The sequence below is a fragment of the Notamacropus eugenii genome, chromosome 4, assembly GCF_028372415.1.
Source record: "Notamacropus eugenii isolate mMacEug1 chromosome 4, mMacEug1.pri_v2, whole genome shotgun sequence".
In the NCBI taxonomy this organism is placed as follows: Eukaryota; Metazoa; Chordata; class Mammalia; order Diprotodontia; family Macropodidae; genus Notamacropus; species Notamacropus eugenii.
In genome coordinates, this window is record NC_092875.1 from 43622708 (window position 1) to 43750459 (window position 127752).

The following is a 127752-nucleotide window of genomic DNA, read 5'->3' on the forward strand; positions in this document are numbered from 1 at the left end:
CACATTTGTTTGTATGCATGTATGTGTATGTGTATATATACATATATATATGTTTGCTGTGAGTGTGCCCTCTTCTTTTATGTATCCTGTCTTCTCCCTTAGCTGTAGTCCTTCCCCCACCCCTCATTTATACACACAAAGGAGAAACACATATTTAGTGAGTTCATACTTTTGCTCTGGCCAAGTCAAATTCCTAAATTTTATAATTCAACCTGTGTGCCTGGCTATATCACAAATAAAGCTGTCAAGGGATGGGCACCTTGTTTGCTTTTTCTTTTTCTTCTTTTTCTGTCAAATTGAACTTCCTAAAGCACAGATATGCCATGCAACTCCTCTATTCAATAAATTCCGGAATACTATTGTTCCATAAGAAATGATGAGCAGGCAGAATTCAGAAAAACCTGGAAAGAATTGCATGAACTGATGCTGAGTTGAAGTGAGCAGAACCAGCAAAACGTTGTATACAGTAACAGCAACATTGTACAATGACCAATTTTGATAGACTTACCTCTTCCCAGCAATGCAAGAATGTAAGATAACTCTAAAAGACTCATGATGGAAAATGCTATCCACATCCAGAGAAAGAACTGTGGAGTCTGAATGCAGCTCGAAACATACTCTTTTCACTTTTTGTTTGTTTTCCTTTTTCTTTTTCATGGTTTTCTCCTTTTTTTATGATTCTTCTTTCACAACATGACTAATGTAAAAATGTATTTAATATGATTGTATGTATATAGCCCATATCAGATTGCATGCTGTCTTGGGGATGAGGGTGGGAAGGTAGGAAGAAAAATTTGGAACTCAAAGTCCTATAAAAGTGAATGTTGAAAACCAACAATTAATTAATTAATTTTTTGAAAAAAATTCCAATGACTCCCTAGTAGCTCTAGGATCAGATATAAAACCTCTGTTTGGTGTCCAAAGTCCTTCATAACCTGGTCCCTTCCTGCCTTTCCAGCCTTCTGACACCTCACTCTCCACATTCTCTATAATCCAGTGCCACTGGTCCACTTGCCCTCCTTCCACTCAGGACATTTTCATTGGCTGTCCCCCATTCCTGGAGGCTTCCTTAAAAATCCAACTTAAAATCCTGACTTCTATTGCAAATCTTTCCCCATCCCCCATTAATGTTAGTGTCTTTCCTCAGTTAATTATCTCCAGTTTATCCTGCTTTTATCTTGTTTACACATAGTCACTTGCATGTTGTTTCTCCTGTTAAACTGCAAACTCCTTGAGATAAGGGAAGGCCTTTTGACTTTCTCTGTTAAGTGGCACAGTGGATAAAGTGATGTCTGGTCTGCAGTCAGGAAGACCTGAGTTCAAATCTGGCTTCAGATCCTTACTAGCTATGTGATTCTGGAAAAGTTACTTTATTCTGTTTGTCTCTGTTTCTTCATCTGTAAAATGAGATGGAGAAGGAAATGGCAAAACTGTGCCAGTATCCTTACCAAGAAAACCCCAAATAAGATCATGAAGAGTTGTACAGAACTGAAATGACTAAACAATTAACAACAACAAATGATCATAATGACTTACTAAGCTGGCTCAGCCCCCTGAATCTAGAGTCAGAAAGACCTGAGTTCAAATCCAGCCTCAGACACTAGCTGTGTGACTCTGAGCAAATCACTTAACCTCCGTTTGCCTTAATCCACTGGAGAAGGAAATGGCGAAATCACTCCAGTATCTTTGCCGAGAAAACTTCATGGACAGTATGGTCCCTTGCATCACAAAGAGTTGGACTGAACAATTGAACAGGTACAAGCTGTTTTCTACTTCCTACCTGGTGGACCATGGTCAAGTCAGGTCCTCCTGACTCCAGGGCCAGTATTCTATCCACTGTGCCACCTAGTTGCCCCCTTACCAAAGAATCTTAGAGCTAGAAGTGACCTAGGGAGGCATCTAGCCTAACCCTGAACATCTTTGGGAGTAACCCTGCCAGAGGTCACCCAGCCTTTGCTGAAAAATCCTCTGTTGATTCAACATTCAGTTCAATAAGTATTTAATTACAAGGCACCATTGTTAGGCAATGGGTACATACTCAAAGGCTGAAATCACATAGTCCTAGCTTGAGATGGTAGAATGAGCACTAGTTCTGACTTTTGACAGCTGGCATCCAATTCTGCCTCTGATGTTTGAGATATTTGTGACTTAAAATAAGTCACTTCAGCTCCCTGGGCCTCCGTTTCCTCTTCTGCAAAACTAGGCAGTTGGACTAGATGGCCCTTGAGGTCTCTTAAGTTTTAAGTTTTACCTGCTAGAGAGGGAGTCATTAAAATTTTTTTTGAGTCACTTGAATATCTGAGACTTGAGCAAAAGTTGAAGTTAAATTCTAGGCAAAGCTTCTGAATGTTTCTTGGGGTGCTGGAGACCTAAATTCAGATCTTTTTTATTCTCCAGATTCTAGACATAAATAATCACATCCTTTAACCAGGTACTCACAGAGGTGATTTCCGACAAAGCCACTTGCTTTCCCCAGGCAGATAAAATGATGCCAATAAAACCTCCCCCAATCACATGGAGGGAGAAGGCACAGGACTCATCAGAGACAGATTGCATGCTGTATTCAGCAGACCAAACAGCAAGTTTTGAAAATGAAGTACATTCTTTTCCTTTAAATGAAAGACTTTGTCAAGGTTTATGGGAAACAGGTTTAAATAAGTCAGCAATTCATTCTCCCCAAAGCCCTGGAATTAAAGTCAATGCTTGGGCAGCCAGTACGAAGCCTGTGCTCCCATCATCCTTGTTAATGCATTGGTATCTGAGAGGTGATGAATGAAGTTGGGGCAGACATTTTGCACCTAAGGCAAAACTATTCTCATTATTAGATGGGAAAAAAAATTCCCCATTGTTTTCTTGTCAATTTGCCAAAAATAAAAATAATTTAAAAATACTTTTTCTTGTTGTTTATTGAATAGTAAGAGAATCTTGCCTCTCCAGAGCCCAGAATCCAGAACCATGACAAATTTGGCAGGGGAAATGGGCAGTTGACTTTTCCCCTGAAGGGGAGATTAATACACTATCAATCAATCAATCAATCAGGAAGTATTCATTAATCATCTACCATGTGTCAGGCACTGGGGATACAAATATAAAGAATAAAACTATTCTTATCAGTCAAAAAGCTCATACCTTCTCATAGGACTTGTCCATAACATAGGATAGCATGTGATTGTACTGGGCATCAGGAACACAATGGCTATGTGACCTTGACAGCCCAACACTCCCCTTCTCTGGGTCTCTATAAAATGGGGATAATACTTGTACTACCCAACTCATGAGATAATAGTAGAGTCAAATGATAAAATGCTGTAAAGACTTTTTTCTTTTTTTAATTTAATTTTAGACTCAAATACCAGAACACAAACACAGATAGAGAAAAGAAACAAAAACATATCATAAACTTAAATCTTTGTCATTTACAAATCAAAGAAGTGAGTTTAAATCTTAATTCTTTCACTTACTACCTGTGTGATCTTGAAAAAGTCGTTTCCTGTCTCAGCCTATTTCCTTACCTTTAAAATGCAGTTAATAAAGTTTCAGCTACTAACTTCCCAGCTTTATTGTAAGGTTCACATATAAAATAATTTGCAAATCATAATTTGCTATATGGACAGCTAGGTGGCACAGTAGGTAGAATACCAGGCCAGGAGTCAGGAAAACCTGAGTTCAGATTCAGCCTCAGATACTTACCAGCTCTGTGACCTTTGGCAAGTCCTCATCTATAAAATGAGCTGAATAAGGAAATGGCAAACTACTCCAGTATCCTTGCCAAGAAAATCCAAAAATGGGGTCACAAAGAGCCAGATATGACTAAAATGATAGAACAATAAAAAAGTGTTATATAATAATAATAACTAGAATTTTTTGGTTTGTAAAGCTCTTTACAGATATCTCATTTTATCCTCACTGCAACCCTGGGAGGTGGGTGCTGTTGTTATCCCCATTTTACAGATGAAGAAACTCAGACAGACAGAGGTTAAGTGACTTGTCCAGAGTCACATAGCTAGTAAGTATCTGAAGCTGAATTTGAACTCAGGTCTTCCTGACTCCTGATCCAGTCCTCTATCCACTGCATTACCTAGCTGCCTCTATCTGCTATATCAATGTCAGCTGCTACTGCTATTTGACAGATAAGAAAACTGAGGGCCAGAGAAGCTAGACGGCTTGCTTAAGACTAGTGGTAGAACTGGAGTCTCCTGACTCCTAGAGAATTCAGTATCCTATTATCCCACAGGCCTTCAGAAGAAAGAGTCCCTTAATTTGTGGCCCTTCTGTTATTTGAGAACTGAAATAGAATGGGAGACAGGCTCATGCTCAAAACTCTCTCCTTTCCAAGCACTAAGGAACACTGAAAATTACAGATACTTAGGAAGAAAATGATTCTGTGGTACAAACCAGGAATAGGTCTTAGAGATCAACAAAACAAGTTCATTTTACTGTCTCTAACACTTCTCTTATCACCTTCCTCTCTAATTTAATAAGAATCCCATTTCTCTTCTGAAACTGACCTTCCCCTTCCACCAAGCAGGGTGTTTCTTAGCTAGAGAACAAGTGACCTTAATAGGAAATAGCCAGAGGAAAAATAGCCAGATGTTCTCTACTCTTCAAGGAGAAACCTTGTTTTTTATTGCTAGAGCTAACATATAATTTCTCCTTTTTTAAGGCTTATAGACCATTGTATTCTGTATTCTAGAAGCATGTGAAATATGGGAGCATCAAATTCCATTTTTTACAATTTTTAGTAAACACTTATCATGTACTAGGCGCTGTCCAACGTGCTGAAATAAAAATGAAACAGCTCCAGCTCTCATGGAACTTACATTCCACTGGAGTGAAATAACATTACACAAACAAATCAATACAAACTATATCCAGGCTGTCGAAAGTGATTTTAAGACGGATTGAGTGCTGATAACTGGTGGTAGATAGGTGCCTGAACTGTACTTTGAAGAAAGGTAGGGAGTGTAAGAAACAAAGGTAAGGAGGGAGTTCATTTCAGATATGTGAAACAGCTTGAATAAGAGCACACGATTGGAAGGAACAAATATTTATTAAACTTTTACTACACTGTGCTAAGCACTTTACAAGTGTCCAATTTGATCTTCATGATAATGCAGTGGGACAGATGCTATTAGTAATTCCATTTTATAGTTGAGAAAATTGAAACAGACAGAAGTAAAGTGACTGGACCACAGTCACACAGCTAGTAAATGTCTGAGGGAAGATTTGAACTCAGGCCTTCTTGACTCCAGGCCTAGAAATCTATCCAAGACACTACTTACGTGCAAGGAAGAATGTAGAATACTATGATCAATTTGATTGGAACACAGATTTGTGGAAAATGACTAACACAAAAAATGAAAGACTAGAAAGGTAGGTGGGAAGCAGACTGCACAAATTTTTAAATGCTGGGCTGATGATATCATATTTTATCCTTACAGCACTAGGGAATATTAAAAGAGAATGACTCTAGGTCTGTGTGCACATATTTCTTTGGATTGTAGGGCATTCATTGGGAAGGAATGGTCAACTTGATGAGGTCATAGGAAGCTAAGGCTTTGTTTCAGACTTGAATTGTATCCTCCCCATGGAAGATGTGGGTCTATCCATTGGCAGGTCATCGAGATGGTTAAGGACCCCTCTTTTAGTATCAGCAACTGGTGATAAACTGAGGGCTCAAACTACTGTGGACAAGAATGACCCCTTTGTACAAGGCCTATACTTTTCAATGGAATCATTCAATAAATCTGCCCTTTATGGACAGATCCATGAGAAATTTAATCCCAGATCAGAGACTGGCAGAAGTAAAAAGAGACCTGGCTAGGGCAAGGGAGATGGACTATCATGGGGTCTCTCCACAGGAGTCATTGATAGAAGTGAGATACAGTATTGGAGCTCCTCAGTCACCTAATCTCTGGAGAGAGCATTCAGACTTCTAACAAAAAGGAGGAAGGAGTGGGATCTTTCAGACAATTTCTGATAGTTTGGGGATCCAAGTAATCAGCAAGTATTTTCAAGCAACTACTATGTATCAGGCACTATGTTAGGCATAGGGAATACAAATACAAAGAAGGAAATATTTCCTTCTTATAAGAACCTTATATTCTAACAAAAGACAGTGAGAAGAAATATAAGTATATAAAGAATAAATACAAAGAAGTTAAATTCCCAGTGGTTAAGAAAGAAAAGCACGAGCACTGAGGGGACCAGAGCAGACTTCATGTAGAAGGGGGTGCCCAAGCTAAGTTTTGAAGGAAGTGGAGGATTCTGTGAAGCAGAGATGGAAAGGGAGAGCCTTCCAGGCATGGATGACAGCTAATGCAAAGGTCTGGAGATGAGAGATAGAATGTCATGCATGAGGAACAGATAGAAGGTCAGAAACTGGAAACTGGTTTATGAATATTTGTGGAGTCTAGACAGGAGGTGTTTTCTGAAATCCTCATAGGAAATTCTGGATGGGGCAAAATGAGCCAAAGATGTATGATATGGGGGTGGTCCCAGAGGTTGAACTCAGTCCATTGTAAGCTTGGTGTTTGAGGATAAGGTTTATATAGTTATTTGGGCAGCTAGGTGGTGCAGTGGATAGAGCACCAGTGCAGGAGTCAGGAGGACCTGGGTTCAAATCTCACCTCAGACACATCACTAGCTGTGTGTCTTTGGGCAAGTCACTCAACCCCAATTGCCTCATCCTGGGTCATCTCCAGTCATCCTTTTGAATATCTGGTCACTGGATCCCGATGGCTCTGGAGGAGAAGTGAGACTGGTGACCTACACAGCCCTCCTTCACTCAAAACAAAGTCAAGTGCAAGTCATGTCATTATTCTCTGATGGCATGGTCTTCTTCGGCAACAAAGGATGAACACATACTACATAGTTATTTAGAAACAAGTAAAGGTCTAGGGGCAAAAATGTAAGTTTTAGAACTATCACACCTCATCATAGCTAACATTTTTATAGCACTCACTATGTGCCAAGCACTGTGCAAAATGTTTAACAATGATTATTTCCTTCGAGCTTCATGACTGTTAAATTATAATTATCCTCATTTTACAGATGAGGAAATTGAGGCAAACATAGATTTGGTCACTTGACCAAGGTCATACAGCTAGTAAATGTCTGAGGCCAAATTTGAACTGATGACTTCCCGACTCCAGATTCATTGCTTTGTCCATTAACTGCTACTTAACTACTTGGGTAGATCATCTCACATTCAGCACTCTATCCACCATGCCACCTAACTGCTTAGGTAGGTCATCTGTTTATCTAAGTCCAGGAGAATATTTTATGCAGAGAAATAGGCAAAGACTTTCCAATTCCCCTGTGTAGGAAACATACTTGCCACCAAGGTGTGTACAAGGTTGGAGGGAACACTTCATTTGGGGGTTAAGCCTACTCAAATGAATCATGCTATATACAGAGTCCCATGGAGAAGACAGATGTTTTCATTTAGCACCTATGTAGCTCTCTGTTGGGGTCCATTATTAGACGGCAGAATTAAAAATGTCAGTATTGGCTTTCTGGAACCCTCTGCTGTTTCTGTATTGATCAAATACAGAAAGACTCACCCTTTTCCATAAAAGCTCCAAATTGAATCAAATCTCCCAGCAGTGACAAATTGTTCCACTTCTCCTCTCTTTGTGCCTGGGGCCATACCACTCAGAGAATTGGTCATACATAGGTTGAGCCTCTTGCTTTTGGAGGCTCTGTCATCTTTGAAGGACAAAGGAATTCAGTTGAGGCAGGAAGGCAAGGAGTGATCACTGGCACCTTTTGGGACAATGAGCTTCAAACACAACCCAACAGAGCGCATGACTTTGGGAGATGGGTTAATGTAACCTCTCAGTGTAATTAATGAGAACCTGATTCCTTTTCTTTATTCTATTACCCCATCCATTCATCATGATCTCATTCAACTTAGGGGAAGGACTGTGGCACCCAGCAAATAGTTTCCAGTAGTTCCTTTTTATGTTTCCTTCTGGACTGGCATCCCTGTTGGGTTGAAGTAGGAAGTTACTGCTTTTTAGAGATGAAATGAGAGAACAGGAGGACATTTGCACGAAGGGAAGAAATGAGGACAGCTTTTGATTTCAATAACCTATAACAGTGGGGATGCTAACCAGGGTAGCCCTCAAAGAAAATAGGTAAACTTTAAAGAAGACCTTCCTCCCCTGCATTCAGTACTGTCAAGTCTCAAGAATGAACCCCCCACTGAAACCCATCTTTTTTTCTTTCATCTCATCCACCCTTGTGACTGCTGGGGAAAGGAAGACAGTCCCTATCTCTTGCCTCTACTTCCCTATGTAGTTTACCTGAGGTGCAGATGACATGATAAACAAGCACAGGGAAAATATCATTGGGGGCTTAGAAGAGAATCTAAGCTGCAGACCCCAAAGCCCTTAGGAAGATTTGGAGAAGAGTTTATAAAAACCAGAACACAATTATCTGGCTAGTTCCCTGGAGAAAGGAAATAGATTTTTTTTCTTATCAATAGTACTCCACATTTCCAGAGCCTCTCACCTCCTAGGGAGATGGAGACTCCTCATTATTATAAAGGGGGAATGTTTCATTTTTCCCCTACAGATTTCTTTGTTATAGTCATCACTAAAACTGAGAAAAACTGAAAAGGTGAATGAGATACAACCACGGAAAGAGTGTTGGCTTTGGAGCCAGACAACTCTAGTTCAAATCCCAGTTGTTATTTACTCCCTGTGTGACCATGGGTAAGTCACTGCCTTCTAAGAGCCTCAGTTTCCTCATCTGTATCAAAGGAGGGGATGTTCGAGTAAATCCATCAAGTCACATCACTTCCCCTTAAATTAATTGATAAGAAGTCTTGGTACTTTAAAGACATGAGAACATATCAATTAATCTTAATTATAAGCTTTACTTTCAATCAATTAATCACAAGCTCTAAACTGAGGGATCATGTTTGCCTTAGCTGAAGTAACTTAGTCATACCCTAGGTCTTATCTATAAAAATATAAAGGCAGTTAAAGACCAAAATTATTCCAGAGTTTAGTATCCCAGGAAAATTCTGGAAGCATAACTTCTTGTAGGGTAGGAGGGGAAAGAGGGAGGCCTCAGCTTTGGCCTTAACCTAGTCTTCATCCCTCTCACCTGTTTTAGCTGGAAGAAGACCTTGTGAGCTTTGAAGGTATCAAGGTGATTCTGGGCCCACTTCTCATCTGTGTCCTAGCGCAATAAATTAATCCCAGTGCTCTCTCCCTATAATTGTTTCCTCTTTGTTCTGTATATAGCTTGATAGACAGACAGACAGATAGATAGATAGACAGACAGACAGACAGACAGACAGACAGATAGATAGATAGATAGATAGATAGATAGATGGATAGATGGATAGATAGATAGATGATAGACAGATAGAAAGAAAGATAGATAGACAGATAGGTAGATAGATAGGAAGAAAGATAGATGATAGAGAGATAGAGATAGATAGTCAGATAGCCAGATAGATAGATAGATAGATAGATAGATAGATAGATAGATAGATAGATAGATAGATAGATAGATAGATGGATAGATGGATAGATAGATGGATGGATAGGTGGATGGATGGATGGATGGATGGATATTTGTTTGCAATATCTCCCCCATTAGATTGCAAGCTCCCCTAGTTCAAAAAGTATATTTTGCCATTTTTTTGTATCCTCAGTCTTTAGAATAATGCCTGGCACATTTGTTGTTGTTCAGTAGTTTTCAGTCATATCTGACTATTCATGACCCGATTTAGGATTCTCTTGGCAGAGATACTGGAGTGGTTTGCCATTTCATTCTCCAGCTCATTTGACAGATGAGGAAACTGAGGCAAACAGAAGGTTAAGTGACTTTCCCAGGGTCACACAGCTGGTGAAGGTGTGAGGCTAGATTTGAACTCATGAAAATGAGTCTTCTGCACTATCCACTGCATCCCTACCTTCTCTACCTTAGTAAATATCCCTTTCCAAAAGTAACCTAAAAGTTGGGTGACTAAATTGACTCTCAACTGATAAGCTTGGGAGGAACACACTAGTGGAGTCTAGTGAACAACTCGCATTAGAAAACTATCCCCAACCCTTTAGGAGTACCACTAGAGATGTGAAGAGATATAATAGCTGAACTCTGGGAACATAAGCATTTTATAAAATGAGACAGTTGGGCTAAAGGCCTCTTCCAGCTAAAAATCTATCACCCTGTAAGTTGTAGCCCTTGATAAAGTAGGACTAAACTTAATTCAATTTTGGCACCTACACTATGCCAGACACTATGCTAAGCACTGAGAATATAAGGGGAATAAAGGCAGTCTTTGTCCTCAGGGACCATCTAATCTAAAGAAGGAAGATAACACAAAAGGACAATGAAAGGCGGTTGGTTGGTTGTTGTCCTTACTTCTGGAAGAGGACCAAAATGACATCACTACGATAAAGTCAAGTTTTAATGTGTCCGACTGTGACTAATCAGACTAATATGGGCTGGAAATGCTTGACCACAGATTAGGCACAAATAGTCCGTGTGAACTTTTGGCGTGGATTCTCCAAATTTGCGTATCTTATGTTTCCTTTGAGCTGTTTCCATTCTGCTTTGCTCATAGAACACAGCACCTTCTCTGATGTTGGCACTCCATGCTGAGCGGTCTTGTGCCAGTGTCTCCCATGTCACACAATCAATTTCAAAGTTCTTGAAAGTGTCCTTGTATCACTTCTTCTGACCACCATGTGAACACTTGCCCTGTGTGAGTTCTGTATAAAATAGTCTTTTTGGAAAGGGTATGTTTTGCTTTCAAACAACGTGGCCAATTCATAATAGTTGCACTCTCTGAAATAGAACTTGAATGTTTGGCAACTTAGTTCTAGAAAGGATCTCAGTGTCTGGCATCTTATCCTGACAGGTGATCTTCAGAATCTTCATAAGATAATTCAAATGTAAGCAATTAAGTGTTCTGGCATGGCCCTGGTAGACTGCCCATGTTTCACAGGCATACAACAATAAGATCAGCACGATGGTTCTGTAGACCTCCTCTCCCATACTTTCCTTCGGAACCTCCCAAACAATGAAAGGAGGTAGTGCTCCAAGGGAAAGCCAATGGACAGCATGATGTTCTGTGAGTGCCAGTAGGAAATGGAGAGCTAGAGGAAAAGTTGAGTTGAGATCCCTCTATTAAAGTAAGTTTTGGGGAGAAGCCCTACCCTCCAGCCCTTTAAGCAAAAGGCAACTGAAGGAACTGCGAAGTATTCAAGGTCCATTCTCGTCCTGTAAAGGATGTTAGATGGTGCAGTAGATAGAGTACTAGGTCTGGAGTCAGGAAGACCTGAGTTCCAACGTGACCTCAGGCACTTGCTAGCTGTATGACTCTGGATGAGTCATTTAACCCTGTTGACCTCAGTTTTCTCATCTGTAAAGTGAGCTGGAAAAGGAACCGACAAACCAGCATCTTTGCTAAGAAAACCCCAAATGAGGTCACAGAGAGTAGGACACAGCTGAAAAGCACTAAACAACAGAAGTCCTGTAGTTCCCTTCCCTCAAGCAGTTTACATTCTACTGGGGGAAATAGCATGCCTCCAGAAAAATAAATATCAAATGTGAGCAAAAATAAATTAAAATCATTTGGAGGTAGGGAACTCTGACAACTAGAAGAAGGAGAAAAGACTCTTAGAGAAGATTATACTTAAGTGTACCCTTGAAGGGAGCTGTAGAGGGTCTAAGAGGCAGAAGTAAGGAGTGAGAGCATTCTAGGCAAGGGAGGTAGGGGTGGGGGGACAACCTATGCAAAGGCAGGAAATGCAATGTCTAAACCAAGAACCCCAAGTAGACCAGTTTGGCTGGAATATAGCATATATGTGAAGAGTAGTAACATTTAATCAGAATAGAAAGATGAGTTGAAGCCAGATTGTGAAGGACTTTAAATGCTAAACAGAGGAATTTAATTTTTATTCTAGAGACAATAGTAAAAAAACGATTATTTTTCTATTATATTAATAACCAATTATTATTAAATCAGGTTTGAAAGTTTTCCTTTATATTTCCTCATTCAGGGATCAGCCTTTGTAGGCCAGTCAATCCGTCTCTGAAGGGTATTGCTGATAGATGGTATTGCCCAAATCCTCTGGGTACATGCTCTGTGATCTTGTATGAGACTCACCCAACTAGAACTTACAAACAGAATCTAATCTAGGTGAATTTATTTGAATCCTTGCCCTAAGGAAATAAGCCTCTGTGCTGACTCTTAGAATCCTCCATTAGAATTTAGGGTGACCCATCTTATGGAGGAGAAAACCAACTGGAATGGTTTGGGTAGAGATGGATTCCTTTGTCCAGAGTGCTGGGTGTGGCTGTCTCATGATGAAGTCACATTCTCCGCAGAGGGAGTTGAAGACTTTTAGCTGACTTTCTCATTAATATGTCTATGCCTTCATTAATTATTCACTAATGGGGATTGATTTTTGCCTGTCAGGGACCCCTCCTTTCCCAAAGGTATTTGTTGTTTGTCCTTTGGTCTCAAAGAGGACCATGACATCAGGGAGGTGATGCCAAGACATGTAAGTGAATTGGATTTAAGTGAAGGAGGGCTATGCAAAGTCTCCATGGTTTTTGCCTTCAGTTTCTGAGAGAAACCACTGACCATTAGTTCATTAATTATTTGCTAGCCTAATTAATAAATTGATTATTAATTACCCAGAAACTCTATCTCTCAGACTGTTTATTCATCTCAGTGGAGAGCCATTGAATTCTCTTGAGTAGAGGACTGAGATGGTCAGACTTATCCCTTGAGAATATCAATTTGACAACAATTTGTAGAATATGGTTTGGAGAGAGAAGAGATAGACACAGGACGTCTAATTGGGAGCTTATTGTAGTAATCCAAGCAAGAGAAGGTGAAACCTGAATTGAGTTAAACAAAGTGAACTTTGAGGGAATCTTACTCTACTTCTAGTGATTATTTGTTTTCACCTTTCACTATGTATCTCCTTTCACCTTGGTTCTTCTTCTGATTGAGTTGAGGAAAGGATAGAATTGGCCATGGGTGGGTGTGTTTGTCCTTCGTTGCCAAAGACCATGCCATCAGAGAAATGATGACATGACTTGTACTTGACTTTGTTTTGAGTGAGGGAGGGCTGTGCAGGTCACCAGCCTCACTTCTCCTCCAGAGCCATCTGAATCCAGTGACCAGATATTCATCAGGATGACTGGAGATGACCCAAGATGAAGCAATTGGGGTTAAGTGACTTGTCCAAGGTCACAGAGCTAGTGAGTGTCAAGTGTCTGAGGTGAGAAGAATTGGCCGTAATGCCCCAAACAAGGGAAGACTCTGATTGGATATGCAGTAAAAGACATCACCAGGTTTCACCCTTGACAATCTAGAGGATGCTAGATTTGGAAGGAAGACACCTGAGCTCAAATCTGAACCTTGCTATTTGCTTTCTATGTGATCTTGGCAAATTTCTTCACTTTCTGAGTTAATTTAGTAACCGCCAGGGGCAGTACTTGAGGTCAAGAAGATCAGAGTTTAAATCCTGCCTCACACCTACTGGCTACATGATCCTGGACAAGTGACAACCTCTGTCAGCCTCAGTTTCCCCAACTCTAAAATGGGGATAAATGAGGGCATCAATTTCCCAGCAGTGTTTGTGAGGATCCAATGGAACAATATATATAAAGCATTGTTGCAAATTTTCAAGTCCTTAGTAAATCCTAGCTATAATTCAATTATTTACTTATAATTATTTGTGTTATTTATAATTCAAGAATTTGTTAAGTCCCTATGTGTCAGGCACTAGGTATACAAAGACATAATGAAAAAAGGGTCCCATCTTCCAAGAGCCAGATTTTATGAAGGACAATTCATATATAGATCAGCAAAAGTGAAGGAACCTCAGTAATGGAAGTATTCATAACCCAAGTGATTACACAAGGTTTTATTGATGAGATGGCTGATCCTTAAAAGAAGCTACCTCAGGTGTCATTTCCTTCCTCATAAAACAAGGGGGTTAAACCAGGGGACCTTTAAGGACCCTAGATCTATGTTATGATGATTCTAGATCATCTCCAAGGTTCTTTCCCAACTGTAACCCTGATATACTTGCGTTTATTTTAGCTTCCTTAAAAGCACAACACAGATCTGACCATCAGCTCCATAGACATAGCCTGGACCTCGTATGGCTGGCAAAGACATTAAGTCAGGTGGAATTTCCTGCTTTTATAGTCTTACTCTGGGCCCAAGAAGCATTTTGCCTGGTGTGCATGTACTTGGGCCTCAGGCACCTCACCAGGACTTCTTGGTGTCTCCTAGTGATTGGTGGAAGCCCCACTGGCAACCCTACCACACACTTTTTGAAAACAGAAAATTGCTCCCTAGAACACAGGCAGCTTAGTAGTACAGTGGATAAAGCACCTGGCCTGGAGTCAGGAAGACCGGAGTTCCATTTCTGATCTCAGACACTTATTAGTTGTGACCCTGGGCAAGTCCCTTCACCCTGTTTGCCTCAGTTTCCTCATCTATAAAATAAGCTTGCGAAGGAAATGGTAAACCACTCCAGTATCTTTGCTAAGAATACCCCAAATGATAAGAAATGATGAACAAGAAGACTTCAGAGAGGCCTGGAAAAACTTCTATGATCTGATGCTGAGCGAAAGGAGCAGAACCAGGAGAACTCTGTGCACAGCAACGACCACAGTGTGTGAGAGTTTTTTCTGGTAGACTTGGAACTTCATTGTAGTGCAAGGACTTAAAAAAAATCCCAATGATGTTTTAAGGCAAAAAGGCTTCCATACCCAGAGAAAGAACTTTGGAATTCAATCACAGATTGTAGCAGATCATTTTCTTTTGTATTACATTTTGGTTTGTTATATGATTTCTCCCATGCATTTTAATTCTTCTACACAACATGACTATAGTGAAAATAAATTTAATAGGAATGTATATATAGAACCTATATAAAATTGTATGCCATCTCGGGGAGGGAGGCAGGAGGTAGAGTAGAGGAAGGGGAAAAAATAATCTAAGTTATATGGTAGTAATTGTAGAACAATGAAAATAAATAAAATTAATATTAAAAAGTAAAGAAATTTTAAAAAAAGAAAAACCCAAATGGCGTTATGAAGAGTCAGACATGAGTGAAGTGATCTCATGACCCTAGAACACAAGATTTGGAACCAGAAAACCTGGGTTCAGATCCCACCAGTCTCTTCATTTATAGAATGAGAGGGTTAGACTGATCAGGGGTGGGGAATCCATCCATCTCTGGTCACTAGACAGCCTCTGAGGGTCTTTCCAGCTCTGGATTGATGGTCCTATGATCCCCTTGGTATTCATGAACTTCTACTAATATAATTCACAAGGACCACTGGTAGAAGTCTTTCAGTGTAATAAGGGATAGTGGAAAGAGCTCTAAATCCACTTGTGGGATCTTGGTCCAGTAAAGGTTAGTGGGAAGGACCCTAAACTCACTGGTAACAGGATCTTGTTCTAGTAAGGAAGAACTCTAAACTTGTAGTCCAGAGATTTGGGTTTGAATCTAGACTCTAGTTCTCACTAGCTATATTACATATTTCACATACAACACTCTATCTCTCATCTCCATATCTCTTCTCCAGGCCTGGAAAATACTCACTCCTTGCCTTCATCTCTTATCATTCTTAGTTTCCTGCAAAACTCATTTCAAGCACTACTTTCTACATGAAGCTTTTCCTGGTCTACCATGGCCTCTACCAGTGAGCAAACCCTCTCCCAAAACTTGTGTTTATTTTGTATGCACTTCTGTAATGGGAGGACTGGCCAGTGAGAGCTCAGGCTCTCATGTATGAATTTGCCCTTCCCGATGTGTTGTACAGAGGATATTCTCTGCCCACCACCAATCCAATAAATAGTGGCTTGGTGAGCCCTCTTCTTCTAGCTACTAGTGACTGAGGGGCTGGTCCTGTAAAGTCAGAGACTTCTGGCTGACTGAGAAACCAGACATATTGATAATACAAAGAAAGCTTTGAGTTGTAATTGAGAGTGCAAACAAAGGATTAGAGCTGACAGTGTCTTCCACAGAGGCTTTTAATCAAGGAAGGAAAGGCTGTGAGCTTCTGGGTAGGGAGAGAAGCCCTGGCTGAAGCTGCCTTTCTCCCCAGCTGGCCACCAAGTGTCTCATCTGTTGGGTTTCTTCTTTCCTGACCTTAGGTGAATTACTATCCAGAGATGGAATGGGTCAAATTTCAAATCTGTGAGCTTCAAGGGGTCAGAAAAGACATCAGAGGCCAACTCAGCAAAGCCTACCAGAACCAGCAAAGCATCAACTGAGTCTGGTGAAGAGCCATTCCTGAAGCTAATTTGGTAAGGACTTTCCCTGAGGGCATGTGCTATTTCACCTTTGTCTTTATTTTTCCAGGGCTTAACACATTCAAAGTCCTCTCAATTGATAAACCTGAGAAAAGTCACTCACTGTCTTACTTTCTCTGACTTTTTGGCTTCCTCCTCTGTAAAATGGGTATAATAAGCATCTAGGGGAAAGGGAAAAATTATTACAAAGCATCTGTCCATGCCAAGCACTGCATTAAGCACTTTTACAAATCTTACCTCTTTTAATCTAATAACACACTCCCCACTTTACAGGATTATGATGAAGGAAGTGTCTTAGAAGTCTGAAAGTGTTATTACGTTGTTTCATCTGCTGCTGAGGAGGGAAATACTAAGAGAAAACATTTGGATAAGGCTTTAAACATTATAAATCATGTCATACAATTACCTCATCTGAATCTTTCAATAACTCTAGCCTTAAATTCTGCATGGGAGGATGGGGACTGAATTTTGCTTCATTTTGTATACTCAGCACTTAGCACAATTCCTGGCACATAGTAGGCACTTAATAAATGTTTACTGATTGTTGAAAAACTAAGAGTCAAGGAGTAATTAAATATATACTAGCATTCCAGGAAAAGAGATGTCTATCACTTACTCTTGGCTTGGCCCCACTCATTACTCTTGTAACTTCCCTGAATCATAACACCTCAGACACATCGCCACTTCCTTATTTTCGATGTTCTGCCTCATTAGAATATAAACTTCTTGAAGAGAGGAATTGTCTATATTTTTTTCTATTTGTATCCCAGATGCTTAGCATAGTGCTGCTTAATAACTGCTCATTTATTTACGTATTTAATAGACGTAACTTGCCAGGAGACAGATTTCAGTTCGAGGTCAGGAAAATTTTCTAATGCTTAGTAATCTCCAAAAGTGAAATGGGATGCCTGAAAGGTAACAGGTGCCCTCCTGCCTGGACATCTGCAAGCAAAGGTTGATTGCTCACTTTTAAGGGATGTTGTTAAAAGGTCTCTTGTTTAGGAACAGATTCAATGAACCCAGTGGCCTTTGAGATCCTTTCCAGCTCTGATATTCTGTGTTTTGTCAGGTAAGCAAATAATAATAACTATTATATAGCATCTACTATGTGCCAAGCATTGTGATAAATGTAATTATCACATTGTTTGATCTTCCAAACAACCCTGACAGGTAGATGTCATTATAATCCTCATTTTTCAGATGAGGAAACTGAGGCAAACAGAGGTTAAGTGTCTTGTTCAGGGTCACATAGCTATAAGGCCAAAATTGAACTCAGATCATCCTGACTCCAGGTCCAGCACTACCTGCTGGTTTCTTATATGCAGCTGACAGATAAGGAGACAGAGGCACATTGAGTCTAGGAGACTTGTCCAAAGCTAGTAAATTTGGAAGGTGGGATTCAAATCTAGCTGCTTTCCAACTTGGAATGCAGCCATCTTTAGGTCAGAAGCCATTGTGAAATGTGGAGTGGGCTCTGACAAGGGGCTATATTCTGTATCCCACCCTGCTAATTAGTTGTCCACAGACTCCAAGATTGGCCCTAAGAAATGTTTCCTTTAAGTATCCAAACAGTGATGATATTTAGGCTCTGAGATCCTTAATGGGGAGCAAGGTGTGAAGCAAATTGAATTTTCAATCAGCCACTGCTGGCACAGTCTTTGCAGCATCTACTGGCTCAACAGGGAGAGAAATCGATTCCAAGGTAATTAAAGATCATGTCGTTATAGGGGAAATAATTATGAAGGTGAAGAGAAGCCCAGACAATAGATCTTGGAAGGGACCACTGCCTGATGATCCATCAGAAAACAAATAGCCAGCTTTGCCTTTGAGGGAAGAGAAAGGAAGTAAAACATTGGAGAAATAAGTGAGGGGATGAGTTCTGAGGAAAGAAAGTAGTTTTCTGCATCTGAGACATGGGTATATGGTAGACTCAGCACAAGCAGCAAGGTGGAGTGTGGAGCCAGACCTGGAGTCAGGAAGACTCATCTTCATGAATTCAAATCTGACTTCAGACACTTACTAGCTGGGTGACCCTGGATAAGTCACTTCACCTGTTTGCCTCAGTTTCCTCATCTGTAAAATGAGCTGGAAAAGGAAATGGCAAACCACTCCAGTATCTTTGCCAAGAAAATTCCAAATGGGGTGCAAAGAATCAGGCACAACTAAAACAACTGAGCTGCAACAAAAGATTCAGAACAGGTCTTAGTTCTTGTAACCACCGCCTGTGTCACCATGGGCAAGTCCCTTCATCTTTCTGAGATACTGTTTTATTTCAGTGGGTTCATGGTTTTGTAAATATGAACCCAGCTCCACAGCCCATCCACACCTTCTCATCCTTTGATGCTTGCTCCTGTCCTCCCACAGAGATAAGGCTAGAAGGCATCAGGTGGGTCTTTTGAACATTTTCTGTGTATCAGCATATGAATCACTTGTTTAGATTTGTATCTCTTCTGTTTTCTCAATTTATCTCTCTCCAAGTATAGAAAACAAAGAAAAGAGGGACCGAGGCAGAGAAGCAAAACTAACCAAATAATTGGGTCTGACATTATTATGAAGTATTCCATGCCTATAGGTTCCCATATCTGCAGAGAAAGGAGGGAGATACATTTTCACATAACTTGTTCAGGGCCAAGCCTAGTCATTATTATTACAGTGTTCAGTTTCATTTTTTTCAATGAGTTACTAGAGATGTGGAGTACATGTTTGGGACAGCATGGTACCAAATCCCACCTTATAGCTCATAACGCTCTAGCTTTGGGAAGAACCTTTAACATAGGAGTCAAGGATAGGCATGGGACCTGTAGCTTCATAGAGTATTCCCAGGGGTGGAAACTCCCTCTACCAAGGAAGGTTAGATCTTCTCTGCATCTTCTAGTCTTACAAGAGTTGCCTAGGGCACAAGAAGCTAAATTACTTTCCCAGAGTCACAAAATCAATAGGGAGTAAAGGTGGGAGGGACTTAAGGTCTTTCTGGCTCCAAGGCTGGCTCCCTATCCATTTGACCTCTTTTGAAGGGAATTCATATAGAGAACATCATTAGAACTCTCCTCAGTTTCCCAGAATGTATTAGAATTAACAAATAATGAGAGGGGACTAGGAAAGGCATCCTGTTGAAGATGGGATTTGAGCTCAGTCTCAAAGGAGGCATCTACACTTATTCCATAAGGCTCCAGAGAATAGAACCCAGGAAAAAGGTGGAAGTTGAAATGAAGGAAAATTGGGTTTGATATAAGAAAAATTTTCCCAACAATCAGAGAGATCTCTAAGTGGAAAGGGTTGTCTTGACAAATACTGGGTGCCCCCTCATTGGATATCTTCAAGCAGACATTGCATGATCAACCATTTGTTGGGAGGGTTATTGAAAGATTTTATTTTAATTGGGTATTAGTTAGACTTCAATTCAGTTCAAGCACTGAGGATACAAGAAGAGACAAGAGACATTCCCTGCCCTCAGAGAGCTTACAATTTAATGGTAGATAACATTCAGACAAATAAGTACAAAACAAGTTACGTTCAGGACAAATAGGGAATAATTTAAAAGGGGGACGCACTAGAATTAAGAGAGGTTAGGGAAGGCTTCCTAGGGGGTGGAACTTTTTTAAGTGGTAACTCAAAGGAATCCTGATGGCCATCACCACCTTGGTCAAGATTTCTTCAGCTGTCTTTGTAGTTGCTCAGGTGAAGACTTTAGTCTGAGACCTTTCACATAAGTGTAGGGAGAAACACTCAAAGCTCCCTTATCTTGGTTGGGACCACTTAGTATCCCTTTATCAAGACTAAATGCACCACAAAGCAAGGGGGTCCACTTTGACTTTTCCCTTGGGCTATATAGTTCCTGCCCAACACAAGTCTCACAAAAGTTTCCCTGCCCTTTTTTTCAGCTTTCAAGAGAGTGGACTTCCCCAATACCAGGATGGGTCAGGATAGTTCTTCAGTCCTATATGTTTTCTCCTAGCATTCAGGCATGGACTACCCACCTAAGTTAATAACCTTCTGCTGAGTCCCAAGAGAATTCTCCCACACCATAATTAACCTAGGGGTAAAACTGGTATCTGGCATGGCAGAGTTGTATCATAGAATTTAGATCTTGAAGGGAATCTCAGAGATCATCTAGCCAAGATACTCTTAATAAAAGAATTTGTTCTGTGAAATGTGGATTCAGTCAAAGAGCCACACTTGAGGACCTAGAAAGACACATGTGGCTTGAAGACCACAGGTTCCCCACCTCTGATTCTAGTCCAATCCCTTTATTTTACAGACTAAGAAACTGAGGCCCAGAGAAAGGAAACAGCTTGTCTGAGGTCACTCAGGAATCAAGGTACTAGGACAGGGATTCTAACCAAAGTCTTCCAAGTCTCAGTACTCTTTAATTGGGATACTCTGGATAAGAAACCAAGCTATTCACTATATCTGATAATATAGCCTTCACTCACTGAACCATCTTATCTTAATGTCTTTAGAAAGGAAGGAAGAAAAAGGTTCCCACTTCTCTCATCTACCATAAAAATGTCAGTTGAGGGACTTGGAGAATTGAGTGTTTTTCCTTCTTCTGATGTGACATAAAGCATTGAGCATTAGATCTAGAGTCAGGAAGATCTGGGTTCAGATGCCACCTTGGGTATTTAGAAGCTGTGTGACCTTAGGCAAGTCATTTAACTTCTAGAAGCATCAGTTTCTTCATCAGTAAAATGGAAATAATAAGAGCACCTCCTATCCAGGTTTTTGTGAGTTTCAAATGAGATACATATGTAAAATCCTTTGAAAACTTTAAAGCACTATACAAGTATGAGATATAATTATTATTAAATTGATAATGTAGATTTAATTTCTTTCCAAAAGGGGAATAAATAAGAGATTAAATTTAATCACCTGTGGATGGAAATCCATTGGAGGAATATAATCCCTTGGGGGAAGGAGTAGATTTACAGCTGGGCTAACAATTGGATCACAGGTTTATCTTTCATTTTACTAAAGAGGAAACTGAGGCTCTGAGGCAGGAAGCAGTTTGTCCAAGGTTGAGCCTCTAGACAGACCTGCCCCAGAAGAAAGTATTAGAAACGACTACCCCCAGAGAAGTAAGGCTGAGGAAGAGGAGATTAAGTGAGGGCTTCTGCACAGAGCTAGTCTTTGATTTAACATTTGAGTGATGGTTCCAATCATTTCTTACTTTAGCTGAACTAGTTTGCCAGTCTCTAGTTTACAGCAAATCTTATTAATCTGGTTTAGAAATATCTCTACTTCAAACTGTTCTCTAAGGCTTCAGTATGATTTGGACTCTTCCAAGTGGTTTTGTGATTCCATCTGAAATCAATGCCATAACTAGTAAAGGCTTTGTTCCCAAGGTGATGTGGGAGGGATCAACTGTCCTCTGCTGTCACCCCAAAAGTCCCCCACATAGTGTCACAACTCCAAAGCTGGAAAAGACCTCACAGCCTAGTCCAACTTCATTTTACAGTGATGGAAACCAAGGACCAGGGAGTTGAAAGGTGACACAGTTAAATAACAGAAGAGAGACTTGATCTGGTCTCCTGACTTTGAAACCAAAATACTTTAAAATCCACCAAAATCTCTCCAGAAGAGAGACCATGTCTTTCTGCTTCTATCAGATTGTAAGCTCCATGAGGAAAGTAACTCTGTGTTTCTATCTTGAGTGCACAGTACAGTAGCTACTTAATAAATGTTTCTTTGGTAGACTTCTTCTATATATTTTCCCACCTTTGCCCAAAACAGCAATTAAATACATAAATCTTGACTATGTAAGAGCCACTCATTTGGTAATAACCAACATTTGGCAGCTATTTCTGCATAAGCAGTAGTGGATGAACAAAAATCAGGTGGGCCGATTTTAAAAAGATTAATCTAAATTAAGAACTTAATGACATCCTTGGGACTTACAAATTCAGTGACTTCAACGCCCTGACAAATGGAGGGGAATGTTGCAATGTTGGAAAATATCCTTCAGGCTGAGAACAGGAGGAGGTCAAAGAGGTTTGAGTCAACGATGTCACCAACAAGAGAGCTGCAGAACATGATAATCACAGAGATAATCACACACACGAAAATTACATAGGTTATATCTTTTTTTTGGACTGGACTTACAATTTCACTGGAATAGGAATTCCTTCTACCTATACAGATGGGCATCCATGCTTCAATTTACATTCTTAGAGAGTTGCTTGAGCACAGAAAGGTTAAATGCCTTTTCTAGAATCCCACAGTATAGGATAGAAGCAAGATTTGAACTCAGATCTTTCCAACTACAAGACCAGTTCTTTAGTCATGATGCCACATTCCTTCCCACCATAGAATTTTTATCTTAACTAACAGGAACTGACTAGTGACTATTGAGGGAGTAACTTCAAAGTCAGTTGTCTGTGTATAGTCAGAGAATCAAGTGGCCTTAAGAAGTTCCAAATTAACAACAAACTCAGTTCAGTCATTCTTCAGTCATGTCTGACTCTCTGTGACCCTAGTTGGGGTTTTCTTGGCAGAAATATTGGGGTGCTTTGCTATTTCCTTCTCCAACTCATTTGTCAGATTAGGAAACTGAGGTAAACAGGGTAAAGTAACTTGCTCAGGGTCACACAGCTAATAAGGGTCTAAGGACAGATTTGAACTCAGGAAGGTAAGTCTTCCTGACTCCAGGCCTAGGAATCTATCCACTGAGCCACCTAGTTGTCCAACAGCAAATTAAAAGAAAGGATAAAGATGGAAAGAAACCAGTGGTTGTGACAACAGCTCCAAAATTATATTTTTAAATAAGCTTGAGACACCCAAAAAAGGCAATAAATATTTTAAAAGTAGCTACTATGTGCCAGGCATTGTGCTAGTACTAAAGACACAAATGTAAGTTTAAAAAAAAGTCCCTGTTTTAAATGAGCTTACAATCTAATGGAGAAAGACAACAAAGAAAGGAAAGCTGGAAAGAGGAGATAAAAGGAAAAGTACCTGAGTGGAGGCTTGATGGAGAAGTCTTAAAAGTCCAAAAACAATGTAGCTGGTGGAAAATGGGGAGAAGACTGTGTTCAATAGAAGCCTTAGAGCTCATGACCCTGCCCTCAGTCGGAGGGTCCAATTAGAGGGGCAGAGGGCACTCATGAGATGGGAGGACCAGGCAGATTCAATCTTGCAGGATAATGGGATTTCCCAATGATGAGTTTCCTGGGGGAAGGAAGGCATGATTGGAAAGATCTAAAGAAATCAAAAAGCAGTGAAATGGGTGAGAAATGAGGAAATTGATCAATATAAAGCTTCTCCAACTCTTTAAAGTCTGATGATTTTGTCAGAATTGTTGGCCACTTCACTAATATAGATGTCTACATAGATTATAATTTAATATAACTCTTTTAATACAGATCTCTATATTAACCTCAACAACTTTATTTTTTCAAAAGTAACATTTTATTTTTCAAATTACATGTAAAGATAGTTTTCGACATTCATTTTTTATAAGATTTTGAGTTTCAGTTTTTTTTGTTCTTCCCTCTCTCCCATTCCCCTTCCCCAAGATGACAAGTAATCTGATAGAGGTTATACATGTGCAATCATGTAAACATATTTCTACATTAATCATGTGAAAGAAAAAAACAGAACAAGAGGAAAAAGCCACACACAAAAATGGTGAAAATAGTATGCTTTGATCTGTACTCAGACTCCACAGTTCTTTCTCTGGGTGTGGACAGTATTTTTCATCATAAGTCTTTTGGAATTGTCTTGGATCATTGTATTTCTGAGAAGAGCTAAGTCAGTCATAGTTGACCATCATATAATGTTGCTATTACTGTGTACAATGATCTCCTGGTTCTGCTCACTTCACTCATATTCAGTTCATGTAAGTCTTTCCAGGTTTCTCAATAACTTTAAAAAAACCTTTTTAAATACACCTTCAGGTTGAAAATGTATCACCCCACAGCCAAGCTGGTGATCCGTCACTCTTAACCTTCATTAGGGTGGTTCTAAGGCTCCATAGCTGTTGTACAATACCCGGATCATCCTGGATGATGTTCTTATTTGGTAAAAAAAAAAAAAAAAGCTATAGAGAGCACATTTCTTTGGCTTTGCCGTACAGAAGCCAATGTCATTTCCACTCTACCCACTATTCCTGGTTCAGTCCTCTGGAGTCAAGCAAAACAAGCTTTATCCCCTTCAAATTTTTGTTGGCAGCTATCATGCCTATGTGCACTTTGAGTCTTCTCTCCTCCAGGCTAAACAACACCAATTCATTCAACTAACCCTCATATTTAACAAGGGTTCTAACCCTTTCCCTCTCCCACTTGCCTTCCTATGGGCTCATTATAGCTCATCAATGCCCTTGCTAAACTTTGGTGCCTAGAACAAAAGACAATACTCTAGATATGTCTGACCAGGACAGTGGGCAATCAGACTAGGACCTCCCTAGTTTTGTATAAGGCAGTGGAAATAGCACCAAAGAAAATGAAGTCATAAGAAGCAACTGAGCCCCATCAAAGTCATGCAAATGAAATCTACATGGAAGGCAATCAAATTTTTAAATAATAGTTTTATTGAAGCCATTTCCCGATTGCTAAATGATCAAAGGATATGAAAAGGGAGTTTTCAGATGAAGCAATCAAAACTATCTATAGTCATATGAAAAAATGCTCTAATTCACTGTTGATTAAAGAAATGCAAATTAAAACAACTCAGGTACTAGTCCTCACACCTATCAGACTGGCTAATATGACAGAAAAGGAAAATGAAAAATGTTGGGGGTGGGTGGGAAAATTGAGACACTAATGTGCTCTTAGTGGAATTGTAAACTGATCCAGCCATATCATTTGACCCAGCAATATCATTTACTAGATCTATATCCCAAAGAGATAAACGGAAAAGGATCTATATGTACAAAAAATAGTTATAGCAGCTCTTTTAGTGATGGCAAAGAATTGGAAGATGCCCATCAACTGGGGGATAGTTGAACAAGTTGTGGTACATGATTGTGATGGAACACTCTTGTACTATAAGAAATTAAGATCAGGATGCCTTCAGAAAAACCTAGAAAGACTTATATGAACTGAGTGAAATGAGCACAACTAGGACAACATTTTACACAGTAACAGTAATATTGTACAATGATCAAATGTGAATGACTTAGCTAAGGTTTTATGATGAAAAATGCTGTCTATCTTCAGAAAAAAGAATTGATGGGGTCTCAATACTGATTGAAGAATACATTTTTTAACATTACTTTTCTTGGAGTTTTTGTGATCTGTGTTTTCTTTCACAACATGGCTAATATGGAAATATATTTTGCATGACTGCACATGTATAAATTACATCAAATTTCTTGCTGTCTCAGATAAGGAGAAGGGGATGGAGGGAAAGATTTAGAATTCAATTTTTTAAAAAATGAATGTTAAAATTTGTTTTACAAGTAATTGAGGAAATAAAATAATAAATATATTTTTAAAAATAAAGTTTTGTTCATATATTTTGTTTTGACATAACTTAGATTTTTCCCCTATGTCCCTCCATTTTCCTTTTCCTGGTCATCCCTTACAATAATTTTTAAAAGAGGAGAAAAATATTATAAAAACTAATGAAAAAAGAGAAAAACATTACAAAAACTAATGAACATATAAAAACAGTTATATACAATGTTAAACACTGTAGACCCTCAATTTCTGCAGGGGCACAAAAGAAAGTAGAAGGCAACATAATTTTTAAAGCATTCAGAGACTGATTTTCAAGATACCTTAAAAAGAGGAAGATTCCAAAAGAATGAGAAGAAAATCCCTGACAGTGTTTGCAATAACAAAAAGAAGAACCCAAGAAGCTTCTCTGACTAGTGACCCGGATGCTGACTTTCTCAGGGTTTGTATGTACTATTGTCATGGCCAAATAATTCACTATCTATTGGATAACCTGTGAAATAAAAATATAATAAAACATAGACAATATCAATATGTGGTTTTCTCTGTCAACGAACAGCTCACAGGGATCCTTATATACTATATAGGGGCCCACATTTATATTCGAGTTTTGACACCACTGGTACAAGGAATTGAAAGGTAGCCTAAAATTAGGAAGAACTGAATGAAAGTCTTAACTGTGATACATACTCACTGTGTGACCTTGGACAAGTCAATTAACCTCTTAGAATTCTAGGAAGCCTCTAAGACTGTCAGTTGCAAGAAGGTGCCAAACTACAACATTGAAGGAAATCTCCTCGTCCAAGATTTCTCTATATTAATGAAATCACAGGTCTAGTCTCTATCTTCATTAGACTCTTAAGTACCTTGAGGGCAAGGACCAACTCCCTTTTTTTCTTTTTGTCACCATAGAAAGCTATTAATAAATGCCACCTCCTTCATTTATCCATTCATGTATGCATGCCTTTCCTATTCTGAAATTCTGTGATTCCTCACTAGCCATCTCATCTTTTGCTGTTTGGCTTTCTGGGAGAGAAACCTACATCACTTCTTCCCAGGATCCTCTCTGTCTGCATAGAATCCATTAGGCTATTGACTTAATAAGTTGGGGGAAAGGGTGAGGAAAGGACAGTGTGTGGAGATCTCCAGCCTTTGTTCCTTACTGTTTGCTCAGGATTCCTCCAGGCTCATTTCTCCCAGACTTTGGGAACTACTCAGGATTGACAGGCTGACAATAGAACTCTTCACTTGAAGTATCCCACTCCCACCCCCCACTTACTCTTTTTATGAAAACACTTGAACAAAATATTTACTCTTCTTGGAGCATCCTTAGCCTGGAGTGATTGTAGAAATGTTGAAGGTTGTTTTAGCCATCTGCAGCTCTCAAAAAGAGTCAATATTTAGTACAAAAAAATGAGAAAGAAAGGAAAATTCCAATCTATATCACAAGGATGTCTCTGTGGAGCTCTATGTGTGTGTATGTGTGTGCACATGCATGTGTGAAAGTTACAGCCAGATAGAGACAGACAGATAGACAGAAACAGAGATAGAAATAGAGGCAGAAAAACAAGGATAGAGAGAACCAGGGACAGAAAGAAACAGAGAGAGATAGATTGAGACAGAGAGGCAGAGAAGGACCCAAAAACAGAGAAAGACCTTGAGATGTAGTATGTCTCCTCTCCCCTCCCTGCACTTGCCACCTTGAAAGTCTTTAAGCAGAAGCTAGATAACTACTTGGTGAGTTTGTAACACTGCCAATTCCTTTTGGTCATGGGTTAGACTGGATGGCCACTAAGGTCCCCTCCCAATCTAAACCACAAAGTACACTAGAAGTATGATTTGTTTTTGTTATTAATATCAGCATTCATAGAAGATGTTTCAGCTACTTGAGACCAACAGAATAAGTAGAATACTTTCTCTTCATGCAAACCCTTCAAATATTTGAACATAGTTCTTACATCCTTCCTGGGTCTTCTATTTCCTAGCTAAATTCAAGTTATTTCAACCAGTACTCATGGATTTCTAGCCCTTTATCATCTTGCCCTAATCTGGATGCACCAAAGTATCCAGAAAAAACTTCTTCAGAATTACCTTGTGAGATTTTCAGAGGAAGAAATTAAACCCATCTATAGTCATATTTAAAAAATTCTCTAAATCACTATTGATTAGAGAAATGCACATCAAAACAACATATTTGCGAGTCTACCTGCCAAAACAAAGCCAGAAACTATATGAACACAATTATAAAACACTTTCCACACAAATAAAGTCAGATCTAAATAATTGGAAAAACATCAGTTGCTCATGGATAGGCCACGTTAATATACTAAAAATGACAATTCTACCTAAATTAATTTACTTATTCAGTGCCATGCCAATCAAACTACCCAAAGAAACCTTTTATATAACTAGAAAAAATAATATTAAAATTCATCTGGAAGAACAAAAGGTCCAAAATATCAAGGGAATTAATGAAAAGAAATGCTAGGGAAGGTGGCCTAGCCATAGCATATCCTAAATTGTATTATAAAGCAGCAATGATCAAAACTACTTGGTACTGTCTAAGAAATAAGAGTAGTAGATCAGTGAAATAGGTTAGGTAACAAGACACAATAGTCAATCACTACAGTAATGTACTGTTTGATAAACCCAAAGACCCCAGCTTCTAGGATAAGAACTCACTATTTGACAAAAACTGCTGGGAAAACTGGAAAATAGTATGGCAGAAACTGGGCATAAACCAACATCTGACACCGTATACCAAAACAAAGTCCAAATGGGTACACGATTTAAATACAAAGGCTGATAATATAAACAAATTATGGGAGCAAGGAATAGTTTATCTGTCAGATTTATGGTAATGGAGGAATTTATGACCAAACAAGAGATAGAGAAAGTGGATAGTTTTGATTACATTAAGCTGAAAATTTTTTGCACAGTCAATGCAACCAAGGTTAGGAGAGAAGCAGAAAATTGGGAAACAATTTTTATAACCAGTGTCTCTGATGAAGCCCTCATTTCTAAGAATATATAGAGAACTGAGTCAAATTTACAGGAATACAAGTCATTCTCCAATTGATAAATGGTCAAAGGATATGAACAGGCAATTTTCAGAGAAAGAAATTGAAGCTATCTATAGTCATATGAAAAAATGCTCTAAATCAGAACAACTTTGTGAGGTATGTAGTATAAATACTATCTCATTTTACAGATGAGGACATTAGAGTTCAGCTATGTGAAATTACTCACCTAAGATCACACAACTAGTCAATGTTGGAATCAGGGTGCTGACCCATGTCTTATGAATCTAACACTAACTCTTCCCATCCTTCCAACATTTCTTCTCATCCAAGAGACTGGTTCATGGAATCCTGTAATGGTTCTGTTATCTGTGAATTAGCCTCAAATCTTTCATGCATCCAGTCTAACTGAACATGGATGCCCCACCTAGACTGAGAGACATGAAAAAGAACTAAGCCCAAATGAGACACTGCTATCTAGAATTAGGTGGGTAACTGTCCTGACACTGTGACTAATGGACCATCCAGGGCATGCCCATAGCTCCCACTCCAGGGCTTAGCCCCAGAGTGAATGTCTTCACTTCATTAGTTGTTTGTTCTCCTTTCCAACTGATCCCAAGGTAATGTGGGCAATTTAAGAGGGAGAACCCCAGCTTTCTCTCCTTTTTTGGTCATTGGAGATTTAGCTGTCAGAGGATAGTCCATGGGGAACCAGAACACAAAAAAAAATAACTGCCTACAGAAAAATCCTTTTTCAGAGGAGATGGTTGCTAGGTACTGGGACTGGAAGGTCCTGTGCCCCAGGAGTCTGCTCCAGAGACAAAGGGCATAGTTATTTCAAAGCCTCTGACAGCTGCCATGACTTGGCCTGCTGCAGGACACTCCAGACAGACTCCCTCTCCCTATTTGGGGTGGCTGAGAATAGGCCCGGGCTTGGGCAGACTGAAAGGTTTCCCTGGGAGATGGGCAGTGTGAGACACAGATATGCGTCCGCGTGTGGCCAAGCTGAGCTGCATGGCCCAGGATTAGCCTGTGAGACTACACTTCTAATCAAGCCAAGCCCAGCTGGCTGACACAGACCACCTGCAGCCAGGAGAAAAGGCAAAGTTATGAACTAATTGAAGTCTGGCCTCAGTTCCCCCTCCTCCCTGTAGCCTGTAGGTCTCTCTCTTTCCCACCATTTCTTCCCTCCTCTTCACCACTTCAAACATGAACCCCAGCGTCCATCAGGCAAGTTTCCATCACTAGACCTGGTACTCTCCTTCTTTATTCCCTGTAATTCATAGGATGACAGACAGAGATGGAAGGAAACACAGAGAGAGACAGAGACTGAAACACAGACAGAAAAGAGAGAAAGAGAAGAAGAAAGAGGAGGAGGAGAAGGAGGAAGGAAGGAAGGAAGGAAGGAAGGAAGGAAGGAAGGAAGGAAGGAAGGAAGGAAGGAAGGAAGGAAGGAAGGAAGGAAGGAAGGAAAGAGAAAGAGTGAGTTCTTCCACTTATTGAATCACTCCTATCTAAAACTAAAAGGACCCTTAAAAACCCTCTAGTCCCAGGCCCTTATTACACAGATGTGGAAACTGAGGTATGGGGGACATTAAATAACAACCAAAGTCATACAGTTAATAAGTACCAGGCAGGATTTAAACCCAGATCTTCTGATAAGCTAGTGTTCTTTTCCCTGAATCACAAAGCCCAAGCCCTTCCTTTTGCAGAGGGCGTACGGAGGCCCAGAGAAGGTTAATATCTTGCCTATGGTCACACAAGTGGCAACTGAAAAAACCAGAATTGTAAGCTAGCTCTTATGATTCCAAATCCAGTGTGCTTTTACCATGCAGTGACCACAGATTTAGATCTGGAAGCACCAGAGTAATCTTAGTCCCTCATTTTATAGATGTTGAAACTGAAGCAAGAGAGCAGAAATGACTTGTCCAAGGTCACAAAGAACCAAGTCCTCTCCTTCCAATTAAGGAATCCTAATTTCACTCTTCTTCCTCAAAATATCATGTGTCCCATAATGTTCACATGCTATGTCCACTCCAATAGAGAGTGAAGTCCTTCTGAAGGCAGAAACTGGTTTCCATGTTATTGTATTACACCCTCATGACCCAGCATAGGGTCTACCACTAGGAATCTGCATTTTGCAGATGACGGCAGATACTATCTTGTTTGACTTTGAGATCCAGGCCATGTGAGCATTGGCTGAAGTAACTGGGAATATTTAGCTGGAGAACAGAAGACCCAAGAAGGACATGAGAATTGTGTTGAAGTATTTGAAGGGCTGTTGGGTGAAGGAGGGATTTAACTTGTTTTGTGTGGCTCCACAGGGTAGTAATACTCTCTATGAATGCAGATGTCAATAATAAAAATTACTTGCATTTCTATAGCACTTTAAGGTTTGGGTTTGAAAGGTGCTTTATAAAAACATTAGATTGAACTGGATATGGATTTTTGTATAAGAATAATAAACCACTCAGTAAGGCAAAGTAAAGCTGTAACTATCATCCTTTTCATTTCCATTTGCTCCTTTTGACAATGAAAAGTAAGACTTTTTTCCTCCTTTATTATTATATACAACAAAATAGCCATAATCATTTATTGACATTTATGCATTTAATTCAATGTATGACAGCTAGGTGATGCAGTGGATAGAGTGTTAAGCCTGGAGTCAGGAAGACTCATCTTCCTGAGTTCAAATCTGATCTCAGATACTTACTAGCCATGTTACTCTGGCCAAGTCACCTAACCCTGTTTGCCTGTTTCTTCATCTGTACAATGTGCAAGAAAAGGAAATGAAAAACCACTCCAACATCTTTGCCATGAAAACTCCAAATGAGGTCACAAAGAGCCAGACATTACTGAAATGACTGAACAAAATGAACAATTTGAGAAAACAATGTGATATGGGGACAGTTGGCCTTAAAGTGAGAGAAAACTGGTTTCATGCCTTCTTTCTGATACATTTTAGGTGAGTGAACATGGTCACATCACTCAATCTGTCATTCATTCAATAAACATTTATTAAGTACCTACTATGTGCCAGATAATAGGCTAAATTCTGGGGATACAAAAAGAGACAAAAGACAGTCCCTGCGCTAAAGGAATTTACAGTCTATTGGTGCTCCAGACAACTGTCTCAGACTGTAAGTAGCAGATGAGTTGTCAATCTCTCTCCCTCTTTGTGTCCAGATATATTACTCTTTGTAACAACATCTTAAGAAAAAGAAGAAGAAACATTAAAAAAAAAAACAGTCCTAAAAGAGGCAAGTGTGGCTGTCTTTTTTATACGTTCCAGGTAGTCTAGTCTCTGAAAACCACTCAAAAGTTGAGTGCATTCTTTCAACAAGACAAGGTATGCTCATATTCTCCATGGGTACCGAACATCATGCCCTATGAGACCATTAAGATGATCAGGGGATTTATATATACACACTTTTTTCTTCAATTTTCTAATAAATGATTTCAAGATAAGAAGAGTCACTCAATATTTTCACCATAAATAAAACAAGTCAACAGACATCTATCATGTACCTACTATACGCCAGGTACTAACTCTCCAAACTCTTCAAACAAGACTTAACTAAGATACAACTTCACATTGAGAATAAGGTGTTTTGTACCTTATTCACAAGTCTTCAGGTACTACAGAAATGGGTGATTTTCCTCATAGGAAGCCAGCTATAAACTAGACCTTTAATTCAATAATTCAGTTCAACAAACATTTGTTAAGCTTCTAGCTTGTGCTGTGGGCCATGAATATCAATATAAAAATATAAATATTTTAAAATATGTAATACTTGCTCTTAAAGAAAATACATTCTACTAGAAGGGGTACAATATGCATGTAGCTGAGTATATACAAAGCAATATAAAATGTGCTTGTTTTTTAAACTAAGGGATTTCCTCAGTATAGGGAGTTTCCAGAGAGGAACTTTCTATATCAATGGAGATTAGCATTAGAGATACGCCTCAGACCATGGAGAAGTGAAGTGATTTGTCCAGTTTCCTACTGCCAGACTGTGTCAGAGATGGCACTTGAACCCAAAGGACTCTCTCATTCTGAGGCCAGCTGTCTATCTATTCATTGTTCCTATTCAGTCATTTTTTTAGTCACTCTTTATGAGCCCATTTGGGGTTTTCTTAGCAAAGATGTTGGAGTAGAATGCCATTTCCTTCTCGAGCTCATTTTACAGATGTGGAAACTGAGGCAAAAAGAGTGAAGTGACTTGTCCAAGGTCACACAGTTAGTGTCTGAGGACAGATTTGAACTCAGGAAGGTGAGTCTCCCTAACTCCAAGCCTAATACTCTATCCCCTATGGCGCCACCTAGCTGCCACATCTATTAAACTAACACAAAATAATTTCAAGAAGGAGAGCACAAAGGAATTTGAAAGATATAGAAAAATGAAGGCAGTGAAGGGGAAAACAGAAGGCATTTTGGATGGAAGGAATAATATAAAGGAAGTCACAGTGACAGGACTTCACATGGCAGCCTCCACTGGCAAGTGGATGCCTGAATGATGGCACCTGGAGTCACTAACTCATCAAGGTCACTTGGAAATCAATAGCAGAATCAGATCTCTATGTCCAGAAACAAGGATGTGCACTGGCACCGACCACAGCCTTGAAAGGTATTTGCCTGTAGTGTTGGTGCGTTTCTCATTTAAAGCTGTCACTCAGTGACTATCCCTGAATTTGCTCTTTTCAGTTTCTCTGATTAAATTGCTGTGAGCCCACAAAAAACAGCAGCTTCCTGGTGATGTGCTTCGACTTAGAGAAATGGGAGGAACAAAGTCTTGTTTAATATGCCTTAATAAGACGGGCAAATGTTTAACTTTCTATTACCATAAATGGCCAGCTGTAATTTTATTAACTTCACAAACACATTAGCCTCTTGTTCAGGATGTTGGAAAATGGGTGTAGTGGACCAAAAATTGAAAAGGAAATTAAGAGGATGTTATCAGTGCTTGCTTTCAGGCCAATATTCTGTCTCCTGGCATTTTGGGGAACTTAATAAGTCTTTTTTCCTTAATGATAAATAGTAGAAATGGCTTAAAGCCCAGTTTGGAAAGAAAGAGGGGAAAAAGGAAGGAAGGAAAGAAGAGGAAGGAAGAAAGGAAGGAAGGAAGGAAGGAAGGAAGGAAGGAAGGAAGGAAGGAAGGAAGGAAGGAAGGAAGGAAGGAAGGAAGGAAGGAAGGAAGGAAGGAAGGAAGGAAGGAAGGAAGGGAGGGAGGGAGGGAGGAAGGAAGGAAGGAAGGAAGGGAGGGAGGGAGGGAGGGAGGGAGGGAGGGAGGGAGGAAAATGAAGAGAAGGGAAGGAAATGGGAGGGAAAGGGAGATAATGGAAGGGAAAGGAGAAAGACAGAGAAAATAAAATCCTTTTTAGGGGCATTTTTATGTTGTCTTACAACGTCAAATTAGTTCAACAAATATTAACTGGAAGCATACTATGTGGAAAGCACAGAAATAAACATAGTTCCTGCCCTCAAGGCACTCCCATTCAAGTAGGGGAAAGAGGTCACAAAGAATATTCAAATACTCAAATGGTTGTATGATCTGAGTGATTGGGGAATTTCCTCCAAAGATCCATACCTGTCCATCAGGTGCAGTTCTGGTCCAAGCCCTCCCATAAATACATCTGAGAGAGGTCTAGCCAAAGTGCTGGCGGTCTTTGTCCCTTTCTACAGATAACTTGAGGGTAACAGTGAATCTGTCATCCATTCTTTACCCTTCCCACATATAAAATGATTTGAAATGATAACACCACCAGTCTGCTATTAGGTCATGGGTTATGTTTTATTCTTCTCAGCTTCCTCATCTGTAAATCAGGGAGTAAGGAGGGAAAAAAAACAATGTGGAGTCAGAGATCCTGAGTTTAAATCCTGTCTCAATTTGCTAGCTCAGTAAATAGTTATTTTATATTTTTCAGTCACTTTATGTTTCTTATCCTCAATTTTCTTACCTATAAAATGAGACAGTTGGACCTGATGACTTCTAAGGTCCCTCCTAACCTGAGATCTCTGATCCTCTCACCAGAGAATTACACTCAGTTTCTGACAGGAAACAGGCTTCCTCAGCTAAGACACTCCATCTCCTGATTCTGGGTATTTTCACTGGCTGGTCCTATGCCTGGATTGTTCTCCCTCTTCATCTCCATCTCCTGGCTTCCTGACTTCCTTTAAATCTCAACAAAAGTCTCATCTTCTACAGAAGCCTCTTCTAACCTTTCTTAATTCTAGTGCCTTTTCTCTGTTAATTACATCAGCTTTATCCTGTACATAGCTTGTTTCTACATATTTGTCTGTTTCTTGTCTGCCCCATTAGACTGTGACCTCCTTCATGGCAGGGACTGTCTTTTGCCTTTATTTACATCATCAGCACTTGGTATAGTGCCTAGTACAGCATTTAATAAATGTTTATTGACTGACCATTTGAGCAACACGATCCTCTCATTTTTTTCCATATCATGCAATTCCTTGATTACACCTTTCACTCTTATTCTTCCAAGTTAAATATAAAATAATTTAAGTAGGGAAGAAACACTAAGAAATGGATAGAGTGAGAGATCAGGAAAGAATTCAACAAGCAAGTAGAACCCAATTGCACGTTTAAGAAACACAGACAAAAATGAAAAACTATGAATGTTGGAGGGACTGTGGGAAAACAAGTAAATTGATGCACTGTTGTTGGACCTGGGAATGAGCACAACCATTCTGAAAAGCAATTTGGAATTATACACAAAAATTATACATAAATTATACACAAAAAAATTGTTCCCTGACCCAGCTACACCACTGCTAAGCCTACACCCAAAAGAAATCAAAGAAAAAGAAAAAAGTGCTCTACATACAAAAAAAAAAAATGATAGTAACTCTATGTTGGAAAAAAAACCTGGAAAACAAAAGCTCATTAATCGAAGAATGCTTGAATAAGCTATTGTCTATGAATGTGAAGGAGCACTATTATGCTGTAAGAAATGAGGAAATAGATGATTACAAGAAGACATGGAAAGACTTATACAAGCAGATGCAGAATGACAGGAGAAGAACTATATATAGTATAATGTCAGTATTATAAAAAAAAACAATTTTGAAGTCTTTTATAACCTAATGGAGAATGAAATTAGAATTGAGAGAAAAATGTATGCAATGACAACAGAATTATGATCAATACAATGACCATTCATGATTTCAGAAGATTCATTGATAATATGTGCTATCTATGACGGAAATGTGATGGATCTGTGATACAGGATGAGGCATATATTTTTGTATATAGGCATTGGGGGAATTTGTTTTCCTTGACTGAGCATATTTGTTACAAGGAATTTGGTTTTGTTTTTCCTTTCTTTTCCCCACGAGGTATGGAGTGGGAGGGAGAGAAAATAGATTTCTGTTCATTTTTTAATTGGGGGAGGAGGAAATATTGTTTTACTTTCATATACAAGGTCACAGTATGAGTAGTTTTACTTAGCTGTTTCATTTTGTTATAAGACCTCTCACAGATTGGGGGTAATCTGTAACTCTAGAGTAAAAATGAAGCATCAACAAAACTGAAAGTGATAAAGAAAAGGGAATTGGATCTATGAGACAGAAGAGAGGAGGACATCAATTCAGACACAGGGATGGGACAGCTTTTACAAAGACACAAAGATGTAAAGAAGCTATTGACTAGAACTGAAAGTGGGTAGAGGAGTAGAAAATTGAAAATTAAGGGGATGCCCATCAACTGAGAAGTGGCTGTACAAATTGTAACTATATATAAATGTGATGAGATATTGGGCTGTAAAAAAATTGAGAAATAGACAATTTCAAAGAAATATGTAAAGACTTGTATGAACTGATGCAGAGTGAAGTGAGTAAAGTCACTTCCGAAGAGAACGATGTATATTATAACATCAGTATCCTTTCAAAAAATAATGCTGACTTGTATAAACTGCTGAAGAATTAAATAAGCAGAACCAGGAGAACAACTGGTTGAAAACAGCAACAACAATACTGTAAAAGCAAACTTTGAAAGCTGTAAGAACTATGGTCAGTAGTTATAATGACATCAATACAATGACTATTAATGATTTCAGAAGATCTATGGTGAAGCATGCAATCCATCCCCTGATGTAGAGGTGATGGACCCTGCTCACAGAATGAGACTAAATGTGACCAATGGGGGATTTGGTTTTGCTTGCCTATGTATGTTTGTTGGAATCAATTTGTTTTTCTTTTTCCACAATGGGGTGGAGGGTGGAAGGGAGAGAAAAAAATTTTTATTAATAAAAAATAAAATTTAATTTAAAAAAGAAATAAGACAAGAAAGATTGTGGAAGGCTCCAAATGCCATCACAATTTTTATTTTATCTTAGAGGCAATAGGAGGTCATTGATGATTTCTGGGCAGGGGTAGTGATGTATCCTATGTTTTAGGAACATCAATTTATTAGATGTGTGCAGGATGGACTTTAGGAGGGGAAGGTGACAAGCAAGGAGACCCATTAGGAGGTTATTCCAACATTCTAGGTGAGAGATGGTGAGGACCTGGACTAATATAGAAGCTGGGTCAATGGGACATAAAGGGTGATTAAAAAGATATTTTGGCAGACAAAACTAGGCCAATGATTGGGTATGAGGGAGAGTGAGGGAAAGGAAAGACTTAAGAATGATTCTGAGGTGGTGAATCTGAGTGACTGAAAGGATAATGATAGCTTTAATGGAAATAGGGAAGTTTGGAGAAGGGATGCTATGGGGGAAAATATGAAATTCATTTTGAACATACTGATTTAGAGATACTTACAAGACATGCAGGAAGAGATGTTCAATACCAGCTGGTAATGCACAACTGAAGTTCAGGAGAGAAATCAGGGTTGGAGGTATAGAATTGCATTGTAGTTGTCATGTCTGACTCTCTGTGACCCCATTTGGGGTTTTCTTGGCAAACCAAGAGTGGTTTGTCATTTGCTTCTTCAGCTCATTTGACAGATGAGTAAACTGAGTCAAATGGGGTTAAGAGAATTGCCCGAGGTCACCTGGCTACTCTTCTTGACTCCAGACTCAGCACTCTGCACTATGGCACCACCTAGCTGCCCCACAGTTCAGTTTGGTTGGTTGTTGTCCCTTCTGAAAGAGGACCAACATGAATGACATCACTGTTCTAGAGTCAAGTTACAGTGTGTCCCGACTGTGGCTGATCAGACCAATACAAGTTTGGAATGCTCTACTACAGGTTGGCCACAAATAGTCTATGTGAATTCTCTAAATTTGTACATTTCACGTTTCTCTTGAGCTACTTCAACGTTGCTTTGCTCACAGAACACCTTCTCTGAGAAGGCATACCATGCTGGGAAGTCCTGTGCCAGTGTCTCCCATGTCTCAAAATAGATTCCAAAGTCATATGCAAATAGAGCATAATTGAATCAATGGGAGGCATTGGGGAGAGAAGAGATGGGGAATTTCAGCGACCACCAGCCCAGAACCTGGTTCATTGCCCCTCCACCATTGATATTAGCCTGGATGCAAAACTCTCAAACTCCCAGACTCCTAGATCGCCGACCCTTTAGAAACTCACTAGGTTCTAGCCTCCAATTTCCTTCAACTAAAATGAAAGAAGAAAAACCAAGACAAAGAACTGAGACTTAAATTCACAGGGCCACATGTTAATGTCAAATATGTCAGCCCTCACTGCAATGGAATTATTATTATCAATATTATTATAATGCTAATTTATTATTGTGTGATATTAATCATGGAATTAATTAGTATAATTGGTTTTATTAATATGGTAATAATAATAATATGTCTAACAGTATAATTATATTTATAACCCTTACTGCTATGACATAGCTAGGGGCCAGAAAAATAGAAGAGGATCAAGGTCACAGAAATTTTAGCTAGAGTGGATGTGGGCAAATACTTAACTGTGGTGGAGACTAGAGCTATCTCATTTCTAGTTCCTTTTACCTCAAAGAGCCTTCCTTCTGTCTGAGCAAAACAAGAGAGATGGAGGAGGAGGAAGGCAGAGTTTTCTGGGCATCTGCATTTGTTTGACCATGCAGCAGGAAGCAAAGGAATGTACAGGAGAAGAATGCCAAGGGCAGACCAGAGATGCTGGCAACACCAGGAGAGAGGGCTGGAGACAACCAGAGGAGGTGGACAGTGGCCAAGCCAAGTAATGCAGCTGAGACCAGACTGGGATTGAACTAGCAGCTGCAGTTGGTGGGAGCACTGTGTACTGCCAAGTTGTTCTCCAGAAAGATTTTTATAAGATTTCAATTCCACCAGCAATGAATGAATATGCCTCCCTTTCCCCCACCCACAACTCTGCCAGCATTGGATTTTGTGGCTTTTGGCTACTTTTGCCAATTTGATGTATGTTAGATGATCCCTCCAAGTTGTTTTAATTTGCATCTCTTCAATTACTAGTAAAGTTGAGCATTTTTTAAATGATCATTAACAATTTTCTCTTTCTCTTATGAAAATTATCTCTTCCAATCTTTTGACTTTTATCTGTTACACATTGAAAATTCCCACTTCAGTTTCTTAACACTTCCTTATCATTTCTAATATCAAGTTTTTATCAATTAAATGTGCTATATTTTTCCAAATCAGTTCATTCTCTTTTTTTCTTCCAATTATATTGTTTTTGTTGTACAGGAGCTTTTTAATATTTTAATATATTTCATTGTCTCTATTTTGATCCCTCAAATACCTTCCATTTTAAAAAATTCATTTCTACCCCACAACTGAAATAAATATTTCATTCTATTTTCTTCCATATTTTCCAGAGTTAATTGCTTTTAAATGTTTAAGTATTATTCAGCTGTAATCCTCAGGGACATATAGTGAAAGATAAGGGTAGAAATTCTTATCCTGCCCAAGTGACAATTTTACTAATTACAGTTGTTAACTAATGGGTCCATTTCCCAATTTTCATTTTTATAAAGTTTGGTCAAACACTAATTTTTTGTACAAACTTGGTTGGACAACTGGTATCTATTCTATTCCATCAATCTCCTTCTCTATTTTTTATCTAGGACCAGGCAATTTTGGCAATAACCGCTTTGCAGTATATTTTAAAGTAGGAGAGTACAAGACCCCCTTTATCAGCTTTTCTATTCAGAGTGCCCATTAATATTCTTGCCCTCTTGTTTTTCCAGATAAATTTCATTATGATTTGTCTATTTCCATAAAGAAGCCCCTTTATATTGTGATTGGTACTGCATGAGATACATAAATTAATTTGGAGAGAATCATTATTTTTGCTACATTAATCTGACACATCCATGAATACTGAATGTTCCTCTAGTTGATTAGACCCTCCTTTATTTTAGTTATTATAATTTTATAGTTCTCTTTACACAAGTTGATGAGATTTGCAAGACTCCAGCAAAAACATTCTTAGCAGGGCTCGTTAGATACACCACATTCTTTGCCAAGAGTCTGCCATTGCCATATTTTAAGAAACTAAAGACATTAGGGGCACATGGAGTGTTTTGAGTTGTGGTCCAAATTTTTTTTAATTAAGTTATGATCCAGAAATTTAAAGCCTTTTCTCAGACACCATCTTCTTAGCCAGATGTTTACTTCCTAAATGTGTCTTCTCTTCTAAAGCCTTTGATTCAGGTTGGCAATAATGAAGAAAACACCACCTGTGTCCCTAATGTCTTCACTTTCTTATCCAAGACTTTGTAATTTTTATCAATGCTTCTACTGTTTGTAGCCACATGACTCACCAGATATATCCTTGGAAGTTATCTCTCATGGCTTGACTTGGAAGCTGGCAGACTTCTTTAATTATTATCAAGTCAACAAATAGCCCACTGCCTCATTCATTAACAATTACCCAGCACTCATCGAACATCATTATTTGTCTTAACTTTTTCTGAACTAGATTGGATGATTTCTCAGCTGATAGAATCTAGGAATCCACATAATCATTCCAAGGAAGAGAAGCAGCTGCTTCCTCCTCCAGAAGATCCAGTTCCCTGTTTTGTGGGTAGAACCTTGAATCTGTATTGAGTGACTTTTCTTCTCTTTCTCATCAGTTATATATTCTTTCCACTCCAAACTCCTGACCCAAGTCAGAAATTTCAGTTGTGCCTTCAAAAGTGTTTTCTTCTTTGATTTTACACTGAACCCCCATATTGAAAAGATCTTTGAAATCCCTCCCAACGCTGAGAATCTATGACTCATGCCTAAATCTGTCATTAAAATTTTATTTTATTTTGGCTATTATCATCATCCCAAGTCTCAGTGGTACACATCCAGCATCCTTGTTAGATGTGCAAAAAGTGTTGTGGTTTATCTTGACCTGGTCCTGCTTCCAATAGGCCAGTGGGGAGTAAAATGGTTTAAATTCTTTCCTTTTGAATTCTTCTTTACAAATGATTCAGGACTGGTTCTGCTATCCATTTATTTTCTTTTTTTAAGCAAAATGCTCCTGAAAATGTGACCAGCTGGAGTTATTGCCCATCAGAATGTCATACTCCTGCCTCTCCTGCCTCTTCCCCCACACCTTCCCCCCCACCCCACTCCACCCCTCTCTCTCTCTCCCCTCCTCTCTTTGTTCCTCCATCCCACCTTCCCTCTGTCTCTATCTCTGTCTCTCCTTCCCTCTCACTCTTTCCTCAAATAACCTTGTATGTAAAAACTTTGCATTTACTTATCTGTGGAAAAGTGGTATTCCCCAAGTTGAATGCAACACAGTCTCTGTCCCCAAAGAGCTTATGTTCTTGGTAGGGAGGAGGAAAGAAAGATACAGAATAAGAATAACAGCTTAGGGGAATGGTGGTTCTCAAAGCTGGGGACTCCTTAGCAGCTTCCCAGAGTCTTCATCTGGCACTCAAACCTTCCTACCAAAATTAAGCCCCTGACGTGTATAATTGTAAGAAAACTCTTTGTACTGGTCATCAGATCTGACAAGGTTTCTGGTCAGCATAACCTAGATCCTTAGTTAAGGGTCTCTAAGCAACAGGTAGAGGTGATCCAGCTTTCCAGACAGGAAGTTCAATTCAATAAAGTTAAATTCAATAAAATTTTCTTACAAGATATAAATTGCACTAGATCCATAATTAGATGGAAGGGGAACTGAATAGCTCCAGATTTGAGTCGCAAGTTGGAGTCAGTGTGGTTCACTGAATTCCCACAATTCTCTCGTCATCATCATTGTATCTTCCAGTTCTAAGGTCTAAGCTTTTGGGCTCATTCTTTTTTGAGTTCATTCTCATCTAATACCTGGGTTTTATGCTAGGCCCAGGTCAAAGCTGACCTCCTTGGTAAGGTTTTCCCTAACCTGACTAGGCCAGTATCTTCCCCTTATCTTAAATTCCTCTGAATTTATCATTTATGAAGTCCCTAATATGAACAAGAAGGCAACTGGGCGGGGGGGGGGGGGGGCGGGAAGGTGGATAAAGTGCTGGACCTGAAGTCAGAAAGACTTATGTTCAAATCTGGTCTCAGATTTGTGACCCTGAACAAGTTATTTAACCTTGAGTGCCTCAATTTCCTCTTCTATAAAATGAACTGGAGAAGGAAATGGCAAACCACTCCAGTATCTTTGCCAAGAGAACCTCAAAGGAGGTCACAAAGAGTCAGACACGACTGAAATCATTGAACAACAACAAAAAATGTGGACAAGACTGCTAAGTACTGAAATAAGAAAAATTTTTTAAAAAGCATTCTTTGCCTTGAGAAAACTCATGTTTTACTTGGGTGATATGACATATATGGAAATAAGTAAATATAAAGCTTCTACAATGTAATACAAAGAGTTTCAAGAAGGAACAAATCTTAATATCTTGGCATAACAGGAAAGGATTCAGAGGTGGAGGACCTGAACTGTCTTTTAAAGGGTGAATACCTACCGACTCAAAGGACTGGGTATCCTCTCCCACCAATTCAGATTCCAAAGGATATCTGTATCTGAAGAGATCAAGTCCTCACTATGGTCATAGGAGGCATGAACCAAGCTCTCCAGGGCAGGAGATGCAGAAGGCCACAGGGTTAATCCTCCAGAGAATGGTCTGTGGTCTAGTTAGCTGATGAGAAGGCCATGGAGTAACCTATCCACATTGTTAGCAAGTGTTTTAAGCAGAATTTGAATTGAGGTTTGTATTGGTGTCAAATACAAAGAAAGCCCCCTGGCAGCCAGCACTCCTGCATGCTCTCAAACTAGATTAAAATGCAATTGGGAAATATTTTAAAAAACAAGCAAAAACAAAATGCAAGATAGATAATGTCAATATGGGGTTTTCTAAGTCAAAAATAAGTGGCCTATAGGGATTCTTATGTATGACTTAGTGTCACCCCCTCCCCATTTCTATTTGAGTTTGACAACACCAGATAATATCTATCACATAACATCTTTACAAAGCAAATAGGGAGCCTGCCAAATGTCACTCAGTCTCATCTAACTCAATTCTAATTCGAACTCTACTGAGTGTGTGTTCACACAAGTGCTTGATCTCATCTGGCTCCATTCTCTTTTATACCCTGCTAAATGTGTGTGTGTGTGTTCACACAAGTACGTATGTGTGTCCACATCTCTTGATGTCATCTGGCTCCATTGTCATTCAGACCTAGTTGAATGTGTGTGTGTTCATGTAGTACATGTGTGTATGTGAGTCCCTTGATCTCCTCTGGCTCCATTCTCATTTGGAATCTTATATATATATATGACTTGCTCTAGTAATATTAAGTCACTCTGCAACACACCTAGCAATTTCAAATTATTGCAATGATTTTCTTTTCTTTTTAATAAGTGGTTTGGTTTAAAAGTGATAGAATAATTCTGTACCAGGTGGAACAATTTAATAATATTGAAGATCATTAACTTTTTACGAGGCAGAATTTAAAGGTGATCAGTGTACTGGATGGGTACAATGTAATTTGAAAATCATTATGAAATTGAAAAACAAAACCTTTTCAGCCCGACCCATTTGGTTTTGCTCAACCTGAATGTGTAAGGAAGGTGCCTTCATGGGATCGTAGGGTTAGAGCTGGGAGGAAACTTAAACCTCATCTAATCTAAGCTGTTCTTTATGTAGAAGGGGGACAGAGACTCTGAGAAATAAACTGAGGATTAAAGGAGCTGGAATTCGACCCCCAATCAAGGACCATTCTACTATACTGCCTTTCCTTCTTGAGCTCTTCCAATTAAGCCCCAGAACTAGGTTAGTACCCATTTCCACTTAATAAGGCAAATGGGAAGGATTTATATACAGATTTTAAAGTCTTTCAGTGAAGCCAAGGAGCCCAGTTGCCCTAAAGCTCACATGGACCAGGGCTGACCCTTTGACTCACCGACTCCCCACCTGGAGCCATTCCAAGAAAACCCAGTACACTAAGGTTATAGTTCATATCCAGGTTCCCCCAAACAGGGAGTAATAGGGTCCCCAGGTCCCACACAGTTAAAGTGCTTTATATAGCATTGAAAGGTTTCTGATGTGCTTTACATGTATTTTCCCATTTGATCCATAAAGCCTTTGAAGGTAGGCATGATTATTATTAATAATTAATTAGGGACAGCGAGATGGTGTAGTAGATAGAGTGCCAAGCATGGAGTCAAGAAAACTTATTTTCCTGAGTTAAAATCTGGCCTCAGACACTTAATAGCTGGGCAATTCCCTTAACCTTGTTTGCCTTGGTTTCCTCATCTGTAAAATAATAGAGAAGGAAATGGCAAACCATTCCAACACCTTTGCCAAGAAAACACCAAATGGGGTGGCAAGGAATCAGACACGACTGAAAAAGAAATACTAAAAACAACTGTGATTATTATCCCCATTTATAGTTGAGGAAACTGAGGCAGAGAGCAGTTAAGTGACTAGCCCAAGATTATACAACTAATAATGAAGCAGAATTTGAACCTGGAACTTCATGAATCCAAGTCCACCATTTTATCTGCCTACATGCCTCCCAGTTAGGACACTAAATCTGAAATGGAATAGACTTTATTCAATTCTGTAAAAAAATGCAAAAGATGGAATATCTGATTGCCTGTGGCAGGTGAAGGAGAGGGAAGAGTCAAGGGTGATTTCAAGACCTCCTGAAGGATCATCGACCACCCTTTCCCCTTTTGCTGAAGTGTAAAGTGCATGACACCAGAGGCCCAGGGACTCCCTCCTGCTGACCAAGGCATGGGTATATCCTTGAGACTCTGATGACTGAAATCCTAATGGATTCTGTCTCCTCTGGTGACTGTGACCCAGTTGTATCTTTGTCTCCAAAGAACTGAGATCCAGGATCCTCGTGAAGTCGGTTTGTACCAGCTCTAGAAGGTTGATTGTTAAATATTCAGTGTTAAATCTTGAGGCAACTAGGTGGCTTAGTGGACAGAACACTGGTTGCAAAATCAAGAAGACTTGAGTTTGAAGTCAGCCTTATCATCTGTGTGACCCTGGGCAAGTCTCTTGACATCTCTTTGCCTCAGTTCCCTCAAAGATAAAATGGGGGTCATAATATTTCCTAACTCCTGTGGAATGCACAGCAATCACATCCTGGTAAAACTGTCTCAGCAGACAGGCTGAGCCAGATTAGGAGTAACTGAGAGGCCTCAACCCCACTGGTGAGTTAGGGGAATGTTGACCACAAGCATGGGAAGACTTTTCCCTAGTGGAATGGGGGGATGAGAACAGTTTCTTCTGACAGCCATGAAGGTGGCTGAAGCAGGTGCTGTGGAGCACTTAGAGCTTGGTCAGGCATCAAAGATGCCAAGGTCACCCACTGCATCCTGGGCCATCGCCAGTTGCCCTGACCTATGTCTTGCCACTGGACTCCAATGACTCTGGAGGAGAGAGTGAGGCTGGTGACTTTGCACAGCTCTGTCTCACTTAAATCCAATCACTTGCAAGTCAAGACATCACCCTCCTGATGTCACTTATCCTCTAGAAATGAAAGATGAACAACCTTCCAGAGTTTCTGTGAGGCTTAAATGTGAATCTCTGTAAAGTGCTTAGCACAGTGCTGTGTACTAGTTAATGCTTTTTTAAATGCTTATTCCTTTACTCCCCAGTGTGAGCATTTACACTTTAGAAATAAGCAAATGTTCTAAATTAGGGCTTGATTTCTTGTTTCATTGATTTTTTTCACATTATTCATGTTGCATAGAAAAATTAGAATGAAGGGGAGGAACCATGGGAGAGAAAAAACAAAACAAAATGAAAAAAGAAAATAGTCTGCTTTGCTCTGCATTCAGACTCCCTAGTTCTTTCTCTGGTTGTGGATGACATATCCAAAATGAGTCTTTTGGAATTGTTTTAGGTCATTGCATTGGTGAGAAGGGTTAAATCTATCCAAGTTGTTGCTGTGTACAACGTTCTGGTTCTGCTCACTTCACTCAGCATCTGATTTGTAGAATTTGCCAATTTCTGAGGCAGAAATGGTCACAGTGAAATCTTAAATGCTGCAAGTCTACTTCCATTGACTTAGAACTAGTTTAGGGCACCATCAACTACTAAATCTCACCTCAGGCACTCACCTCTCCATGCCTCAATTTCCTCTTATGTAAAATGAAGAAGTTGGACGTGATGGTTTCTAAAGTTCTTTCCCCCTCTAAAGCAATGATTCTACCCATCACTTCCTTGATGTGAGGATCTTAGATGTGGAGATGAATGGGACCCAAAAGGTCATCTAATCATAGGATCATGGCATGGAAGATACAGAGCAAGAAGAGACCTGAGAAGCCAACCCCTACCCTTCATTTTAAAGATGAGAAAGATGTGCAGAGTCATACACAGAGTAAGTGTTTGAAATGGGATTTAAACCCAGGTCTTCGTTACTCTAGGACTAATTCCATTCACTTATGCCATACCCACACTCACATTTAACAAAGGAAGAAACTGGACCCCAAGTTGAAACAGGTGGTAAGTGGCACATCCAGGAGTCAAATTCAGAGCCTCTGACTCTGAATCCAGCCTTCATTTTCCTGCACTACACTAAGAGACATTCTAAAGCACTCAGCGGAGACATCTTCAAAGTCCACACTTGGGCAGGAGTAGTTTTGGTGAGTTTCAGCCCCAAGCAAACCTTTATAACAATGCCAGGGAATTTTGACAAAGACATGCAGAGATTCTTGCAAGTACATAGTGAGGTAAGACAGTAATTAAAGCTAGTCACAGTGGCGGCTGATTTAAGGAGACGACTGATAGGATGATGTATGGATCGGAGGAAGGAGATTATGTTTTAATGAGCAAAAGCATTTCCACAGCAGTTTTATGATCTTGTCAGTGTGAAACTAAAACATACCCCACCCCCCTATCCAAGTCTTATTCAGGAACTTAGGGAAAGTGGTCATAATATATCCCCCAAATGAGGCTGAAAATAACTTATTAACAGCATCCGATTCTTCACCACGGCATGGAGGTGATCCTGAGCCTTCAGAGGTACACAAGCTCCCAAAAGTCCAATCAAGCTGGATTATAGACCCAGGAGACCTTCCCTGCCTATTACCATAGGACTAGCCTAGCTAACCCTGAAAATTCATGTCTCCAGGAGGCTGGCTGCTAGGAAATGAATTCTTGGGCCATGATGACCCAACCCTCCTCTTCAGGAGAAGTAAGGCACCTCTAAGGGCCATGGCTCAAGGATTTGTGACTGCATAGTGGCTTGAGAGGGAGCAGTAGAGCAGAACCTTAATAAGCACTAGAATGAATGAATAAATGGGTGGATGAATGGACTAACAATAGCTAACACTGATATGGTGTTTTAGGGTTTGTCAGGCACTTTATAGGCATTATTTCACATGATCCCAGCAATAAGTCTGTGAAGCCAATGAAGCAAAATCCCCATTTTACAGATGAGGGAACTTAAAGTCAGAGAAGAGAAATTACTTCTCCAGTTTCATATAGCAACTAAGTGTTTGAGTGAGATTTGAACTCAGGTTCTGTCATTTTCAGTTGTGTCCAACTCTTTATGACCCTATTTGGGGATTTCTTGGAAGAGATACTGAAATGGTTTGCCATCTCCTTCTCCAGCTCATTTTACAGATGAGGAAACTGAGGCAAACAGGGTTAAGTGACTTTCCTGGAGTCATATAACTACTATGTGTCTGAGCCCAGATTTGAACTCAGGCAGATTAATATTCCTGACTCCAGATTCTGCACTCTATGCACTATGGTGCCACCTAGCTGCACTAAAGAGACCCACGTCTCCTTAACACCATTTGTAGCACTCTATCCATACACCACTTTAGCTCTAGATTTAGTATCAGAAGACTTAGGTTTAATTTCTTGGGCAAGACATTTCCCTTTCCTGGGTTTCAATTTCATCTTCTATAAAAATGAAGGTGTTGGTGATCTCCGGAGTCTAAAGCAGACAGTTTTTGTGTCTTGTATTGACTTTTAAAACAAGTCATCTCTAAGAAATGGAGCCTTCAGTAATGATTCTACCAAACTTAGCCAGACCAATCCTTGGTCAGAAGATCTTCCGAAGTTTGGGCTCTGGTAGACTTTACATCTGTCATGGTCAAAACAGACAAGTTTGCTGCAGTCAGATCCCCACTGGAACCCTCTTAGTATGGCAGGAAGAATGAATGACTAAACCACAAGGAAGTCACCCTCAGGCTTTCACCTTGGTCATATAATCATCTGTCCTGCCTCTAATAGTTTTCCCTCTTCAGCTAATCAACACAAAAGTAAATCCAAACATTTTCTTCAAGGGAACCCAATGTGATCCAAAAGACATTTCTTTAGCCCCTGCTACATACCAGATACTTGGACTATGATGACAAAAGGACAAAAATGAAAGACTCCTTGCCCTCAGAGAGCTTAGATTCTATCTAGGGCAAGACACAACATGTAAAAAGAAAAGTCTGTCTATGTTAATTTGAAAAGGAGAGAGTGGACACTGGCAATCAGAAAGATCCTGAAAGGCTGCCGAGAGGAGGTGGCAGATGAACTGAACCTTAAAGGAGGTTGTGAATTCTAAGAGATATAGGTAAGAGGGGAGAGCATTGCAGTCATAGAGTTACAGTGAGAAAGTTGTTGTAAGTTATCTTCAGGTTTGGAGAAGGAAGTAATTTAAACATAACCTAATTCAACTACCCTCATTTTGAGATATTGACTAAAGATGTTACGTGATGTGCCCAATGTCACAAGTAATAAGTTGTTGTTTGTCCTTCTTTTTTGAAGAGGACCATGACATCAGGGAGGAGATGCCATGACATGCAAGTGGATTGTATTTAAGTGAGGGAGAGCTGTGCAAGGTCACCAGCCTCACTTTCTCCTCCCGAGTCATCTGGGACCAGTAGCAAGATATAGATCAGGATGACGAAAAGATGACTCCCACAAGTAACAAGTTGTCCTTACCTCAACAATGAAATTGATTCAAGGATCCAAAACCAAGGGCTGGCAGGGCCTTTACCAGTCACCTTTATAGAATTGTAGGATCACATCTAGTCCAATCTCTTTATTTCACAAGTGAGGAAACTGAGACCTAAGAAAATCAAAGGACTTGAAACTAGGTACAATGGATAGAGCACTCACTAAATCTGGAGTAAGGAAGACCAGAGTTCAAATATGGCCTCAGACACATCTAGCTGTATGACTTGATAAGTCACTCCACCTCGTCTGCTTCAGTTTATTCAACTGTAGCATCTACTTCCCAAGGTTGTTGTAAGGATTAGATGAGAATAATACTTGTAAAGTACTTTATAAACCCTAAGTGTTAATAACTATCATTACTACTATCCATTATTTTTGCCCAAGATTACCCAAAATTAATAAGTTGCAGGGCCAGGATTCAAATCCAAGCCATCTGACTCCAAAACCAACATTCTTTCCACTACACCACGCTATGATCAATGCCCCTGATGAAATACATCACCCCTGACAAAGGTGGATCAGCACCAAATTTTTAATGAGAGTATGGGGATTTTCATGCATTTGGGGAACACAGAATGATTTCCCAAACCTCATTACTACCTTCACAACATTTCATTAGAAGCCTTTTCCCTGCTCATATAACCACTACCTAGTTCACTCCTAGCCTGGACTCCTTACTATACATCCTGCTAAACTAGTCTCACTGCCCCAAGTGTCTGCTCTCTTCAATCCATCCTTCACACAATTGCTAAAGTCATATTCCTTAAACAAAGAACTGATCTTGTTACAGAACCACAGAATTTGAGGTCAGAAGGGACCTTAGCAGATATCTAGGACAACTCATAAATGAAAGGAATCACCACTATAACAGAAACAAGTGACTGTCCAGACTCTACTTAAAAATCTCCAAAAAAGAGGAACCCACTATCTTCTGAGGCATCATAGTCTACTTTGGGACACCTCCTGACATCTACCTAAATAGCCTCCTTGATGATTCATTTCTCCTAGTTCTCCCCTTTGGAGCAAAATAGAATAAGGCTAATAAATCTCCTCTTCCTCCTCCTTTTCTTCCTCCTCCTCCTCCTCCTCCTCATCATCATAATGTATATCATTAACATTACATTAATATAATATTATACTGATGGCATATTATGTTAATTAATATTAATATTATTTACTTATTAAATTAATATTAAATTAACATTATATTATGTTAATAGTTGACATTTACTATGTTATGTGCCAGCACCTTGAAAGTGCTTGCTAAGTATTTTACAAATATCATCTCATTTGATCCTCACAACAACCCTAGGAGGTAGGTACTATTATTATCCCCATTTTACAGATAAGGAAACTAAGGCAAAGATGGGCAAGTCACTTGCCCAGGGTCACCCATCTAGTAAGTGTCTGAGGCCAGATTTGAACCAGAGAGATGATTCTTTCTGACTCTATGCACTATGGCATCACCTAGTAGCCCTTAGCTACTATTTGAAAACAATGATCATGTACTCCCTCAAGAGTCTGTCAATGACCTGAACTCAATAAATCCTCCTGATTTATAATAAACTGCAGTGGTCCTGTAGTGCAGACATCAAACACGACTCCCACAGGTCACATGCAGCCCACAACACTCCTAATAGTGACTGCAACCAGATTAATATGTAGCTGGGAAATATTTAACAAAATAAAAACACAATATAGGTAACTTTACATTTTAAAACTAAGTTAATACGTAGCCTGCAGAGACCCTTCTTTATGGATTAGTGATCCCATGTCTATTTGAATTGGACACCACTGTTCTAATGAATCTAAGATAAAATATAAACTCCTCTGTTTGGTTTTTAAAGCCATTCACAATTTAGTCCCAATCCATCTTCCCTGCTTTGTTATGCCCCTTCCAGACAACCACTCTCCAGTCAAACTGTCCATTCTATATTCCTCATACATGAGGTCCCTTCTCTCTTCTGCCATACCTGGCCTATATTCCCTCCTCCACTCCGCTGCATAGAATTCCTCACTTCCTTCAGGATTCCAGTCAAATACCACCATCTCCAGAGTCTTTCTTAATCCCCATTAAACACTAATTATCCATCTCCTCCTCAACCACGTATTTACTTACTCTATATCTATTTAGTTCATTTGTACACTAGCCTTATAGAATGCAAGGACTCTGAGAAGAGGGATTTTTTTTTTTCATTTTTATTTTTCTATCCCCAGCACTTTGCCTGGTGCCTGGTGCTTAGTAGGCACTTAATAAGTTCATGTTGATTGATTGTGACTGATTTGGAGCAAATTAAGTGCCATAGTTTGCTATCCTTCACCAAGAGGACAACACAGGAAAATCTACTCCTTTGAAATAACTTGTGGAATTGGTTGGCAATCCACAAAGTGTTTGTGTTTATAGCTCCACATTAAGAGTATCTCATGTAAGTGATAATCAAGCCTACCTCATTGAGTGGGTTTTGCTATCAGTCCCTCAAGTCATAGAGGTTCATTAAGTTTTGGAGACTGTGGGGATTTGGTTTGGGTTTTTTTCCTGTTTTGTTAGTTGGTTTTTTACTACTCTACAGAGTAGCTTAAAACGTCTTTAATCTTAGCAGTTGAGGTCCACCATGACCCGTTTCTAGCCTTCTTTTCCAACCCTAGCTCACATTACCCTCTCAGTACACTCTTCTCTGATCTATTCCTGCCCTCTCCTGACTGTAAATTTGTTCAGGCTGCCCTATGCCCAGAACAGAATCCATCCACCACTTTACCTGGTGAAAACCTTCCTTTCATTCAAGAATCAAGAGAGATACTACTTTCCTTCATGAAGTCATCTTGGATTTCTTTGTTTTTCCCTCTCCCTCCCCTTTCCCTCATAGAGGAATTTCCAGTTCCTGAAGTGGCACAGTGGAGAGAGCACTGGGCGTGAAGTCAGAAACCCCTTGGTTCAAATCTGGCCTCAGTCACTCACTAGCTGAGTGACTCTGGGTAAGTCACTTAACCTCTGCCTGACTCATTTTCCTCATCTTTAAAGTGGGGTTGTTGTGAGTATCTAATAATGATTGAATCCTCAAATTACCTTACCAAATGAGATGTCTGTTAAGCACTTAGCCCAGTACCTAGCACATAGTAGGTGCTTGACAAATACTTATTTTCTTTCTTCTCCATGACTGATCTTTCACATACTTAGGACACTCTGTATGTATCTTATACTAGTTATACATATATATATATATACATATATATGTATGTATGTATACATACATACATACACACACACACACACCACACACCACCATTACCGCTCCAATATATCTATCATCATCCTATTGAAGGCAGGGATTATATCATATTTCATTGTCCTCTTCCCAGTGCACTGCCCAGAGCAGGCACTTGAAAAAAGTTCGTTGGATTAAACTGAAAAGGATACAGGCTGGACAATGTTCTGTAGTCAAGCATTCTTAGGCAGTACAATGAAAAAAAAAATCACAAGATGAAGAATCCCCTCCCTTGGGTTGTGAGCCCAACTCTACCACTAGTTCACTGTATGATCTTGGGCAAATCATTTTTCCTTTAAGGGTCTCAGTTTCCACATATGCAAAATGGAATAAATAATATCTGAATTCCTTTTCTGCCCTAATAAATACTGCACATGAACCTTCATCATTTTTTGTCAGACCTAGAGGCCTAAGGGCTACCCGAGTCTTACCTTACCTATCGCAGGTCTTCAGCTGGCCAAACCGGATAAACGTATGAGAGAAGAGACTTTCCAGAGTCAAACAAGGGTTAGGCTTTATTCAGGGTCTTAGTTACATGTGCAGGGGGAACTCTTCCTGAGGAGAGAGAAATCTCCCAAGGAGGCAAAGATCTTACAGTAAGAGAATGGAAGCAGAAGTGGAAGAGGGAGAGAGGAGAGAGGGGAGAGGGAAGAGGGGCCTTCTATCCTCTAAGGGCCCCTCAGCGCTAAGAACGCCTTCAGGCTTTCCTGACCCTACTTAAGCTCTCTGGCTGCATAGTTTGCACCTGAATACCGTGCCTGTTAGACAACAATAGGTGTGCTCAGACCCCGGGCCAATCTCGAGGGCGGGGATGCTCTCTCCCAGCACGTTTCCCACAGGAAGAGGCAGAAATGCACGAGATAGCCCGGGTCTCACACCTCAATTCCCTGCTGTTCCCTGGGGGGCCTCATGAGAACTCTAAGGTTTAGAAGTCCTCACCTTTAGCTGCCCGAGACTGTCCACATGGAACTGAGCTTACACCCCCAACAATTTTTTGTTAAAAATGTTGGAAATTCTCAAAAAAAGCAGATAACATTGATGCAAATACAAATTGCCAATGTATTTGTAGACACTCAGGGAAATATTATTGTTATATGAGATTGGTACATATGGGGAGAAATGCAGAAAATTTTTATGAAGGGTGAGGGTTAGAGAATCAGATTAACACATACAATTAGGAATAGGGTTAGTTACCAGATTAGTACCTGAACCAGGATTAGAAAGGAAGGAAAGATATTAGCAGGTGTGGCTGGACAGGGAGTCTATTCTGGTCATGGGGCACTCTGTAAAATGCAGGGAGGTGGAGGAGAATGGGATGTGATCTTGGTGGTTGCTCAATTCTCAGATTTCAAAGTATATTTAGAAAAACAGTGGTCAGCACCAGAGAAAACCACTTGACCAGAATAACTTTTCACTGGGTGGACTGTGGGACTTCTGAACATTTTGTTTCTTAGCTTCCATCTTTTAAACTGTCTTTCTATAGCCTAAGAACCAGGTCCCAAACAGAAACCATGAGAGAGACCTGCTTCAACTAGGATAAATCCAATGTTCAACGTATACCACTATTATATGTAATATTATTAATTATAATATTATTATAATATAATAATTATATAATGGCTTCCTATTACCTTGAAGAGAAACTAGGAACTTCTCCATCTGGTATTTTTCTTAAGCCCTCAACAATCTAGCCCTAAACTACCTTTCCAGTCAGCCTACTTCATGTTACCCTCCTTAATTCCAGGGAAACTGGACACTGCCATCTCTTCATTCATTGTTCTGTCCCCCACCTTGTCATTCCCACAGGTTGTCCCACTATGACAGAAAGTCTATTTCCTCTTCATCACATAACTTCCTTAGGCCTCAGTTGCCTCAACTGTCAAATGAAGGGGTTGGACTAGGTGAGTCCTTAGATGCCTTCCAGCTCTGGACCTATGACTCCATGTTCTCTATTTTCCTGAATCCTCATCTTCCTTTAAGGCTTTTCATATCAGGCATCATCTCCTAGGTGAACCCTTTCCAGACTCGCCCTTTTACTACTCAATTCCTCAAATCAATTTATATCTGCTTATTTTTAATGTCTATGCTCTATCTCCCCAATAGAATGCAAGATTTTGAAGTCAGGGAGTTTTCATTGTTTTGTCTGTGCATCCCCAGCCACTATAGTAGTGACAGACACATAGCACTTTTAAAAAAATGCTCATTGAATTTGTGTGGCAGGTATCAGGAAGAGCATTCTGATTGCAACAAGAGCGGGGAAGGAAGGAAGGAAGGAAGGAAGGAAGGAAGGAAGGAAGGAAGGAAGGAAGGAAGGAAGGAAGGAAGGAAGGAAGGAAGGAAGGAAGGAAGGAAGGAAATGAGGAAAAGGAAAATAGAAAAGGAGAAAAAGAGAGAGAGGAGGGAGGAAGGGGAGAGAGAGAATGGGACACATGACAGCTTTGTGGAGTGGAATGGAATAGTGTTTATTAAGCAATTACTGTATTCCAAGACCCGTAATAAGTAAAAAGGACACAAATGGGAAAGACAGAGAGTACCTCCTCTCAAGGAGCTCACATTTTAATTAAGGAAGGCAACACATACAGCAACATTCAGTTTCAGCACAGATGGAAAGAACAGCTGGTCTTTAGGGTGCAATGCCAGGTCATATGGTAATGCCTAGGAGTCTGGAGGCAAAAATGTTGAAGCAGATGGTAAGCCCAGTGGACCTTGGGGGACGATAGTAAGGAAGATGTACAAATAATGATTGTTTAGAATAGCACAGTGAGCCCTAGGGTCAAACTGGGTTCTGAGTTAACTCTTGACAGGGGTGCAGATGAGGGAGGATCTGTAGCTAGGTGCAAATTCAGTAATGCAAATTAGAGGGAAAGGAAAGAAAGGGTTCTCTGAGGTCTCCGCCTGTTGGTATCTGACAACTGTAGTTGGGAAGTGGGATATGGATGATCATAGGACAGTGAATAATAAGGAAGGCGGTCAGATAGAACTAAGAGCCATGTCACAGAAACCAAAGGAGGAGAGGGTTACAAAGCAAGAGATGGTCAACTGGGTTAAAAGGTGCAGAAAGAAAAAAAAATAAGCGAAGGGAGTGAGCATTTATGTAGCACTTATATCCACTTGGCAGTCACATGAAGAAACTACAGAGGGGTGATGCTTGAGGCATGGGGACAAACTGGGGTATCATGTGCCAGGCACTACGCTAAACAGTTTACACAACCACCCTGGGAAGTAGGTGCTGATATTATCCCTACTTTACAGACAAGGAAATTGAGGCAAACAGAGGTGATGTGACTTGTCCTGGATGGCACAGCTAATTAGTATCTGAGGCTGGATTTGAGTCCAGGCCTTCTCCACTCCTGGATCAGCACTCTGTGCACTATGGAGCCCCCTAGTGGCCCCTAATTTAGACAAGTCTGTGAATCAGAGTGGCTGTAATTTTTATTGATGGAGGCTATATCCACAAGTTGCCCATCCAGCTTTTGTTTGAAAGCTTCCGTTGAGAGGAAAATGTAGACTATTCCACTCCAGTATAAATCTTATTGTTAAGAGTATTCTCCATTGCCTTTTGGAGACTTCAACCCATTCTTTGGTAGAGTCCAACGTGGAAGTCTAAATGGCAGTGAGGAGCACTGGAGTCAAGGAGATGTAACTGCACCCAAAGCCCTGTTCTCCAGATAATGGGGTGACCACAACAGGCTGAGGAAAGCAAGCTCTACATTAAAGGTGTCACCACCACCGGACTCCATCTTGACTTTAAGTAGAAAGAGTAAGTCTCACAGGATGAGCACACATGGACTCTTAGGATTACATCTTTGGATCTCATTATAGTATCTTTCCCATGCCCCCAAACCATCCCTCTTCTGTGGGGAAAATACTTTATTAGACATTGTTTGAAGCTAGTTTTATTTGGCTGGATATTGTTTGACCCAGCATGTGAAGTGTGGGTCATGCTAACCCCGGATTGCTACAAGCAATGCTTGAAACTCCACCAAGATTTGTTTTAGTTCCACCCCAAAAGCTTTTGTTTTGACTTTGCCCAAGTTATATTAAATGTTTATACTTACTTGTTGATGTATATCTCAGGCAGCATCTGGAAACTATCCTTTTTTTTGGAAACTGCCTATATGCAAGACTCCTCAAGTTGCACCCTTGTTTGAACTCTATATAATGTAAAACTCACAGAGACTCCAGAGGGAGCCACATTTTTTTCTGGCTCTCCCCTTAGCCAATTGACCCATTAAACTTCATAAAACTTTTCAGGTTTTGGTTTTGTTCTTGACCAACACTTCCACACTTCTGAAGGTGCCATCATCCTCCCATATATCATCTTCAACTTTTCATTCTCACTCACCCCAAATATCCAATCTGGGGCTATGTCTTATCATTACAATTTCACAAAATTAATTTGTTAATACATGTTCTTGGTTTTGACCTCATTACCAGTCATCAAGATCATCCCACCTCAATACCCCCAAACTCCCCAGGATAAGCTCATCACCAGGAAACTCAATATCATGGAGACTGTTTCAGCTTTGGTACTCACATCTCATCAATACCCTCAGATGCTTCTGGATGGAGGTCAGAGCAAACAAAAACAAAACCCCTTCCTGTGACTTCCCTTTATAAAAAGCTCAGAATTCCAGTCATCTGCTTTGTTTCTACTCTAACTTCATCATCATACCCTACTAGGTACCCTCTATGTCCCCTCTCTTTTTGATTCCCTTTGGGTGGGTTAGATTTTAAGTTCCTTGAGGGCAGAGACTGTCTTTTTTTTTTTTATTTCTATCCCCTGCACTTAACACAGCACCTAGCACATAGTAGGTGCTTAACAGTGCACAATTTTTGTGGTTGTTCAGTCATGTCTGACTCTTCATGGTCCCATTTGGCATCCTTTGAGGAGGGAACTCCATTCTGGACAATTTTGTGACAGTATGTCCCATGTCTCACAATCAATTCCAAAGTTCTTAAGAGAGACCTCGTATCACTTCTTCTGACTTCCATATTGAGCACTTGCCTTGAGTTCTCTGAGATATATATATTTTTGGCATTCAAATAACGTGACCAGCCCACTGGAGTTGTGCTCTCTGCAGTAGAGTTTGAATACTTAGCAGATCAACTCGAGGAAGAGCTTCAGTGTCTGGTATTATGTCCTGCCAGGTGACCTTCAGAATCTTCCTAAGACAATTCAAATCAAAGTGACTCAATTTCCTGGCTTGACATTGGTATACTGTCTAGGTTTCATGGGCATACAAACAATGATGTCAGCAAAATAAAACCTTTAGTTTGGTAGTCAGCCTAATACCTCTCCTCTCTCACACTTTCCTTCAGAACACTGAACTAGCTCTAGCAATGTGTGCATCAACCTCATCATTTATGTGCATATCCCTGGAAAGTATACTGCCAAGGTAAGTGAACAGTAGTCATCAGCCTCACTCTCTCTTCCAGTTGTTGGAGTCCAGTGGCAAGACAAAGTCAAGATGACTAACAATGGCTTGGGATGCAGTGGATAACCTTGGCATCTTCTATGTCTGACCAAGCGCCATGGATCTTGCTTCAGCTGCCTTCATGGTCACTGGAACAAATTGTTCCCATCTACTCATTTCTTTGTGGACATCAAAGGTGGATAAGCAGTCCTAAAAGGGGCTCGGCAGCCCTCAAACCAGAGGTATTAGTCTTTTCTGAACACCCCTACATTTCACATACTAAGTATAAGCAAGGTCTCAATTTTTCCTTAGACTCATTCAACACGCTTCTAATTGACCCCTGAACTCGTCTCCCCTCATTCCAATCCACCCTCTTAAGACAGCTGCCAGAGAAATTTAATATCTGAGGTTCAGATCTGACTGTATCACTCCCCTACTCAATGAATTCCAGTGACTCCCTATCGAGTCTAGAATCAAATACAATAGCTAGCAATTACATAGCACTTTAAGGTTTGCACATGTTTTACACACATTTTTATTTGGTGCTCATGGCAACCCTGTGAGGTAGTTGCTACTATTATCTCTCTTCTACTGATGAGGAAACTGAGGCTCACTGAGGTTAACTGGCTTGTTCAAAGTTAACACATCCAGTAAGTATCTAAGGCAGGATTTGAACCTTGACTCCAAGTGCATTGCTTTATGTACCGCACCCCCTGAATGCTTCTAAATACCATGATATGAAATACCACTTCAATCTTATGTCATCATCTGTATTTCCATTTTGTGTAAGTTTTACAGTAATCAGTACACAATACATTGTAGTTCATAATTTAAGTGAATATACACATAGTGGGAGTATTCAAATCATTTTTATTGACAGGAATGCATTATCCAAAAAATTCAATCACATCACCCTTGTACTCAATAAAATGTAGTGACCTCCCTATTGCTTCCAGGAGCAGATACAAAATGTTGTTTGGCTTTCAAAGTCCTTTGAAATCTATCCCCTTCTACTTTTCCAGTTTTGTTCTTCACAAACAAATACCACTCTCCATTTCTGTACTCTGGACATTCTCTTGGGCTTTTACACACACACACACACACACACACACACACACACAAACACGCACACACACGCACACACACAGACACACACACTTCAAGTGGCAACCAAACTCCCATCTGCTCCCTTCCCTGACCTCAATTAGTTCTAGTGCCTTCCCTCTGGCAATTCTCTCATATTCATCCTATATACCACTTGCTTTGTATCTATCTGTTTGCGTGTTGTCTCCCTCATTACAATGAACACTCCTTTGGGCAGGGACTGCTCTTTTCCTCTCTTAGCACAGTCACTGGCACATATTACACACTTGATAAATGTTTACTGAGTGACTACTGTAGACTGTCCATTCATGCCCTTTGATTATGTTCCACTGATGAAAGTATTTTCAGTTTTATAGATATGTATCATTTCCTTACAGATATATGATTTTTACCCCATTTCTTCTCCCGATGGATTTAGGAAGATATTCCTCCATAACTTGTGGCAGAATTTTTAGATGCATATACAATTAATATCTGGTACATGTATAGTTAATATTTTCTCTGATGTCATTAGTGTCATTTCAACCTTTTGTGCAGTGGCAGTAACATAATATTAGTGAAAAAAACATTATCCATATGGCACTTTACAGCATGAAGCGTTCCCTTCATGAAAACCCTGTAAGGCAGACATCGCAGTCATAATCATGCTCATTCCACAGATGAGCAAACTGAGGCTGTGAGGGCAAAGTGACCTATCCCAGGTCACACCACCTATTTCATATGTTGAAGGATAAATTCAGCAGCATGGTATAAATTTTAATTCATTCTTTCATTTTGAATCTACTCAAATCTTTCTGGATTAAATGTTTTCTGTAAGCTATAATGGCTGGGTTCTGCTTTTCTATTTATTCTGTAACTTTCTCTTTCGCATTTTAATGTGGAGTTGAGTTTCTTTGCATTTGGTGTTAACGTTGTTAGGCCTGTCTTTTTTTTCTAGTCATTCTCACAAAAGGGAAAATGGAATTTTTTATTTTTATTATTTCTATTATTAATCCAGATTAAAATATTCTTAGCTAAATTCTTTTTTCTTTTCTCTAAGAACTATGATTTCCCCCCAATTCTCTGAAACTATTAGTGATGTACCTAATACAATACTTTTGAGTCAGTGCTCCCACCTGGTTAATGTCAAAAATTGCTCTCAATGGTTTCAAATACTTCTCTTTGGGCTGAGAAGCATATGTGTCACTGAAGATTTCCTTCAAGTGGCTGTCTCTCTGTCAGCGTGGCTGAGTCTGTTTGCTTCTCAACCATACCCAACCAGTTGTCAAGTCTCCCACCTGTCCCTTTCTCTTCACTTACATAGGCATTCGGATTCTCATCACCTCTTGCCTGGACTATCGTATCCTATTCAGATCATAATGCAATAAAAATTGCATTCAATAATGGACAATGGGAAAAGAGATTAAAAAGTAGCTGGAAATTAAATAATCCTGAAAATAAGAACAAAACATGGAAACATTTCATTAAAGAAAACGACGAGACAACATACCAAAATTTATGGGATGCAGCCAAAGTGGTAGTTGGGGGAAAATTTATATTTCATACCTAGATTGTTGCAATAACTGTTGGTGAGTCTGCCTGCCTGAAGTCTTTCTCCATTCAGTCACTGAAGTGATTTTCCTAAAACACAGGTCTGATCCTGCCTTCCCTACTCAATAAACTCCATTGTCTTCCTATCGCTGTTTGGCATTCAAAGCCCTTCTAACCTGGCCCCTCCTTCCTTTCCAGTTTTCTTACATCTTACTCCTCCAATGCATACTCTTTGACCCAGTGATAGTTCATCTGTTAGCTCCAGGCATTTTCTCTGGCTGTTCTCTATGTCTGGAAGGCTCTCCCTCCTCTTCTCCACCTTCTAACCTCTCTGGCTTCCTCTAAGTTCCAACTAAAATCCTACCATTTTCTGCCTCATTTCTTACCTAGCCTTAATCACTGAATGGACTGCTCTCTCAGTCCAACTGAGACCTCTTAAAGACCCTAGCTTAAAAAGGCCATCTTCCACTGTATCCAGGGCCATCTCCTGATTTATATCTGGCCACTGGACCCACATGGCTCTGGAGGAGAAAGTGAGGCTGGTGACTTTGCCCAGCTCTCCCTCACTTAAATCCAATTCACGTGCAAGTCACAGCATCAGCTCCCTGACGTTGTGGTCCTCTTGGAGAAGGAAGGACAAATAACAACAGGAAGCCCTTCCAGCCCCTGTCAATTCCAGCGCTTCCCCTTTCTTAGTTTTTACTTATGCTGTACCTAGCTTGCTTTGTATATATTTGTTTGCATGTGGTCTTTCCCATCAGACTGTAAGCTTCTTAAGGACAAAGACTGTCTTTTGCCTTTTTTAACTCCCAGCACTCACTTAGCAAGCACTTAAAAAATATTAACTGCCACCTACTAGCTGCCTGACCCTGAGCAACTCCCATAATCTGTTTGTGCCTTTTTCACTTGTAAAATAGAGATAATATCTCATTACCTACCTCAAGGGGTTGTTTGAATCTAGGCAAAATCTTCTGGCCTATGTGAAGGAAGTGTTCCTCACGCTGTTGGAGATTCTGATTAACATGGGTGGCATGACAGAACCAACATTAGATGTGGACGTAGGTTTCAATCATAGCTTTGCCCACTTACTACCTGTTTACCTTTCAGTGAGCCAGTCAACCAACAAGCATTTACTAACACTAACGACATGTCTGCCACTGTGCTAAGCACTGGGGACACAAAGGTAAAAACACGGTCCTTACCCACAAGAAGTTCACATTCCAAAGGGGAAGACAACATACAACGTGACAGAGAACTACAGACTAAGGGGAAGAAAATCTCAAGAGGGAAGGCACTAGCAGTAGGGGGTGGGAAGACAGTCATATTTTAGATAATCACTTCTCTCAAGGCCATTTTCCTTATTCTTAAAATTCAGGAGTGTCCAACTAAAATGTTTTTTTTAGTTCTCTTATTCTAAGGCCTTTGCACACCATAAAGAACTATTTAAATGGGAACTGTAAGTATTTAGTGTTATTCCTGCTTCAAAAGCCAGAACTCTCTGTTCCACCCCCTACTAAACTCCTGTGTGGACTCTCAGGGAGGCCTTCAGCTCTTCAATCATCTGCAGGGCAGGCGCTGATTGCTCCTCTCCTGGCTCATGTTACCAATTATGCTTACTATGGTAGGGATGCTAGCTAGCTAAACAGGAGAAAAAATACACAAACAAAAATTAATAAAGAGTGATAGAATCATAGAAACTCAAAACTGGGCTCCAATATTCTAAGACAATTACTCACCTAGAACACTGAGGAGCCTCCAGGGCAATGTCTTTCCTTCCAAAATCTTATCAATATAATTTTATAACATCTAATAGAATATACTTGGAAGATATAAGTCATCTAGCCTCATTTTACCTATGAGGAAGCTGAGGACCAGAGAAAGGAAATAACTTACCCAAGATCGAACCAACAGCAAGTGGAAAAGCCAAGATTTAGTGGCCTATGTGCTGGAGATGAGATCAGGAGGATTTCAAGCCCACCTTTCACACTTATTAGCCCTGTGAACATCAGTAAATCACAGAACTCCTCTAAAACCTGTTCCCTCATAAGTAAAATGGGATCCTAATAACTGTAGTGCTTGTCTCATGGGATTGTGATGAGGTTCATATGAAAATGTGTGTGAAGTGCTTTGAAAACCTTAAAGAGCTACATATCTATTATTGTTATCACTACTATTATTATAGTACCTACAATAAGACAATCTTCATTAATAGGGTGAAGAGTTTTTTTCCTTCATGCAAGTGAAAAAATTCTGGTTAAACTTTAGGCATAAAGGTCAGTGAAGACAGATGGATGAGAATGTAGTGCTCATGGTGCTTGGAATGATTAGGAGTCCTGTGCTAGACATCAAGGTTCAGTGCCATGGTTAGCTCCCACTGGACTACATTTTTCCTGTGGTTCCCAAAACAGCTCAGTCACCCTAACCTATCCACAGTGAGATCCTACCCAAGTCCCTGAGTATCTATCCATATACCAAAATAAGAAATTAAGACCAAAGTACTTTTGAGCTCATTTTTAAGGAACTGGTAGTTCCTCATTCCGAACAGGAAATGGAGAAGGTATTTGACTATCAAATAATAAAAAAAAAATCTGATTCAGAAGATAGTGACATAAAATAGAAAGAAAAAAACAACACTAGATCTTAAGTCAAAGACTTTCATTTGAATTTAGGTTCTACAATTTACCTGTGTGACTTTGGACAAGTCACTAAACTTCTTAGTACCACAGCTGAAAGGGACATCAGATATTTAACTCTTTCATTTAATATATAAAGAAACTGGGGTCCAGGGAGGCTGATTTATCCAAGGTCATAGAGGTCATATCAGAGGTGGGATTTGAACCTAGGCTTTCTGACATCAGAGCTAATGCTTCTGCCTCTTCTACTGTATTCCACTGTCACTCTCCAACTCAAAGGCTCAGCTTCCCTTCTAAGAAATGAAAATCAAGACAAAGATGACCTCCAAGGCCCTATTCAGTTCTAAATTCTACAATCTGATCATTGTCCTTCATTTGCTTTACTTGATTATTGCTTTTTTGGCAGTTATAAGGGGGAAGGAGGGCAGAGCAGAGAAGTCATTGGGTGATAATATTTTAAATAAATAAATAAGACCTCTAAGAGGTAAAACCAATCCTACATGGAAGAATAGGAACAGCACTGTGAAGTAACAAAACAGAAGGGTTTCTTCAAGAAGCAACTGTGCCTTCGCAGGTGCCCTTTCACAACAATGTTCGTATTGATTCTGGGTCACTGGAGAAGAAGGTTGCTTGCAGGATGAAGACCTTGGTAAGGGAACTGTAGGAAGCTGATGATGCAATGGTTAGAGCACTAGGCCTGGAGTCAGGAAGACCTAAGTTCAAATCCAGCCTCTGACATTTACTAGCTGTGTGACACTGGATAAGACGTTAAACCTGTTTGCTTCGGTTTCCTCAATTGTTAAATGAGGATAATATCTTTTAACCTGTCTGCTTCAGTCTTCCCATCTGTAAAATGAGCTAATAAGAGCACCTACCTTACAGGGTTGCTGTGAAGATGAAATGCAATGTTTGTATATCTTTTAGCAAAGTAGCTTAATAAATGTTTCTTCCTTTGCCTAGTAGGAGATAAGTTTAAGGTCTCAAGACAGGAAAACTGAGCACTGAAGAAGACTGATGTCCATATAAGAAGTAATTCTCTGCAGGAGTAAGGCCCATGGGCCATATATAGTAACCCTCTATGTTACTGTTTGTGGCTGCTTTGGGTGGGAAATGTCAATGGCATCAATTATATGTATGGGTTTGTGCCCTAAGGCAGATATTTCCCAATCACTTTCAATTGCACAGGACAAAGAACCTCATTTGTGGAGAAAAGCTCTGGGAAGGAGGAGGAAAAATGGGGAAAGGAAGTGTGAACAGAGGTGACTCCTGCTATGGGTAGCCTTCTGTGCATATATGTCTTCTATTAATTTAATTAGCACCCCTATTAGGAAGGAGAATGAAGAGAATTACCATGATTTATTACCTTCTTATAATTTCAAGAAACCAATTAATATCACCAGCACTAACCACAAATTCCTCACTTGGTTAACTCTCTTCCTCTTCAATCAAATATTTCAACTTTCAGAGAAAGGAAATAGAATGAGCTAAAACAAAGAGATTAGCAAGAATGCAGAATGTGTTTAAAAGTTGGATCTTACCTTTCTCTGGAAGACGATGAAAAGTTTGGCAGACCTAGGGATATGTCAAATAATTGGCTGAGGGACAGACTAAAGTAAGGGAAAGACTAAACACAGGAAGAGAGAACAGTTTAGATAGTGGGAGTGGGGAGAAAACAAGTTATCAGAAAAAAATTAGTGTTTCACATATAGACTTAGACATAGATTACTGGGGATGCAGGGTGGGGTGCGGCAGAGGGTGTGACAGAAGAGGGAACAAAATTTCTATATGCTTAATTTCAAGGTCTGCAAAGTTGAAAATTTGTCAGGTCTCACATCTGATTAGAATTTTACTGGTGAACTAGGACTGGGTGGAAGTGGGAGGTATTTGGTTAGTTTCAAGTGCACAAGGTCAAAACATGCATTGATACATTTCCAACTATGACTATCCACACCCCTATCTGCCACACAATTCTACTGGTCCTGCTGCCCAATCCTGGAGAAGTGAGTCCAATATGTTGTAAAACAGATACTTCCTCTTAAGAATTAGTTTATTTGTGACTCCTTCCTACATAAATGTACATTGCACTGAAGACTGGCTGTCTGTAGAATACATTTCTAGACATCACCCTTGTAATAATATTATATGATACAATTGTACTGAATTTGAATTTTTTTAATTTCTGAAACTCTCTTTTCTATAATGACAGAAGTATGCTCTTTCAAGTATGTTTGAGTTTCAGAAGTCTGAGTTATTTACCTAAACTGAAATTCTTACTGACTGGTTGAAAGTCATGAATTACTAGGGCTGAAAATCATAATAGGGCCTCAAAGGTCAAAAATATAACATTTTAGTAAGCCAAAGGGGCCTTCTTCATTCTAATAATTTGAAAGAACTATATAAGATTTAGGATTTACTTCCTCAGGAATTAACATTTTTTTATATGTTGAAATTAACAATACATGTTCATGTAAAATTTCTCTATGACTGGACAATCTGCATGCTAGAGTTATCTGGACAACCACAATCTATCTAAAAGTATCCCTGCTAAGACAATTATACTGAGGGTAACATCCTGAATACATCAATAATTTTATACTGCCTCATAAGGGAAAGATTCAGATCCAGAAACAAAGGTACTTCCACAAGGTATTGTGGAATTCAAATAATCCTTAAACTAAATTAATATTTTCAATGGACTAATGCTGGTTCCACAAATAGGGGTGGGGATGGATCAGATAAAGTAAGACTTTTCAAAGTATTTACTTTAAACTTGCTGAATGATGTATAAATTTACTGAAGAAACCTGCAAGGGGCTCTGAATGTAAGGATAAGAATGAAAGCATTTCCTGGCTCACCAGAAAAGAAACTACAACAGACTCAGGTAGAATAGATTGTTGTGCATTTAATGGCGCCTCTTGTCCAATTCATAGCTCAGCAGTACACTAAAACTCCGCAAGATCAAGACAGTTTCACTGTATACACAGAGGTCGGGGAACATCAGGACTTGCCATTGGCCAGCATTCCACTGGCTCGAGATCGTTGCCGGTCGTATTTCACAGAGACAATCAGGAAAAGCAGGAGGGTCACTCCTTGGATGGCAGCCAGCAGGAAGAAGTAGTAGTCCAGGTAGCAGCCGTTAATGTTACCTAGAGAGAGGGCAGAGTGGGCTGGCTGAGTGCAGCAGGACTTCATACAAGAGGTGACAGACTCTACTCCCAAAGCAGAAGAGACCCCAGAACCCTGAGAGTCAAGGCTCTTGTTGCCTCTTGTCATATCCTCAGCACTCAGCAAAGCACCTGATCTACAGTAAGCTCTAAATAACTGCTGATGAGATGACTAGTTTATAAAAGAGGCATTTCAGTCAGCTCAGACATGAGCTACAAAAAAAAAGTGGTTAACATGACAGAACTAACAGGTGATTTATAAAGCTTACTTATAGTTTACTAACAAACTTGTAAGTAAAATACTTTTAAAAACATTTAATTACAACACCCAACTAACCAACGACTGGTTTTGGTGATCAGATTGATTTTATTAATAAAATGCTACTATCATCAGATGGGTAAAAATAAAGTTTATGAAGGATAAGCCTCCATAACAGACATTTATGAATTTATGAATGGTCCTTCCCATTAAAATCCTGCCCTGGTGCTTCACAGTTGTGTGGAAGTAACCCTAGAAGTGTAAAGTGTATGCCCCTAGAGCAAAAGCTCTAAACAGTCCTAGGAAATGCTTCAAAAATGGTTGCTACAATAAGCTAAGAGAGATTTCCACCAGGTTGGCTCCCGGACAATGATTCCTCAGCCTTAACAATTCTGAAAGACAGTCCGTGAATCAGAGTGGCTGTAATTTATATTGATGGAGGTATATCCACATCAATAAAATCAAACATCCTTTAAGAACTGAAGCATGTTTACGATCTGTCAATAAACTAAAACCACTAACCAGGAAGTTTTTAAATAATGATCATAAACCTTATCTATTTTTAAATAGGTATTTTATAATTAAAAGTTGAAAGTTTTCCCTGACTGAACACTTAATGGAGTAGAATTTAAACAAAATCTTAAGTTAACCACATTTAGGCACATAGAATACTAACAATTTTATTTGTTCCAAATCGTTTCAAATATTAATGACGGAAGATAAAAGAAAAAAATTAAAGGCATGGACAAGGAGGAGACAACTCCCATTTGCTGCTGATGTGATAGCATACTTAGGAACTCACAAAAAAATCAGCAAAGGAATTGAGATAACAGTTCTGGAAGTAGTAAGACAAAAAAAAAATCCACAGAAAATATATCATTTTTATATACCAGCAAGAATGGCAAAAATCTAGAAAGTCTCATTCAAAACAGTTAAAAATATATGAAGGAGCTGGGTCTACAAAGGTTTACTCAAGAGTCATCTTAGAGTTGCAAAATACTCCTCCAAGAAATAAGAAGCAACTTAAATAACTGGAGAGATTTTCAGTCCTCAACTGCTGGGCCATGTCAACACAATAAATTAAACCTAAAACATTACAGATTTAGTGCTATAACACACAACCAAAGGGATGCTTTGCAGATGTAGATACATAACTGTATAGTTCATTTGGAGAGGAAAAAAGTCTGAAACCGCAAAAGAAATAATCTTAAAGGAAAAAATGAATGGAGAGAGAATAGCCTTTCTAGTACAAAGAAATACTGAATCATCGATGTTATTTAATATGGGTTAAAAATCAGAAATGCAAATCAGTGCAACAAATTAGGGGCAAAAATTAGAAGATCAACAGTTTAGAACAGAAGGTAGGAAACTTCACCAAAAGTGGTAGAATCCTGGGAGAACAGAGCAAACAGAACTCAACGGAGATCATAAGACATATCTGAAAAATTCAGAAGACAGGGGGGAATGTTTTGGACCTCCTTTTCCATTTGGTCCATTCTTCTTTCTAAGGCATTTTTCTCCTCATTGGTTTTCTGTACCTCTTTTGCCACTTGGGTCAGACCAATTTTAAAGGAGTTATTTTCTTCAGCACTTGTGGGAGCTTTCCTTTAGCAGGCTACTGACTCATATTTCATGATTTTCTTGCATCACTCTCATTTCTCTTCCCTACTTCTCTTACTTGATTTTCAAAATCTTTTTGCGCTCTTCCATGGCCTGAGACCAATTCATATTGTTCTTGGAGGCTGTGGCTTTGCTATCTTCTTCTAGTTGTATGTTTTGATCTTCCACATCATCAGTGACATAAGAAAATACTTCTTCACCAAGAAAGTAAGAATCTATAGTCTGTTTCTTTTTCTCCATTTGCTTTTTCCCAGCCAATTATTTGGTTTTTGAGCTCTTTGTTATGTGGAGGGCTCCAGAAGGAGTCTCAGCTTCAGTAGTGGCTGCTGCTGCACTAGGGCTGGGGCTGGTGGCTGGGGGATAGGGCTGAGGCTGGATCACGCTCCCTTCTCAGCTAGGTGAGAGACCCTTCCCACTGACCTTCGAAGCTGTCTTTGGCATTTGAGGATTGAGAATTCTGGAATCCATAGCAGCTGCCAGAGACTCAGTGCCCTAAGGCCTGCTCCAGCTTCGTCATGCAGCCCACACTGAACTGTGCTCTACTCCCAGCTGGACCCTTCCTATTAATCTTCCAGATTGTTTTGGAGTGGAAATTTGCTTCAGTATGCCATTTTGTGGCTTCTGCTGTTCTAGAATTTGTTTAGTCATTTTTTACAAGTTTTTTGAGGGGTTTCAGAGAAGAGCTGCAGCAGGTCCCTGCTTTTACTCTGCTATTTTGGTCCTGCACTACCTCCCCATTTCCTGAGATCCTTCCTTAATGGCAGTTTGGAGTTCTTGGTTCTGCTGTCCGGTAGGGAGCAATGGATGATAAGGCTTTCCTAGTGATGAGTTTCCTTGTCCATGGTGGAGAAGTCAGAGATGTTCCAAAGTTGAGCAGCCACATGAGAATTAAGATGTCTGTGCTGAGCCCCCTCCTTAGATAGACGTTTAAATGAAAACACTATCATAGATATGATAGTGTCTCCATTTAAACGTAGAAGAAAATGAGGTCTAAAAGTTCACTGAAGAAAACAATTACTTAAAAATTAGAACAGAGTAAACAGAAGCTAAGTACTTTATGAGAAATCAAGAAATTATAAAGCAAAACGAATAGAATGAAAAAGTAGAAGACAATGTGAAGTATCTCACTGGAAAAACCTGGTAAATGAATCCAGGAGAGATATTTAAAAATTATTGGACTACTTGAAAGCCATGATCAAAAAGAGCCCAGACATCATCTTTCAAGAAATTATCAAGGAAAACTGCCCTGATATTTTAGATTCAGAGGGTAAAATAGAAATGGAAAGAATTCACCAATCACCTCCTGAAAGAGATTCCCAAAGGAAAACTCTTAGGAATATTATAGCCAAATTCCAGAGTTTCCTGGGCAGGGAGAAAATATTACAAGCAGTCAGAAAGAAACAATTCAAGTATTGTGGAAATACAATCGAGATAACACAAGATTTAGCAGCATCTACACTAAGGGACTAGAGGGCTTCGATATGATATTACAGAGGTCAAAGGAGATAGCATTAAAATCAAGAATCATCTACCAAGCAAAACTGGGTATAATACTACAGGGGGAAAAAAATGAAACTTCAAAGAAATGGAGGACTTCCAAGCATTCTTGTTGAAAAGACCAGAGTTAAATAGAAAATTTGACTTTCAAATACAAGAATCAAGAGAAGCATGAAAAGGTAAATAGGAGAAAGAAACTTACTAACTTATTAAAGTTAAATTGTTTACATTCCTACATGGAAAGATGATATTTGTAACTCATGAGACCTTTCTCAGTATTAGGATAGTTGGAAAGACTACATATATGTGTATGTATGTATATATGGGGGGGGGAGGCAAAGTTCACAGGATGAACTGAATATGAAGGGATGATATCTAAAAAAGAAAATTAAGTGTTGAGAGGAATGTACTAGGAGAAAGAACAGGAGAGGCAGAATGGAGTAAATTATAAAAGAGGCAAGAAAGAGCTTTCACAGTAGAGGGGAAGAAGGGAGAGATGTGAGGGAATAAGTAAACCTTACTTTCATTGGATTTGGCTTCAGGAGGGAATATAACATACACACTCAGTTGGGCATGGAAGTTTATCTTACCCTACAGGAAAGTAGGGGGGAAGGGGATAAGAGAGGGGGGATAATAGAAGGGGTTGCAGATTGGGGGAAGGTGTAATCAGAAGCAAACATTTTTGTAGAGGGACAGGTCAAAGGAGAGAACAAAATAAATGAAGGGCAGGACAGGATAGAGGGAAATATAGTCTTTCACAACATGACTGTTATGGAAGTGTTTTGCATGACTACTCATGTATAACCTATATCAAATTGCTTGCCTTCTCAATGAGGTTGGATGGGGAGTGGAGAAGGGAGAGAATGTGGAACTCAAAAGCTTTAAAAATGAATGTTAAAAACTGTTTTTACATGCTACTAAGAAATAAGATATGTAGGCAATGAGACATAGAAATACATCTTGCCCTACAGGAAAACAGAAGGGAAGGGGATGGGCAGGGGAGGCCTGATAGAAGTGGGAAGGATGATAGAAGGGAGGGTGGATTAGAGGAAAGGGTAGTCAGAATACACACTGCCCTGGGTTGGGGGGGGTGGGAGAAGATGGGGAGAAAATTTGAAATTCAAAATTTTGTGGAAGTGAATGTTGAAAACTGAAAATAAATAAATTGAAATTAAAAGGAAGGGGCTAAGCAAAGATATCCCTTCATTTTTCCTTGTGGATGGTTTTTCTCTCTCATATGTCCCTGTTCTTTTCCCCACTTTCTATCTCTTGCCTTTCAGCTTCCTTTTGTGCCTTCCCCTATTAGATTATAAGCTCTTATAGCGCAGGGATTATCTTTCTCTTTTTTTATTTGTACCCAGCCTTTAGCATAGTGCCTGACATTTTATGAGAGGATAATGACATTTACGACCAAAGACAAAAAGCAAATAAATGATATACTATCCATACAATTATGCCAGGAAAATTACCTTTGCCTTAACTGGGTCCAGGACAGCCTAGGATAAGATAACCTCCGGTGTTTACTTCTTTATATAAACCAAAAGTAAAGTTCAATTTAGGATTGAGAATTGGGGATCATTATATTCAATACCTGGGTATTTTTATTTATTACTTGGCTAACAATTTGTTTTTAAGAAAACGTACAGAGAATTTATTTGGTTGCTTTCCTTTTGGAGCCATAATAAATCATTCAATCAACAGGTATTTATTAAGTGCCTATGTCAAACATCGAGGAAACAAACAGAAAGCATGCACTCATCAGAAGGAGCTTACATTCAAGTGGGGGAAAAACAAGAACATATAAAGAAATATACAACATAAAGTAAATAAATATAAATATATACAAAGTAGTTAAATACAAGTTAGGAAGGGCACCAGTAATTGAGAAGATCATGAAAAACTTCACACAAAGATGGTGCTTGAACTTTACCCTAAAGAGACAAAAGAATTCTAATGAGGTAAGGAGAGAGAATATGTCAAGCATGTGAGACAACCTGTATAACAGAAGAGAGAAAGGACAAGGAGTGTTATGACATGAAAAACAGAGAGATGGCCTGTTTGGCTGAACTGCAAAGCATGGGAGGGGAAGCCCAACAAGGCTGGAGAGTTGGGGCCACGAAGTATAGGGCTTTATAAAGCTAAACAGAGAAGCTTATTCTAGAAACAAGATGAAGTCACTGGAGTTAATCAAGCAAGAGAGACATATACTTATAAAAAAACTGCTTTGGCAGGAATGTGTAGGATAGACTAGAGTGGGGTAAGAAGGCCAATTTGGAAGCTGGTCCAATAATCTAGGCAAGAGGCAATGAGTGTCTCAACTAAGGTAGAAAGAAGGGGTCTGATCTGAGAGATGTAAAGGTAGAAAAACCAAGATTTGCAACTAACTGGATATGTGAGTTGAGAGAGAATGAGGAGCTAGGTATAATGCCAAGATAATGAACCTAAGATTTTGAATCCTGAGTAAGATTAGAGTGCCTTCAAAGGGCAAGTTTGCAAGAACAAAGGGGCTGCTGAGGAGAAAGACAAGTTTAGTTTTGGAGATGTTGTGTTTAAGATATCTCCATACATCTCCCAACTCTCAACCAATTCATTATTATTAAGTAAATATAAGCCAACAGTGATGTAAGAATCCTCTTAGCTCCCACTGCAAACATATATACATGAGGGTATACTATACATCTATTACCTTTACATAACTCACCACTTATAAAGTGTTTTTAAAATAAGAATTTACAAGAAACACAACCAGTCAACGTCTAGTATCGTTAAAACTCCCTTAAATCCAAAAGCCAATATTAAGAAAATTTTATGGAAGAAATGCCAACTGCAAGTACTGGGGAGTTGGTTATACACAGAGGTAAGGGATAAAATGTGGAGATCAAAATAAATTACACTAACATACTGCAGCTGACTAAACACTTGGATAAATTATAAATGGGGACTTTTTCACAACTGGGATGATAAGTCAGATTCAATTTAGTAATAATTACGAAATCCTATACTTGGGTTCAACTAATCACCTCCATAAGGGGCAGTCGTGATTAGACAGCCAGTTTGTCTGAAATGGATCTAGAGCTTTAGTGAGGCAAAAGGGTGTTAAGAAATAAGAGCAAAGAGCAACCAAGAAAAACAATGTGATCTTAGACTGCATGAAGGAAACCAATCAGTCGCTAAATATCTATTAAGCACCTGCCAGGAGTCAGGTACTGTGCTGAGCACTGGAAACACTGCAACCTGGACTGTGGCCTTAATAGTTCTGCTGTCCTCTGTTCTGATCAGATCATATCTAGAGTACTGTGTTCAGTTCTAGACACACTACATTTCAGGAAGAACACTGCTGAGCTTGAAAATGTCCTCAGGAAGACAGAAAGGATGGTAGTCATGCTAAATGAGGACTGGATAAAGGAACTGGAGAGAAGACTTAAGGAGAGAAGACATTTGTCTTTAAGTATTTAATGGGCTGTCGCACATGGAAGAAGGGTTAGACTTGTTCTGCTTGCCTCCAAAAGGCAAAAATTGAAACGAGTGAAAACCACAAAGAAGTGAATTTAGGCTTGATATAAGTAAAAATTTCTAACAATTAAGAGTTATCTCAAAGTAGAATGGACTGCTTCAGGAAGTAAGTGGGTTCTCATTCATTTGAAAATTTTAAGCAAAGGTTACATGGCCACTTTGGGAGCATAATGTACTTATGTAGGGACAAGATGCACTAGACATCCTTTCTAATTCTAAAGCTCTGTGATTCTGTCCAATGAGGGTTAGGGGTCACTGTACAAATATAAGGCTAGGAGATGTTCTGATGGCAGGCCACCATGGAAGCTTGGACTTAATCCTACAGCTTCTGAAACACCTAAATTCAGACGCATTATGAGATTAAGGTACCAACTATCAAGACACCATTCCATTTTTAAGCTACCAAGGTTGCCTTTTCTTATAGAGTGCCTAGTTATTCTTGGCTTGCAGTAATTAATAAAACATACTGACCTACAATCACAAGCAATGTTATCTATCATACTTTGTGGTATTATGTATATAGTATGACCAAACAACTTTCTTACTATTACAAGTAAGTATTGTAAATAAACCAGTTTACCTACACTGGAAATACGTAACACTAAATTCTGGCATTTAATTAAATCCATATTTATATGCTTTGAGTCGTTATCTACCACTACCAACCTCTTGGGCAAATGAATATGTGTATATGAAAAAACCAAAGTTCCATGAAAATTTCTGCAAGGCAAATCACATTATAAGAAATATTGCCTGTTCGTTAAGGACTGGCAACAGATTACCCAGAGATTCAACAGAACAAAACATACTTACCAAAGTCTGAGTGATTACTCATCCATCCAATTCCTTTCACCGATACCAATGCTAACAATCCTGAGCCAAAAAATGACCCAACTCCAGAGAAGAAAAAGAATAATCCCATTATGGCACTCTGCATAGATTTTGGAGCAGCTGAATATGCAAATTCCAGCCCTGTAAAAACAACAACAACAACAGAGAAAGAGCGTGGGACAAAGACAACTGTTCTAACAGAACTGCTAAGTCCATTATCACTATTAAACCTACTGCATTATACTTCACGGCTCTAAACTGGCCATTACTACTTTTCAAGATCAGCCACAAAATTTCAGAAATGGAAGGAATCTTAAAGGCCATCCATCAAGTTTCACCCAAATCAGAAAAAGAACTACTCCTACAACATGCCTGACAGGTGGTCTGCACTACCTCTCAATGCAGCCCCTACATTTGTGAACAGCGGTAAACGCTGGGAGGTTTTCTAGACCTCAGGCCTCAAGTGACCTCCTTGCAATGTTTATTCACTGCTGTCCATTCTATCCTTTGAAACCAAGCAGGACTAGTCTAATCCTTCTTCCAAATGACAGTCTTTCAAAATACTTATTAGAAAAAAGATCCTAAGCCTCCCTTCGGGCTTCTCTCTTCTAGGACAAACATTGTCCAGTTACTGCGACTGATCCTCATGTGGAGTGAAGCTGAGCCATATCCTTTCTTGACTCAACTTTAGTTCCTAACTCCCAACATAGTTAGGAGCTTCCCTTCTTTATTGCTGCATTTCTTCTCTGGCAGCCTAAGAATGCAGTCTTTCTTGACTACCATATCATCCAAATGACTCAGACTAATCTCAGAATACAATAAAACCTCCAGACCTTCTTCAGGCAAATGGCTGTCTACCCACATCTCCCCTATCTTGTACATGCAAAGTTATTTTTTCGTTGTTGTTGACTCAATTGGAAGACTTCAAATTTATACCTCTTAAATTACATCTCAGATTCAGGCCTGGCCCCTCAGCTGGCAGGATCCCTTTGCCACCTAGGACTCTGTTTTGTGTCAACTGCAAATTTAATAAACATTAATAATAATCTATGCCTCAATGTAAACCAGTGACAAATTCTTGGGAATCATCATCTCCAATCAAAAACCAAATGCTCAGCTTTTCTAGGCCACTGGGTTAAGACACAAAGTGACCTTTCCATAGAATCTCCTTCTTTTTTGTATGATACAAGCTGACGATCATAAGTTAATGATCAGGTGATGACACAGTCATCATACATGTTTCAAGAAATGGATGTTTATAATACTGTTCATCAGGACATTATTTGTGAACATGTGTAAGAAATAAGGATAAAGCATCCCTCTTGATTCAGCTTCTTATAATCCCTACACTAATTAATTCCTTTCTTGGAGATAAATAGATCACCAATCATTCTACACAGACATGCAGAGGCAGGATTATAGATTACAGAACTAACTATTATTTGTTTTGCTACTCAGTACATTCACTAGTTCAGAAACACAAATCTACATATGGACTAGGTTAGAATTCATCACAATTATCTTCTAATACCTTCAAAAATAAAATATAAAAAATACATGAGATTACTCAGAAAAATGAATATACTGAATGTTATTAAATCTGATTGAGGAAGGTCTTATTTCTTTTCCCTAGTATTCTGGGAGGGTGAAGAACAAAGCATCCTGTAGTGACGTCATCATCAATGTTGATACCATTTAGGAGTACTCTCACTACCTTCTTACTAGTGCCAGGATTTAGCTAAAAACTTGTTTTAGAGAGTGCTCAATCTTACAAACTGGTACAAAGGTTTCAAAGCCCAATTTCTTTCCCTTTCTTACACCACAGGTAAACTAGGACTATAATCTACAGAAAAGAAAAATCAAGTCATTACCATCATAACCATTTAAAAAACCTCAATGTTTTTTGTTTTGTTTTGCTAATTAATATTCCATCCTCTTCAGTAATGGAAATCAGTGGCTTTTTCAAACATCATCTCTCCACCTCTTCAAAAACGGAAAAATATCACTTCCTAAGACTTAATACAGGGTTAACATTTATCAAGGGGAACCCACAAACAAGTTCTGGTAAAGTGTGGTGATTAAATTTGGAAAAGTTTTATTATATATTTACAAGGGAAGCCAGTCATAGGCACATGTGGTTGTTTAATATAAAGTGTATAATCTATCAAAAATGCAAGTGCTCACAAAAGAATACCCATTTGAGAGGAGTATATTTTCTACCTAGATAAAATACTCTCCCAAAATAAAATTCATAATATTTACTTTAAAAGTAAAAAAGATCTTTACGTCTGATACATTAAGTGAATCAGAAACTATGTATTTAAAAATAAGGGCAAACTTCAAATCAAAAATAAAGGTATTTCTTTGGATAAAACATTATATATGATGATCTACCAAATGCCAGGAGAATTTATAAATGTCATTTTTTAAAACGTGTATTTTAAGGGGACAGCAAACAAGTGCATATCAACAGGCCTTAACAGACTTATGATGATTCAAAGACCACAGCTGCATCTGTAACAATACTCTGAGCCCATCTGCTGAATTTGTAACAACACTTACCTGCTATACTTGCAAATATTTCACTCATTCCAATCAACACATACTGTGGAACCTGCCACCATATTGGCAAATCAGCAGCATGGTAGGTGACATTTCCAATCGTCTGATTAATTGTTTTCTCCTTCACAATGTCCAGTCTTTTACTCTCTAAAATTCCTAGAATTAAAAATGCAAAGGTTCTGCAATTGTTTGTTTGTATATGATACTTAGAAGTAGCAGAAATTGACTGATTATCTTTACCTAGCCCCTCTCTTTTATCATTTCATATAAGCATTAGATTATATGTCAAAACTGTAACACTTAGACTTCTTAACATGTAGTGCTGTTCATTTCTGGAATTATTTGTTATTGCTTACTCAACTTTCCTCATGCTACTTTCTTACTGTCATTTTAATTGAAAAAAGTTTACACCCAAATAGAAGGCGCTCTTTCTCTCCTTAACCCCATTGCCATAAATCATTCTCTGAAAGGCAGGAAAGCAGAGATCCAAAGAAAAGCCATCTTTTTAAGTTTGTAAAGTTAATGGTACTTCTTTTGTTAGTTCATCTGAAGATCTAAATTTTACTCAATGAAGCAATTTCATAAAATACATGTACATACATTATATGTATATGATAAACAACCATTGCTTAGGCAAGGGCAATAAAAGAAAGAGGTGATTAGGTTAGTCTCTTTTTATTCCAATTCTAATTGAAAATTGATACTCTAAAATAAAGTGGAGAAAATGCTAAAAGGATTTGCAAATAAGGCTCTTACATTTTAAGTAAGCATATAAATACCATGATATCAAGAAAATGCTACTTTTAACTGACCTCTGTATAGAGGAAAATTTTTTTATGATGGATTATCTAATTCCATTAAGCCAAGCTCTTTACTCCCTACCTTCTTTCATCACCAAAAAATTAAAAGAAAAAAAAAACTGTCTCAGATATAACTCTGCACACGGCTGGTACCAAAAGTGAGCTCAGTTCAGACTAGAAAACAAAAGACACTCATTGTTTGCTTACACAGATGCTTCACTAGAACTCCTTCAATGTTCCACTGTTACAGCCCCACTATGTTTGGAATGAAAGCCTGTGAAAGTTGATACCACCAAACCTGGACTGTATTCGTTATCCACCAGTAGTGACCATGGTACTAATTCAGAAAGTAAGCCTGCATCTCTTCCATTCCTTTCATTAATTTCTGGTATATACTGTTAAGTTCTGTGGCAGATGCCGAATTACAAGGGAGAAATGGAACCATTTAAATATACATAATTCCAAGCAGTATGTTGGATGTTGTATATGTAACATTTGCCTTAAGTCAGTCTTCCAGGTCAAATATCTTATACTAGCTATACTTATGACCTGGGATATCTACAAAAATAAAGATTCTACTTACCCAAATGCTTTAATGACTTCAAACATTTGGAGAGCTGTCATGTAGGAGAGAGATTAATTAGACTAGCTCTGCTTTGCCCCAGAGGGCAGAACTTATAAAAGGCAAATGCAGACTTGATGGAAGGAAAAAGTTCCTAACCCTCAGAACAATTCAAAAAGCAGAAGGAGCCACCTCAAGTAGGAAAGGGTTCCCCATCACAGGAGGTTTTCAACCTTCCCCAGGCTAAATGACCACCTGTCAGGTAAGTTGGGGGAAAAATTCTGATTCAGGTATGAATAAATCTAACATGGCCTGCACTAGATGTGGACTGAAGCCACTGTGATTCTGTGAAGCATTTCCTCAGCTCTAGCCATCAGATAATCAGGGCATCCTTTTACTATTCAACTTGTCCCTTTCCCTGGATTTCTTGCGGTGAATATTTAACTTCTGTGGAATTAAAAGATCACATCTATAACCCTGGTCATCAACTTAACAAATTTCCTTTCATAAAAACAAACTTTGAAAATATCTTAATGTAATCATATGCACATACTGCAAACGAACTTAACTGATTTTAAGCAAATAGGCATTTTTATAAGGAACACCCTTTTGCAGGACAAACATATTGGCTGATGTTCACATTAATCTTACTGTGACCAGGAATAATGGTTAGGCACGATAAAAGTTTGCACCATTTGATGCACTATCCATATAAAGTGGGGGCAGCTAGATGGTACAGTAGATAGAGCACCAGTGCAGGAGTCAGGAGGACCTGAGTTCAAATCTCATCTCAGACACATCACTAGCTGTGTGACCTTGGGCAAGTCACTTAACCCCAACTGCCTCATCCTAGGTCATCTCCAGTCATCCTGATGAATATCTGGTCACTGGATTCAGATGGTTCTGTAGGAGAAGTGAGGCTGGTGACCTGCACAGCCCTCTCTCACCCAAAACAAAGTCAAGTACAAGTCATGTCATTATTTCTCTGATGGCATGGTCTTCAGCAACGAAGGACCAACACACAGGGGTAACACAGAGTGCTCCAGATTAGCCACAGTCTTTGCTCAAGAAGACTCTGAGTAAAACCCTACTTCTCTCTACTCTTTGATCACAGGCAAAGTCTCTCAATCTTTCTGAACCTCAGTTTCCTCATATGTAAAATGGGGCTAATCATACTTGTACTACATACCTCATGGGACTGTTAAAGCTCAAATGAAGTAATATATGTAAAGCACTTTGCAAACCTTAAAGATTTACACAAACGTTATTTATTACTGCTGTTGTCAAAAAGTCATGCCTGTCTTCCAGAGCAATAAAGAGCCTAAAAAGCTACTGAGGTGACGCAATGCACAGAGTTCTGGGCCTAGAGTCAGGAGGATCTGAATTCAAATGTGACTTCAGACCTTAATTAGCTGTGTGACTCTGAGCAAGTTACTTAACCTCCATCTGCCTGTTTCCTCATCTATAAAAGGGGGAGAATAATAGCACCTAACTCCAGGGTTGTTGTGAGACTCAAATGAGATAATAATGGTAAAGTACTCAGCACAGTGCCTAGCACATAAATGTTTTTTGCCTTTCTTCCTTCTTTAAGCATTATTTAAGCAAGTAAGAAAAAAACCAACACTTTGTTTCCTAATATATACTCCCCTATCCCTTCCTAAAAGTATGAAGAGTTAAATTCCTATATTCTCCAATACTCCAAAACTACAATGAGTTTTAGGGAACATGCTAAGTGGGGCACAAACCTGTCACGCCACTTACCTCTCTCCATCACTGACACGGCCTGGATATTTGTAGTAGGAAGTTCCGTTGAGGCTGAAACATGAGGCAGTTTCTGTATACCCCCGACACATCCTTACCTGCAGCTAAGGCTGAGCACATGACAAAGAACATGCCAACTGCAATCCTTCTTAAAGATGATGGCAGCAAACCATTTCTCTTCAAAATAGGATCTACTAGTTTATCCTTCACAGGTATAAGGATCAGGATCAGCAATGCATCAAACATAGTCAGCCAGGCTGCTGGAAACTGGACAATTAAAATGGAGACAGTAGGTGACCTGCCCAGACAGAGCTATCTAAATTACCAGTCTAAATTACAGAGGTATCTTTTCTAAAAAGTAAAGAAAAAACCCTTGCACGTAGCACATTTCGTTTTTAAGTTCCCTTACTATCACATATGTATTTACTGGTGGTTTATCGTATAGTTGAGAAACAAGGACTTCATAGTTAGGGGGAAAAAATCTTTGAGAAATAAGACAAATCAGTATTCCTTTCTTCCTACTCTTCAGTGAGGGAGGAGTCACCATGCCAAATATTTATTGCCACTTAGTTATATGAAACTGCACTCATTCTATGTAACACCACTATATCTACACATTTTTGCAAAACAGCAGTTGTTCTTCCGGCCTAGGCACCTAGACCAAAGAAGTAATCCCCTGGGCAACAGACATGATTAACACCACAAATCCAACTGACCACTATAACACCAAACTAAACAACTCCAAGTACTGTCTAGCGAAGCCTACTCCAATGCTCTGGCATGCCTAACTTAGCTCTCCACTGCAAATTTACCGCCAACAACCACACAACTACCCACTACCGGAATCTACACTTTATCCTGTTCTCTGTAGAAAGAGAGCAAAACTCCACACTACCTGAGCAACTGTTTCATTGCAACTAGAACCCCTTTACTTATCCTTAATACTGTTTATCCCACAACTATTTTTAGGGGGTTGATACAGAATGAAAAGAGTTAAAATAAGGAGGAATTTTTTTTCCACATTATAAGCCTATTTTCATAATTGAAATAGTTATTTTATTTTATTTACCGTATGTGGAGTAGTTGTGATACTTGAAATTTCTGGGATTCTCAAATGAAGACTCTGCAAAACATATGTTGTCTGCATCTAGATATAAGAGAAATATGACAAAAGAATGGGTAAAGCTACAGCCATGACTCCTCTGCAGATATATATCTACCCTGATACCCTACAGAGAGGGAGGGGGGGTCAGTCTAAGCAATTACAGAGATTCAACACTGAACTGTGACAAAGAAAACAGTCAGGGAATGAAAAGGAGGAGGAATAAGTTAATCAGGCTATGAACCAGATATGAAGAAGAAAAGTGTTTTTTAAAAGTACTAAGTGTTACTATTCACAGATGAAAGGGACAGACTTAGCTAGGAAAGTTATGAGGGCCATACTGGTATATGAGCAAAAGAGGTGAATTTTAGGGTTTTTACAATTGGCTGCTACAAAGCTCTTTAATACCTCTTGCAAAAGCCAACAAGATAACTCCTGGCCTACGTTATAACTGTCCCCTGGCATTACAGATTAAGTCTGGGTAAGCGTCCCAAGGAAAGCCATTCCAACAGGTTGACTTAAGTTTTTTGTTTCCTTTGTTAATTACGGTCTACTGACCTACACTGTATCCAAAATAATATTTTACAGACAAGGGAAAGGACTAGGGTGGCCATCATAGGGAACTGAAGCAAATTATTCTACTTATTTCCACTCACTTGAAAATATACTGTCCAGTAAGGTATCAAAGCCAAGAAAACCGGGATAATCTTGACTAGGGCTTTTACATCTTCCACTTTATCTTCTGTAAATGGCCCTCCATGGGACATTTTACATGAATCAAATAGACTTTGTTTATGAGACTGCTGAAACACTCCAATGGTTTCTCTTTGGGAAATAAAATACAGGAATTAGTTTAATATTGATCTGTAGCCAAATGAATGTAGAAAAAAAGTCTGGAGAATGGAATATTCTTGATTGTATTTTACTATATACATTTATAGATTCCACATGCATATTTACTACACTGTGCCCACTAAGAATTAGCAGCCCCATTTACCTAGTTACTAGCTTTGTGATCCGAGGCAAGTGACTTTTGCCTCTGTCTGCCACAGTATCTTCACCTGTAAAATGGGGATAATAATAGCACCTAACTCACAGGGTTGTTGTGAAAATTAAAATGAGATAATACTTATAAAGCACTTTGCAAACTGTAAAGCACTTTGTTAACGCCAGTTATTATGATATTAATATTTTATTATTATTTTTCCCTTTCTTTTTCTTTCTCTCTCTGCTCATTTAGCGACCTCATCAGTTCCCACAGCTTCAATTACAATCTCTATGCCGATGATTCTCAGATCTGTCTACCCAATTCGAGTCCTTTTCTCGTTCTCTCCCCCACTCCATGTTTTGATAACTGGCCTATTTTCTACCAAGGGCACCATCAGCCTTCCAGTAATATAAGATTCACAAACTGGGAGTCACCCTTGATTCCTCAATCTATTTCCCCCCATAAAACCAATGTTGTCACTTCTACATCAGCAAAATCTCTTGAATCTTCCCCCCTCTCTCTATACACATGGTGACCACCCTGATTCACGGCCCTTTCCCTGCTTCCCTAAATTAAATGCAAGAGCCCTAACTGGTCTTCTGTGTCAGGTCTTTCTGCACTGCAATCCAGCCTCAACACAGGTGACAAAGGAGCATCTTACGGCCCAGGTCTGACTGTGTTACTCACCTTGTTCAACAAACTCTAGTGATTCATTGTTATCTATAGAATTAACTGCAAACTCCTCTATTTGACACTTAAGTCCCTTCACACCCCGGCCCCAATCTACCTTTCCCATCTTATCACACATCACTCTCTTCCACACACATGATGTCAAACTGGTCTTCCTGTTATTCCACAAATATAATATTATACCTCCTACCCCCACACCTTCGCACCAAGTGTCCCTCCTATCTTCAATGTACTAATTTTACCCTTTCTTCTTAGAATCTCATGTTTCTTCAAAACTCAGCTTGACTATTATCTTCTTTATTTGTTCTTTTTCTTTGAGACCAGGTCTCCCTATCTCACCCAGGACGGAAGTGTGGCCAAAACACTCACTTGAACAAGATCAGCACAGAAGCTTTGACCTGGGTCCATTCCCCGTTCCTCAGGCAATGAAGCAACCCTCAACTTCCAGGGGCTTCCCATAGTAGTGCTGGACTTAGATGAAGATCCCCAAGCATCTTTTACAGGAAGTTGTTCCTGATCATCCTGGCTCTTCAGGACACTCCCTCAAAACAACTACTGTCTTTCTATGTGTATGTGTGTGTAGGTGTTTATGTGTGTGTGTAAGTGTATGTATGTAAGTGTGTGTGTATATATTTTATATACATATATATATGTACACACATACACACACAACGTATATACTTTTATGTACCTATTTTCTCCCTCTAGAGAATATAAACTTCTTGAAAACCGAAAATGTTTCCCTTTTCTCTATATCCATCACCTAGCAGTCCCTGCTACAGTGTATAATAAATGCTTGTTGACTGACTATTCTTTTACTTCCTCAATGTTTGCTGATTATAGGAGGTAAAAAATAAATATTCAAATGAGGAAATGACTGCACTAATGGTGATATGTATTAACATAACTAAAGGCAGTAGCTAGCAGCATTGCAAATGACCAATCAGAGAAATATATCTAACAATGGAAAGATACCACATATGAAATAATGCTAAAGTGAAAACAGCACCTTAAGGGGAATTACACTGTAAATATTTTTTAAATTAAAAGTAAGAGATAAAACATGTGGGGGGAAGGACAGATGGGGAAGGAAGGGGCAAGGGCGGGGTGGATAAAGAGAACCAAAGGAGAGCAAAAAGCTATTTTAATTTTTTTCTTTCTCTCACAGTTTAGTGAGTGGGTTTCTATTATTTCTTTGGTTTTATGAGATTAAAAAAATAAGAATTCTCCTCCCTGAGAAGCTGCTCCCTCCAGATTCTTCCAAAAGCTCTCCTACATAGGCAGAAAGAGGCCCTTTGCCTGGGCAAGGAAAGCCACAGTTCTGCATGCAGTTAAGCCTCCTGCCTGTTACTTTGGACTAAAATAAATGGGGAAAAATATTATCAAAACACACCACACCCTTTGAAAGCACTTTTTGCTTTTGTCCTTTATTTCTTTATTGTGTTTTGCTCAACATCATATGGTAGGCACTTAGTGAACATTTGTTAATTGAACTGAACTGGTTCTGCTAACATTTTGACTCCTTGATCCAATACATATGACACCTTTGAGCTTGTAATAGGGGACTTGTTAACATTAGTTATTCACTATTCATAGTTATGAAGACAAGTCCACAGGCTACTTTACTATCAAAACAATCAACAGACAACAAATACATTTGGTAAGCATCATACTATATATGGGTAATTATATTTCAACATATATACATCATACTTACTAGAAATATCACATAACCTAGAAATAACCTTATAGTTATTTTTTGTATAGTGTATATATATATATACACACACATATGTATGTGTGTATGCATTTGAAGTACAAGCCAATTTTTTTTATTTCAAATCTATTCGCACCTTCCAATATACATACACTTATAAATGTATAAAAAACACTGAAGCCAATTTCAATCTTCATGAAAAGGGAAAGGAGAAAGGGGATAGTGCCTTAGTGAAGAAACTACCTTATACTAAGATCCCCCTGGTAATGAAACCCCTTGGATTTGGCTCACAGATACATCTTTCTACTGCAATCTAGTCTGCACTACCCAGTGAATTATTTATCTATTTATTTCCCTGCTTATTTATTTATGTTTGTTCTGGGCTGTGATTTCATTGGTATAGGGAACTCCCTGTGAGGAAACTACCTCTCCCAATTTGCAGAGAGGCAAGTGTTCCATAACTTACATTCTTAGCATTACTGAGCAGGTAAGTGACATGTAATGGTAAGACTCCGAGTTAAGACTTTAATCCAGGTCTTCCTGAGGCCAACTCTATCCACTAAGCCATAAGCTTCTCTCTCTCTCTCTCTTTCTCTCTCTCTCTCTCACACACACGCACAGATGAACATATAAATATTTCATTGCATACTTTCACCAGAACTTTACTTTCGGCTACGAATACAATATAAAATAAACAGTAAATCTTCAGTTATAGCACTTTCTCCACACATCAAGAACTGATAGAATAGTTCCAGGTTTAAACTGCCCCTCCCCTCTGCCCATGTAAATTTATTTACCTATAAAATAAATCCTAGCAATGGAGAGAATTCAATAGACATATGTAATGGGGTTGCTGCCACTTGTCATTCAGGTACAAATATTTTCATAACAATTCCTTTTCTTCACTTGTGGTAAGGAAGGACCATAATAAATAAACTAAGATCCTTATTCCCTATCACATATACTATGTAAATGGCTAATTTTGAAACTGACATTGTGTGTAGAAGTGTGCCATTCTTAGGTGAAATACTATAATTACTATGATGCTTACATCAAAAACAACAAGGAAAGATCAAATGGTGCTTTCTGTAAGCTAACACAACTGACTGGAGGGTCCAGATCACTACACAGCTTCCCTCAGCAACTTCTGTCGATCGTCACCATGGCAAAGTTGGGGCACAAATCATGCTGTGGAAACCATCATGTCTTCAAATGTTTCCCTTCCCATCCCCCCAGCCCCTAGCACTAGTTATTTTTTCAGCGAATGACATTCAGCCTCATAGTAAATAAACTCTTCAGCTACTAAACATGCATTAGATTTTCTAGCTCTAAGTCACCCATTTAACTGGAAGTTCCTTATTGAATCGGCTCTTCTATTGGCTTAAAAGAGATAAAGTCAACTTCCAGCTGGTTGTCACCTTTACTCATACCTTCCCAAATGATCTTATAATTATACATGCTGCCACTGAAGCACAACAGGTAGACAGGGAAGGGGAAAGAAAAGAAAGAGGGAGAGAAGTGAGGAAGGAAGGAATTTACTAAGTGCCTACTACTGTCAGATACCATGTTAAATGCTTTGCAAATATTATCTTATTTGATCCTCACAGCCATCCTGGGAGATAGATGCTATCATTATCCCCATTTTACAGGTGAGCAAACAGAAGTTAAGTGACTTGCTCAAGGGCACAGAGCTAGCTTCTGTGAGGTTAAATGTGAATTCAGATGCCAAGTGTAGCTACTGATCCAATGTACCACCAAGCTAAGATTACTTACTATTTATAATAGTAAACAAAACCCAGTTCAAATTTAAATACAATATGCTGAGTAGCTACACTAAAAATATGGAAAACAGGCTAGAAATATGACCAAGTTATTCTACAAATGATTCAAAACATATCTTGCATTATTCATATAAATTCTAGGTAACCCAGACTAAAAATATCTCTTTTGAATGACTAACTCTAGTAGGCCCCTTCTTGTCTCCAGAGCCATCCAGACAACTGTACACAAGTAACTTTATCTCTCTGGACCTATTTCCTCCTCTGTCACAAAGAGTGACTGGCCTTGGTGATCCCTAAAGTCCCTCTCAGCACTAAATACCAGGAATATCCCACTCCTTCTGCTAAGGAAGAGTTGCTGTGTTGTTCCTGGATCTATCTTCTTTCTGGCTTTACTTGTCTCAGAAGTCTGATCAGAGCATGGGTACACAATGCTCTCCCTTCTGTTTTCCCCTACTTAAGTCAAAAGAGCTGCCTAGTCAGTTTAAACTGTTTCCAATTAAATTTATACACATACCATATGTTAATTCTCATGGATTGTTGTGTTTTATTATTTTGTTTGCCTTTCTGCTTTCCTCTTTGAATGGTGACTTAGGTTTTTGGCTTTAGATGATGCATGTTTCAAATTACATAATTCTACTTGAATTTACAAAGCTCCTATGTTCTAAACTGGGCTGTGTATTTATACCACCAGTTACTAACAAGTGATTGATCTGGCTCCTTATAAACAGAACCCATTCTACTTTTGAAAGCTGCTCATCTGTGCAGAGACAACGATGCACTCCACACGCGGGCTTTTTGCCATGCTACTTGATGGCTTTAGTCTTTGTAGAACTGGTATAAATGAGTAAAGGAATGTTTAGCCAACAAACTAAATCCAAACAGACAGGAAATTCCCACTCAAATTTCAAACTAGGATTAATTCTGGTATTCTACCTGTTCATTCCAATGACATCAATAGTTTAGGACCAGGTCACCCAGGGGATTATCACAGACATTCACTAAAACCTCACCAGCCATAGATGCTTCTATGTCCCAAACTGGACCTAAGATAAGACAGTCAAAAAAGGGTAGAGCTTAGCACTAAGAAAGAAGGAAAGGACCTCCTAAGGTAAGCTGATTTAACCAGTGCCCTGAAAAAGTAAATGTAATTCAGCGTGCTTCATTTCCTCCCAAATTTACTGCTAAAAGTACCTGAATCCAAAATTCAAGGGAAGAGAAGAAAAGTCCTACATTAATGGTTTACAACTTAAATATCAGCCCCATGACAGCCCTTACACTTCACACCAATACTGAACTTTGAAAATGCTAAGCATAAAGCCTATACTGATTTGTCATTACATACCTACTGCTCCTACGTTCCCTCAATCGTTTCCGTGAACAGCAGGAATATGCCAAAATCCTGAACATATCAGTAAAAGCACTGCCATCAGGAGGTTTGGTGATAAAAAAACTCTGACCACAGAGGAATACCATGAATGCAACTCCAATGCAAACTGTTGGGATGATGTATCCAACCACAAAGCTCACATTCTGCTGAATATATGCAATGCCTCCCAATGAAAGAATTGCTCCCAAATTAATGCTCCAATAAAACCAATTAAAAAATCTTCTAGTAGCTTCTGGACCTCGATCTTTAACCTAAAACAAGGACAGAGAAAAAGAACATTAGCAATATGCAATAGTAATATGGTTTCTAATAGATTAGAAAGCTCCTATAATGACTTTTTATGTCAGACTGAATTATGTAAGAAATTCAAGATAACCACATTCAAAGCTCATCTCTAAAGTTACTCCCTTGTGTGATCGTGGGTAAGTCATTTCCCTTCCCTGTGCCCCCATTTTCTCATCCTAGTGAAAGGAAGAGGCTAGACAAAATGGCCTGGCTTCTGAGATCCCTTCCTGTTCAAGACTTATGATCCTGAGAGTCCAGAAATTCCCTCAACTTTTAATTTAGGTAGACCTTACAGAGCTCAATGCTACACCAAAAACTACTACTGTGACGTGTGTCCTCAGCATATAAACTGAAGCTCCAACTGATGAAACCCCTGACCAAATCACTTGACACTTCTCTAGACTAGACCTTGATTTCTTCCTCTATGAAAACGGAGGAGGAAGAAGAGTAATGGTGGTGGTGGTGGTAGTAGTAGTAGTGGTAGTAGTAGCAGCAGCAGCAGCAGTAGTAGTAGTAGTAGTAGTAGTAATGGTGGTGGTGGTAGTAGCAGTAGCAGCAGCAGCAGCAGCAGCAGCAGTAGTAGTAGTAGTAATGGCGGTGGTGGCAATAATAACAAAGAAACCTTCAAAGCCTAACCCAACATTCTTGCCAGAAGAGGGCAGTAATGGCAAAGAAGGAAAACTGCTAATAGTCATGGGGAGACACAGCATGGATGTGGGAATGGAAGGATCCCTAAAGCCATTATGGTAGTTGGAAACTCTGAAATGCTGGCAAACTAGGGTCTGGAGGTACTCAATTGAGTTAGTACCTTGGTCAGTGTGATACTCCTAAGAATCCAAGAAATAGTCAAAGTAGCACAGCCTTGCAATCTGTCCCTACTTGGAAGCTTCATCCTAAAACTCAACATTGAGGAAAGCGGAATGAGTGCTGGATCCAAAAAGGCCAGATACAGAGAAACAAATTTTAAATACCAATATCCCATCCACTGGAATTACCTGGGTACAGGCAATACTGACCACTAAAGCAGGTAAACTACAAATGTATCTAAAATATACTAACATTACGAGCACCTGAATTATGTACCAGGATTACTTGATAACAAAATTGGAAATATGTCTACACCAGCAACACCCACAGGTACCTCACAACTTTTTGCCAACTATATCATTTGCTCCGAGTTATACAGCATCATGTAGCAAATCAGTGAAGGAAATTTTCAGAAATAATTTAATTTCTAAACCCATATTAAAGGAAGCAGAAGTGGAAACTGAGGAATTATGTCTGAAGAAAAAGCTTAAGAATGTGAAATCATTATAAGCTTTTGCTTAAGGCTAACTCCAAAAGTTCTACTCAATATCGATACAGATGGCAAAATCAATGTTGATGTCTCAAATGATTCTAAAGAGGACAAGGGCAAATCTAGGTTGGAATTTCAAACAGCCATTTGGGGGTTTCATAGCATGAAAAGCCAGACAACAGCAGCTGAGAGGGAGCCAAAGGTGATTAGAAGAAAAAGCATTTTGTCAGCCTCCAGGATCTCTTCAGAATCAAGAACAGATGTCATAGAAAATCAGTCACCTAGACTGGACAGAGGACTTTGGAGAAAATAGGGGAAAGTAAAAACTGTTTGAGGAGCAGCTAGGTAGTGCACTGGATAGAGAAGAAGACCTGAGTTCAAATCCCACCTTAGACTCTCAACACTAGCTGTGTCACCCCGAGCAAGTCACTTAACCCTAATTGCCTGGTAAATCTTTTTTTAAACTGTTTGACCTGATAGGATGAAAAGGTCACAACTTTGTTTGCAGAGTCAGCAAAAGAATTCTTACAGGTGGCTCATAACCATGGGAAATGCCAAAGGGAGACGATTCAGTATAGATATCAGCAGATTTGTCTGAGATTAGAATAGACTCAAGTAAGCACAGCCAACTTGAGACAAGCAAGCAAAGGCATCTGGTGGTTTTTTAATGACTTTCCCTGCATGGAAGGGCCTGATAATGTCACTTTTGCAAGATCCATCAATGGACAGAAGAACAAGGTCTAGGATCATCAAAGTAGAATTTGGGTTTTTTGTTTTGTTTTGTTTTTATGTCACTCACAACTAAGTGACCTGATCACAAACATTCAAAAAAGTGGTCAAATTTGAAGGAGTTTCATTACTGAAAACTCCCATTTCTTTTTAAAATGGACTCCAAATTTATTAGGGGTTGTTATCCTTTCCAGGATTCTCAATGTATAAAGACGTTATATGAAAAAGACAAAAATGAACACCTTTATCAACATGTACTCTGTCACAACCAAGAGGATGGATGATCACTTGCTGAGTGTGTTATAAAGAATATTCCTTTCATCGATGTGTTGGACCAGAGGTCACTGAGATCCCCTCCAACTCTCAAATTCTATTATTTTTGTGACACAAAACACAATACTTTGCTAACTTTTCTGAGATCCATACCTGGTCTAAGTTTTCTCTCTTCCTTAGAAGGGAGAGGAGAGGAACTTTATCTCTTCTGGACTTTCTTAAGCATTCTAATTTTGGCCTTATCTCAAAGGATACTTTTAAGTGTGCCATCTTATCTAGGTCAAAGGATGTTTCTTTGGGAAATTGTTTAACTGAACTATCCTTAGTATATTAAAACCATTTAACCAAAAAATTGCAAGTCTCATTTCTAAAGTAGATGCATACATAAAAGAGTAGTGTTTCTATTTCCAGGGCAGAGATATCCCTAGCCTATGATTCTCCATTGCCCATTCCCAAAGACAACATTTATCTTTTAGCTAGACTCTCCATTCCTAGGGAACCTAAGGATCTGTTCTTTTTCCATAAAACGGCCACTGTGTTTGTTTCCTCATGATCAGACAGGGCTCACTCGTAGATAAAAAAGGCAAAAGTCAAACCCAACACACTGAAAGATTAACTTTCCTCAGATAACTGGCTCCATGTCATTATCACATTAATCTCAATAACACCTCTAGCAACTAGGTCTAGACAACCTAAACTCACAACTAGTCTATATCCCAAGGGCACTTCTAAGGTTTTCCATTCCTCACTTTCATACAGATACAATCATATCCCTACAAAACACTGAACAAGCCCAAGAATTTTAAACAATCCACAAACAAACAATGTAAGGAGTCTTTCCCCTTCTCTGTCAGTCAAGATCCCTGGAGAGATGATGTTTAGACTTGTGGGATTCCTGAAGGAGACAGGAGTGGCTAGATTCCTAGTCACTAACCAGGTACATTTCTAGGCCAGATATTTATTCAATACTAAGAGCAAAGAGAAAGTTAAGGCATTCTTGTCACTGGGTTATGTGGTTCAGTCAATTTCTTTGGCTTTCTGAACTTAACCAATTGTCACATCTAGAGGTTCATAGGGAGTCTGAAGCAGCCAAAATTGGCATTAGTCCCAGTCCTGGTTGATGGCTTCTAAATTTATAGGAAAAAATTACTGCATAATAAGCATGCAACTCACAATGCACAGCAGAGGGCAGCTACAGACAAGCACACAGATATCAATTACCTGCAATGTATCTGACAGGTTCGGTTCAAATGATTGGATGCCATGAACCTAAACAAGGAACCAGTTTGATAGACAGCTCTCCTCCAAAACCAGTTCATCAAAAGATCTCTCATCTTCTGAAGAACAGTAGTCCAAGAAGAGGCTGCCTTTCTACCAGAAGTCATGGCACCAATAACCACAGAAGAAAACAACCTTTAGAAACAATTTTCACTCTGCACTGAGGTTGAAGTCTGACAGAGACACTTTATGGAAGTTACAAGCACCTACAAGATAGACAATTTCAGAAGGAAAGATACCTTCTGAGTCTCCCCTTGAGCTATGTGAGCTCTGATCAAAGCACTTTGTATTCAGCATTGAGAGTATAAAATGAGGAAATAAATCAATGGCAGTTGACTGGATTATAAATGTGCTTAATCGATATGCTACAAAAGGTGAGGTCTTGCAGTTGTTCATATACTTTTGTTTCTCTCTCCTGATTTTATCTAGTTACATATTTCTTCCCCCTCTTTTTTTCCTCTCAGTCAGGTAGTCCCCCATCCTCTCTTTCCCTTCAGCTCATCCTATTAATTTGTTTGTTTCTTACTTCATTTTTTGTGTCCCTTTCCAAAAAGGATTTCTTTCACTCTCTTCATTTTCCATCTTCTCTTTCTGTTTACTCCGACCCTTATTCTCTGATTCACGACCCTTATCTAGTCTTTTTTCTGTATTCTTCAGGCAATCAAAGTTTCCAACGTCTCCACTGTAGGCTCAGCTCTCTAGGTGCTTCCTGCCTCTGCCTAGTAGGGTTTATCCTATGGATGCTTCTTTTCCACTGTGCCTCACTCTCAGAACATTGCTTATTTAGAGTAGGTATCTGGGAGGATGCTGCCCCAAGGTAAGGCACCTCCCTGTCTCTACCCCACTCCACATCCACTGAACTATATCCTTTCATTTTTTTTTTTTTAACATTTGCCTAGAAATCTCCTTCCTGTATTTATGCTCTCTCACTACAGTCCAGGTGCTGGTTTGCCCCCCAGGGCTCCAATTCCCACTCTCCTAGGACAAGCAGACTTTTCAGGGACCAAATTTCCCAGGCCACATCCAGTGTGTAAAGTCCTCATCTCCATTCACCCACAGTAGCATTTCTCTCACCTACAAAGTAAGGTCTTTTTCCTTTCCTCCCTTTTTCAATCTTTCCTCCCTTCTCTTCACTAACTCTCCATGTCTTTCTCAGACCACACAAGTCACCTTCGCCTCACTGTTAGCTCTCACTCCTCCCTAGACCTCTCTTCCCTACCCCCACCCCCCCTTTCATGTACTCTCCTATGATGTAATGTAGTCCCATAAAAGCATTCATCCGTAGGCATGCTGTTGCCAGGTTCTGTCCATAATGTGCTTGCCTGTTGATTGTTACCTCTACCAGATTTCCACTTTCACCCTTGTCTCCATGTGTACATTTAAAAAGAAGTCTCTTACTGGTCTCGCTCTTGTCACTCTGTTGCCACTGCCATCTTAATTTTTCATTCCTCCTGAATTTCTTTTGTTTTTGGTACTCAAGAAGCAAATAATCTTCTCAGTTCTGGTTTTCTTTCTAAAATGTTTCAAATTCTTCATTAGCAAATGTCCACGTTTTTGTCCTGTACAGTTAAGCTCAGATTTGCAGGCTAGGTCACCCAGGGCTGTATTCTGAGCTTCAGTGATCTTCAGAAAACATTATTTCATTTCCTTCTTTTCCTAGTAGGTACTAAATAGTCTTGAGTTATTTGAATATCCTTTCCTTTGTATCTGAAGGTCTTGCTCCTGATGGCTTGCAGAACTTTGTGTTTCTGGATTAAACTGTTAAGTTTAACCACTACTGCATATGTCTTAAGAGTTTAAAGGTTTGGGTTTGGTCTTTTTGTTTTGTTTTGTTTTCTAGAGATGATCTGTGATTTTGTTCCATTGGAATTTCATTTTCTGTTTTCAGAAGTACAGGACAGTTCTCTTCTATTATTTCTCTCATTATGGTGTTAAAGTTTTTGGTCCTGTCGTATTCTGGGAAACCTATGATTCTCAGATTGTCTCTGTGAGTCCTGTCTTCCAGTTCGGTATATTCTGCTTGCACGGTGGGCAGATTTTCTTTTAATGTTCTTAGGGGTTTTTTGTTTCTCTTCTTTTGTCATGTGACCTGGTAGTTTCTTCGATATAGTTCTGGAACATCTTAGAACATTTAAAGAAAAACTGAACGAACATATACTGTGATGTGCCTTTATCAACAACATGGGCTCACCAGGTCAGGAAAAATGTATTTTTTTTCTTTATTGGAGGCAATCAGTGTTAAGTGACTTGCACAGGATCACACAACTAGTAAATGTCTGAGGCTGGATTTGAACATAGGTCCTTCTGACCCCAGAGCAGGTGCTCTAAACAATGTACCACCTGGCTGGCCTAAGTAATGTTTTTCTTACACCCTTAACCTAGAGGCTTTAAGCTCAGAAGTTTCAAGACTTACTGACATTTTTGAGTCAGACCTCAAGGGGAAAAACCCACTTAGCACAATTAATACCTTTGAAATACCAATATTAATAACACTTTTAGAAGAGCAAAATGGGTGACAGTGGATTTAGATAGTATTAAAACAAAAACTCATACCATATTAACAAAGTGAAGGGCCACCACTCCAAAGCAACAACATTTATATTAATACTACTCATCAAACAGAACAGGACTGACATTCTCAAACTGCATAGTAAAGCCAAATTCAAAATTTAAAGAAATAATTTCTGAACAGATATCACTTGACAGCAACCAATGAAGCTTTTAAATTTAACAGATAATAGTTTAGCAGCTAAGATCCATGAACAGAACCAAAAGGCTATCGACTCTACACAAACTAAACCAAAAATAAGTCTACAAGGAACAAATGGCTGAGTCAGGTAGTCTTGTTTACAGAAATTTGAAGGGCTCATGACAGTGACACAAGATTAAGCTTATAGACCAATGAAGACTTTGAAGTAAATGCCAACATATCACTGAAGGCTGCAAAAATTTAGCAATTAGTGAATATCTACCCACAATCACCTGGGCAAAATGCCAATCCACAAAAATTTGAAATTTACAAAAAATGTTTATTGATTTCTTTTGTTTTTACATTGCCTTCATTTTCCAATATATCCCTCCTCCCTCTCCCACCAAGAACCATCCCTTATAACAAACAAAAAAAGCAATTCATTAAAACCAACCAATGCACTAATCAAATCTGATTGTATGTGCAGTATCCCATACCTACAATCCTATACCTCCACAAATAAGAGAGGGAGGTATGTTCTTATGTGTTCATCAGTACTGACTTTTTCAATACAATTACACAGTATTCAGTTTCAATTGTTTTGTTGTTTTGGGAATCACTGATTTAGGGCTGGAAGAGACCTCAGAGGACATCTATCTAAGCCCAATCCCTTCAATTTTATAGAGTCCAATTCCAACAGTTTATTTGTTCAAGAAACTGAAGATCAGTGCCTTGCGTAAGTTCACATTCGATTATCCCTAACATTATCAGCTCTATTTATCTAAAAACTTGCAAGTTTCATGGCTACAGTGGATATATACATAAGATGTCAGTTTTTCTTTTTTGAGGAAAGAGACATCTCTGGTTCTTACTTCATTCTGCATCAATTCATTTATATCTCCCCATGTTTCTTTGTGTTCTTCCTATTTTTTTTTTATAGCACAGTAATACTGCATCATCGCATTATGAAGAACAATATTTTGACAGATTAATAAATATTCAGAACCTCAAAACCAAATGGAACTGAAAAACTAGCTGGAGAAATCAACATCACGTAAAAGTGCTGAGATAGATATCATCCCTCTATGACTCATATTATGTGTTATAAACAAGACCCTCAATGTCCCCAAATATTTCTCTGAGACAGTAAGTTGCACAACAGTTGCTTATCTGCAACTGAAGAAGGTATTTCCTCAGGGGGAGTCCCCACACACCAAAGAAATCACAGGTCCAGACCCAACCCCCTACAAAAAATACCCTGCTAATTATAGCAGTTCACATTGCCACAACACTCTGCAGTTGACAGAGTAATTTCTTCACCACAGTTCCATATGGTAGGTACTAACATTCATATAATACTTCAGAATTCACAAAATGCACTACACAATAATCCTATTAAGAAGGTAGTATACATGTTATGCCAACTCTACAGAGGAGGAAACTACTAACACCCAGGGAAAGAATGTATTGGCTAGTTAAGGGGCAAAACTGGGTCTTAAATCCATTTCCTATCTCCAATAACTCTTCCTTTTCTTCAGTTTTTTTTCAATAGATGCCTAAAACAAACATCATCACCCTCTTCATCTAAAAACTTGTCACTTTTAACTTCTCTACTTCTCTTAATAACACAATAATCTCCAAATCACTCAGGGAAGAAACTCTGAAACGATCTGATTCTTAATTCTGTCTCCATGATGAGCTACTAAGTCTAACTTATGTTCTACCTTCACCGTTTCTTGAATCTGTTCACTCCTTTCTCTCCTGGCAGGCAGAAACTGTTTTTTTATTAATTGTATTCCAAGCACTTAGCACAATGGCTAGCACATTGTGGTCACTTAATAAATCTTTGTTGGATTGGATTGGATTTGTTAAATTATAAAGGGCAGGATGACCAAAGAAAAAGCAACTGATATCCTATCTTGTACATTATTTTCCTTGGTTATTTCCTCTACTCCCTGTTTCAAAGATCATAAGGACCGACAAATTTTTATCTCCAGTCCTAATCTCTCCCCTGAGTTGAGACATTTGATCTCTAACTACTACTACAATTCCAATTCTGGTAGGATCTCCAAAAACAACATACCCCAAATGAACTCACCATCTTCCCCCCCTCTTCCTAACTTCCTCATTTCTGCTAATAATACCAATAATCTCCCAATCCCTTGGGTTGAAAACCTGTTCTCTTTAACTCTCCCTACCTAATTATCCCAACTGTCTTTCCCAGAATCATTAATGCCAGAGTTTGGATTCTGGTCAAGTATCATGTACTAACTTACACTAAATTTATTTGTATGTATGTCCTTATCATCATCACCACCAGGACCACTCCCACCCTACCCCACCCCCCCCACATACACTACAAGATTTTCAGTTCTAAGAGGACAGGAGTGCTGCCTTGTTTCATATTTGTTTAGTAAGCATTTAGTAAAAATATGTGGCAGAGGCTTAAAATTGTTTTGTTGAATTGGACTTGTTTAGAATAAGAGTCTAAAAGATGTTGGGGTGAGCTCAAAGGTGGGAATGATATGAGGGACCAATGAGAACTTGACAATAACAAATTCTCCTAGGGAACTCTGGGAGAGCTCTGGGTGCCTTTAATGCTCATGACCATAAAGCTGTACCACTTCTTTGCACTTAGCCAACTGAGCTGGCCTTGCAATCAAACCTAGATTCCAATTCAGCCACAGTTCCCTATTTGCTGTGGCATTGACTATGGGTAACTCACCTATTCTCTCAGAATCTATTTCTTCAACTGTAAAAAGGGGACCCTAATATCTGCACTTCCCACCTTCTAGGGTGACTGTGAGGAAAGCTCTCAACAAACCTTAGAGCACATGAAGGGGAATTATTATTATAATCTCATTATTCCTCTACTTGCCTTTCTCCCCACTAGAGTCTAGAATCTTTAAGGTCGGAGACTATTATTTTCATCCAGTTACCTAGCATATTTTCTCAACTAGAGTACTGTCAATACCCTCCTAATTGCTCCCCGACTCCATGCATCCACCACCCCTCACATTCATCTTCAACACTGATGTTATTTTTCCATCTTTTCTACATTAAAAGTTGGAGTGTATGTGTATATATATATATCTATATCTATATATGTATGTATGGATTTATATATATATATATACGTATATATATATATAAATCCATACATACATATATAGATATTTATATAAAGTTTTCAAAGCACTTTACCAATATTACCTCATTATATCCTCACAACAACCCTGGAAGGCAGATACTATTACGATTCCCATTTTATAGATGAGACAGGCGGAGGCAGGCACAGCTCAAGTGACTCTTGCCCAGGGTCACATAGCTAGTAAGTGTCTGAGGCTAGACTAAACTTAGGTCTTCCAGACTCTGGACCCAGTGCTCTGCACTCTGTGCCACCTGGCTACATCTCATGTATGCCTAGTTAATAATATGTTATCTCTCCCATCAGAACGTAAATTCCTTGAGAGCAGGAGTGTTGTCTTTCTTTGTATCCATGGCACTTAGCAAGTTTTAAAAAGTTTGTATTTTCCTTCATTGATAACCTTGATCAGACACACACTCACTACTCTACTTCTAAGCCTTCTCTGGCTCCGTCACTTTCCAAATGAAATGAAAATTCCAGAAATACAAGGACCTATACTAACTGGCTCCAACCTTGCCAGCCTCCCCGTTAGCCTGTGAGCTCCTGTACAGCAGGGCCTGCTTCTACCATTCTGTGTCAGAAGTCTTATCTGGCTGAACTCCTTCCCCTATCTCTGGACACACTGCATGCTTTCTCACCTATCTGCCTCTGACTGTAGTATCTCCCAAGTCAAAGTTGTTTCTTCCGTCACCACTACTACCTTCTTGTGGTGAAATCTCTTACCTTCCTTCAAAACTCAACTCTGGTACAACTTTCTCCATGAAGCCTTCCTTGATTCCCATAGCTATATGTGACCTCTATCTCCACAAATTTCTCAAAGTACTTTTATCTGTACCTCCTCTTTACATTTTGCTTTGTATGAGCTATTTATGTGTTGTATTCAGTCAGTTAGCATATATTAAGTGCCTACTGTGTGCCAGGCACTGTGCTAAGTGCTAGGACTACAAAGAAGGGCAAAAAACAGTCCCTACTCTCAATGAGCTCACACTCTAATAGAGGAGGCAACATGAAAAATAACTACATGCAAACAAGATTTATACAGGATAAACTGGAGATGCTCAACAGAGGGAAGATATAAGCATTAAATGGGAATCAGAAAAGACTTCTTGCAGATGGGCTTTTTGTCTGGGACTTGAAGTCCCAAGGAAGTTAGGAGATACAGTTGAAGAGGAAGATTATTCCAGGTACAGGGAATAGCCAGTGAAAATGTCCAGAACAGGGAGACAGAGTGTCTTGTGCAAAGGAACAGACAGGAGGTCAGTATCACTGGATTACACAGTACGTGGGGGGGAGGTAAGAGGGCTGGGTGTGAAGGGCTTTGAATGACAAACAGAGGATTTTATATATGATCTCAGAGGTGAGGGGGAGCCACTGGCATTTAATAAATGAGTGGGAGAGAGAAGAGAGAGAGGTAACATGCTCAGACCTGAGTTTTGCAAAGATTAATTTGCTAAGTAGAAGATGGACTGGAGTAGGGAGAGATCTGAAACAAGGAGACCAATCCACAGGGCATTAAAATAGTATGAGGTAATGAGAGCCTGCACCAGGATGGTTTCAGTATCACAGGAATGAAGATAGTACGTACCCAAGACATATTATGAAAGCTAAATCAAAAGGATTCAGCAACAGGATGGATTTTTCCACCTCCACCTCACCTCATCATAGCCTGTAAACCCTTTTGAGGGAAAAGGTTGTGGGGAAAGTGCTTTGCAAATCCTGAAGATAAATAAATATGTGTATGTTTCCATGTAACATTCAATCATTATTACTTATCTCTGAACCAACCAATGCTCATTCCAGAAATCTGGGCATAGTAGGTGCTCAATAAAGATTTGCTAAATGAATGAAGTAAAAATCTCTGATCTCAGATGAAAAAAACATTTAGAATTTTTTTTAATTGCACATAATATTTGTGTAGTTATCTTTACATGAGTTTAAAGGTTTCTAGAATCTTTTACTTAGTTCCAGTACAAAAATATGCAAACAATCACGAAGATTCACCTATTCTAGCAATGGTTATAAAAGTTCATTTTTAAAAATTGCTTCCCTTTGACCCAAACCATTCTGGAGAAAACAGAGGCCACACCCCAGAAATGAGGTGTCTGACTAAAAAATATACATATAGGGTAAAAGCACAACCTATAATACTTACACATTTGTACTTTGTTTAAACTAGCAATTAATTTACTACCACAAGAACTTAATTATAAAAGATCAGTGCAGAAGGAAACTATCTTTTTTAATAGTTGGGAGGTTGGCGCACACTACTAACATAATGCAACTAGAGCTTTGAAAGGATTTGTTGCATATTAATTAGACCAAAAGCACTTTTTGTTGCAACATGCGGCTTCACTGTTACTACTGAAAAACAACTTCTACACGTGTATCAGTCTACTGCAAAATTCTAACAATTCATCATTATGAAAAGACCAAACATTTGTATTAACAACCTACTTAAAAGGGAAAACAGTGGGTAAGAGTTACTACATGGTAAAACTATCAATAGGCTTGATGTTAGAAAAATTTTTCTTAACACTTAGAACTATCTAAAAGCATATAGGCTGCTTCAGGAAACAAGGGGTACTGTCACTGAAGATCTTCAAGCTCAGGCAGGAAGACCATTGTGGAGCAGGAGAGAGACCACAGTGTGTGCATATTGTAGCAGAGATCCTTTTTTAAGCATGGAATGTACTGGATACCTACTGAGGTTTCATCCAATGCTGAAATTCAATGCTGAAATTTACCCACTTAACAGGATTTAAACCCAGATTCTGATGCCAAACTGTGACATGATTCTGCTATATCAGAATACCAATAGTTATACTACTATCTATGCTGATGTAAGGAAAAGAACTTTGTATACCTTAAAGTGAAGGGTTACACAAATGTGAGTTACTGTTATCAGTCCTCTCTGAGCCTTAGGTGACTAATCTGTAAAAGGGAGACCAATAATGCTTTGTAAACCATAATATACTATACTAATGTTAAACTAGGATTATTATATTAGTATTATTACAGCGACAGCCAGAGAAAACTGCAGAACACTCAGACTGACCACAAAGACCTCACTTCTCTGGGTTATGATGGGAGAAGGCAGGGCTGGGAAATCCCTCTAGCATCTGAGATCAAATCTTATCTCAACATAAACTACCTCTGGAAAACTCCAGCAACTTATTTCACCTCTCAAGCATGTTCCCTCATCTACAAAATGATGTTAAAACTAAAAACAGACTGTCCTAGCAACTACAGCACTGGCCTCACTTAGTGTGAAGATTCTCCCAGGGAAGGAGGATGCCTGTTTGTACCTTTCTCTGCCTCTAGCACTTAGCACTGTGCCTAGCAGTGGGAAGTACTTAATACCTGTATACCAATTGACTAACATTCCCTCACCGAATGAGCCACTTAATAACAGCTAGCAAAGTTCTTTACAAATACTATCTCGCTTGATCCTTATAATAATAACCCTTTGATTTAGGTGCTATTATCCCCCTTTTCAGGTGAGGAACCCGAGGTTCAGAGGTTTGAGTGACTTACCAAGAGTCAAAACATCTAGTTTCTGACACAAGTTTTGAACTCGGGGCTTCCTGATTTCAATTCTGACACTCTAGTCACTGTGCCATTTACCATCACTGAACCTCTCTAAGCCTTAGTTTCATTATCTGTAAAATGGGGATAATAATAGCACTTATCTCTGATGGTTCCTATGAAAGTCAAGTAAGAGATAATGTATGTAATGCAGTGTTCAAAATCTAAGGAGCTCTATGTCTGTTGCTAATTTACTTTGAACCATAGATCCCTTGTAGCTCCAGTTCCATTATTCTGTGGGGCCTGTTTCCTCCTCCAGAAATGGAAAGACTGGATGGAAGAAATGGAAAGGATTAAATGACCAATGAAATCCCTTTAGACCAGCTCTAAATATATGCTATAAGAATGAAGCAGACCATTTTCTCTTGTGTTATGTTTTGTTTTATGGTTTCTCCTATTCATTTTAATTCTTCTATGCAACATGACAAAGGTGAAAATGTATTTAATAAGATGCATGTGTAGAACCTACATAAGATTACATGCGATCTAGAGGAGGGAGTGGGGAGAGAGGGGAAAAAAAATCTAAGATACATGGAAATGATTCAGTAGAAAACTGAAAACAAAATAATTTTTAAAAAATAAAATAAATAAAAATATGCTATAACTAGATGAGCTCTGAGGCCCCTTCCAGTCCTAAACTGTTAGTCCTATGAGACTGGACGAAATGACCAATGAAATCCCTCTAGACCAGCTTTAAATTTGTGCTATAACTAGATGAGCTCTGAGGCCCCTTTCAATCCTAAACTGTTGGCCCTATGAACTTCTTTGGACCCATCAGCTACTCTAAATAATCACTGAAACGCCTTCCAGTCATGCCACAACTAGGTCCCCAGATGACCACTAAAGTCTCTTCCAGCTCCAAATTTATGATGCTATTAAGCAGATGAGCTGAGGTTCCTTCCAGTCTCAATCTGTAACTCAGCTCCCAGTCTGTGATGCCATGAGTCTGTCTGCTGAAAAGATGGACTGACCAGATGATCTGCATGATGCTACAGCCAGTAGACCACCGAGGTCCTTTCCAGCTTCCAGTCTATGATCCTAGAAGTTACAGGGGTCTGTTTGCTCCTCTAGATGACCACACAAGGGGTGCGGCGCAGACCCTTCCAGCCCCGCAGTGCCCCAACCCTGGGGTCCCTTCCAGCTCCGCACCTACGGTGCCCTATGGTGCCCCAACTCTGCACCTATGGTGCCCTACGGTGCCCCAACTCTGGGGTCCCTTCCAGCTCCGCACCTACGGTGCCCTATGGTGCCCCAACTCTGCACCTACGGTGCCCCAACTCTGGGGTCCCTTCCAGCTCCGCACCTACGGTGCCCTATGGTGCCCCAACTCTGCACCTACGGTGCCCTACGGTGCCCCAACTCTGGGGTCCCTTCCAGCTCCGCACCTACGGTGCCCCAACTCTGGGGTCCCTTCCAGCTCCGCACCTACGGTGCCCCAGATCTGAGGTCCCTTCCAGCTCCGCACCTACGGTGCCCTATGGTGCCCCAACTCTGCACCTACGGTGCCCTATGGTGCCCCAACTCTGAGGTCCCTTCCAGCTCCGCACCTACGGTGCCCTACGGTGCCCCAATTCTGGGGTCCCTTCCAGCTCCGCACCTACGGTGCCCTACGGTGCCCCAATTCTGGGGTCCCTTCCAGCTCCGCACCTACGGTGCCCTACGGTGCCCCAATTCTGGGGTCCCTTCCAGCTCCGCACCTACGGTGCCCCAACTCTGGGGTCCCTTCCAGCTCCCAGTCTGTGACGCTCCTGCAGACGTGTTAAGGACGGACGGACTCAACGACCAGCGGGGCACCGAGGTCCGGCCCGGCCGGCGGCAGTCCTACCTGATCGGCTCCGAAGGGCGTGATGTTGGCCTTGACGGTGCCCACGCCGAGCCCGACGACCACCAGCCCGGCGTAGACGGCCCGGGCGCAGTAGCGGGCGCCCCCCGGCGCGCCGCCCGGGTCGCTGCCATTGGGGAAGGGGCCCGAGCGGTTGTCCGGCGGGCCGAGCGGGACGTCCCCGCAGAGGCCGGCGCGGGTGGCGGGCGCGGCCACGAGCGGGAAGCTGAGCATGCCCAGCAGGTAGAGGGCGAGGCTGAGCAGGATGGCGCGGCACTTGCCCAGCAGGGCGTCGGCCAGCCAGCCGCCGAAGGGCGACACCAGGTAGGTGATGCCCATGAAGAGCAGCAGCGCCTGGCTGGCCTGCGCGCCCTCCCAGCCGTACGGGGAGCCGTTCAGGAAGAGCACCAGGTTGGAGGTGACGCCGTAGAAGGCGGCGCGCTCCAGGAGCTCGGCCACGAGCACGGCCGCGCAGGCCGCGCGCCGCCCCGCGAAGGCCCCCGCGCCCGCGCCCCCGGGCCGCCCCGGCCGGCCGCCGCCCCCGCCCTCGCCCAGCAGCGGGCTGCGCTCGCCCGCCCCATCCTCGCCGCCGCGGCCCTCCATGCGCGGGGGCCGGCCCGCACCGCCGACCGCCGCCCCCCGCTCCCTCGGGCGCCCCCCGCTCGTCTCCGCCGCGGGCCACCGCCTCTGCCCGGCCGCCCTCTCCTCAGCTGACTCCTCGGCCCCGCCCCGCCCCCCGAGCGTCCCGATTGGCCCGGCCCGCCTTCGATCAAGGCCAAAGGTGACAGTTCCGGTTCCTCCCCCCGCCCCCTCCCTCCCTCCTCCCGGGAGGCACGTGGTGATGAACACAAACCCAGAGGCGTGGGATGCGGCTGGAGAGAGCGCCAGCTGGTCCTGGGTTCTGCATTCGCTCTGCCACGCTGGGCTACGTGCCAGGGAGGAAGACCCGACGAAAAGCGGCCCCTTCCCCTCGAGGAGCTTCTGTTCTAACTGGAGAAATAGAATGAATAAAGGGCAGCCTTGAGGGTGCAGCGGCTGCAGAGCTAGGCGTGGAGAGAGGGAGACCTGAGTTCAGATCCAGCCTCTGGGTGACCCTGGGCAAGTCACGTCACCCTGCTTGCCTCAGTTTCCTCATCTGTAAAAATGAGCCGGAGAAAGAAATGGCCAACCACTCCAGTATCTTTGCCAAGAAGCCCCCCAAACCATGAATCAAGAAAACCGTCTGGTCTGCCTGATTGCAAATCCATCCCTCTCTGCCAAATAAGAGCTAGCATTTACAGGTCACTTTAAGGTTCGCAGAGTACTTTACAAATATCCCATCTGATTTATGGAAAAACTCTGAGGTGCAGAGTATTATTTTACAGATAAGGAAACCAAATCAGAAAGAAGAAACAGTTAAGCCGAGGAAGTGTCTGAGGCTGGCAGGAAGCCCTCAGTTCAGATCCACCCCCACCTAGCCTCTTACTAGGTGTGGCAACATGGACAGGTCACTTAACCTGTTTGCCTCAGTTTCTATCCTAAGCTGTAAAATGGAGATAATCATACCACCTACCTCCCAAGGTCATTGTGAGGACTATATGAGATAATTGTAAAGCAATTGTAAAAGTGAGACCGTGTCTGGCACATAAATATTAGTAGCTATTATTATTTTATTAGAATTCAGCTTATTTATTAGAATTCTGAATGACAGTTTCACTCTGGAAAGTGACAAGGCTGGGAACGAAACCCAGGTCCCAAAACTAGGGCACTTGCCAATATTTGAGGAAAATGGAAGAGTTTAGGGGAAGAGACAGGTGAAGGAAAGAAAACAATTGCAAATGCAAGGATCTGGGAGAGACTTTAGAACAGAATTTAAGAACTAGGAAGAACAGAGAATGTGAGAGCTGGATGGGATCTTAAAGAACATTAGACCCAGTGAGGGCCCTAGAACAGAGAATTTCAAGGAAATTCATATCACCAAGTATTTATTATATACGTACTAGGGGCTAAGTACCATACTAAGTACTGGGGATAAGAAAGACCACAAAACAATCCCAACTCTGAAAGAACTCACACTCTAATGGCAATCGCCATGGGAACAAGATTACTACTGACTATTTTTTAAAGAGGCCTATTCACTGAATGGGTAATACTTAAAAAGGCCTTAGCCTAAAAGGCCAAGGTCTCCCATTATATCCTGGGCCATCTCCAGTCATCCTGATGAATATCTAGTCACTGGATCCAGGAGGAGAAGTGAGGCTGGTGACCTGCGCAGTCCTACCTCACTCAAAACAAAGTCAAGTGCAAGCCATGTCATCCTTTCTTTGGTGTCATTGTCTTCTTTGGCAATGAAGGACGAACACAAGGAACTAGATAGATACAGCGTAAGAGGTGGAAAGGAGAATAGAAGAGAAAATGTTAAAGCTGAGAGGGACCTTAGAGTAAAGAGTGTTGGACTTGGAAGGGTCCTTAGAACAGAGAATATTGGAGCTAAAAAAGAAGTCACTATCAGAGAAACCTTGGGAGAGGTTTCCAAAGGGTGGTTAAATGACCACTTGTTTTAGTGGTTGTTGAGAAGATTCCTGTTCAAGAAAGTGTTGTGCTACATTAATGTTCTATAAATACTTACAAAAGGTAGGAAGGAGAGGGCTGAGCATTTAAAGGACCTACTCAGACAAACTATACTTTCTCTTCCAACACAAATCCTGTCTTCCTTCTATAGTAGTTGTTTGCAGGGAGTGTGTATGTGTGTGTGTGTGTGTGTGTGTGTATTGGAAAGGTAGGGGTTGCTTCAGATCTCTTACTTCATGAATTAAGGGATCCTGGTGTGGAAACTCCCTCCACTGATTCAAATCAACAACTCTTCTACAACTTTTAGTCTGAGAGAGTCACAAGAAGGCACTGAGAGGTTTCCTGAGGTTTATTGCCCATGTTGGTGTTGAAGGCAGGATAACCCACTTATCCCTAACTCCAAGGCAAGTGCTCTACCTGTTATATTTTCTCAGTGTTTCATTAGAGTAAATAATAAGAATATCTTCCATTCACACTTTACACAGCATTTCATTTACCTAAGAGATCTTTAAAGTAGCCAGCTCTGTGAGGTGGTCACTAGATGTCTGATCATCCCCATTCTGCAGATTGGTGGACGGAGAACCATAAAGGCAAAGCGATTTACCCAAAATAACAGGCCACAGCTAGCAAATAGCAGAAGCTAAACTTTGAACCCACTAGCAGTTGGCTTCCAGTTTAGCAAGCTTTCCACTATACCAGGGATGTCCAAGTTTCTTCAGCAATGAACCACATAATAAGAAATCCATATGCCTGTGAGCAGCATGAGTTTCAGTCAGTAATTTATTCCATTCAATTTCAATTACAATTACCAATTGATCCAAACCTGCTAGAATCACATCTGGTGGCATTTATACTATGTAGCTCTGGGCAGGTAGTTTAGCCCTATTGGCCTAATATTTCAATGGATCCATGTTTTCATTGATGGAGTGTGAAGATTGCAATCCTTGGAATGCAGGGCATCCTCACCTCTACCTCCCAGAAGTTCTAACTTTCTCCCAGGCATAGCTCATGAGGCTTTTCCTGATTTACCAAGCATTAACAATCTCCTCCTCTTAAAATTACTTTGTATGTAATATCCAGGACCCTGTATTCAAGAACCTCAGGAAGAGCAATGCACCCTTCCCACCCCTCCCTCAGGAGCAGGTATTGAAATCCTTTCTGAGCAGCCCCTAAAAACACAGAAAAGACAGTTTTTGCCACCCAAGTCCTTGGCACTGTCAGATGGTTCAATGTTGGAAACCAATATGATTTTTATCAATGGATGTATTACCTTGTGGCTGCACCCTAAGGATCTCTGGACCTTTCCATCCCCATAGCTGGATCCTATCTGTTTTGTCTCCTATTAGAATATGAGTCCCTTAAGAGAAGGGACTATCACTCTGTATCTCTAGTATTTAGCACATAGTAAATGCTTAATAAATGATTTATATTTTTTTATTCATTCACTTACATAACACCGCTTACCAAGGGGCACTGGAAGGGCAGAGAAGCTACCCTAGCTGGAGCATCAAAACATCCCATGGGGATGGGAGCCAGGTAGATCAAACCACCACCACCACCACCCCCTCAACTTGTCACCTCCCCTCAAACCAGGTGGAGACAGCCCGGGTCCCTGCTGGGGCCCAACAATAGAACCCCAGAAATAGCAATACTGCCAGACCACAAGCTTCACTTTCATCTTGTCCCTTTCCTCCCTTTGTGCAAAATTGATCAGGCAGCAGCCTCTACAGATGCTGCAGCTGTACCTGGAAAAGAAAAGAAGACCCAGAAAGTTCTCACCACTAAAATCCTTTGGCACTGTCAGATGGCTAGCGTCAGAAATGAAAATGATTTATTTAGTGGCAATGATACTAAAAAAGATTTATCACCATCTGTCTTGCTGCTGTGCCCTAAGGACCACTGGGCCTTTCCATCTGACTTGCAACTGAATCCTCCTCTATGTGTCTCTCATTAATAGAGAGGGCTGCCTTACTATTTTTATCTCCAGCACTTAGCAGAGTGTTCTGTCCAGAGTAAGCTCTTAATAAAGGCTGTTTAATCCATTGTGTCATGGTCCCTCTCCCTCCTCAAGTAGAAGGTAAGCTCCTTTTCAGGGGAGAGAGGGTAATTTCTTTTTTAATCTTTGTATTCTTAACATACTGTCTTCATAATGTTTGTTGAATTGAACTGATTCTGGAAAAAACAGATAATTGCATCAACTTACTAATATGAGCCCTATTGTTAATATTATCAGCCTGCATTTGTGGAAGGATTATCTGCTTCACCAGGGAAGAGGAGATATGCTGGGGAAAATGTTGGTGATGTAAAAAAAAAAACCCAAAATATTTGAATTTTTTGTAAAATGTTTTTAATTTTTTAAAATTAATATAAAAATGTAAATATTTTTTAAAAATTTAAACATAATTCTAATTTAATTTTAATTAATTTATTTGTTGGTTTATTAATTCAATTTAATTTATAATTTAATTTAAAACAAAATTTAAGCAAATGCATATGGCTATGAAAGGACTACTCTCTTTTTGACGTGCCTTCCCCTTCTCCCTTAGACTTCTAGATCCCAGTACAATAAGGGATGGGAAGAGATATTCCTTAATACCACCTCTCCAGGAACAAAAATCAACAATAATAACAAAAACAAACCTTGGACCTTGGACCTCCAATACTTTCTTCTGCCTTTCTGTATCCATAGCACTCTCGATGCCCCTCCCCTTCCTGAACTGGAAATTGGGTCACCCAAGACAACTACCTTGTGTTTGAGATAGTCTGTGGGTATAAAACTCCTAAAACCATATATAGATCAACTACCCTGTTGGCTGATTAAAATGAAGTTGGAAAATGTTTAAAAAATAAATAAAAATATAATACAACACACAGTATTAATTGGTAGTTTCCAAAGAATCTATATCTATCTGTTTACACCACTGACTAAAACTATACCTTAGGATTCCCACCAGTATGCCTCCCATTAATAGCCAGCCAGTAGACATAATTAACTGAAGTGAAGACATTTGATGAGATGTATGTTGGAGCCAACTTGAACCATCTCAAAGAGCTAATTGTTAAATTTTCAGTGTGAGCATTTATACCTCAGAAATCAGCAAACACTACCAGTCTAGGCTTGGTGTATTGTCTTGTTGATAATCTAGACTTAAGAAAATTATAGAGAAAGCATTAATAATGCAGACTCTACTTAAAAGTGTGGTGATGTTTTTGGAAAGCCATTTGTTAAACCTTTACCTGCACACTCCCAGATAGGATCATTAGCATCATTGAGCTAGAACTATTAGATACATAAACATTAGCTACAAAACATTTCTCCCCATACACCCATAAATCTGGTGCTCATTCTGCCACAGTATCGGTGAGAATAGTAAGATACGTAGAAGATACTAGTAGACAGAGAGACAAGCAAGTATGAGTTAACCACAAGTAGCCAAAGTAACTCATGACTGGCACTTTAGGACTTTGTGGTCTTTTCTCTTCTTATGGCATCATCATGTTATTAGTTTATTTTCTGCCACTTGCAAACATGGCTGTGTCTCCCCAATCCTTATAAAGAACTTACTTGATTTCCCCATCCCTGACAGCTATTTTTCACCTCTTCTCCTTTTTGTGGTTAAACTGCTTGAGAAAGCTGTCTACAATGTCTACAATTCTCAAGCAATTCTAAACTCTATACAATTTGACTTTGGACCTCAATACTCAATTGAAACTGCCCTTTCCAAAGTTACTGGTGATCTTATAATTAATTAATTAATCTAATTAACTTTTAGTCCTGGTCCTTCCTAACCTTCCTGCAGAATTTGACACTATCACCCTATACAAATGGCAGCTGAATGGCACAGCAGATAGAATGCTCATCAGGAAGATGAGAGTTGAAATCTGGCCTCTGATATTTACCAGCTGTGTGACCCCAGGCAAATCACTTAACCCTGTCTCAGTTTCCTCATCTATAAAATGAGCTGGAGAAGGAAATGGCACACCATTCCAGGATTTTTGCCAAGAAACCTCAAATGGGGTCAGGGAGGGTCAGATAACACTGAAAATGACTGAACAACAACATTAATCTGATATACCTGTATATTCCTTTTTCTCCAGGTTTTCATGACACTGCTCTCCCCTAGTTCTATCTGTCAAACAGATCTTTTTCTGTCTCATTTTCTGATCCTTCATCCATGTCATACCCTGGCCTTCTGCTTTCCTGTATTTATTTATCTTGTTGATGATCTCATCATATTCCTTGAGTACAATAACTTTTCTATGCAAAGGATTCCCAGATTGAGAGACAGAGAGATAGAGATAGAGACAGACAGAGATGGAGAGAGAGAGAGAGAGAGAGAGAGAGAGAGAGAGAGAGAGAGAGCTAGTCTACCTATTGAACCACAGTCATGAATATCCAAATGCCCTTGGATATCTCAAACTGGATGTCCCATAGGCATCTCAAACTCAATATGTCTAAAATATAATTCATTGTCTTCCTCTCAAACCCTTCCCCCTTCCAAACTTCCCTGTCTCTGGAGTACCACTATCCTCTGAGTCACCCAGACCTGATGTCATCCTAAACTCCTCTCTCTCATTTATCCCACATACGCAGTCTATTGATAAATCTTGCCATTTTATCTTCACAACATCTCTAGTATACATCCCTATCATACAACCATAACCCTACTTCATGCCCTCATTACCTACTATTTCAATTGCCTTCTAACTCTTCTACCTGCCTCATCTTAACTCACTCTAATCTATCCTCCACTCAACTTCCAAGTGGATTTTCCTAAAGCATAGGTCAAACCATGTCATTCCTTACTCAGTAAAATCCAGTGACTCCCTGTTACCTTTAATATAAAATATAGATTCCTCTCTTCGCTATTTAAAGCCTCTCACAACCAAACAGTTTCCCATCTTTCCAATCTTCTCACCTTTTACTCCTCTATGATTGAATTATACCAACATATTTGACATACCTCTAGGACAGTTTATCTCCTATCTCCTATCTCCTATCTCTGTTCCTTTGTACTAGCTGTCCTCCATGCTTAGAATACTCTGTTCCCTCACCTCTGCCTTTTAGTTTCTTTGGCGTCCTTCAACACAACAGAAATCTCACTTTTTGCAGGATGCTTTTCCTAGTCCTCCTTTGATGGTAATATCTTCTTCTTTCAGATGACCTTCCATCTACTCTGTATATATCTTGTATATGCCTAGAAATTTACACATGATCTCCTCTATTACAATGTAAGCTCCTTGAGGCTGGAGATGGTTTGTTTTTTTTCTCATTTTGCCTTTCTGGCACAGTGGGTGGCATATAGTAAGCTCTTAATTAGTGCTTGTTGACTGACTGACTGAATGGTATATAAGACCTTTCTGTTTGTATTCCTTAGGATATATGCCTACCTATGGAATGTCTGGATCCAAGAGCAAACATTTTAGTCATCTTTTAGCACAATTCCAAGTTAGTTTGCTACCAACAATGTATTGTTATTGTTTAGTCATTTTAAACTCTTTGTGACTCTTTTTATGAGTTTTCTTGGTGAAAATACTGGAGTGGTTTGCTCATTTTACAGAAAGGGAAACTGAGGCAAAAATCTTTCAGGATCGCACAGTTAATGTCCGAACTTAGATTTGACTAGAAACTTTCTGACTCCAGACCTAGTGCTCTATCCACTGTTCCACCTAGGGGCCCAACAGTGTATTAGTGTGCCACTAACTAAATTCACCAATGTTGTACATGAGTTCACTTGGCTCACATACCCACAGTTGTGTTTCTGGTCATGTATCCCCTCTTATCAAAGCTTAGGTGCTCCATGACTAGACCTTGAAAACATCTTGTCAATTATAAACTTGATTAGCAAGCTTTTCACTTTTTACTAGAAAGAAAACTGGCTATTTAGTCAGAGGACCTTGTTTCAAATCTCACTCTAACTCTTACTATATGTTTGACCCTGGTCAAATTGCTTCAATTGCTGGACCTCAGTATCCTCTTCTGCAAAAATGAGAGGACTGAAATAGATGATCTGAGATTTGTTCCAGTTCTAGATCACTGATCCTAATTTTAATTGGCTTATAACTCATATATAATGCTTACCTTCCCTGTCTTTTTATACCCCAACACACACTCTTCAGTTCAGTAGTTTTGACTTTCTGGTTGTTCCATGTACAAGATACTGTGTCTCTCAAGTTGAGATATATTCTTTGGCTGTAATTCATGAGTGGAACACCCTTTGTCCTCCACTTTTCTACTGACCTCCCTGGCTTCTTTTAAGTCCCAGTTGAAATTCCACCTCCTACAGGAAGTCTTCCCCAATCTCTCTTAATTCCAGTGCCTTCCCTGTGTTAATTATGTCCTACTTATGCTGTATGTAGCTTGCTTTGTATATATTTCTTTGCATGCAGCCTCCTCTTATTAGATTATAACTTCTTTGAGAGGAGAGACTGTCTTTTGACTCTTTTTGTACCCCCAGCACTTAGCACAATGCCTGGAATATAGTGGGTCCTTAATAAATGTTTACCGATTGATTGATTGATCTCTTCTACAAAAACCTAATCTGCCTTTTCTTTCTATATCTAAATTAAGCAAACACACATAACTATTAATACAATGGACCAATATGCAATTTCCTTCAAATGACTTTATACTTTCAACAGAGCAAAAGTCAACCAAAGACTCAGAGCTCTCTGTGGCATGAGTTCTGTCCCCTCCCTGCAACTTTTCCTCAATTTGTCATAAAAGGTGGCAAATACTCTCTAATCAATAAAGTAGAATTGATGATAGCTACAAGGGGGTGGGGAGTACAGAAACTCTAATACTGAAATTCCCTGCATGGGCCATCTGGAGAAGAATTCACAGATGCAAGCATTGTTGATGTTAAGGTAAAGGTTGATTATGCTTTTCAGCAGGCAAGAGTTCTTAGGGAACCTGAAACCTTAAAGGGGTACAGATAAAGTTTATATAGGATATTCTTAGTAAAATATGTGCCAAATATGCTAATTAGATGATTCAGGGTAGCATTAGGGAGTGGTTAGTTTTTAAAGGAACATGTACTTTTGGTATCTACTGCGCAAGTATTTCACCCAGAGTTCATTGGAAAGTAATCCAAGGTTGAGGGGCACAGGGCTACATGGAGGTGTGGTTTTAGGCCTGAAACATCACTAAGTCAACTAACGGTCAGGACTGACTAAGGAATACCAGGCTGCTCTCATCAATGTCTTGTTAGACAAGATAAATGTAAGAGAGTATACATATGTCTAAGCCTAGGATATGTATGATTGGTCAGTGAGTAGTAAATGTTATTATGACCCAGTACATAGCCAGTTTAGCCAGTACACGGCTGGTTCAGACTAATAAGTTCTATAGGTGCAGCTGGCTGCTGTTTTGAGGGTAGGGAGAAATGTGATTTTTAAAGAGAAATGTGATTTTAGAATTGGGGTCCAAGCACATGCACCCAAGTACCCCATCAGAATCAGTTTGGCAGAGAGAGAAAAAAACCAACTGAACTTTTTCAAGGATTTCAATTATTTCCTGAAATCATAAAAAGTTATAAGTTAACTACCCCCCCCCCTTTTTACAGATTAGGAAACTGAGGCTCAAGTTTCTAGAATCTCAGGCTAAGGAAAGACTTCCAGGAGGCCACCTAGTCCAATTTGTACCTGAATAAGAATGCCCTCTGCAACACACTCCCTAAATGGTCACCCAACCTTTGCTTGAAGATGCTCTGAGGTAGCAGAAGCCACAGCTTTCTGAAACATCTCATTCTAGTTTTAGATAAATCTAATTTGGGGGACATTTTTCCTCATATCTAGCCAAAATTTGCCCTTTTGCAGTTTCCATTGATTGCCTGTCCAGTGATTGCCTGTCACTAGGTCAGCCTCTCCAAATGCCAGAAGACAATTGTCACATCCCCACTGATTCTTCTCCTCTCCAGGTTTGAGAACCCAAGTTACTTCAAATGATCTTTATACAGGTGGAAATAAACACAATATTCCTGATTCACTCTGACTAGGGCAGAGAATAATCCTGACTTCCCCTCCTAGAAGAAAGGGTTGGTTTAGTGAATAGAGCACTAGACTTGGAATCAAGAAGGTTTCAGTTCAAATGTTATCTCATCCTTTCACAACATGACCAATGTGAAAATATATTTAACATGATTATACATGTATAACCTATAACAAATTACTTACTGTCCTGGGAAGGGGAGAGAGAAGAGAGAAAAATTTGGAACTCAAAATTTTACAAAAATGAATATTGAAAACTATCTTTACGTGTAATTGGAAAAAATATTAAGTAAAAAAAAAATCAAATGTCATCTCAGACATATTATCTCAGTTTCCTCATCTGTAAAGTGGGGTGGGGGTGTAGAGTGAGGGGCATGAGGAAGGCTCAATCTGTGATTCTTCCCACATCTAAATCTATGATTCTATGATTCTTTCCCTGTTGTTGACTTCCAGGGGAATCTTGTACATAAGTCATCTGATTAGGTCAGGGTGCTTTCCTCTCTAAACCAGTGACCTTTCTTCAGATCATGTTTTCTTCAGCACCCCAGGTATCAATGTAGGCCCTCCTTCAATAGAATATAGTTTAGTAGATGGTGTTTACTACTTACTATGGTCAAAAACATTCAATAGTTAGTAGCCAACCTTATGGCAAGGAGCTCCTCCTCACTTATCTGGCAGATATGCAGATCATCCAGAAGCTTGGATCTGCAGTCTGTGAAACTCTATGGCATCCATTAACCCTTGCTTCCTCTGATCTGACCTTGAGAACCCTGGGATACCTTTATATCAGAGTGAAACATCAGAGAAAGTATTCAATTTCCACTTAAGCCTAATAGAAGAAATATGGGGTAGTAGAAGTCAAAGAATCTGGGTTCAAATGTGACTTGTGACACTATTTGTACAACCTTGGGCAAATCACTTAACCTACCTGAGCCTCAGTTATATGGTATATAAAAACAAAGAGTTGGACTATATGATCTAGGAGATCCCTCCTAGCTCTCTATGACCTCATGTCACACTGAGAAAATCATTTAACTTTCCTGTGCCTCGATTTTATCTTCTGTAAAATGAGCGGTTGAAGTCAATGATTTCAAAGAGCTTTTCTAGCCCTAAATCTATGCTATCACCAGGAAGTTATCAGTTCAATATACATTCTTAGTTTAAAAAGTCCCTTGGAACTACTAATACACAAACCATTGGGCTGGATGGTGCACAGCACTTCTTGCATTCTGAGACATAAATCACTAGTTTTTCTATATAGGCATTTAATTTGTATGGAGGATGTGAAAGAGAGTGGTCAGGAAGTCTATTTTTGAGCTGTCACTTTTTTTTAAACCACTGCCATTTTATTTGAAAGTTGCCTGTCATGTGAATTTCAAGCTCTACCATAGAATTTTCTTCTGTGGTTTATAAAACTAGCAGAACCAGCTGCTAATGTAAGATGTTTTCAAAAATAAAATTAAAGAAAAGAAATAATATGAGATATGGCTTCTTTCTTAGGTAAAGGAGTGAAAAGATACTTGTTAACAATAAAGTACCACATCTGAGCCCTTAGTTATAACTCCAACTTTTATAACTTCTGAAACCATCTTAATCCATGTAAAAATAGAACAATTTTGTTTCTGGGGAACGTAGGGCTAAGGTTCATGAGCCCCTTTTAGGCCTCTTCACCTGGTTAAGCCCTTGAAATTTGCATTGAACTTGAGAGGCATGATAGCAAAGAGAGGAAGGAAGGAAGGAAGGATGGTTTGAGACAGTCTCTGTTATATTTTCACCCATCGCCTTTGTGAAGAGGAACCCCTGAGAATAATTTGCTAGAACTAGGGATATGATAGGAATTAAAATCAGTTCTATAACTCATAATTCAAATGAGATTGAGCTTAAAAGAGTTCAGAAGGGCTGCAGAGAGGAGGCAGTTCCAAAGACAAAATTCAAAGCTCACCAGACTGAGGTCTGTAACTAAAAAGAGTTAAAATGCCCTTTTAGAGCTAAGATACTAGCATTTGCAAGGTCAGCTCAACAAGATGATATATCCCAGTTGAAACCCAGAAAATTATAGCAGGGCAAAAGGCATCTCAGCAGAGTAGAGATTTCTAAGAGATAGCAGCATGGCTACATGAGCAGAGAACATCAGTAGATCTGAAAAAACAGTTATGAATTGCCCCTGCCATGGTGTTTGTGGTTGATATTTTTCTGACTTATCTCCTTCTTGGAAAAGATACGGGAATGGTTTTACCATTTCCTTCTCCAGATCATTTTACAGATAAGGAAACTGAGGCAAACAGGGTTAAGTGACTTGCCCCGGGACACACAACTATAAATGTCTGAGGGCCTATTTTGAACTCAGATCATCCTGACTCCAGGCCTAGAGCTCTCTCCACTGAGATACTTAGCTTCCTCCTAATAATCCTGAGAGGTAGGTGCTGTTATTAATCCCATTTTACAAATGAGGCAGACAGAGGTTAAGTGACTTGACTAGGATCATATAGCTAGTAAGTGTCTGAGGCCAGATTTGAACTCAGGTCTTCCTGATTCCATGCCCTGATTCCATAGCCCATTATGCCACCTAGCTGGCCCTAACTCTTTGTAGTCTGGCCAGATGTTTCCTATGTATATATCACTTTGTGGGTGTTCCCTATACAATGCCACTCCACAAAGATTTCTTGCCACTTATTTTGCTACACTATTTGGTTGATTTTTTTTTCCATTTAAACTAATGAATCCTCTAGCTAATTTAATAAAAGAAACTCATTGATGGGGGGCTTGTGAACTAGAGTTTTGAGAGGATGCTGACCTACAAAAGGCTTCAAACCTGGGAAAGCTTTATGATGGCTTTCATCTTTATTGTTGTTGTTATTAAATTTATAATAATTTACTTTCATACATTTTTAGGGTCATGCAGCATTTTATGTTCATAAACTCATTTTATCCTTACAATATTCCTATGAGTGTTATAGAACAGGGAAAACAATTGAGGAGATAATGAAAAATTTTATGGAAGAGTTGCCGCCTGAACTGTCTTGAAGAAAACTAAGAATTTGGGAGTCAAAGATAAAGAAAAAGGATGTGAATTCTGGACCCTGGAAAAGAGACTCTACAAGGTCACTGACATTGGATATCAGATGACAAGCCAGCAGACAACAAGTTAGCTAGTTTGACTGGAACATAAGAGTGTGAAAAGGAAAAGATGTGGGTGTCCTTCTTCTCATCTGATGGACAACAGTACTAATTCTCAGAAAGAATAGGTTCTTAGGGACCAGGAATGTTCTAGAGCTGGCACCTAAGAACTCTGAAGTTGAAAAAGGCTACAAATCAGAGTCTGATTTATTGCTTATGTTGACTAGACTTAAGAAAGTGATGGAGAAAATATGAGTAATGAAGATAAAACTTAAAAGGCTATTGAGAGGACTTTTTTTTTCAGAGAGCTGGGTGTTAAACATTTATGCTCACACCGGTGATATGGATCCTAGGGATCATAGATTCAGAGCTGGAAAGCATCTTCTGGACCATCTTGTCCAGATGTCTCATTTAATGTGTGAGAAAACTAAGGACCAGAAAAGCAGACTTACCTAAAATCACATGAGTTCTAAGTGGTAAAATGAAGATTTGAATCCAATTCCTCTGTCACTAAAACCAATGCTCCTTCCAATGCAGTGTAAAAATGACTGGTCCAATGACTTATAGGTAGTATTTTTATGTAATAAGTTAATAAGCATGTATTAAAAGCATACTATGTGCCTGGCACACATGTAATAAAAGAATTTACAATGTCAGATAACAGAAGATTATTGCTAAGAGCATGGCACAGCTTGTTCAAAATTATGTGGAGAGTGTTAAGGCCTAGAGTGAGCTGAGACTGGCAAGAGAAAGTAAGGGCCACAAAAAGGAGATTTATTTAGCTATGTTATGGGTAAGAAGAAAATTAAAGAAGAGACAGAACCAGAAGCAGGCTTGAGCCTGCTCCTATTGGGCGTGAGCATTTACACATCAGAAATCTGCAAATACAACACATCTGGGCTTGATTTATTGCTTTGAGGATTATCTAGACCAGTGGTTTCAAACTCAAATATAAATGATCCCTAGGGGGTTCACATATTGACCTGTTGTTCCATCCTTTTTCAGTCATGTTGAACTCTTTGTGACCCCATGTGGGGTTTTCTTAGCAAAGATACTGGATGGTTTGGCATTTCCTTCTCCAGTTCATTTTACAGATGAGGAAACTGAGGCAAGCAGGATTAAGTGACTTGCACAGGGTCACACAGCTAGGAAGTGTCCAAGACCAGATTTGAAGTCAAGAAAATGATTCTTCCTGATTCCAGGCCTGGTGCTATATCCACTGTGCCACCTACCTGCCTGCACATATTGCCTTAGAAAACCACAAATGAAAAAAGAAAAGAGAGAAGCAAGTTTTATTTCGAAAGGAAAACAAAGTAGAAATAAATAAATTGTTATATTAATCCCAAAGGAGTTTAAAAGTGACTTATAGTCTAGAGGAGGGCTTGTGTGACAAGCCATCATTGAGGAGAAAGAATTCTGTATCCAGATTCAAAAGGACCAAATTCCACTTCTGTTATTCACTGGTGGTACATCCATGGACATGTCACTTTCCTGGGAGGAGCTCCCACACTGTTGCAATGAGTGACTCATAGCCCAAGCATACAGAAAAGACAATTTGCTAAAAATATATTTAGAGACTTCCAGGGCAAAGTTAATTCAAATTGCTTTGGAACTCATCTATAGCTTCCTGGTTCACATCATCCACGTTTGGTGTGTGTTCGTCCATCATTGCCAGAGAAGACCATGCCATCAGAGAAATGATGACATGACTTGCACTTGAGTTTGTTTTGAGTGAGGGAGGGTTGTGCAGGTCACCAGTCTTACTTTTCCTCCAGAGCCATCTGAATCCAGTGACCAGATATTCATTAGGATGACTGGAGATGACCCAGGTTGAGGCAATTGGGGTTAAGTGACTTGCCCAAGGTCACACAGCTAGTGAGTATCAAGTGTCTGAGGTGAGATTTGAACTCAGGTCCTCCTGACTCCTGCACTGGTGCTCTCTCCACTGCACCACCTAGCTCCCTGTTTGTTGGTGGTGTGGGAAAAGAATAAGGAAATTTAGTGAGATGGGGGATGTGGTTAACTCAAGGAGACCCAGTTTACTGGCCCACAACATCACAATCTCAATTTCCCCATATAAAAATGAAGCATGTGTGTTTCATAGTGCATGTGTGTGTGTGTGTGTGTGTGTGTGTGTGTGTGTGTGTGTGCATGCATAGGAAACTAGATGGCCTATGAGGTCCCTTCTAACTCAAAAATAAATCTAGTGTCTGGACCAAAATGGCCCTACGCTCTCAGGCCAGGATGAAGCAGGTTTTTCTTGTGTTGCAGAATCTCAGCATGGTGGGAGTAGGGAGGAGGTGGAAAAGCCATCTTTTCTATCCTTGAACTTGACATACTCCAGTATAACATACATGACAAGAAGACGTTTCGCCTCTACCTTGAGAAAGGGCATGACACACTGGAGCCCTGAGTCTGGAGTTAGAGACCTTGGTCTCAAAATCTGCTTCTGGTCCTTACCACCTGAATGACCTTGGGCAAATCACAGAATCTCTCTAGGACTTGGATTACTTATCTGTTAAATGAAAAGGTTGGAGTAATGTGCTCCGAGGTCCTTTCTACCTTTAGATTTATGATCCTGTCATTCATTGATCCACTGTCGACAGCAGAATGTGAGTAACTTGAGGGAAGAGAGTATTTCTATTTTGCCTTTGGATTCTCAATATCCAAAACATAATAGATGCTTAATAAATGTTTTTTGAATGAATGGAGCAATGAATAAGAATCTCCATTACAGCATACCGCCTTCTCTGGTTATCTGACCTCCCACTCAAAGACTTCCCATGAGTAGGAACCCACTACCCTTCCAGGTAGTCCACCCACTTTTGGCTAACTCTAGTAGGTTTAACTTAAATTTACCTCTTCACAAATTCTACTCTTTTATCCTCGAGCTGTCTCTGAGGGATGACCAGATCCAGCCTATTCTCTCTTCCATGTGACATCCGGAATTCATCATTCTTTCCAAATCATCTCCCTGATACCAGATGAGGGCAAACCTCCCCATCTCCCTGCCTTCAGATTCCTCTTCTTACATGTCTTCCTCTTTCTGCTTTTAGGCCCTCCTTTACTTCCACCTTCTTTAGTCTTTCCCCATTATCTGACCCATCCAAAATGTTACAGATCTCTGGAGGTGGGGGTGTGGGACAGGCACACTCTTTTGTCCCATTATTCACATAAGAAAGGGAGGAAGGAAAGATTCAATATCCCATCACTGCTACATTGGTATGTGGGCCAATTTCTCATCATAGCGAATTCAAGTTAGGAAAAGAAATAGTCTGTTGAAACCCTCACCTATAAAGTACAATTCTGTATATATCTTTTTTGCTTCAGAGTTTTCCTTATGACACACACACAAATGCATTTATGGTTTACAGCCAACGCTATGGGAAGGATTGATGATTCAGAGATTGAAAACCGTGATAGCAATAAAGGAGTACAGTGTTTCACTTATTAATGTTATAAAAGTAAAACCCACATATGATGAAAGATGCCAAGGGATGGGGTTTTATCACCTAGACATTGCTAAAGTCAATATGCTGCATTGCTCTCTCTGGCAAATGGCATCCTTTTTACACAGGATAGAAAAAAAGTCCCATTTTTCTCTGCAACCGCAAACAAGGGAAAAGATCCTAAGCAATCATGTACTGCTCACAGGGGGAAACAAAAAAACACAATTTTACTTTATACACATTTTACAGCTGTTATCTGAGAAATTGGCTACCAAAGTCCTCTTCTGATGCCTCCTTGTGGTGTGGAGATCACCCTGGAACGGTCTTGCCAGCAGAGTTCAAGTATAGGTAGATCCTACCAAGCTGGAAAGGCTTCGAGAAACATTGTCTCTGTTGTCTGAGGACTGTCCAACTCCATTTTCAGAAATCATAGATTCATACATTTAGACCTAGAAGTGAATGTAAATGTTGGCAAGTCTAACCCTCATATTGGTAACAAGGCAATGAGTTTTTCATTAACTTTGATGGGGGAGTAGGGCAACGGGGAGAGGAGTGTTAAAGAGGGAGACATTCGGGGTTAAGTCACTTGCCCAGGGTCACACAGCTAGTAAGTTTCTGAGGCAGGATTTGAACTCAGTTCCTCCTGACCCCAGAGCCAGTCCTCCATCCACATTGCCTCTAGCTATTCCTAGACACAGTAACTTTTAAAAGATGTTTTATTGATACATTTTATATTATACTATTATGACTTTCCAGTGTCCCTCCTCCTCATAGCAACTGCTTCCATAGCAAAGGGACAGTTAAGTAAATAAACAGAGTCATTTCACACCCATAGGCCACCACCCTTATGTTCAAATGAGGGAGGTATGCTTCACTGTTGGTCCTTGGAAGTCAAGCTTGGTCACTGCATTGATCAGAGTTCTGTTGTCTTTCACTACCTTTTAATTTTGGGGGTTAAATCAAATCAACATAACGTATTAAGGTCTAGGAACTTAGTGCCTGTCAGAGACACAAATAAAAATGAAAAACAGTCCCTACTGTCAAGGAGCTCCTAGTTTAATGGGGTCATCATATTGTTCTCTGGGTTCTACATATTTTTCTCTGCATCTCATTCACATGTCTTCCAAAATTTTTCTGAAGTCTTCCCATTCATCATTTCTTATGGCACAGCTGTTATGTGACTGGCACATAGTAGATGCATTATAGATATTTCCTAAGTTAGCTTGAGCTTTTGTGGACTAGCCTGGGATCCTCATTATTTATAACATTTCCTGTGTGAAAATGCACAACGGATAAAACACTAAACATGGAATCAGGAAGACATGTTCAAATCTTGCTTCAGAAACTTACTAGCTGCAGGATCTTGACCAAGTCATTTAACATCCATCCCTAAAATAAGGATAATAACAGTACCTTTCTCCTTGGACTGTTGTGAGAATAAAATGTGTTAATATTTTGCAAAATGTAAAGTGCAATTTAAATGCTACTTATGAGGACGAGGATGAACTGATATGCTGCATCTCTGTGTATCTGTATTTCTATATGGAGAGTATACAGAAGAGATGCTCCAAAATGATAGTGTCTTAAGATGAATGAATAGAAGCAAAAAGAAATGAAAAACATTCATTAGATTCTTTCTACATGTCAAGGACTGTACTAAGTTCATAACATATTACGGATGAGTGAAAGAATTGAGGATATTGAACCTAAATGAGAGAACCCATGGAGGGGGAAAGAGGATGTAGAACAGAAGACATGAACTCTCCCTTCAAGTATTTCTAGGTGTTTTCAGATATTTCTAGGGTTATCATGTGGGAAAAGTATTTAATTTCAGAAGATCTTAGATTTAGAGCTTAAAGGGTCCTTAGAGTCCAACGCCCTCTTTTTACAGAGGAAGACTTTGAAGACCAGAGAAATTAAGGATCTCAATCAAAGGGACACAGGTAATAAATATCAGGTCTTCTGATTACCCAGCACCCTTTCCACAGCAAATATGATGAAAGTGAGACATGTTCAATAATGTTTCAATTATCCACAGTGCATGAGGCAACTGTGGTGTAAATAACACAAAATTAATTTTATCTATAATGCCTTAAAAGAAATTGTAAAAAGAATATTAGGTCAGGCATTGGTGGTTCAGGTAGCTAGCTGATTTAACTTTCTGAATTATTTGGCTTGACAGCAGTTTCTGTGAAAAAGATCTGGAGCTCAACTGCTCATAAACCCAAGATGAGCCAGCCCTGGGACTTTGGCTCCTGAAGAAAAGCTAATGCAATCTTAGACTGAAGTCACAGATCACAGAAAAGTCCATTGTATTCCTCACTAATATTATGTTCAGTTGTGGAAACCAATTTGGTTGGTTGATTTGGTTTTTTAAAGGATATTTATGTTCTTCTTGATCCTACAGGGTGGGGCAATGAGTAGAAATTGAAAAGAGGCAGATTTAGGTCTAATAATAGGAAAGACTCCCTAACAATTAAAACTATCCTAGAGGGAAATAATGGGATTTGGAAGGAACTCTTCAGATGCCTTACAAAAGAGGAAGAAGCCACTTCTGGTTGTGAGTTATCAAGCCACAGAAATTACTCTGGATATCAAGCAGAGGAATTTTTTATTTCATCTTAGAGACAATGAAAGTCTGCAAGTAAAGGCCAGAGGACTCCTTGTCAGGGACTTTTTAGAAGGGAATCTTGTACAGGTTGGAGTAGACCAACCTCCCAGCTCCCTTTCAGTTCAGAAATTCTGAGATTCTAAGCCCAAGCTGGAGCATGATGGGGTTTCAGTTTGTGAAAGACTATTTTACGAAAGAGGAAATGGATTTGTTCTGCTTTATCTCAGAAGGTACAACTAGGAGCAATTGATGGGAGCTGGGGACGGGGAGGGGGCCACTTCATCTCCTGACTGCATTTCCACTGGCTATCAGCATTCCAGGAATGCTTGGACTCCTGAGTGCTGCCTCCTGGAGTCTCCCTGGCTTCCTTCGAGATTCTACTTAAATCTTACCTTTGCAAGAATCCTTTCCCAGCCCCCTTCAGTGCTAGTGGCTTCCCTCTGAGACTGACTCCTATTTACACTATGTGTCTATGTCTTGTACATGTACAAGTTGTTTATATGTTGTCTCTCCAATCAGAATGTTAGCTCCTGGATGGCAGGGACCCTGTTTTTGACCTTCTTTGTACCCCCAGGGTTGAGCATAGAGCCTGGAATATATTGTATTTCATAAATGTTGGCTGACTTTTTTTCATTTCTCTTCAGGCTTTATTTCTGATTCTCTGGACCTTTCTCTATCATATTCCTGAATGGGAATCTCGTTCCCTTCCCCATTCCATCCCCCTTCAGCTTTCTTAAAAAAAAAAAGATCATATATAATATATACATACACACATATAGTCACACATATATACATATACATGCACATATATATAATATTTTATTTTCCCCCAATAACATATTAAAATAATTTTTAACATTTTTTTAAGTTTTGAGTTCCCAATTCTATTCCTCACTCCTCTCCCTCCCTTCTCCCCTCCCCGAGATGGCAAGCAATCTGATATATCTATTTCTGATATAGGTGTGCCATCATGTATAATTATTGTATGTAACACTCATATTCCATACTAGTCATTTTGTACAAGAAGAGAAGGAAAGAAGGAAGAAAGAAAGGAAGGAAGGAAGGAAGGAAGGAAGGAAGGAAGGAAGGAAGGAAGGAAGGAAGGAAGGAAGGAAGGAAGGGAAAAATAGGCTTCCTGACTTTTTAATGAAATGATCTCAAAGTGGAATGGCTTCCTTCAGAAGTAGTCAATTCCTCTTCACTGGAAGTCTTCAAACAAGGGGTGGATGACTACTTCTGCGGGGCATATTGGAAAAGAAAACTTTGTTGAGTTATGGGTTGAACCACATGGCCATTGAGGTCCCTTCCAATTCTGAGATTTTGAGACGGCTTGTCTGATAAATCCCAACCTATCTGTTACCCATTACTCTTAAAGATTAAGATCTCTTTCTGCCTGATGGCCTATGGCACATAAACATCTCTTGGTGAACACTTCCTTTTTCAGGAGAAATAATTCATGAAAACCACAAATATCTTGAAGAGCTCATGACATTATTGAAGGGGCATTCTGTCTACACCAGAAAAAAGGAGAACAAAACATATTTTGTGTTTGTAAAAGTCTTTGCTACTGTATTTAGAGGAAGTCCTGATCAAGAAGCTCACCTAGGTTGTCTTTAGTAGACAATAGATATCTTAGCTAGGGACAGCTAGGTGCCATAGTGGATAGAATACCTAGTCTGGAGTCAGGAAGACCCTTCTGTCTGAATTCAAATCTGGCTTCAGACACAGGCCATGTGACCCTGGGCAAGTCATTTAACCCTGTTTGCTTCAGTTTCCTCATTTGTAAAATGAGCTGAAGGAGGAAATGACAAATCACTTCAGTATCTTTGAAAAGAAAATGAGATCACAAAAAATCTGAAATAACTGAATAAGAATATTTTTTGCTGAACAAATTCAGTGGTAGTGGGAGATTTTTGACTGTGGGACTGTTTGCTTGTTTTGGGGTTGGCTTTTTTTCCGAGGGGGGAACTTTCTTCGTTTCTCCTGGGCAGCTAAGGGGCACAATGGATAGAGTACTGGGCTTGGAATCAGGAAGACTCATCTTCATGAGATCAAATCTGACCTCAGACACTTCTAACTATGTGACCATGGACAAGTTACTTAACCCTCTTTACCTCAGTTTCTCATCTGTAAAATGAGCTGGAGAAGGAACTGACAAACCACTCCAGTATCTTTGACAAGAGAACCCCCCAAATGGGGTCACGAAGAGTAGGACTGATTGACCAATGAGGACAAAAAAATTCTTTATACACTCAGAGCTTAGCACAGTCCCTGGCACGTAGAAGATGACGTTTAGTGAATGCTTGCTGAAGGACTCGTGAAAGGATCCATTTATTCCCCTAGGTCTCTGCCGTGGGGGCCTAAGTACTATCCTGGAAATATAGATCCCCACCCAGACTCTCTCTTCTAAAACCCTTTGAAGGGGAATCTCCTGCAAATGAGGCCATATTTGTATGGTGTTTAGCACAGAGTGCCACACATAATAGACAACTTAATAAATGATTGTTCCCTTTTTGTCACTCTTCAGTTGCTACTAACCCAGTTTTAATGAGTTAGCCATCAGTCAGTCAGTCACCAACCATTTATTAAGTGCATTTTATGCACCAGGAACTGTATTAAGCTCTGAGAATACAAAGAAAGGCTTTAAAAAAGCGATCAGATTGTTCTACTTTATGACAGCATTGACCTATGTGGCACTGTTCACTCTGTTCCTCACACACAACACAGTAGTTTCTGTCTTCTTTCCTTTATTCTGATTATCCTTCATGCCTGAAACATGCTTCCTCACCCCTACCTCATCTCATCTGTGTCTTTCTTCAAGATGTGGTTATTGTGCCACCTTGTATATGAAGCCTTTCTTGTTTTCTTCCAACTACCAAATATTGTTCAGTCATTTCGGTCTTGCTTGACTCCTCCTGACCCCATTTGGGATTTTCTTGGCAGAGATACTGGAGTGGTTCACCATTTTCTTCTCCAGCTCATTTTACAGATGAGGAAACTGAGGCAAATAGGGTTTAGTGACCTACCCAGAGTCACACAGCTAGTAAGTGTCTGAGGCTGGATTTGAACTCAGGTCTTCTTGACTCTAGGACTAGCACACTGTGCCCTGGGCTAAGGAGAACAGACCACTGCAAAGGCAAAAAGAGAGACACAAAAGGGGAGTGCTTCCAAACAGATTCTAAAAAGGTGTGTCCAGTACTGAAGCTGAAAATTGAGTCTTGGAGAAGTCAAACAACCTCTCCTTTGAATTACTGTGACTGCTTATGTGTCCTTGGAGGCCCTGCTGCAATGCTGAGTCCTCTAGGAAGAGCTCCTTATCTTCTCTGTTCAAGGTGATTATAGGATCACAGACTTAGATCTGAGAGAGACCTTAGAACCCATCTATTCCAACCCTGGAGAACTGAAGCCATAAGCTGCATTTTGAAGTTGAGGAAACTGAGGCATAGAGGAAAAAAGTGACTTGACCAAGGTGATGTAGGTATTCATTGGCAAAGCCAGGCTTCCAACCAGAGTCTCACTTAGAAACCAAACTCATCTGGTCCTCCACTCAATTAAATTCAGTATGTATTTATTAAGAGTGTACTATAAGCAGGGGCAGCTAGGTGGCGCAGTGGGTCTGGAGTCAGAAAGACTCATCTTTTTGAGTTCCAATTCAGCCTCAGACACTTCCTGGCTAGGTGACCCTGGGAAAATCACTTAACCCTGTTGGCCTCAGTTTCCTCATCTATAAAATGAACTGGAGAAGGAAATAGCAAACCACTCCAGCGTCTCTGACAAGAAAACCCCAAATGGGGTCATGAAGAGTAGGACATGACTGAAAAATGACTGCATGACAAGAAAACCTGTAGGCATTGCGCTAAGGTTACAAAAAACAATGTGAAGCTGTTTTGGCCCTCCAGAAGCTTAGATTTTCCTGAGGACCTGCCAGAAGTACGCAGGTAATTGTAACTACTTCCCTCCTCCTGAAGCCTATTCGATAGCTAGAAGGTTAGGGGAAGAGGAATTGTCTAAATCTGGCTACTTTGGGGGGAAGAGGGGAAAAGGGCGTTGCAGGACGTGAGATATAACTATAGGGGAAAAGTGCCCTAGAAAGATCTGAGGGATGGTATGGTGGTGAAGGGGTCTTCCAGGACTAGGCATTGCATATATCCACCATTCTCCCACTTTGTCAGGGTCAGCCTGTTCTGTCTGATCCTTCAGGGTTCTTGTGCGTCCGGAGAGGTTTGGGGTTTCTCTTTCCTTTGCCATCTATTCAAGCCCCAAGTCTTCCATGCCCCACCCCCTCCGATTTTAGAAGTCTAATACCTAGCACTGAAGTCCTATTTAACCACTTAACATTGATTAACATTTACAAAGATATATTTACAGATATAGCAACAGTAAACATACAAACATTTCCTACACCCCAAGACTTTAAGGGCATAATCTCTCTTAAACTATAGTCTGGGGGGAAGAGAATGTGCATTAGACTCAGCACACACACACGTATGTATAGGCATACATGGGTACATGCATATGTGTACACATATGTATATATGTGTATCCTTTTTTTTTTTACATTTTATATCTTAGATACCAAAGTATTAGGAGAGAAATTTTATATGAACATTTTTTTCCAATGGATCACTTCTCTCCTTATCCAAGATGAATTGTCTGTGCAGGAGCTTTTCAGTTTCAAGTAATCAAAGTTATCTGTTCTATCTTTTATAATTGCCTCTATCTCTTGATTGGTTAGAAATATATCTCTTACCTATGTCTGTGAGAAGTATATGATGTTTTTCTTCTAATTTTTTGTAGTGTAATCTTTAATGCTAAAGTCATGTATTCGTTTAGAGTGTATTACAAAGTGTGATGTTAGTTTAAGCTTGATTTCTGCCAGACTGTTTTTCTGTTTTCCCAGGTTTTTAATCAAAGAGTTTTTCCCTAGGTGATCTACATTTTCCATTTTATCAAACACTGAGCTATTGATTTCTATTGTTTCTGAATCTTCCTCGTCTAGTCTGTTTCACTGATCTATCTCTTTGTTCTTTAACCAGTACAGATGGTTATGATGACTGCTGCTTTATAATATAGTTTGAGGGCTGAAAGTGCTGTTCTTCCTTCAACCTTACTTCTTTTCATCATTTCCCTTGATACTCTAGATCTTCTGTTTTTTCTAAATCAGTTTTGTAATCAGTTTATCAAGTTCTGTAAATATCTCCTCGATAATTTCATTGACATAGCATTAAAAGTATAAATTAATTTTGGAAGTGTTGTCATTTTTATTATATTGGCACAGCCTAACCATGAGCACTGAATATTCTTCCCCCTCTTTAGGTTCTTTCTTTTTTTTAAGGAGCATTTTGTAATTGAATCTATACCAATCTTTGATGTATTTTTGGAGGTTGATCTCTAGATATTCTATGCACTTTGTAATTATTTGAGATAAGATTTCCTTTTCTATTATTGCTTTTTGTGTTTTATTGTAATTACATAGAAAAGCTATGGGTTTTTGAAGGTTTCATATATATACATACATACATACATATGTATGTGCATGCATTTATACTTTTATTTGTATTTATTTAGTTTGTCATGTACCCCCATTGCCTAACACAGTAGTCACTTAATAAATGCTTGTTTATCAATTGACAAGTAACTTCTAAAATAACTTGCAATTCTGAAACTGTGATTCTGAAGAATGAAGAAAGTGAATCCATCATACACATTCCCAATTATT

At 39.7% G+C, this 127752-nt stretch overlaps 1 protein-coding gene across 1 annotated transcript; it reads right to left on the reverse strand.

Moving 5' to 3' along the window:
• Positions 1-65859: 65859 nt before the first annotated feature.
• On the reverse strand, positions 65860-102935 carry SLC15A4 (solute carrier family 15 member 4). Its single transcript, XM_072600719.1, has 8 exons — positions 102321-102935; positions 87167-87462; positions 81305-81473; positions 80616-80693; positions 79645-79813; positions 76424-76579; positions 73844-74002; positions 65860-66123 (listed from the first exon to the last, which is right to left on the reverse strand). The coding sequence occupies exons 1-8, from the start codon at positions 102918-102920 to the stop codon at positions 65975-65977; spliced, it is 1776 nt and encodes a 591-aa protein (XP_072456820.1). The 5' UTR covers positions 102921-102935; the 3' UTR covers positions 65860-65974.
• Between the last annotated feature and the right edge of the window lie 24817 nt (positions 102936-127752).

Excerpts from the sequence above, each read along its gene's own strand:
- SLC15A4 (XM_072600719.1), bottom strand. The coding sequence starts at position 102,920 with ATGGAGGGCCGCGGCGGCGAGGATGGGGCGGGCGAGCGCAGCCCGCTG. Across the intron at positions 74,003-76,423 it reads AATATTTGCAAGTATAGCAG|GGCTGGAATTTGCATATTCA; the intron begins GTAAGTGTTGTT and ends TTGTTTTTACAG. Across the intron at positions 66,124-73,843 it reads GAGTAATCACTCAGACTTTG|GTAACATTAACGGCTGCTAC; the intron begins GTAAGTATGTTT and ends CCCTCTCTCTAG.